This window comes from Bufo gargarizans, chromosome 4 (genome assembly GCF_014858855.1).
Source record: "Bufo gargarizans isolate SCDJY-AF-19 chromosome 4, ASM1485885v1, whole genome shotgun sequence".
NCBI classification, from domain to species: Eukaryota; Metazoa; Chordata; class Amphibia; order Anura; family Bufonidae; genus Bufo; species Bufo gargarizans.
In genome coordinates, this window is record NC_058083.1 from 187289943 (window position 1) to 187434121 (window position 144179).

Genomic DNA, 144179 nt, shown 5'->3' on the forward strand with positions numbered 1-144179 from the left:
CTGTTGGTGTTTTTGCGGTCCGCAAATTGCAGATCCACAAAACAACAATCCCGGCCGCATGTTCTCCGCATTTTGCAGAATGTAACGTTCTGCCCTCTATAGAACTGTCCTATCCTTATCCATAAAATGGACAATAATAGGACATGTTCTTTTGTGAATTGTACAAAATATTTTAGGGAATTGGAATGATCTCTCACACCAAAAATATTCCTTATTCACAGGGAGAGGGAAACTTCCAATGTGGAAATGGCCAGAAACTCACATGAAAAGCATTTTCTTCAATTTCACACGAGCGTATTCAGTCCAGGAAACATGCTCCGTGTGACGGCTGTATTTCCTGGTCTGAACACTGCTCCTCTCAAGTGAACTCACAGCATCAAAATGATTTATGATGCTGTGTGCTCCTACCTGACCGCAGGTCTACTGAACTATAGTCATTATGGGGGACATTTATCAAATCAGATACATCTGTTTTTTGGTGTAAATATGTCACGTTTGCACATTTTATTGCGACATTTAGGAGCCACACCACTTTTCAAAGTGGTCTGGGTTTAAGGCAGGAAAGTGAGATTAGACCTGGATTATGGCACATTTATTAACTGTGACACTTGGAAATGTCGCAAAAAAGTTGCAGTCTGCGCCAGGCATCCCTCTGGTGTATTCTTTACGACCAAGTCACAATTTGTGCTTTTTCATAAGTGTATAAAACATTTATCTAAATATCCTAGTTATAGTGGATTTGTTTATATATACCTACAAGAGACCATATTGTTATATTCATCACGTTGTATGTATTGTAAAGATGGCCTAGAGAGAGTTCATGGGAAGGGCACTGTTAAGGCTACTTTCACACTAGCGTTCGGGCGGATCCGTTCATAATAATGCAGACGGAGGCTCTGTTCAGAACGGATCCGTCTGCATTAAAATGGCAAAAAAAAAGCTAAGTGTGAAAACAGCCTCGGACGGATCCGTCCAGACTTTCAATGTAAAGTCAATGGGGGACGGATCCGCTTGAAGATTGAGCCACATTGTGGCATCTTCAAACGGATCCGTCCCCATTGACTTACATTGTAAGTCTGGACGGATCCGCACGGATCCGCACGCCTCCGCACGGCCAGGCGGACACCCGAACGCTGCAAGCAGCGTTCAGCTGTCCGCCTGTCCGTGCGGAGGCGAGCGGAGTGGAGGCTGAACGCCGCCAGACTGATGCAGTCTGAGCGGATCCGCTCCATTCAGACTGCATCAGGGCTGGACGGCTGCGTTCGGGTCCGCTCGTGAGCCCCTTCAAACGGAGCTCACGAGCGGACACCCGAACGCTAGTGTGAAAGTAGCCTAATAAGGTTTATTATGAATGTACCAGTCTGAAAAGAGGCCTTCTTGTCTCCATGTAAATTTATGGCTGAGATAAGAGTAAGCTCTAGAAGCAGCTGGTGTTAATTAACTCTACAGTTTGGTATCTATTAATGAGGCAGAAAATCTGTGGTACCTATATACACTTATAATTAACCTTACTTTTGTATAAGAAAATCAATAAGACATATGTATAGTTTTAAATTGTTACATCTTATTAAGGACATTTATGTATTTGCTATTGTATATATATTCTTAGGAACGCATATATTCCTATTATATGATGAAGACAGTTTGGGTATGGACTTTGGTTAATGTGTATCTGTAAAGATGTGGTGTTTTTACTCACAATCAATTAACCATTGGTATAGCAGAGGAGGCAGCTAGCTCTGAGAAAACAAGCTCGTCATTTTATTATCTATAGCATAAATTTAGGAGTGTGAGAAACATTTAAAGGGGTGCCTAGAAGTCTGTTTTTAATTGGTAAGTGTCAGAATTATCCCTCTAGCTTTGATTTAGGTTCTAGATGTCAAATGTATAGAATGCAAGATGAAGTCAGACTTACATAGTTAACGCTTTATAGTATGATGCTAATAGCTTATACGACCACCTAGGTATGAGTAGGTGACATTACAACAGGAGCAGAGGTGCATTCTGGGTGATGTAGTGACATCACCACTCCTATCACATGTACATGCCTATCCGACAGTGATTGGAAAGTTCCAAACTAGGAAGGTGTGTCTAACTGATAAGTTTGTGATCATAAACCACACACACACAAGAGGAAAGAAAGGAGAAGAGGAACAAAGAAAGAGAGCCTGGAGAAGGATCTTGATTATCAGGAAAACTCTTTGAGAGCTGACTTCCCCTAGACTCTGCCTATCACCTACATTCTCGGGTAATGTATGATTTTTATGCGTGGAGTAGTATTGATAAATTAATTCGCTTGATATTGCCAAAATCCCCATTTTGTGTGGATATAGTGTTAAGGTGCTACATCAATATTGGCGCTGTTCAGTTACGATGCATATAACTGAATAAAGGATCTAATATTGAATTAGGAGAAAACTTATCTGTTGGGAATCTTTATATTCCCTAGTTTGATATGAAGCCAATAAATGTATAAGCTTTATTGCAATACTACCAATACAATCAGAGATTGGTCATAGTTTTAGCAGAGCAAGGGCTCTTATCTGTCATTTTCTTGATTGAATTTCTGTGCATCATCAATTGATTGGTATATTTCTCATAAATTGAAAGCAAAATTGCATAAATTCCTATGTTGGTCAGATCATAGAGGGCTGGTAGATTTGTTTTGGCACTATCTAGTAGTGGATTTTGGGTACATTTTACTAATGATCATTGGTTTTATATTTATTGTTATTGATTGGAAATTATTGTATAATCACTTATATTTTTGCATAGATGCTTGTACCTTGTTTTACTGATTGCACAATATAATTAAATAACCAATCAAACTCTCTTTGAGGCGTTATACATGTCCTCCTCGAGGATCAAAATCGTTTGACATTTTTCTTTAATCCTTTCTTTTATATAAAGCCTTTTGCTTTATATCCCCGACAAACACAATGCAGCTCTGCCAAATACATGAAAACTCTGCACCATTTCATACATTTGGTGCAACCACACAATGCAAAGACCACACTTAAAAGTGACATAAAAACAATCTCAAAGGCCTTTTTCACACGAGTGTATTGAAATTTGTCTGTATTCTGGCTCTGGATTATGCACGGATTCCTGATGATACACCATCAGCATTGTCATCAGTATGGCTTCAGGATTTATATGCGTATTACTCTCTCCTTGAATTTTTGATGCACTCCCATAGATTGTGATGTGTCTAGTTTGAAAACTCTGACATGCTGCGTATTTCAAATACTGACGGAAATTATACGCCTATGTGAACAGCTCTATTCATTAATATTAGCAGCGGATTCCGGTACATAAAATCCAGACCGTATATGGATTGCAAATACGCTCATGTGCAAGACACCAAAAGATAACTGTCCCCCTATGTGCGTACAGTTTAGTAGACTCGCAATCAGGCAGGAACACAGCATCATGCGGTGAGTTCACGTCAGAGGAGCAGTTTTCAGTCCAGGAAACACAGCAGTCACACAAAGTGGGTTTCCTGGACTGAACACGCATGTTTTACACCTTAGACTGAGTTCACATCATTGTTTAGCTTTCCCTTCTTCTGATCCACCAGAAGAACAGAAAATAACTGATCAGTTATTTTGAGCATCAGTCATGCTAAGTTAGCATCAGTTTGTACTAAAAATAACCGATCCATGTTTGTTCGAATATCTTCAAGTATCAGTTATGGCCGCAAAAATAACTGATCTCTGATGGAAGTGACTGTTGGAATAATTTAAATTTATCTACTATAATACTACCATATATATATATATATATATATATATAACTACTATATTACTGTTTCTGTATACAAGAATACATTTTGTATGTGCAGGGGAGAATGATATTCAATAAAGGCTATGGGCCCCGGGGCATACAGTAGCGATCAAAATTAGAGAACACACAATTTCCGAAATGTCAAGGTCATAGTGTAGTCCTATGTGAATATATCCTAACATGAGTAAAATAGCAGTATTTTAAGATTATTTTATAAATTGTATTTATTCTAAAGCACAGAATAAAAATGTAAATTAGATAATTGAAAAAGAACACTGATCAAGATTAGAGAACTCTTTCAATTTATTGGTGTTAATCTGGCAACGGATGCTAATTTCCTTAATGATCTGACAAATCCTATATAACTGGCAGCCTAACTTTCCAGTTTTCACTGACTTTGACAAAATGGTGTGCTTTCCAAAGTGACAAACCCTCCGGCAGCAGGTTGTCCAGATGAAGGCCAAAGGGGTGACCCTATCAGCCATAGCAAGAGAAGTTGGTCCTTCCAAGTCTGTGATTTATGAATATTGTATCTTTCCAACATCACAAACTCATTCAAGTCCCCCAAGAAGGCTGGTCGCCCTCAAAAGACAAATGCAAGAGAGGACAGGATAATGCAGAGAATCTCCATGGGTTTCAACACTGCAGCTGGAATTGCTCGCCAGTTCAGCACTGAACAGGGTAAGGATCTGTCTCGTCATACAGTGTCTCAGCGTTTAAGAGCATTTGGACTGAAAGCCCACTCTGCAGTGACCAAACCTCTCATTAGCAGAAAGAATCAGAAGGCTAGACTCACCTTTGCTGAGGAGCATGTTGTGTGGACAGAGGAGACGTGGTCCAGAGTTCATTTTAGTGATAAAAGCAAGTTTAATTTATTTGGGTCTGAATGGAAACATTTTGTTCGTCGACAAACTGGGGAAACACTGAACCCAAAGTGTGTAAAGAAGTCAGTGAAAGGTGGAGGAGGAAGTGTCATGGTTTGGGGAATGTTTTCTGCAGCAGGAGTTGGACCTCTCATACAGCTACATGGCAGAGTGAATGCAAGTGTGTATCAGAACCTTCTACAACAACACATGGTTCCTTCCTTGCGTTCATCACTCAATCAGCCAGCAATTTTCATGCAGGACAATGTCCCCTGTCACACAGCAAAACGGGTAAAGCAGTTCCTTGAAACTGAAAACATTGGGCTGGCCATTTCCTTCTTTCAGAGTCCTGATCTATACCCAATAGAAAACCTCTGGAAAATCCTTGGTGACAAAGTTATGGTCAAGAAACCCACAACAGTCACAGAACTGTTGGAAACTAGAAGAGTGGAGCAAAATCCCACCAGAGCTGTGTGAGAGACTAGTGATGTCCTGTGGCCGCGGGTGTGCTGAAGTCATTCAAAGCAAGGGCCTGTACACTTCTACTGATTGGTGACTGGTGTAACCTTTAGAAATTGTTGCTAGAATCTTTCTCTGTGCTACAGTCATTGCTGTTCTCTAAATATGATCATCAGGTTTTTTGAAAGCTAAGTTTTATGTTGATATACTTTGGTTATTTTGAAAAAAACACTGTTCTAATGGCATGGTGTACCCCTTACAAAAAATCCTTCAAATAATGATCAATGTAGATTACATTATTTCTGAAAAAATCAAGTGTTCATAAATTGTTCTCTAATTTTGATCGCCACTGTATATCATTATCCCTCTGTAACTGGAGATAAGCATAAATATAGACATCTGAAACAACACATTTTGTTCCAGCCACCCTACTGAATAAAGCCCCTAGTGTTGTAGTTTTGTCCATATATGTCCCTAATTGGCTGTTAAAGCCGGTTTAAACCAGTTCCGCTATGCCTTATGCCAATTGCACACGGCCGTGTTTCACAGCTGTGAGAGGTCCGTTGTAGCACGGCCTGGATTCCTGCTGAGAGCAGGAGCGCACAGGCGTCATTGGTTGCTATGACGCCGTGCACTTCATGCCGCCGCTGCACTACAGTAATACACTAGTATGATCTATACAAGTGTATTACTGTAGTGCAGCGGCGGCATGAAGCGCACGGCGTCATAGCAACCAATGACGCCTGTGCGCTAGTGCTCTCAGCAGGAATCCAGGCCATGTTACCATGGACTGCTCACGGCCGTGCGCATTCGGCTTTAAAAGGGTATATAACTTGAAGCTGAATAAAGACAGGACATTCTGTGAACCCTCCATGCAGTGTGTCTCCTTCTTATATAAGAACAAGAATTGCCTCCTATCACCTTAAATTCAGATGAGATCGGGATCCTTCCTTGGTAAAGAAAATTCTATTGACAGTGACACAAACTGATCATAACTGTAGCTCCAAATAATGGATCTGTCTTTTTTCTGTGTGTTTCTGACAGATCAGAAAAACGGAAAGTTATATAATGAACTCCGGCTTATGTGTACTCATTGGCCCTGATTTATCATGACTTCACTATACAATTCTGGCTTCAAAAAGTGGCAAAATAAGGCTTTTGTGACTTTTTAGGCTCACTTGCGCAAAAGTTCTGTGACTTTTTGCAGTTTTACAACACTCACTCCAGTTTTGAAATATGGGTGGGTAAGTGAGTATGGTTAGCTATGTTAATGAGTTAAAAAAAAATAATTTAAGTGCACAAAAAGTTGCAATCTCACTCCAGTAGAAGGGTGGATTAGGAGAACTGGGGTAGCTTTTCTAGACAAAAGTGTTTAAAAAGATTTATCAAACGTGACATTTGAAAAATATGGCATAAAGTACAAGAACAGAGACTCAAGCAAAACTGGCTTCAAATATTCCCCATGAGGAACTCCCCGCCATGTTGTCATGTACAGAGCCAAGGTTATGCTGACAGATATATACAGGTGTACCTCCAAATATAAAAAACTTTCTATTAATGAATAGTACAAGCGAAGAAATGAAACTTTCGAATATAGCTTCCTCGACAGAGAGCCTTTCCACCCCCGCCCCTTTTCCATAAACTCTTCACTCTGTATACATGCTAAATGCATCTCACCTTTAGGACTCATGCACACGACCATGGTTTTGGTCCGCATCCTTTCCACATTTTCTGCGGCTCGGATGCAGACCCATTCACTTTAATGGGGCCGCAAAAAATGAGGAGACCACACCGCGTGCTGTCCACATCCGTATGTCCGTTCCATGGCCCCGCAAAAAATAAATAAAACATGTCCTATTCTTGACAGTTCTATAGAGGCCTGGAAATTCCATTCCACAAAAAGCTGAACGCACACGGCCGGTATCCATGTTCTGTGGATCTGCAATTTGCAGACCGCAAAAGCGGCTACAGCCGTGTGCATGAGCCCTAACTGACATATCAAAATAAATGCTTCCAACAGAATTCCTGGGAGAGGGAACAAGGAGCTGCTGCAGAATGAGACAGACACTGCTGCTGATGCTCGGAAATTTCCTCTCATCCCCACGTTGGAGTCACAGCTACACTGCTCATTACTGCTATATAATGTCCTCCATACTGGTGCTGGGTCTGATTGTCTGCCACTGAGAGACATGGAAGAAGATCCCCTGTGTGTACAGTGTATGGGAGACATCATAGCAAGTCCCCTGCCCTCACCATAGACTTCTATGGCCAACCATAACCTAATCTCTCTTTTTGTAGATGGATTTCATCAGTTAATTCGGAGTGTGATGATTTAGGGAAATTCATTTATTATCAGAGGAACACTTTAAAACTAGATCTCATCCAGCTGGAAACCTGGCACTTTTGTTTGCTCAGTAATACAATTTCTTCTCTTTCTGATTGCCATTTAGCCACAACATGTCCTCTGTTTTTATTTAATGAACAGTAACAGAAATTGAAATTGAAAGAGGGAATTCCATTGTTTTATTGGGAAAATCTTAGTACCTATGCAGAGGTGCCACTTGGCAAATATTTCACGGTGAACTGCCTGTATACTGTTGGCCAATTAGAAATACCATCTGCATCAGGGCTCAGCAACCTTCGGCACCCCAGCTGTTGTGAAACTACAGTTCCCAGCATCCTCCATTCACTTCTATGAGAGTTCAGAGAAGAGCAGCGTAAGTATGCATGCTGAGAGTTGTAGTTCCGCAACAGCTGCAGTGCCGGAGGTTGCCTACCCCTGATCTAAATGGAATGGCCTCTTACATTGTGCATGCCACACAAATTACTAGTAGAACCGACCATAAAATAATCACATACTTGCGCCAACAGGAATCTGTCACCTCGATTTTGGACTATAATGTACAGTAATACATGTCTAAATTTGCAGATAAGTCCAGATCACTATTTTTTATTTTGCTTCTGCCCCCCCCCCCCCCCCCAGCACTTGAAATTACAGTCCAGACTGCTGTGCTTACATAATGGACAATGGATTTCAGTGAAGCTCTGAGCACTGACAGCAGGAGAATAGGGTAATAGGAAAATATAAAATAGTGATCTGGACTCCATATCTGCAGTACTACTCACGTATTACTGTAGATAATAGTCCAAAATCGGGGTGACAGATTCCCTTTCCCCACAGACATCCAGTAATCACTCCCTAAAGCATATCACACGTTTTCTGCACTGCACTCTGTTCTATCAATGGGAAGTTGGGAACCAAGCAGCCGATCGGAAGCCACTTCAATGCAGTAATCCATCGAGAAGTAATCTATGGTTGATGTCCTCTATCAGGACAGATGTGAGGCACGCATGTCAGAATATAGCATGAAAGGTACTGTATTTCCTGCTTGGCAGCTGGTATATAAAACGAATACACTGTGTTCTACCTAGCGCAGGCCTCCATGAGGTGATGCGTGACCAAGATAGTCTCGTGATACATCAGGATTTTTCCTGGAGTGTTCTTTGCATGCCTTGAGCGGACGTCTTGAGATCAGAAAATCAGGTAGTGTTACAAATCAATAGTCCTTTTCTTCCTTGGTCTTCTGTTTGTAAAACATAAAGTAACAGCCACATAGAACAAATATTGTCAGAAATCTTGCAATAACACAAGAGGATATTTCATGGAAATCATTCTGAATCCGCTTCTTCTTCAAACTCAACAAGCGGAGCGTGCCTGCTGGCTTGGACGCCTTCTTTGAAGTAAACTTTTTTGATGGTGCCAGCTTTGGGTGCTCGTATTGTGTGCTGTGAGAAATAAACAGATATTAAGAGAAAACAAATGCAATTGTGTCTCTACTCGCCCAGGTGGGTGCATACATTTTCTGCCATACGAAGTGCACACTGAACTAGCTTTCATACTAATTCTTTACTATCTCCACAGGATAGGTGATAAAGGTATGGTCACTGGGAGTGCGCTGTACTTGACTATCTCTGTCAGTCCCATAGACTTGAATTCAGCGGCAGTGTGCAGGGATCCCTGTTCTACTTATACATTTATCATCTATACTGCTGATAGGTAATGATTTTATATTTTGTGAGACAAGTCCTTTAAAGGGAGGCTATCACCGTATACAAATGAGCAGCTAATTGCTCAATCCACGCTATGCACCCTTCCCCTGCCAGCCCCTCCCTCTCCTGGACTGAAAGGGCCAGGTTCCTGCATAGTCATCTCTCCTGGCCCTGTCAATCAAGAAGGAGAGGGAGGGGTTGGCAGAGGAAGGAGAAGCAAGGGTGCACAGAGTGGATTGGGTCCATACTAGGTGCTCTTAACTGCTCATTTGCATATGAATAAAAGGTACTTTTTCTAACCCGTGAACAACAGATCAATAATTTACATTCAGCTGAGCTAGCCCTACAATTGTTCTTGGTTCAATCTCTAAAGGCTCATAAACACAAAACACGTATTGTGGCCCGCAAACAGCGGGCACGGACCATTTGTGCACTGCATTACGTATGTGGACCAATTCACTTGAATGGGTCCCGATCCAGAAGGTGCGATGTGAAACGGCTGCACGGAACCCCACGGAAGCACTACAGAGTACTTCTGTGGGGTTTATGTCCTTGCCTCCGCACCGCTAAAAAATAGAACGTGTTTTTTTGCGGTGTGGAAGGATCATGGATGGGTCTGCATCCATCTGCAGTAGCCACACGGATGGTGTCCGTCCATTGGGGACCGCAATTTTCACAGAACGGGCGGTACATATTCTGTGCACGGATGAAAACATCTGGTGTTGGGGGTGGGAGCAGCCAATGGCAGGTGGCGACGGGGACGAGCCTCCCTAGCATCGGGGGTGACGCTAGGGAGGCTTGTCCCCGCCTGCCATTGGCTGCTCGCCCCCCGACACCAGATGTTTTTATCAGCGCACAGGGAGAAGCAGCGGTGCGGGGACCAGGAGCGGTGCGGGGAGCCAGGTAAGTATATTCAATGTAAGGGGCCGGGCATATTGGGGGACATTTTATAGGATTTGAAAACCTTTTTAATAATGCGTGCAACCTGGCCATTTTAGAATGGGTTTAAAACTAAGCTAACACTTTTACTAAAAGGTGACAGGTACACAGATTGTTTTCAAACACTCCTCAGGGAACACACACGGATCACAGACCCTTCCCTAAAAGCCCATTGTCACTACTAACCCTAAAGCACAAACATACAGGTGTCAGCGTCAGAAACCACAACATGTATACCCATAGGGATGAAGAAAGACATTCAGTACAGATAACTACATTGACGTGAGCCTTGATGGCGACACTGTTCAGCTGTTTTAGCCGATGGTCATGTCACATTTACCTCCATTTTCATAGCAATCATGACCATCAGAGGATCTCCAGCTTCTACTTTATCACCGGCTTTTACAAACACCTGCAGATAGACAGAATATAATAAATGCATGGCATAAAAAGAAGCTGGACACGCGGTATAGTTCTGTTCACATTTGTGGCATGTCTGCAAGGTATAATGTGGCCATCAATGCTTAGCCGCATCCATTTTCACATGGATACCCTTGAGTCCAAATGGACGCCTACTGACTTTAATGACGAAAGAAAGGAGCTGCAGACTGTGGTATTCTTGCTGCCAGAAATACCTCAGAGGGACAGTAAGTCCAATAGAACCTAGAATATGCAGTGCTAGAATCTGATGGATACAAGTCACTTCAGCCAGTGCCACTATATTTCTTACATGTAACATTCTCTATATACACACATAAAAAGGGATATTACCTTTTCTATAGTTCCAGTCATTGGAGCCATCGCCCCTCCTTGGCTCCCTGATGTGCTCACTTCTGACAGATATTTTGGAACAGGTATACCCAGCTGCACACTACCGTCCTGCAGGATGAAGAGAAAAAGAGTGTTCTGTATATATCCATTAGGCTGAGTTCACATCACTGTTTAGCTTTCCATTCTTCTGATCCGTCAGAAGAAAAGAAAAATAAAGAAAGAAAAACGGATGTTATTTTCAGTATCAGTTATGATCAGTTTGTGTCACTTCTGGCAGAAATCAGTTATTTCTGATGAGAGAAAGAGTCACACAGAAGTAAGCCTACTTTCACACTAGCATTGGAAGGCTGTTCCGGCAGGGGAACAGCCTGCCGGATCCATATTAACACTAGCCCACGACTAGTATCAACTTGCCTGGGCGGAGCTAAGCTCTGTTCACTTGAATGGAGCTAAGCCCCGCCCAGGGCAGTTGATACTATTCGTGACGTCACTGGGCCAGCAGTAAATAGTGAGAGGGCTACGGCGCTGCTGGAGCGCCGCTGCCTTTTTAAACATCTGATCGGCAGGGGTCCCGGTTGTCGGAGCCCCGCCAGTCAGATGCTGATGATCTGTCCAGAGGATAGGTCATCAGTTTAAACAAACTGCAGAACCCCTTTAAGTCTCAATACCTTGTCTTCACCAACCTATTGAGCACTGTATTCCCGGGGTAAAGGGTGAAATCAGCTGTCAGTATTTAAAGGGAAACTGTCACCTGCACTATGCTGTCTTCATTGAGGGTAGCATAGTGTAGTGACAGACCAGCTGATTTCATGGGTTGGTCACTGCTGTGATGGCAGTCAGTGCTTTTAGAGTACTGACATGCCGAAGCCTGTCACTACTGACATGCCGAAGAGAGAAGACTCCGATGCTGCTCTGTGCCCCCACCATCAGGTCTCTTTAGTGTTGTGCACAGGAAAGAAACTTTTCAACCACTGTCCCAAGCTGGGGCCAGTGAGCTGCATCCTACTCATCTGTGGTGCACTGCAAGCTTCAATGGGTCAATACACAAAGTACAGAGCACTGAAATCAGTGGGTCTGTCCCTACACCACGCTGCCCTCAGTGAGGACAGCATAGTGCAGCCGACATCTTCCCTTTAAATTCAGTCCTTACACTTTACTTAAATATGAACAGAGGATGCCTTGACAGGAGTCCCTGTATTGCACACTCCAGTTTTTTTTTTTTTTGGGGAAGGTGGAGAAATAAATTAGATGTCTAGAATATCTAAATTGGATATCTTGGCTATCTATCAATTTATAACAGTGTTAAAAAAAGTTTTTTTTTGCGATAATAATATGACGGCCTATCCTTAGGATAGACAATATCAGAACATTGGTGGTCGGACTCCTGGCATCCCCTTTGAGCAGCGGTTTAAAGAGGCTATGGCATTCAGACGAGCGCTGTAGCCTCTTCCTTGCTTACATTGCTCCATACCCAGAAGCGTTGTACATTTAGCAGCGCCTGTTCTGGGCAATGTAACTTTGTCCCAATCAAATAGAAAACCAATATATAGCTGTTACCATAGAGAATAGATGTATATTGTGATCGATGATAATAAGCTTGGATTTAGAAAATTTTCCATCAACTGAGCTTTTCAGATAGGTTACATTTCCCTCAGTCACGAGTTCTCCAGACACGTTCAAGAGTCTATCATGAATCTGCGGCAAAAAAAACAATACAACCTTAAATTAACATCAGTCAAACAGTTATATGAGATGAATAGCTATAGTTGCTTAAAATTCCCACAATTCTGTTTATTAAGTTTGAGACAGCACGCCAAAAGGAATGATTTCAAAAACTCTGCTTTTATTCAAATTTCAACACCAGTGGAACATTTATTACAACGTTTCGGGCCCAATTTTGATGCCCTTCTTCAGGCTACAAAAAGATAAAAATGCACAATCAGAATACATAGAACATAACCATCACTAAATAAAAAAAAATGAAAATGCCCTTAATTATAAGGAAAAGGAAAAAAAATTCTTGCATGATTAGAACAAATATTCGTTTACATGATTGATAACTATGGCAGTAGATCATAATCAGAAAATGTTATACCATGATCAGCTTAAAATACTATGCAGAATTTCATTATAGTGATATACATGGTTGTGTAATAATATAACATGATATAATGACATAATAAAATAAAAAGGGGGAGAACAACAAAACAATGTCACGATTACATGGCCTAGTGATATTGAGATATATAAAAGGTCAAGTACTATCAAAATATCACAGGGCTAAACATGATACAAATTAGGGATCCAGTATCAGGAGGAAAAAATTGCTACAGTACCAAATGCACAGATATAGCTACAAGGCAAATGTCCAACTGCTTATTATATAGAATTGTATTTCCTAAGTGATCTCACAATATCTGGAGCCGAAATCCTGGGTTAATATACCCATCAGCAAGTGACAGAAAGAGCCGTTAGGATGCAGTGGAATAAAGTATCTTTTGGTTTCTTCCTTTTTGTTCTACTTTTGTCTTGTTTGTTTTGTTCAGAACCGCGCTTATGTCTAGCACCGGGTGGACACACCCGAGAAGTACTAGCTAGGTCCTTAGTACGACATCAGGGTATTGTATTGATGGGCGTTTGGGAATAACTTCCCATATCGCCAATATGTTCTGATCTGCTCATGTGCTTTGTTCACCCTCTCTCACTATTCTTCTTTTTAGTCTGTTTTCTGTCTTTTGGTCATGATACGATTAGGTTTGGTATAGTGATTATTCATTTCTTCTATAGGGGGACCACAACCATCCATTATAAGAGATGTCTTTGATATAAATTAACATCACTAATGGGTATTGGGCCTCTATCTAGTATAGGACTGATGTTGCGACCATATAAACACATTAATTTTATACAACTAGTATATATGTACCAAAAACAAGGATATATTACTTAATTATGTGTATGAGCAGTACATAATTAGTCCAGATAACTGTAAAAAAAACGACACAATTAGGGACATTAGGGGTTAGTTTCTGCCCCTTTAAATGTACGTGGATTACTCATATAGGTTGGACATCTATAAACAATCTGGTGCCTAATACTTATATTTTGCTTCTTTATTCTCTATATGATTTTGTATCATTCAGTTATAAAGTCTTTGGGCGCTATATAGCGATTTTGCTTTTTCTTTATTATTTCATGTACTACCTGATTTTGAGGGCTTGCCATTATCCAACATGGCAGCAGATTCTATTCCAAACCACGCGCATGCGTAGGATCCAAGATGGTGCCCAACGTCGGTCAGGGCCGGAGCGGGCCGCCGCTGCAGCTGTATTAGGATAATTACGCCCAATGGGGGCGGGTCATGTATTTCGGCACGATGCCGGTCAATTGGGGACTTCCTTTATAAACCCACAGCGTGCACGCCATGAATCCGAACTCCTCAGACACAGGTAGCTATATTTACTTTTTATAAGCTTTATTACAGATTCATGATCGCTAGGTATGCTCACTATATATGCTAGTCTTCAGTGACTTTTGACTAACATTTTCTATGAAGTTCGTGTGATGTTTATTTCACTGCATCCTAACGGCTCTTTCTGTCACTTGCTGATGGGTATATTAACCCAGGATTTCGGCTCCAGATATTGTGAGATCACTTAGGAAATAAAATTCTATATAATAAGCAGTTGGACATTTGCCTTGTAGCTATATATGTGTACTCAAGTGCATTTGGTCCTGGGGTCAATTTTTTCCTCCTGATACTTGATCCCTAATTTGTATCATGTTTAGCCCTGTGATAATTTGATAGTACTTGACCTTTTATATATCTCAATATCACTAGGCCATGTAATCGTGACATTGTTTTGTTGTTCTCCTCCCCTTCTTTTATTTATTATGTCATAATGTCATTGAATCAGGTTATATTATTACACAACCATGTATATCACTATAATGAAATTCTGCATAGTATTTTAGGCTGATCATGGTATTACATTTTCTGATTATGATTTACTGCCATAGTTATCAATCATGTAAACGAATATTTGTTCTACTCATGCGAGAATATTTTTTTCTTTTCTTTGTAATTAAGTGCATTTTCAATTTTTTCATTGTGCTGAATTATGTTTTATGTATTCTGATTGTGCATCTTCATCTTTTTTAGCCTGAAGAAGGGCACCAAAATTGGGCCCGAAACGTTGTAATAGATGTTCTACTGGTGTTGAAATTTGAATGAATAAAAGCAGAGTTTTTGAAATAATTCCGTGCGGTCTCAAACTTAATAGACAGGATATATACAGATTTCTGTGGTGGAAGGAATCAACCTGGGACGTGCACCTATAAAAGCCGCTAGTGGATGAGTGCTGTGGTCTTATTCTGATTCACAGAATATATAATTCCCACAATGTCATGGGTTAAAGGGTAGAAGGGATCATTCCATATTTTCTTGTATTGAGGCACACAATCCCAGGAGAGACATGGCTTCCCAGGATCAAACATAGAATACTGGATGCTTCTTCAGTTAAACAGACAACACGTTTTGTAGTTACCTGTATGTCATATGATCCATCATTATTATAAGTGATTTTCATGTCCACCTCTGTAAAAGACAATATATAATAACTAACAGTTCCAATACCCACAGAAGGTCTTTTGTTTCAGTTTAGTGGTCCAACAAATGGTATCATGAATACACACAGTCTGTTGAAATTTAAAGGAGCACTAAGAAAATACATAAAAGCATTTTTTCAAAACTAGCAATTCCTCCCTTAAATGGGAGAATAACTGTTCGTACAAACATTAGTTCCAGATCACTGGCCTGTGTAACCATAACCTCTGATCAGGCGGCAAACCAGCAAACACTCCCATGCTGTTCACTGCATCTTGTATGTGGACATCAAAATCATTGTTTGACGGCAGCACATTGCCTTGTCTAAACGGAGATGTGCTGCTGACAATAAAGAAAATGCATGTGAACCAACTTAAACACCAGCCGACTTGCTATCTGATGGATCAGCACTCAATACGAGCAGGATATCTGCCCATGTAAAAAGACCATTAATCATCTTCTCTCCTTTGATCTTAGGCCTCATGCACAGGACTATATTTATCTGCGGTCCACATAGCTGGCCGCATGCATCCTACAATTTATGCAGCGCCCAACATGAAAATTATGCTAGTCTGCCCCAATCAGTACAATTCTTAGCACTATATCTGAACATGTAATATTAATAGGTTTTTTTTTGCTCACGATTTCAATTAACCACTTAAGGACCACAGGTTTATACCCCCCTAGTGACCAGGCCCTTTTTTACAAATCGGCACTCCACAACTTTAGCGGTTTATTGCACGGTCATGCAACTTACCACCCAAATGAATTTTACCTCCTTTTCTTCTCACTAATGGAGCTTTCATTTGGTGGTATTTTATTGCCGCTGACATTTTTACTTTTTTTGTTATTAATCGAAATTTAACGATTTTTTTGCAAAAAAATGACATTTTTCACTTTCAGCTGTAAAATTTTGCAAAAAAAACGACATCCATATATACATTTTTCGCCAAATTTATTGTTCTACATGTCTTTGATAAAAAAAAAATGTTTGGGCAAAAAAAAAAATGGTTTGGGTAAAAGTTATAGCATTTGCAAACTATGGTACAAAAATGTGAATTTCCGCTTTTTGAAACAGCTCTGACTTTCTGAGCACCTGTCATGTTTCCTGAGGTTCTACAATGCCCAAACAGTAGAAAAACCCCACAAATGACCCCATTTCGGAAAGTAGACACCCTAAGGTATTCGCTGATGGGCATAGTGAGTTCATAGAACTTTTTATTTTTTGTCACAAGTTAGCGGAAAATGATGATGATTTTTATTTTTATTTTTTTTCTTACAAAGTCTCATATTCCACTAACTTGCGACAAAAAATAAAAATTCTAAAAACTTGCCATGCCCCTCACGGAATACCTTGGGGTGTCTTCTTTCCAAAATGGGGTCACTTGTGGGGTAGTTATACTGCCCTGGCAATTTAGGGGCCCAAATGTGTGAGAAGAACTTTGCAATCAAAATGTGTAAAAAATGACCGGTGAAATCCAAAAGGTGCACTTTGGAATATGTGCCCCTTTGCCCACCTTGGCTGCAAAAAAGTGTCACACATCTGGTATCGCCGTACTCAGGAGAAGTTGGGGAATGTGTTTTGGGGTGTCATTTTACATATACCCATGCTGGGTGACAAAAATATCTTGGTCAAATGCCAACTTTGTATAAAAAAATGGGAAAAGTTGTCTTTTGCCAAGATATTTCTCTCACCCAGCATGGGTATATGTAAAATGACACCCCAAAACACATTGCCCAACTTCTCCTGAGTACGGCGATACCAGATGTGTGACACTTTTTTGCAGCCAAGGTGGGCAAAGGGGCACATATTCCAAAGTGCACCTTTCAGATTTTGCAGGCCATTTTTTACACATTTTGATTGCAAGGTACTTCTCACACATTTGGGCCCCTAAATTGCCAGGGCAGTATAACTACGCCACAAGTGACCCAATTTTGGAAAGAAGACACCCCAAGGTATTCCGTGAGGGGCATGGCGAGTTCCTAGAATTTTTTATTTTTTGTCGCAAGTTAGTGGAATATGAGACTTTGTAAGGAAAAAAGAAAAAAAAAGAAAAATCATCATTTTCCGCTAACTTGTGACAAAAAATAAAAAATTCTAGGAACTCGCCGTGCCCCTCACGGAATACCTTGGGGTGTCTTCTTTCCAAAATGGGGTCACTTGTGGCGTAGTTATACTGCCCTGGCAATTTAGGGGCCCAAATGTGTAAGAAGTACCTTGCAATCAAAATCTGTAAAAAATGGCCGGTGAAATCCGAAAGGTGCACTTTGCAATATGTGCCCCTTTGCCCACCTTGGCAGCAAAAAAGTGTCACACATGTGGTATCGCCGTACTCAGGAGAAGTTGGGGAATGTGTTTTGGGGTGTCATTTTACATATACCCATGCTGGGTGAGAGAAATATCTTGGCAAAAGACAACTTTTCCCATTTTTTTATACAAAGTTGGCATTTGACCAAGATATTTTTCTCACCCAGCATGGGTATATGTAAAATGACACCCCAAAACACATTGCCCAACTTCTCCTGAGTACGGCGATACCACATGTGTGACACTTTTTTGCAGCCTAGATGCGCAAAGGGGCCCAAATTCCTTTTAGGAGGGCATTTTTAGACATTTGGATCCCAGACTTCTTCTCACACTTTCGGGCCCCTAAAAAGCCAGGGCAGTATAAATACCCCACATGTGACCCCACTTTGGAAAGAAGACACCCCAAGGTATTCAATGAGGGGCCTGGCGAGTTCCTAGAATTTTTTTTTTTTTTGCATAAGTTAGCGGATATTGATTTTTTTTTGTTTTTTTCCTCACAAAGTCTCACTTTCCGCTAACTTAGGACAAAAATTTCAATCTTTCATGGACTCAATATGCCCCTCACGGAATACCTTGGGGTGTCTTCTTTCCGAAATGGGGTCACATGTGGGGTATTTATACTGCCCTGGCTTTTTAGGGGCCCTAAAGCGTGAGAAGAAGTCTGGAATATAAATGTCTAAAAATGTTTACGCATTTGGATTCCGTGAGGGGTATGGTGCGTCCATGTGAGATTTTATTTTTTGACACAAGTTAGTGGAATATGAGACTTTGTAAGAAAAAACAAAAACAAATAAAAAATTTCCGATAACTTGTGCCAAAAAAAATTGTCTGAATGGAGCCTTACCGGGGGGGGGGGGGGGGGGTTATCAATGACAGGGGGGTGATCAATGACAGGGGGGTGATCACCCATATAGACTCCCTGATCACCCCCCTGTCACTGATCACCCCCCCCTGTAAGGCTCCATTCAGACATCCGCATGATTTTTTACGGATCCATGGATACATGTATCGGATCCACAGAACGCATGCGGACGTCTGAATGGAGCCTTACAGGGGGGTTATCAATGACAGGGGGTGATCAGGGTAATCAGGGTGATCACCCCCCTGTCACTGATCACCCCCCCTGTAAAGCTCCATTCAGACATCCGCATGATTTTTTACGGATCCATGGATACATGGATCGGATCCACAGAACGCATGCGGACGTCTGAATGGAGCCTTACAGGGGGGTTATCAATGACAGGGGGTGATCAGGGTAATCAGGGTGATCACCCCCCTGTCACTGATCACCCCCCCTGTAAGGCTCCATTCAGACATCCGCATGATTTTTTACGGATCCATGGATACATGGATCGGATCCACAAAACGCATGCGGACGTCTGAATGGAGCCTTACAGGGGGGTTATCAATGACAGGGGGTGATCAGGGTAATCAGGGTGATCACCCCCCTGTCACTGATCACCCCCCCTGTAAAGCTCCATTCAGACATCCGCATGATTTTTTACGGATCCATGGATACATGTATCGGATCCACAGAACGCATGCGGACGTCTGAATGGAGCCTTACAGGGGGGTTATCAATGACAGGGGGTGATCAGGGTAATCAGGGTGATCACCCCCCTGTCACTGATCACCCCCCCTGTAAGGCTCCATTCAGACATCCGCATGATTTTTTACGGATCCATGGATACATGGATCGGATCCACAAAACGCATGCGGACGTCTGAATGGAGCCTTACAGGGGGGTTATCAATGACAGGGGGTGATCAGGGTAATCAGGGTGATCACCCCCCTGTCACTGATCACCCCCCCTGTAAGGCTCCATTCAGACATCCGCATGTGTTTTGTGGATCCGATCCATGTATCCATGGATCCGTAAAAAATCATGCGGATGTCTGAATGGAGCCTTACAGGGGGGGTGATCAATGACAGGGGGTGATCAGGGAGTGTATATGGGTGATCACCCGCCTGTCATTGATCACCCCCCTGTCATTGATCACCCCCCTGTAAGGCTCCATTCAGACATCCGCATGATTTTTTACGGATCCATGGATCGGATGCACAAAACGCATGCTGACGTCTGAATGGAGCCTTACAGGGGGGTTATCAATGACAGGGGGTGATCAGGGTAATCACCCCCCTGTCACTGATCACCCCCCCTGTAAGGCTCCATTCAGACATCCGCATGATTTTTTACGGATCCATGGATCGGATCCACAAAACGCATGCTGACGTCTGAATGGAGCCTTACAGGGGGGTTATCAATGACAGGGGGTGATCAGGGTAATCACCCCCCTGTCACTGATCACCCCCCCTGTAAGGCTCCATTCAGACATCCGCATGATTTTTTACGGATCCATGGATCGGATCCACAAAACGCATGCGGACGTCTGAATGGAGCCTTACAGGGGGGTTATCAATGACAGGGGGGTGATCAGGGAGTGTATATGGGTGATCACCCGCCTGTCATTGATCACCCCCTGTAAGGCTCCATTCAGACGTCCGCATGTGTTTTGCGGATCCGATCCATGTATCCATGGATCCGTAAAAATCATGCGGACGTCTGAATGGAGCCTTACAGGGAAGTGATCAATGACAGGGGGTGATCAGGGAGTGTATATGGGTGATCACCCGCCTGTCATTGATCACCCCCCTGTAAGGCTCCATTCAGACGTCCGTATGCTTTTTGCGGATCCGATCCATGGATCCGTAAAAATCATACGGACGTCTGAACGGAGCCTGACAGGGGGGGTGATCAATGACAGGGCGGTGATCAATGACAGGGGGGTGATCAGGGAGTTTATATGGGGTGATCAGGGGTTTATAAGGGGTTAATAAGTGACGGGGGGGGGGGGGTGTAGTGTAGTGTTTGGTGCGACTGTACTGACCTACCTGAGTCCTCTGGTGGTCGATCCTAACAAAAGGGACCACCAGAGGACCAGGTAGGAGGTATATTAGACGCTGTTATGAAAACAGCGTCTAATATACCTGTTAGGGGTTAAAAAATTCGGATCTCCAGCCTGCCAGCGAGCGATCGCCGCTGGCAGGCTGGAGATCCACTCGCTTACCTTCCGTTCCTGTGAGCGCGCGCGCCTGTGTGCGCGCGTTCACAGGAAATCTCGGCTCACGCGAGATGACGCCAATCGGCGTTAGTGTGACCTGGCAGCGCCGCAGCATTGACGCCTTTCGGCGTTAGTGTGACGGCAGAAGGTTAAAGGGGTTGTCCAAGATAATTAAAAACCTCAGGCAAGCCCTGCAATAGCCTAAAATAAAATATCATCTTATACTCACCCCTTTCCCCAGCACCATATTCTGCAGTGCTGATCCAGTCCTCCGGCCACTGCTTAATTACATAGTGCAGCAGGGACGTGCCGGTACATGCTCTACCACTGAGGACAGTGATTGGCTGCAGCGATCACATTATGTACACCTGCATGTCACCAACAATGTGATGTGCAGGTGTACAAAATGTCACCGCTGGACAAAGGTTTGAGCAAAAGAAGATTTTTAGTATACCAGTACATTCCTTTAATCAGTGGAACTAGACAAGTGTCAGATATTCTGGTAAACCAGGCATTCATAGATTATAATATAGCTAATAAAACTTACTTGCAAGGGAAAAGTACCTATAACCACTTAATGGACATGGACATACTATAGTATACTATACTCCTATATTAAAGTGCCTAGTCATTCTGACAGAGGCAGGATGTAATAACAGCTGGGACATGGCAGGCCTGAGACCCTTCAGAAGGCTCCCTGCTACTATGCCTAGTACTCATCACCCATCGATTGCATTCACAGGGTGCCGATAAAAGCCCAGAAGGAGCTCCCTCCTTCTGTATTTCTACTCAGATGCTGCAGTCGCTATTTACTGCAGCATCTCAGAACTTAAACTACAGGAATTGGAGTTGTCTCCGATCCTAGCAATCAGAATGGGATGTCTAAGGTATAACTCAGCTGGAACCCGCATGCGATGGTGCAGCAACAGCTTCTGAGCCAGCGCCATCTCTATGATGCAATAAAGAATAGATGATTACTTACCTGACAGACCTGCCACCGCTGCTCCAGTTCTCCTGGCATGGCTTAGTTTTCGCAGCTGCAGAGGTGAGGCCAAGTTGACAACACATAGCCACTGCTGTAGCTGGGAAAACAGAGCAGTGGCACTGGATCTGTCCGGTGTGTAATCATCTATTCTTTATAACAGGTTGATCCCCTGATTTGAAACAGGAATTTCAGCATACATAGATAAATATAAACAATTGTGCATACCCACATACAAGACACTTACTGTTTTCTCCGTCCATCAAGGAAAGGTTCCTGGTATAGAGAAAATTCATTCGTCTACCAGTGCTGGATGCAAATGGAGAGGATCTATCTACAGAAGAAAAAAAATTAAGAATGTTAATTATCATTTAAAGAATGTTGAAGAAAAACTATTAGTCTATGTGGCATCAGATATTGCCAACTAACCAATGATAAGACCAAAATCAGACTGGAAACATCCAGAGATTGGTGGCAGTGTAAGCCAATCCAGCTGTCAGACTCCAGTGGTATCAACCTAGAAGGGGCAAATTCTATATACCTCTGTGCTGAATCATATCCTACTGAAAAGCATGCTGGCCGTAGCCATGGTGGAGGGGGGCTAGACAATATAGAAGAAAACCACAGAAATAAGATAATAATGCACTTAGTAAAGTAGATGCAAGCACTATATATGGACAAAGTCCTCACTCTGATATGATAATATCTGAGACACTTAGTCAATATATTTTGATCAAAACACATCTAAGCCCGCCTACCGAACGCCAAGGTGGTCTCAGGTCAGGCGGGTCCTACGCTAATGCACATGGAGGTGACTAGGAGCAGAAACAGGATTTATAGTCCCAGACTATTGAAACCGTAATACTTGACTTCCTGGGTCCAGTGGATCACTTGTAAATATGACTAGGAGCAGCACACCATATGTGCGGCTTCTGCGCTCCTGAACATGGAAGCCCAACGGCTTAGGTAGGCTTAGCGTAGGACCCGCCGGGCTATAAAATATACAATCATTTCTTAGCAAACTGTGTAATCTCAAAATAAATAAAAAAGGAACAGCTGAAGACAAACCTTCCCACTGCAGATTAAACTCTTTGGTTAATAGCTGCTCCTTCAGAATAAGACCTAGTGCAGCCTGGCACAGCATCTCAGTGGAGGTCCCTTTCTTAGGAGGAAACAGTTCTTTATAATGCTGGGGGATAAAATTAGTATGTACATCCCCTGCTTCAAACGCCGAGTGTCCAGAGAGACTGAGAAGAAAATCGATATTGGTGCTCAAACCCACAATCTGAAAAAAAAAAAAAAGAGAAAAACAATTATTGTTAAAAAAAAAATAAGCAGCTAATCAGGAATATATAACCAAAGCCAAGAACAAATTAATAGCAGGGATAAAACCATTCTATATGAATACGTTCGTCCCCCATACAGTTTTTATCTGTCAGCAGCACTTGCCCTGCTTACACAGGATGATGTGCTGGCGCCTGCACACGTGTGCTGCTGGAAGTCTACTCCCGCCCCATAACTATACGGGCGAGAGATGCGGCCGCAGCACAGTAAACATGCCGAGAGGTGGCCAGGCAAAAACCGCAGTGGGTCGGAACACCTAATGCTAATGTGAAAGAAGCCTAACAGATTAACTTCTAGAAGTTTCTGGAGTGCAGTAATGGGGGAAAAAGCTATAGTTTTTTGCACTTTAAACTTATGACATTCACCGTGTGACACTAATAGCATTTTACTTTTATTGCATGGGTCAGTACGATGATGACGATATCAAATATGTATAGTTTTATTACGTTTGCACAATAGTAGCATGGCTCATGCAAAATAAGATTTTTTATGCTTACCTGTAAAATCCTTTTCTCGCTCAGTTCATTGGGGGACACAGAAGACCATGGGTATAGCTGCTACCACTAGGAGGCAACAGTAATTGCGGGGGAAAGACACACCAGGAACCCTGAAAAGGGACAGGAAAACCCATTCCCGGAAGGCCAGCCAGAGAGCGGCTGAATACGCAGAGGCTCCGGCTGGGCAGAAGAAAGAACAGCCCAGAGAATATAAGTCACGGCATAGGAGACTTCAGAAGATGTGGAGAGCACACAGAATATCCACAAGGTGGACAAGAATGAAGACAAGACAGTCACCAAAAGCAACGGGGCGATTGCGGAAGATACAGAAGAGAAATACGTAGCCTATATCCAGAGGAAGAAGACGAACTGAATATGGCAGAAAAATTTAAGAAAACTGGCACTCCCAAAAATCTTTGCTGGTGATAGATTTATTGGTCACTCAAATTAGGGTGACGCGCGGCGTTTCGGCACTAACAGGTGCCTTTTTCAAACAAGAAGTGAGCAGCAATATGAGTGGAAGAACATACAAACAAAACAGGTTTAAATAACCCACCCCTGGTCATGTGATGATGACATCACGTTGCCGGGGAGACACAAACAACAACGTTGAGTCTTCACAGAGGTCACACCCTGGAAAGTAAATTTCAGTTGCACTGTGAAGAGAAACATTGTTGCAAGTAAGTGACACAAATTGTGCATATGAACATATCCTGCTAGCAACATTCATTAATTGCTATATATTGCAACAATGTGCAACCAACAAGAGAGAGAGAGAGAGGCAAAAAAGAGGACTAAACGGTCTTATAAAAAATCTTATAAGAAGCTGTTGATCGCATAGTCCCGGTTTAACCCTTTAGGAGCCAGTGTCTGTAGCCGAGGGATGCAGAAAGCCTTGCGTCTGAGTAACATTTCTATACGGTTCCCACCCAGTCTAGGTAAAATGACTTCTTTAATGATCTGAAACCGAAGTTGTGAGGCATGTTGAAGTGCCCCTGCGGTCTGTGTTATGTGGGTGAGACCAGCATGCGCATGAAGGAACGCTTTGGTAAACACAAATCTACCATACGCAATGAGAATTTATTACTCCCCATTCCTCAACACTTTCACCAGCAGCGACACAATGCCTCATAACTTCGGTTTCAGATCATTGGTGAAGTCATTTTACCTAGACAGGGTGGGAACCGTATAGAAATGTTACTCAGACGCGAGGCTTTCTGGATCCATCGGCTACAGACACTGGCTCCTAAAGGGTTAAACCGGGACTATGCGATCAACAGCTTCTTATAAGATTTTTTTTATAAGACCGCTTAGTCCTCTTTTTCGCCTCTCTCTCTCTCTCTGTTGGTTGCACATTGTTGCAATATATGTATAGTATATATGCAGGATATGTTCATATGCACAATTTGTGTCACTTACTTGCAACAATGTTTCTCTTCACAGTGCAACTGAAATTTACTTTCCAGGGTGTGACCTCTGTGAAGACTCAACAGGAGGCGTTCACTCACATTGTTGTTTATGCGTCTCCCCGGCAACGTGATGTCATCATCACATGACCAGGGGTGGGTTATTTAAACCTGTTTTGTTTGTATATTCTTCCACTCCTATTGCTGCTCACTTCTTGCTTGAAAAAGGAACCTGTGAGTGCCGAAACGCCGCGCGTCACCCTAATATGAGTGACCAATAAATCTATCACCAGCAAAGATTTTTGGGAGTGCCGGTTTTCTTTAATTTTTCTGATTTTGGGATTGCATCCACACAAACAGAGCACCCCTTAACCAGCACGCTGTGCCGCCTGATTTCATCACACAGAACTGAATATGGCGTCTGGATATCAAGGGCCAAAGAACTGCAGATGTGACAAAACTTGCCCCCCATGGGGGAAGAAGTATGGATGCCCGAAGGCAAAGGCCACACACACCATACCGGACTGCCAGAAGAGAAGAACACTCCAGCGGGAACATGACGAACAAGTCAGGGCTAGAGAACCTGGAAGTCTGGCATGAGAATGGCCCACAAGAAAAAATTCCAGAACAAGAGAGGAGAGAAGCCGTCTGATACTCCACGGAAGGCAGCCTGAACTGGCAGACCTAATCGGAAGCTGCAGACAGGAACCAGAGATAGGACAAATATTGTGCCAGGAAGGGAGGGTGGACGCTGAACGCCACAAAGTCCCAGAAAAAAAACTGGTAACAGAACCAACACAGGCAGGCACCCCACAGCAGAAAGGGGGCATATGAGAACCTAATATGAACACTGGCCGAGCAGGAAGTAACAGTATGTGGGGGAGCGCAACTACTCACCTTGCGGAAGGGGAGAAGTAGAAGCAGCCGATGCAGCTTAGTAGAAAACCAGAACTTAGGGGTGACAACAAGGGCAGTACGACCGCTCAACCCCGTGAGAGGAGCCATGTAGACAACTCACATATGCAAACTGAATAAGTGCATACCCAAACTCCACATGGAGGGAAGGCTGATGCTCTCACTGTAGTAGATTGTAGAGGCAATGTGGTACATGTAAAGGGAACAAGGCGCTAAAGCCAGCGCTATAGAAAATCGGTAGGTGAGCAAACCCCTCAGCTGCAGCGTGTAAAGGCAGAATATAAGCAAAGTGCCCCCTGTGGAAGAAGGAAATGTAGACACGATCACAACTACAACTAGCGAGAAGGCACCACACCTAGACGAGGGAATGCTGTGTAGATACCGCCGGAATGCCAGGGCCGATACTCAACATGGAGGAAGGGGATGAAGAGAAAACCATAAATGTAGTGTCTCCCGCCCATGCGTCATGTAAACAGCAGTTGAAGGATGAACGCAAAAATTCCACCTGGGAAGGATTTACGCAGCAGTAGCCATGTAACTGGAGTAGCCAGAATATCTATGGGCAGTGCAAAGACTGCCTCACAGGGGGAAGGTGATAGCAACAACTATGGCTATCTAGGGTCAGAGGAAAGATTCCAACTGAAAATGAGGACAACAGCAAAAGCCACCAAGAATTGGTGCTAGCGCAACACTCCACCTGAGAAGGAAGAAAACTGGCAATCAGAGCAGAAGTTCCACCTACGGAAGGAGTGTGGACGCCGGGCGTGCCAATGACAGTCAACAAAATGAGATTGCCCCTCACAGGGACTCAAGGCACGCGGAAAGGTATGAGGTATACCAACAGCCTGCAAGAGCTACAGGCCGACCTGGAAGACAGAGGCTGCCACGTAGGCGCCAGCAACCAATCTAAACTAAGACTACCTGAGCCTGAGGAAGGGGGTAGTGTGAAGCAGTCACAGTATCCAGCAGTACTGCCAAAATACCACCTATGACAGGAGATAAGGCAATTGTATGTGTCTAGCCAATAGGCCACCCATGGAACGGGATGCCATGCAACAAGGAACAAACTAGAGTAGTCACGGTAGACAATGTTAAAGCAATTACTCTACCCAAGAAAGACTGATAATGTAATAGGAGGAACAGTTTCCAGTGGTAGTGGAATTACTCCGTTGACGGAAAGAGGGGAGCCGAAAAAATGTCCCCTGGCAGTGCAAGCACTACTGGTTGTGCAACTACTCCGTCAATGGGGGGAGGGAGGGTAATGCTACAGGATCTCTAGCACACAATTGCGGTGCAACTAGTCCCCTAATAGAAGGGGGAAAGCCGACAGGACATATGACATCCAGTATGAGAGTAATTACTCCGCTTGCGGAGGGGTTAATGCAACCGGACGTATGGTATCCGGTGGAAGTGCAATACTCCACCTAAGGAAGGAGGCTAATGCGACAGTCTGTCCAGGATCCAGTGATAGTGCAATTACTCTATAGAAGGAGGGTAATGCTACAGGATCTACAGTATGCAACTGCAGTGCAACTAAACCACCTATATAAGGGGGGAAAACCGACAGGACAGATGATATGCAGCATTAGTGCAATCACTCCGCCTGTTGTACGGTATCCAGTGCAAGGGCAGATACTCCCCCTATGGAAGGAGGGTAATGCTACAAGCCATATGGTATCCAGTGCAAGGGCAATTACTCCACCTATGGAGGGAGGGTAATGTTACAGAATGTACAGGGTCCAGTGGTTAGCGCACATATTCTGCCTGAGGAGGGAAGGGAATGTGACAGGACTCAGTGGTAGTGTAACTACTTCACCTATAGCAGGAGGGTAGGCTACAGGGAGTGCAGTATCGAGCGGTTCTTACACGCTGTAAAGCGCTCAACAGGCGAAAACCCATGTTTCCCTATGAGCATGGTTCTCACCTGCGCGTTTTAAAGCGCGTACGAACGCGCTGTAAAACGCCCTACGCCAAAGAAGTACAGGAGCTTCTTTGGGGTGTATTGTCGCGTGTAACACCTCTATTTTTTATCTGATGCCTCTGTGGTCAATCGCAAGAACGCGCGTTTCCTATTTCCAAAAACGCGCTGTGAAAACGTCCGACAAAAATGTGCGTAAACCGCGCGTATCAAATACGCTCAAGTGTGAACCTAAGGGTTACAAATATAGAAATATATATATATATTTTTTTTTTTAGCTCAATTTTTACAAAACAGAGATCGGGAAACTGCACCCACATCCATCTGTACTAAAAAGCAGCACTGTAAGTCTCAGCAGAGAGCCCAGTAAGCTCTTTCCTCAGCACAGTAGTACTGAGGCAAAGAAGGGGTTAAGCAGACGGCAGGGGCGGAGCTTATTGGGCAGCTGTTTGTTTTTTAATGCATGTGCAATGTTTGAGCTGAGTAGCCTCTCCATACCAAGGGGGTGAGTTGGACCAAGCCTTTTTTTTGCTTAGTGTCTCCTCCTAGTGGCAGCAGCTATACCCATGGTCTTCTGTGTCCCCCAATGATACGAGTGAGAAAACAATTTTTTAAGTCATTGTAGTGTCAGAACTTATTAATTTTTTCGGCAATGTAGCTGTATACAAGCTTGTTGTACAAGATGTGGTTTTACTCATACCATTTTGCGGCACATGGGTCGTACTGATTAACATTTCTTTTTTTGGGGGTAGGAACAATTTCTTTATTTTTTTCATCTTTTTACATTGTTCACGGGGCGGTGTAAATAACATGTTATCTTTATTGAAAGGGTTGTGGCGAACACAACACAATACCATAGAAGCATGTGTTTTTTTTACCACTTTTCATAGAAATTTTTCTTAATTTATTTTTCCTTGTATAAAATAAACTTTTTTTATGTTTTTTTTTTAAATCAATACTGGTTTTATTGAAAAGCAAGAAGTACCGATAAAGGTTGTCAACAGCAAGTATGGCACGCAGGCCACTGCAATCCAGGATAACATTCTCACATATCCGCTAAATTTGTTGACAGGAATAAGCAAACAGGCATTCTTGCAGTAAACATATAGAACAATAAGAGAAAAAACTATTATAAAACAAAAAACGTAGTGCACACTAGAAGAAACCCTTACATATTAAGCAGCGGGGTATATTCCCATTCACCCTAAGAATTGTTATCAAGAGATTAAGTAAATACATTTTATTAACCTTTAATTATTGGACCAGAATCACATTCGTCTTAGGTTTTAATTTATTGTATTATTTTTATTATGATTTTTATTGTGATATATTGATATATTAAACAATGCTTGGGCATATATTAGATTCCCTATTATAGTAAAACCATTTTCAGATATTGCTACTTTTGACTGTGGGTATACAGATAGACTGTCTCAACTGTGAGCCAACCAGTTATCTGAAGAAATTATTTTTTTACTCAAATAGGAATCCGAAGTGGGTTTTGGTACCGAGGTAACAGCCAGTAGCAAAGCTGACTTCAGATTCCTATTTTAAAATGTTTTTAAATACGCAGATAGTAATACCGTAGTAATTCACCAAAGTCTCGCGCAACCTTGTCCGAGACGAAGTTTGGCTACATGGAGCCCGTATATTTTAATGCTGTACGGAAACAGCATTAACAACAAAGTTTTTTTAACAGATTTGCTCAAGACTTTCTCCAAATACCACCATTTACCATTTCTGACCCCTTGAGAAAGCTGACGGCGAAACACGCGCCCTGGAGCATGGTGGTGGTCTGACCTCAGGCAGGGACACAATAATTTGGTTGGTATTATATAGATATTTGCCTATATACTTTGTACTATACTGGATCGTTTATATATTTTTTTCTTTCACATGTTATTTGATCTGTACTCTTCATAGCCATACTATTAGGCTGTGTGTATCATACTCCTGTTTGAACTCTTGAATCTGCACTTTATGGTACCTCCCTAAGAATACTTTTTGCACTTGATGATGCTTATCCTGCCATTCTGTCACCACCACTGTGTTGGTGTTTTTCACAGTTTTTAATTTGTGTGTATGAAGGAGTCTTCTCTATACTACCATGCTACAGAAGAGGTTCCGGTCCTTGCCTGACAAGCAGGAAAAAAATACTTTTCTGATGGTGGCTCTGCAGTGAACATAGGATCACTATGTCTGTGGGGAGAATTTCTGTACATGCTTGTCCATCACCTCAATAGGTAGGCATACACTTTGCTAAATAGTCTGGCAGCACCATACTATTATTATTTTATTCTACTAACTTATAAAGCGCTGTTATATTCCGCAGTGCTTTACAAACATTAGCATCAGAATGTCTCCAATGGGGCTTACAATCTACAGTATGTCTTTGGAGTGTGGGAGGAAACCGGAGCACCCGGAGGAAACCCACTCCATGCCGATGTTGTCCTTGGTGGGATTCGAACCTAGGACCCTTCATGCTGACCTCACTGAGGGCAGTATAAAGTACTGACAGAAATGCTGATGTCAGCGGTGTGTCACTCATCAGCTAAAAGTACAGTATATGGTTGCTGAGAACCAGCAGCATAATCATTGCAGCCCAGGCCTTGAAAAGAGTCAGAGCTACCTGAAAAGAGTCATGGTTATACATAATCTCCGGCTCTGACCCATCTGCTGATGATTGGCAGTTCTCTCCTAGAGAGAAAGGAGAAAACTCGGTAGAAGACTGTCAGTCATCAGCAGGAGAGCAGGGATTCATGACTAACCAGGACTCTTCTCAGGTGGCCGGGACTCTTTTCCAGGCCCAGGCTGCAATGATTCTCGGCAACCACTTACTATTAACTTATAAATGACAGACCGCTGAAATCAACTCACCCGTCTCTACTTTATTCTGCCGTTAGTATGGACAGCACAAAGTTGATGACAGGTTCCCTTTAAGCAAATACCATAACTCTTCACACAGCGCACCTTCACTCTTTACACGGGCTCGTCATATGGGAGGCTGCGCCAGGTACTGCTCATTCAAGGCTCAAACACTGATGGCCTGCCCCAGCTTTAATGTATTACAGTATGCAATATGCTCCCATGATCTTTTGGGAAAGCTATTTACTTACATTGTACTGCTGTAAGCAAAACCGTAATTTTGTCAGTGCTGCTTGCCGATCTTCTGCCCACACGACTAACTTAGCGATCATTGGATCATAGTGTACAGAGACTTCATCACCTTTCATTTAGGAACACAGAAAACAGCAGAACAGTAAGACTCACAGCATAAACTGTACAAATAGCAGAATTTCCATTACCATGTCACTGATATCATGTCATGTTTTACATGCAATACAGTAAATGCATTGTATTAGCTTGTGATGTGCTGTAGTATTTTCCAGCATATAACACTGATGGCCCGTTTAAAGGATAAACCATGGTATGTTACCTGTGCGGGTCCGAACCCCACCAATCAGCAGAAAGAAGAGGCAAAGACACTGCAGTACCTGACACAGCGCTGCTCTTGTACTGCACACCATTCACTTGAATAGGACATTGATGTTGCTGTGTGGAGCAGTAGGGTCCTCACAGATCACTCATTGCCGTATATACTAGGCCATCAATGCTATATCCCAGAAAACGCCTTTTATACTTTTTGGTAATCTTTTAAAAAATGGACATAAACTATTTAAGAAACAAATCACCTTGTCTAACGCCAGTCTCAATCCGTGTAGAACTGTCGGCTGGTGGTGTGGAGAGATGGAGGAGTGGTCCAGCCCCTGGCATGAAGTTATTATTGGGATCTTCAGCATATATTCTAGCCTCAAATGCATGACCATTCAGGGTGATTTCATCCTGATTCAAAGGGATCCTCTCCCCAGCGGCCACCTGCAAAAACAGTATTATTATGAAATGCATGTAGAAACGTCAGAGGTGTGAATATATTAGATTTATTGTACCTAATACTACATAATATGATATTAAATAATGAGTAGATCTAAATTATATTCCCCAATAACTGAAATACTAAATGAAAAAAACAAATAGTATTCATAACACTATGCAATAACAATGGACAGGTCTACACCTCACTGTAACGGAATGAAATGAGCAGGACACTCTGCTATACATTAAAGCAATCATTTCTAGCACAAGTACTGAAGAGGACAAGCAGCTTAAAGAGCATCTGTCAGAGATTTGTACCTATGAAACTGGCTGACCTGTTACATGTGCGCTGAAGGCATCTGTGTTGGTCCCATGTTCATATGTGCCTGTCGGAGCAATGGGAATGTTGCCATTACTCCTAGACTGCTGTGCCCCCTGTACTTTGATTCACAATGCCAGGCAGAGCAAAAGTAATCGCACCCGGCCCTGTCAATCAAAGCACAGAGGGCACAGCAGTTGCAGAGAGAGCAGAGCCTCTAAGCCTAATGGCAACGCCACCATTTGTATACATTAAAATTTCATTTTTAATGCAGGCACATATGAAAACAAAACCAACACAGATGCCTTCAACTGCCAAGCGCCCATGTAACAGGTCAGCCAGTTTTATAGGTACAAATCTGCTGACAGATACTCTTTAAGGTGCAGACCCCTTGGTGAATGAGCATTGCTGAAATGGTTCACAGTAATGAGACTGTAACTCATCTATTCCTAGATCCTAGTGTGTAACTTACCTCCACCTTCCATTTCCTGAGGTTCTATAGGTGTAGAGTCCACTTTAAATTTTCTGACTTCTGACTGATAGGCTACAAGGCCATACAGATGTACTAATGTAATAAACTAATCTTTATCAAGGAGGAGTCAACCAAAGGGCAAGTATGGAGTAAGTCACAAGTAGGAGGAGATATCTAGAGAGAATAGTTCTAAGGACCACCTAAGGTTGGCCATACACATCAGATAGCTGTCAGCTGAACGCTCAATGGACTGACAGCTATTACTCTCGACTCCATACACACGGCTGTAGGGCTTAGCCGAAGGTGCATCTGCTTTGGATTGGAAAAGGTATTGCTGACCTCTAGGCAGCTTATCTCCCCTGAGAACAAAAAGCATGTTGAATTCCTAATTCCTTCTCAACCCCAATGGCAGATGCTGGACATGTATGAGGGAGTTGGGAAGCCCCCATAAAATTAGATGAATGGCCAGATCAGACAACATTCATCTAATGGATACGACCTGATTAAGAAGTATGTTCCTTATTTGTTTCTACATACGCTTTGCTTTTTTCATGTACAATTCTTTTGTAGCTGAAGAAATCAAGATTGGCAGATATTTGCTTAGCAGATATTTCCTTAAGATATTACAAATAAACTTACATAGTATGCAATAACGAAAGCTAAAGTCAACCAACCTAATCTACATCTCCTCATTTTTGCCTTTCCTGAGAGCAACTATAAACAGATACGGAAAACAATACTGTGAAGTAATACATGAAGTTTATACAGCTACAATACTGTATTTCCTCCATTAAAAACACATGCGTCTCACCCGCAGCTGCCACTCTACAAGGTCAGTACCAGTGATCATCTCCGTGACTGGGTGCTCTACTTGCAGACGTGTGTTCATCTCCATGAAGTAAAAATTGTGTTCTGAATCCATAATAAATTCTACAGTTCCTAAAAGCATGAATTTAAGGAAATTGTAATATAAATTGGGAAAAATATTTAGTATTTCTCATCACGTTACTGTCAAAGATTTTTAGAGGCGTTTTCTGATGCCATTTTTGCCTGGCATGTCCCCGTTTAGTTAGAATGCCTTGATCAGTATCTGTGTCAGTGCAGATCACTGCAGCATGGTTCTCCTCTATTTGCCAAGCACTTACTAACAAGGAAGCACTGGGCAAATAGCAGAGAACGGTGCTGCGCTGTAAACCAAATATTACACAGCATTTGGAAATTCTTCAGACCCTTTCACGTTTTTCACATTTTGTTATGTTGCAGCGTTTCCTCATCATTCTGCACTCAATACCCCATAATGAGAAAATGAAAACAGAATGTTCAAAATCTTTGCTAATTTATTAAAAAGGAAAGTACATAAGTATGCAAACCCTTTGCTCAGTACTTAGTTGAGGCACCTTTGTCAGTGAATACAGCCTCCAGTCTTCTTGGGTACAATGCTACCAGGTTTGCACATCTAGATTTGGGGATTTTCTGCAATTCTTCTCTGTTGAAAAACACCCCACAGCATGATGGTGCCACCACGCTTCACTGTACGGATGGCATTGGGCAGGGGATGAGCAATGCTGGTTTCCTCCTGACATGAAGCTTAGAATTGAGGCCAAAGTTTGATCTTGGTTTCATCAGACCAAAGAATCTTATTTTTCACAGTCAGAGTCCTTTAACCACTTTCCGTCCGCCCATAGGATATAAACGTCCTATGGGTGGATCTCTATTTCTGAATGGACGTTTTAAAACGTCCGTTCAGAAACTGCAGCTGCACGCTAATCGTGCAGCTGCTGATCGGGTTGCCCGCTGTCAGTGACAGCAGGGCAACCCAGAGAGAAGGCAGGGACAGTGCCCAGGTGTCCCTGCCTTCTGGATCGCTGCATACACAGCGCTCACCGAGCGCTGTGTATGCAGAGCAGGAAGCGCTATGCGCTTCCTGTTCCGGCCCGGCGGTCATGTGACCGCCGGGACCGGAACATGCAGGAGCTGTGTGAGGTCTTTCACAGACCTCGATCAGCCCTGCATTGAGGCTGTACAGCGCTGTATTGCGCTGTACAGCCTCTCTGGGGGGTGCATTTCTCCTGTAACTGGGGCTACTATGTCAGCCCCAGTTACAGGAGAAATAAACAGTGAAAAAAAAAATGAAAACGTGAAGTAAATGTCCCCCAGAGGTCTTGTATGACCTTATGGGGGACGAAAAGTGTAAAATAAAAAATAAAGGGTTGAAAAAATAAAATAAAAAAAAGTTTCACAAGTAAAAAAATAAAAAGTCCCCAAGTAAGGGATAAAAAAAAAATGTTAAAAATAGAAAATTTTTTAATAAAATAGACATATTTGGTATTGCCGCGTCCGTAAAAACCAGCTCTATAGAAATATTACATGAGCTAACCCCTCAGGTGAACACCGTAAAAAAAAAAAAAAAAAAAAAACAGTGTCAAAACAAGCAATTTTTGTCACCTTACATCACAAAAGGTGCAACACCAAGTGATCAAAAACGCATATGTCCCACAAAATGGTACCAATAAAACCGTCACCTCATCCCGCAAAAAATGAGCCCCTACATTAGAAAATCTCTCAAAAAATAAAAAAACTATAGCTCTCAGAACATGGACACATTAAAACATAATTTTTTGTTTCAAAAATGCTATTATTGTGTAAAACTTTAATAAATGAGAAAAAGTATACATATTAGGTATCGCCACGTCCGTAACAATCTGCTCTATAAAAATGTCACTTCACTGAACCCCTCAGGTGAACGCTGTAAAAATAAATAAATAGAAACTGTGCTAAAACAACCAATTTTTGGTCACTTTGCCCCATAAAGTGTTATAATGAATGATCAAAAAATCATATGTACCCAAAAATAGTACTAATAAAACTGGCACCTTATCCCCTAGTTTCCAAAATGGGGTCACTTCTTGGGAGTTTCTATTGTAAGGGTGCATCAGGGGGCTTCAAATGGGACATGGCATCTAAAAACCATGTGGAGTTCCTTTTCTTCTGCGCCCTGCCGTGTGCCCATACAGCAGTTTATGACCACATGTGGGGTGTTTCTGTAAACCGCAGAATCTGGCTAATAAATATTGAATTTTGTTTGGCTGTTAACCATCGATGTGTTAAAGAAAAAATTTGATTAAAATGGAAAATCTGCCAAAAAAGTGAAATTTAAAAATTTGATCCCCATTTTCCTTTAATTCTTGTGGAACGCCTAAAGGGTTAACAAAGTTTGTAAAATCGGTTTTGAATACCTTGAGGGGTGTAGTTTCTACAATAGGGTCATTTATGGGGGTATCCACTATGTAGGCCCCACAAAGTGACTTCAGACCTGAACTGGTCCTTACAAAGTGGGTTTTGGCAATTTTCTTAAAAATTTTAAGAATTGCTTCTAAACTTCTAAGCCTTCTAACGTCCTAAAAAAATAAAATGACATTTCCAAAATGATGCCAACATAAAGTAGACATATGGGGAATGTTAAGTAATAAATATTTTATGAGGTATCACTTTCTGTTTTAAAAGCAGAGAAATTGATATTTAGAAAATTGCGAATTTTTAAAATTTTTGGGTAAATTTTGGATTTTTTCATAAATAAAAGGTGAAATATTTTGACTCAAATTTATGACTATCATGAAGTACAATGTGTCACGAGAAAACAATCTCTGAATGACTTGGATAAATAAAGGCGTTCCAAAGTTATTACCACATAAAGTGAGATATGTCAGTTTTGCAAAATTAGGCCTGGTCAGGAAGGAGGCAAATGGCCCAGATGTGAAGTGGTTAAAGGGAATGTGTCACCTATTTTGACCATATAAAACCGTTTACATAGCAATGTGCAATAAAGTACCTTCTTACCTACATGTGTCTTCTTTCTTTTATTCAACTTTTCATTCTTATAAAAAAGCGATTTGTCTGATATGCAAAGAGGTTCCAAGGTGCCCAGAGGGGCGTTATTACTCTGCTCTAGTGCCCAGTAACGCCCCCCTGCAGTGCCCAGCCGGCCTTTCTTCCAAGCCCAGCACGCCTCCTTAGAAATAAATGTCCTCCCACATACTTGCCAAACGGCACCGCCCCCTCCACTACATCATTTAATTTATTCATTGCACCATCGTGCTTCCTCCTCTCTTGGCCTACGGCGCCGCCCCCTCCCGATTACATCATTTAATTTATTCACTTCATCGGGCGTTCCTTCCTCCTCTCTTGGCCTACGGCGCCACCCCTTGGCGCATACCCAGTGACACTATTGAGGCTGTTGCCCTCTGGAACAGGAGAATCATGCAGGCACTCACCGATACTGCGCCTGCGTGGGATTTCGGAGGACAAGAGAGGAGGAAGGAGGTCTGGTGCAATGAATAAAATAACTGACGTAATGGGAAGGGGAGGCACCGTAGGCCAAGAGAGGAGGAAGGAACGCCCGATAAAGTTAATAAATTAAATGACGTAATCGGGAGGGGGCGGCACCGTAGGCCAAGAGAGGAGGAAGCACGATGGTGCAATCAGTAAATTAAATGATGTAGTGGAGGGGGCGGCGCCATTAGGCAAGTATGTGGGAGGACATTTATTTCTTAGGAGGCTTTCTGGGCTTGGAAGAAAGGCCGGCTGGGCACTGCAGGGGGCGTTACTGGGCACTAGAGCAGAGTAATAACGCCCCTCTGGGCATCTTGGAACCTCATTTGCATATTAGACAAATCGCTTTTTTATAAGAATGAAAAGTTGAATAAAAGAAAGAAGACACATGTAGGTAAGAAGGTAATTTATTGCACATTGCTATGTAAACGGTTTTATATGGTCAAAATAGGTGACAGATTCCCTTTAAGTGCTTTTTGCAAACTCCAGGCAGGCTTTCATGTGTCTTTTACTGAGGAGAAGCTTATTTTAGGCCCAGACTGGTGAAGAGCTGCAGTGATGGTTGACCTTCTCGAATTTTCTTCCATATGCATGCAGGATCTTTGGAGCTCAGCCAGAGTGACCATTAGGTTCTTGGTCACCGCTTTCACCAAGAACCTTCTCCCTCAATTACTCACTTTGGTGAGGCAGCCAGCCCTAGGAAGAGCCAAATCATGTCCAATCAACTGAATTTACCCCAGGTGGGCTCCAATTAAGGTGTAAAAACCATCTCAAAGATGATCAAGAGAAACAGAAAACCCCCAGAGCTAAATTTCAAATGTCATAGTAAGGGGTCTGAATACTTGTCTATGCAAAATGTATGGGGTCATTTATCAAACTGGTGTAAAGTAGAACTGGCTTAGTCGCCCATAGATTCCAGATTCCACCTTTCATTTTCTAAAGGAGCTGTCAAAAATTAAAGGTGGAATCTGCCTGGATGCTATAAGCAACTAAGCCAATTCTATTTACACCAGTTTGATAAATGACCCCATTAGTTTTTCCAAAAATGTCTAAAATTCGGTTTTCAATTTCTCAACATGAAGTACTGAGTGTAGATTATTGGGGGAAGACTTTTCAAATGCATTGTACTAAAACAAAGTGCAGTGCCACAGACAAAAAAGTGCAACAGTATTACAAGCCCTCGCCTATATTTTGGAGCCAGAAGGACCTGCAAGGGTTGTGGACAAGTGGAATCCACACAATGAAGCTTTGTGGGACCTATCTAAGCTGTGACATCTGCCTAGTCTCTCAATCAAGCATCCACTGGAACTTTAAATCTAGGTTTGTTTCTGCCAATACAAAAAAATTAGATTTTTTTGTGTTTACCTGTAAAATGCTTTTCTCGCTGAGGTTATTGGGGGACACAGGAGACCATGAGTATAGCTGCTGCTGCCACTAGGAGGCGACACTAGGCAAAACAAGTGTTAGCTTCTCCTCTCAGCTATAACCCCCCTGCATACACTGAGCTAATCAGTTTTGTACAAAAGCAGTAGGAGCAGCCAGGAGAAGCCAACAGAAAGCAAGAATAAGAAGAGAAGTGAAGATGGGTCAGAACCGAGGACAGGTGGGACCCATCTGGAAGATCCAGCAATGCACTCACTGGGTGGGTGCTGTGTCCCCCCAATGAACTCAGCGAGAAAATAATTTTACAGGCAAGTACAAAAAAATCCTATTTCTCGCTCGTATTGGAGGACACAGGAGACCATGGGACGTTCTAAAGCAGTACCATGGGGAGGGAACAAAAGATCAAAGCAAAGACCCGCACTGAACTGCGGTAAGAGGATGCACAGAAACCCTGAACAGGACAGGAAGAGCATGAACCAGGAAGGCCAGCCAGTGAGCGTAAAGGATGCAGTGACTTAGACTGGGCAGAAGAGAAAAGTCCAGTTAAACAAAGCCAAAGGGCTAGAGATACTTCACAAAACGTGGATAGCAGCACAGAATATCCACAAGAAGGATAAGCCTTTTTTTTAGGAACCACTGTGTAAACTTCTGCAAAAAGAGTAAAAACTCCCAAAGTAGAAGTAATATGGTAGGAGGATGCCCCCAGAGCCGCAGAGGCTCGTCGTAAGTTCTCCCGCAAGAGAAGCCGCCTGATGCACCACAAAAAAAAAAAAAAAAACAGCTTGGACCGGCCAATGCAACCAGCAGGCTGAAGTAATGCCCACGTAAAAAATGTCAGGGGTCGGGGAATGTCCAAAGTGGCCAGAGACGGGAGAAAACTCCGACTTAAGAGGAGTGTAATGGCAAGGTCCAACTCCACAGAAGTAGCAGAGAAAAAGAAGTAGCTGCAGTGCGCGTACTCCAGAGCAATAATACACCAACCCCAGGGAATATGGATACTGGTTGGGTAAACAGAAATAGTAGCTTGGGTGTGTAACCAATCGCTTCGTGGAAAGGCATACAGTAGGAAGGGTGTTGCGTTCCAGCAACAAATCATCCATTAGCTGTGACAACAAGCGACAGCACAACTGCTCATCTGGAGAGGAGAAATGTAGGCAAGTCACTGTATGTGGGCTGAATAGGAATGTCCGCTACAACTAGACATGTCAGAGCCCGTACTTGAGAGGCAATGCTGAAGCTGTCACGGTGTCAAATGTTAGCGCCAATGACCCATTTGTAAAGGAAATACTACCGTAAATGAGCACCACAAGAACAAGGGGGTTACACCAGCTGAAGAACCCCATTCTAGTGTACCCCAGAAGTGAGGGATTTATTAGCTATAGCATCCCATGCTACTGCTCAAAACCTGATTGGAGATGAACGTAATGCGGATAACCAGTGCCATCACGAACGAATGGACGTGTAAGGTGAGGCACCAAGTGCCAGCGAAGATGATGCCTGTCAGTGCCACGGCCTCCATAAGTAGCATAAATTGAACAGGAAAACGGCCTGTGTGGAAATATCTATACATTCATCACCCCAAGGTTAACCTATAGAAAGGGGGATGCTGTAGAAACTACTGCATACAAAGATAGGGCTGAAACAAGGTGTGGAGTAGAAACTACAGCCCCAATATCTGGTGCAAATGCACCAAGCAAAGAAGGAAGCAACAGGGGTGCCATGACAGCTTTCCGAGTGAACCCAGGTACTACACCAGAGAAAGGAACCATACAGCTGTAGACATAGGATATATATATACCGCAAATACTCCACCTGATAATGGAGCCATACCGTAGAGAACACTGCACCTAGTGCTTGTGTGCCACTCCACCCGAGGGGGAGGCCATGCAGCAGTAGCCACAGTGGCTAGGCAAAACTCTGACTGTGGGGGAGGCCATATCTCATGGTGTGTAGTGCTAGCATAGATACTCCACCAGAGGAGGAGGAGAGCTGGCCATGGATACAGTATACAGAGTCAGTGAAATGCACAAAACCGCTAAACGGGTGGATGTGGAAGCAACCACAGTATTCTGTGCCAGTGCAGATGCTCCACCTATTGGGGGGGGGGGGGGGGGAGACAATGACTACCATTGTAGAGTGGATTCCAACACAAGAAAGGTTGTGTTGTAAGGAACCCCAGAGCAAGCAGAGGCCACCACGTAAGCGCTCAATGCCAATATCTAACTAATGAAAGGGATAATGTGGACATAGAGCAGTAACCAGTGGTTGCCCCGTATTCCACCTGCCGAGGAAGGTAAGGCAATAGTAGGTACTGTCTCTTGCTAATACCCCTCCTGAGAAAGGGTAGGAATATGACGAGAAGAACAGAGACAGAGCTGGGACCAAAGCTTTGCTATGGCATACCACCCATTAGCGTGAAAACTCTACCTGCAGAAGGTCCGGTGCTAGGACCAATGCTCCACTGTGGCGTAGTGGTCCCAGTATCCAATGTTGGTGTAATCATTGCACCTGTCAGCGTGATTACCCAAACTGTGAAAGGAGGTAATGGGATACGATATAATGTATCTAGTAGTAGTGCCATTACGCCCCCCTGTGGAGGGGAAGGAATATGATAGGAGGCACCCCATCTAATGCAAGCAGCACCATTTTGTGTGCCGTGGTAGTCACAATATTCAAATGTGCGTGGAAGCACTTCACCTGTGGAGGCAGCAATGAGATACAGTATCCAGAAGTGCAATTAATCTGCAACAGTATATAGCATGACCAGTGGTTATGATTAGGGATGAGCGAACTCGAACTGTATAGTTCGGGTTCGTACCGAATTTTGGGGTGTCCGTGACACGGACCCGAACCCGGACATTTTCGTAAAAGTCCGGGTTCGGGTTCGGTGTTCGTCGCTTTCTTCGCGCTTTTGTGACGCTTTCTTGGCGCTTTTTGAAAGGCTGCAAAGCAGCCAATCAACAAGCGTCATACTACTTGCCCCAAGAGGCCATCACAGCCATGCCTACTATTGGCATGGCTGTGATTGGCCAGAGCACCATGTGACCCAGCCTCTATTTAAGCTGGAGTCACATAGCGCCGCCCGTCACTCTGCTCTGATTAGCGTAGGGAGAGGTTGCGGCTGCGACAGTAGGGCGAGATTAGGCAGATTAACTCCTCCAAAGGACTTGATTAACTGATCGATCTGCAGCTGTGGATCATTGAGCTGCTGATCCTCAATTGCTCACTGTTTTTAGGCTGCCCAGACCGTTTGTCAGTCACATTTTTCTGGGGTGATCGGCGGCCATTTTGTGTCTTGTGGTGCGCCAGCACAAGCTGCGACCAAGTGCATTTAACCCTCAATGGTGTGGTTGTTTTTTGGCTAAAGCCTACATCAGGGTGAAGCTGTCACACCAAGTGCATTTAACCCTCAGTAGTGTGGTTGGTCAAGCTATCACACCAAGTGCATTTAACCAGCAATAGTCTGTTCATTTTTTGGCCATATACTAAATCAGGGGCAAGCTGCGCCCGTCACCAAGTGCATTTAACCCTCAGTTGTGTGGTTGGTCAAGCTGTGACACCAAGTGCATTTAACCAGCAATAGTCTGTTCATTTTTTGGCCATATACTACATCAGGGGCAAGCTGCGCCCATCACCAAGTGCATTTAACCAGCAATAGTGTGGTTATTTTTTGGCCATATCCCAGTCTAATTCTGTCACTAAATCCATACCGGTCACCCAGCGCCTAAATACTAGGCCTCAAATTTATATCCCGCTAAATCTCTCGTTACCGCTGTCCTGTTGTGGCTGGGAAAGTTATTTAGTGTCCGTCAAAGCACATTTTTTGTTCTGGGTTGAAATACAATTCCCAATTTAGCAATTTCATAATTTAGTGGTTTCTGCTGTATCAGAGCTATTTGAAATCTATCCCTAAAAGGGTATATAATATTCAAGGTGCACATAGGGTCATTCAGAATAACTTCACACACCCGCTACTGTGCATTTCCAAGTCTAATTCTGTCACTAAACCCATACCTGTCACCCAGCGCCTAAATACTAGGCCTCAAATTTATATCCAGCTAAATCTGTCCTTAGTGCTGTAGCTGGGCGAGTTATTTAGTGTCCGTTCAAGCACATTTCTTGTTCTGGGTTGAAATACAATTCCCAATTAAGGCTGCTTTCACACTAGCGTTCGGGTTTCCGTTCGTGAGCTCCGTTTGAAGGAGCTCACGAGCGGACCCGAACGCAGCCGTCCAGCCCTGATGCAGTCTGAATGGAGGCGGATCCTCTCAGACTGCATCAGTCTGGCGGCGTTCAGCCTCCGCTCCGCTCGCCTCCGCACGGACAGGCGGACAGCTGAACGCTGCTTGCAGCGTTCGGGTGTCCGCCTGGCCGTGCGGAGGCGTGCGGATCCGTCCAGACTTACAATGTAAGTCAATGGGGACGGATCCGTTTGAAGATGCCACAATGTGGCTCAATCTTCAAGCGGATCCGTCCCCCATTGACTTTACATTGAAAGTCTGGACGGATCCGTCCCAGGCTATTTTCACACTTAGCTTTTTTTAGCTAATATAATGCAAACGGATCCGTTCTGAACGGAGCCTCCGTCTGCATTATTATGGGCGGATCCGTTCAGAACGGATCCGCCCGAACGCTAGTGTGAAAGTAGCCTTAGCAATTTCATAATTTAGTGGTTTCTGCTATATCAGAGCTATTTGAAATCTATCCCTAAAAGGGTAGATCATATTGAAGGTGCACATAGGGACATTCAGAATAACTTCACACACCCGCTACTGTGCATTTCCAAGTCTAATTCTGTCACTAAACCCATACCTGTCACCCAGCGCCTAAATACTAGGCCTCAAATTTATATCCAGCTAAATCTGTCCTTAGTGCTGTAGCTGGGCGAGTTATTTAGTGTCCGTTCAAGCACATTTCTTGTTCTGGGTTGAAATACAATTCCCAATTTAGCAATTTCATAATTTAGTGGTTTCTGCTATATCAGAGCTATTTGAAATCTATCCCTAAAAGGGTAGATCATATTGAAGGTGCACATAGGGACATTCAGAATAACTTCACACACCCGCTACTGTGCATTTCCAAGTCTAATTCTGTCACTAAACCCATACCTGTCACCCAGCGCCTAAATACTAGGCCTCAAATTTATATCCAGCTAAATCTCTCGTTAGTGCTGTAGCTGGGCGAGTTATTTAGTGTCCGTTCAAGCACATTTCTTGTTCTGGGTTGAAATACAATTCCCAATTTAGCAATTTCATAATTTAGTGGTTTCTGCTATATCAGAGCTATTTGAAATCTATCCCTAAAAGGGTATATAATATTCAAGGTGCACATTGGGTCATTCAGAATAACTTCACACACACCCGCTACTGTGTATTTCCAAGTCTAATTCTGTCACTAAACCCATACCTGTCACCCAGCGCCTAAATACTAGGCCTCAAATTTATATCCTGCTAAATCTCTCGTTAGTGCTGTAGCTGGGCGAGTTATTTAGTGTCCGTTCAAGCACATTTCTTGTTCTGGGTTGAAATACAATTCCCAATTTAGCAATTTCATAATTTAGTGGTTTCTGCTATATCAGAGCTATTTGAAATCTATCCCTAAAAGGGTAGATCATATTGAAGGTGCACATAGGGACATTCAGAATAACTTCACACACACCCGCTACTGTGTATTTCCAAGTCTAATTCTGTCACTAAACCCATACCTGTCACCCAGCGCCTAAATACTAGGCCTCAAATTTATATCCAGCTAAATCTGTCCTTAGTGCTGTAGCTGGGCGAGTTATTTAGTGTCCGTTCAAGCACATTTCTTGTTCTGGGTTGAAATACAATTCCCAATTTAGCAATTTCATAATTTAGTGGTTTCTGCTATATCAGAGCTATTTGAAATCTATCCCTAAAAGGGTAGATCATATTGAAGGTGCACATAGGGACATTCAGAATAACTTCACACACCCGCTACTGTGCATTTCCAAGTCTAATTCTGTCACTAAACCCATACCTGTCACCCAGCGCCTAAATACTAGGCCTCAAATTTATATCCAGCTAAATCTCTCGTTAGTGCTGTAGCTGGGCGAGTTATTTAGTGTCCGTTCAAGCACATTTCTTGTTCTGGGTTGAAATACAATTCCCAATTTAGCAATTTCATAATTTAGTGGTTTCTGCTATATCAGAGCTATTTGAAATCTATCCCTAAAAGGGTATATAATATTCAAGGTGCACATTGGGTCATTCAGAATAACTTCACACACACCCGCTACTGTGTATTTCCAAGTCTAATTCTGTCACTAAACCCATACCTGTCACCCAGCGCCTAAATACTAGGCCTCAAATTTATATCCTGCTAAATCTCTCGTTAGTGCTGTAGCTGGGCGAGTTATTTAGTGTCCGTTCAAGCACATTTCTTGTTCTGGGTTGAAATACAATTCCCAATTTAGCAATTTCATAATTTAGTGGTTTCTGCTATATCAGAGCTATTTGAAATCTATCCCTAAAAGGGTAGATCATATTGAAGGTGCACATAGGGACATTCAGAATAACTTCACACACACCCGCTACTGTGTATTTCCAAGTCTAATTCTGTCACTAAACCCATACCTGTCACCCAGCGCCTAAATACTAGGCCTCAAATTTATATCCAGCTAAATCTGTCCTTAGTGCTGTAGCTGGGCGAGTTATTTAGTGTCCGTTCAAGCACATTTCTTGTTCTGGGTTGAAATACAATTCCCAATTTAGCAATTTCATAATTTAGTGGTTTCTGCTATATCAGAGCTATTTGAAATCTATCCCTAAAAGGGTATATAATATTCAAGGTGCACATTGGGTCATTCAGAATAACTTCACACACACACGCTTCTGTGCATTTCCAAGTCTAATTCTGTCACTAAATCCATACCGGTCACCCAGCGCCTAAATACTAAGCCTCAAATTTATATCCCGCTGAATTTGAATACAATACATTGGGCCAAATAATATATTTGTTGTTGTGGTGAACCATAACAATGAGAAAAACATCTAGTAAGGGACGCGGACGTGGACATGGTCGTGGTGGTGTTAGTGGACCCTCTGGTGCTGGGAGAGGACGTGGCCGTTCTGCCACATCCACACGTCCTAGTGTACCAACTACCTCAGGTCCCAGTAGCCGCCAGAATTTACAGCGATATATGGTGGGGCCCAATGCCGTTCTAAGGATGGTAAGGCCTGAGCAGGTACAGGCATTAGTCAATTGGGTGGCCGACAGTGGATCCAGCACGTTCACATTATCTCCCACCCAGTCTTCTGCAGAAAGCGCACAGATGGCGCCTGAAAACCAACCCCATCAGTCTGTCACATCACCCCCATGCATACCAGGGAAACTGTCTCAGCCTCAAGTTATGCAGCAGTCTCTTATGCTGTTTGAAGACTCCGCTGGCAGGGTTTCCCAAGGGCATCCACCTAGCCCTTCCCCAGCGGTGAAAGACATAGAATGCACTGACGCACAACCACTTATGTTTCCTGATGATGAGGACATGGGAATACCACCTCAGCATGTCTCTGATGATGACGAAACACAGGTGCCAACTGCTGCGTCTTTCTGCAGTGTGCAGACTGAACAGGAGGTCAGGAATCAAGACTGGGTGGAAGACGATGCAGGGGACGATGAGGTCCTAGACCCCACATGGAATGAAGGTCGTGCCACTGACTTTCACAGTTCGGAGGAAGAGGCAGTGGTGAGACCGAGCCAACAGCGTAGCAAAAGAGGGAGCAGTGGGCAAAAGCAGAACACCCGCCGCCAAGAGACTCCGCCTGCTACTGACCGCCGCCATCTGGGACCGAGCACCCCAAAGGCAGCTTCAAGGAGTTCCCTGGCATGGCACTTCTTCAAACAATGTGCTGACGACAAGACCCGAGTGGTTTGCACGCTGTGCCATCAGAGCCTGAAGCGAGGCATTAACGTTCTGAACCTGAGCACAACCTGCATGACCAGGCACCTGCATGCAAAGCATGAACTGCAGTGGAGTAAACACCTTAAAACCAAGGAAGTCACTCAGGCTCCCCCTGCTACCTCTTCTGCTGCTGCCGCCGCCTCGGCCTATTCTGCTGCTGCCGCCTCGGCCTCTTCCTCCGCCTCTGGAGGAACGTTGGCACCTGCCGCCCAGCAAACAGGGGATGTACCACCAACACCACCACCACCACCTCCGTCACCAAGCGTCTCAACCATGTCACACGCCAGCGTTCAGCTCTCCATCTCACAAACATTTGATAGAAAGCGTAAATTCCCACCTAGCCACCCTCGATCCCTGGCCCTGAATGCCAGCATTTCTAAACTACTGGCCTATGAAATGCTGTCATTTAGGCTGGTGGACACAGACAGCTTCAAACAGCTCATGTCGCTTGCTGTCCCACAGTATGTTGTTCCCAGCCGGCACTACTTCTCCAAGAGAGCCGTGCCTTCCCTGCACAACCAAGTATCCCATAAAATCAAGTGTGCACTGCGCAACGCCATCTGTAGCAAGGTCCACCTAACCACAGATACGTGGACCAGTAAGCACGGCCAGGGACGCTATATCTCCCTAACTGCACACTGGGTAAATGTAGTGGCAGCTGGGCCCCAGGCGGAGAGCTGTTTGGCGCACGTCCTTCCGCCGCCAAGGATCGCAGGGCAACATTCTTTGCCTCCTGTTGCCACCTCCTCCTTCTCGGCTTCCTCCTCCTCTTCTTCCACCTGCTCATCCAGTCAGCCACACACCTTCACCACCAACTTCAGCACAGCCCGGGGTAAACGTCAGCAGGCCATTCTGAAACTCATATGTTTGGGGGACAGGCCCACACCGCACAGGAGTTGTGGCGGGGTATTGAACAACAGACCGACGAGTGGTTGCTGCCGGTGAGCCTCAAGCCCGGCCTGGTGGTGTGTGATAATGGGCGAAATCTCGTTGCAGCTCTGGGACTAGCCAATTTGACGCACATCCCTTGCTTGGCGCATGTGCTGAATTTGGTGGTGCAGAAGTTCATTCACAACTACCCCGACATGTCAGAGCTGCTGCATAAAGTGCGGGCCGTCTGTTCGCGCTTCCGGCGTTCACATCCTGCTGCTGCTCGCCTGTCTGCGCTACAGCGTAACTTCGGCCTTCCCGCTCACCGCCTCATATGCGACGTGCCCACCAGGTGGAACTCCACCTTGCACATGCTGGACAGACTGTGCGAGCAGCAGCAGGCCATAGTGGAGTTTCAGCTGCAGCACGCACGGGTCAGTCGCACTACAGAACAGCACCACTTCACCACCAATGACTGGGCCTCCATGCGAGACCTGTGTGCCCTGTTGCGCTGTTTCGAGTACTCCACCAACATGGCCAGTGGCGATGACACCGTTATCAGCGTTACAATACCACTTCTATGTCTCCTTGAGAAAACACTTAGGGCGATGATGGAAGAGGAGGTGGCCCAGGAGGAGGAGGAGGAGGAGGAAGAGGGGTCATTTTTAGCACTTTCAGGCCAGTCTCTTCGAAGTGACTCAGAGGGAGGTTTTTGGCAACAGCAGAGGCCAGGTACAAATGTGGCCAGCCAGGGCCCACTACTGGAGGACGAGGAGGACGAGGATGAGGAGGAGGTGGAGGAGGATGAGGATGAAGCATGGTCACAGCGGGGTGGCACCCAACGCAGCTCGGGTCCATCACTGGTGCGTGGCTGGGGGGAAAGGCAGGACGATGACGATACGCCTCCCACAGAGGACAGCTTGTCCTTACCCCTGGGCAGCCTGGCACACATGAGCGACTACATGCTGCAGTGCCTGCGCAACGACAGCAGAGTTGCCCACATTTTAACCTGTGCGGACTACTGGGTTGCCACCCTGCTGGATCCACGCTACAAAGACAATGTGCCCACCTTACTTCCTGCACTGGAGCGTGATAGGAAGATGCGCGAGTACAAGCGCACGTTGGTAGACGCGCTACTGAGAGCATTCCCAAATGTCACAGGGGAACAAGTGGAAGCCCAAGGCCAAGGCAGAGGAGGAGCAAGAGGTCGCCAAGGCAGCTGTGTCACGGCCAGCTCCTCTGAGGGCAGGGTTAGCATGGCAGAGATGTGGAAAACTTTTGTCAACACGCCACAGCTAACTGCACCACCACCTGATACGCAACGTGTTAGCAGGAGGCAACATTTCACTAACATGGTGGAACAGTACGTGTGCACACCCCTCCACGTACTGACTGATGGTTCGGCCCCATTCAACTTCTGGGTCTCTAAATTGTCCACGTGGCCAGAGCTAGCCTTTTATGCCTTGGAGGTGCTGGCCTGCCCGGCAGCCAGCGTTTTGTCTGAACGTGTATTCAGCACGGCAGGGGGCGTCATTACAGACAAACGCAGCCGCCTGTCTACAGCCAATGTGGACAAGCTGACGTTCATAAAAATGAACCAGGCATGGATCCCACAGGACCTGTCCGTCCCTTGTCCAGATTAGACATTAACTACCTCCCCATAACCATATATTATTGGACTCCAGGGCACTTCCTCATTCAATCCTATTTTTATTTTCATTTTACCATTATATTGCGAGGCTACCCAAAGTTGAATGAACCTCTCCTCTGCCTGTGTGCTAGGCCTAAATATATGCCAATGGACTGTTGCAGTGGTGGGTGACGTGAAGCCTCATTCTCTGCTATGACATGCAGACTGATTCTCTGCTGTCATGAAGCCAGATTGTCTGTTACGGGACCTCTCTGCTCTGCCTGTGTGCTAGGGCTAAATATATGCCAATGGACTGTTGCAGTGGTGGGTGACGTGAAGCCTCATTCTCTGCTATGACATGCAGACTGATTCTCTGCTGACATGAAGCCAGATTGTCTGTTACGGGACCTCTCTCCTCTGCCTGTGTGCTAGGCCTAAATATATGCCAATGGACTGTTGCAGTGGTGGCTGACGTGAAGCCTCATTCTCTGCTATGACATGCAGACTAATTCTCTGCTGACATGAAGCCAGATTGTCTGTTACGGGACCTCTCTCCTCTGCCTGGGTGCTGGGCCTAAATTTATGACAATGGACTGTTGCAGTGGTGGCTGACGTGAAGCCTGATTCTCTGCTATGACATGCAGACTGATTCTCTGCTGACATGAAGCCAGATCCTCTGTTACGGGACCTCTCTCCTCTGCCTGTGTGTGTGCTGGGCCTAAATATATGCCAATGGACTGTTGCAGTGGTGGGTGACGTGAAGCCTCATTCTCTGCTATGACATGCAGACTAATTCTCTGCTGACATGAAGACAGATTCTCTGTTACGGGACCTCTCTCCTCTGCCTGGGTGCCGGGGCCTAAATATCTGAGAATGGACTGTTCCAGTGGTGGGTGACGGGAAGCCAGATTCTCTGCTATGGAACCTCTCTCCAATTGATTTTGGTTAATTTTTATTTATTTAATTTTTATTTTAATTCATTTCCCTATCCACATTTGTTTGCAGGGGATTTACCTACATGTTGCTGCCTTTTGCAGCCCTCTAGCTCTTTCCTGGGCTGTTTTACAGCCTTTTTAGTGCCGAAAAGTTCGGGTCCCCATTGACTTCAATGGGGTTCGGGTTCGGGACGAAGTTCGGATCGGGTTCGGATCCCGAACCCGAACATTTCCGGGATGTTCGGCCGAACTTCTCGAACCCGAACATCCAGGTGTTCGCTCAACTCTAGTTATGATATCACTCCACCTGTGTAAGGGGTTAACGCAACAGGATTCACAACATCCAGTGGCAGTGAAATTGCTCCGCCTATGGAAGGAGGGTAATGCTACAGCCTGTAAGGCATCCAGTGGTAGTGCAATTACTCCACCTATGGAAGAGGGGTAATGCTACATCCTGTACAGCATCCAGTGGTAGTGCAATTACTCCGCTCCGCCTATGGAAGGAGGGTAATGCTACAGCCTGTAAGGCATCCAGTGGTAGTGCAATTACTCCGCTCCGCCTATGGAAGGAGGGTAATGCTACAGCCTGTACAGCATCCAGTGGTAGTGCAATTACTCCGCTCCGCCTATGGAAGGAGGGTAATGCTACAGCCTGTACAGCATCCAGTGGTAGTGCAATTACTCCGCTCCGCCTATGGAAGAAGGGTAATGCTACAGCCTGTACAGCATCCAGTGGTAGTGCAATTACTCCGCTCCACCTATGGAAGGAGGGTAATGCTACAGCCTGTAAGGCATCCAGTGGTAGTGCAATTACTCCGCTCCGCCTATGGAAGGAGGGTAATGCTACAGCCTGTACAGCATCCAGTGGTAGTGCAATTACTCCGCTCCGCCTATGGAAGGAGGGTAATGCTACAGCCTGTACAGCATCCAGTGGTAGTGCAATTACTCCGCTCCGCCTATGGAAGGAGGGTAATGCTACAGCCTGTACAGCATCCAGTGGTAGTGCAATTACTCTGCTCCACCTATGGAAGGAGGGTAATGCTACAGCCTGTACAGCATCCAGTGGTAGTGCAATTACTCCGCTCCGCCTATGGAAGGAGGGTAATGCTACAGCCTGTAAGGCATCCAGTGGTAGTGCAATTACTCCGCTCCGCCTATGGAAGGAGGGTAATGCTACAGCCTGTACAGCATCCAGTGGTAGTGCAATTACTCCGCTCCACCTATGGAAGGAGGGTAATGCTACAGCCTGTACAGCATCCAGTGGTAGTGCAATTACTCCGCTCCGCCTATGGAAGGAGGGTAATGCTACAGCCTGTACAGCATCCAGTGGTAGTGCAATTACTCTGCTCCACCTATGGAAGGAGGGTAATGCTACAGCCTGTACAGCATCCAGTGGTAGTGCAATTACTCCGCTCCGCCTATGGAAGGAGGGTAATGCTACAGCCTGTACAGCATCCAGTGGTAGTGCAATTATTCCACCTATGGAAAAGGGGTAATGCTACAGCATTTACAGCATCCAATGGTAGTGCAATTACTCCACCCATGAAAAGGGGTAATGCTACAGGGTGTACGGTATTCACCGGTACTACAAGTACTCTGCTGGCGGAAAGGGGTTATGCTACCAGGGCACCGCCACCAGTTATAGTGCGATTACCCTGCCTGAGGGCAGGGAATGCTAAAGCACGTACAGTATTCACTGCAATTACTCCGCCTGATAAGGGGGTAAAACAACAGTATGTACCAAAACCAATGCCTATGAGCGGAACGGTGAAAGGTAGTGCATATATGCCATCTGTAAAAGGGGTTAAACACTATAGTAGGCACCCGTACAGTGCTGGAAATGCACCAGGGGCTAAATGGGAATTTTCTTTTTTTTTTAACTCACATATTTGAAGTTTATCCAGTATCTTTAAATACGTATTTGATGAATTAATACCATGTTAAGCCCCAGTGAGGGTTACATTTTTTTCTTTTTTTTGCCTTTCACTCTGTCCCCCATGAGACAGGGGGCGGGACTTAGCGCAAGGACACAACATTTTTACACCTGGGCGGCCGTTCCTGCCCCCGTAACTCAGCCTGGAAGTTGCGGCCCAGCAAGTGGTGGGCTCGTGTAGGCGTGGGCCGCCCGGAAGCACTTCTGGACAGAACGGAGGGATGGGAGACCGGCCGTGGAACTGCCCGAAACCTGGGATGGGCATATCTGGCGGTGACACGCAGTGGCCACACCAGGAATGGATGTGGCCACTTGAAAGAATATCAGCAGGCCCCGGAGGGCAGGTAGAGCCTGCGGGGGTGGGGTGGGGGGCGAAGAGAGGAGGGGACGAGGCAAGCACCCAATTAAAATAGGAAGAGGAACCCAGGTCAATGGGGATATGAGGGAGTGGAGTGAGTGGGATGGTGGTGGATGGTGGGGGTTATACTTACCCTGTGGTCAATATTCACCCTATCTTCATCCTCTTCTCTTCACCACCCCCCTCGGGGTACCAGCAGGGTCACCTCCTCAGCCACAAGCATCAAGGTGGTAGGGAGGCTGGAGTGGAGGGGGAGACTGCAGAAATGCAGGTGACTCCATGGCTGGCGGGATGCAGGGGAGCTGGGCTGCCCTGGTCCACTTTTTCTTCTTGGGGGTGGTTGGGCGGTGAGGGGAACAGACACCAGCCCTCCTCCCTGGATAAACAAAGGTCTCTGTTTCCCGTACCGAAAGAGATTAAAAGGTAAAATAAAAATAGAAAATGGCAGTTAGGAGCCCTGCAAAGCAGGGAGGTCTGCCTCCTACAGACACTAAGCTAAAACTGATTAGCCCAGTGTATGCAGGAGGGGTATAGCTGTGAGGAGCTAACACTTTTTTGCTTGGTGTCGCCTCCTAGTGGCAGCAACAGCTATATCCATGGTCTCCTGTGTCCCCCAATGATATGAGCGAGAAAGACTAGGTTGCAATAAAGGGGTGAAGAACCGTATGAGGGGTTGTGTCATCGATGTGTGATCAGAGGCAGTCCACCTGTTGGGACCTTATCATCAAAAAAGACGTTTTGGCAGCTACAACGTGGCCGTCATCAATATGCTCGGTCGGGGAGAGGGGCATTGTATCGGCTAAACCTATATAGAAACCACGCACTCAACCAAGTACAACAACATATGGATTCATACCACCAATGTTGAAAACTACAGGAACTCCATATGATATATACATCTTACATACAGACATACCTGCACCCACATAGTTCACGGCTTTTGCAGCTTTCACAGCGGCTTCTCCAAGTTTCTTCCTCACCTCGGGACTAATTCCAGGCTAAAAAGATTTCAGTTTAGAAAAATTATTTTTCCCTTATTGGCAGGGATTATGCATCCTCTATGTGCACACACAAAACCGATTTCAAAAATATTTCCAAAGGAAGAAACAGATGCTGTTTAGATTTCCATCATGGTTCTGTTATAATGGGAAATACAATGTCTTATGCTATGCCATTCTGACCAGTAAAAAGAAACCCGATAGACCCATTGTAAGTCAATGGGATCAGTTAAGAACAATTAGGATCTGCCATATGACGGCACAGAACTGTTACACACAAACTCCCTTTCACTTTTTATATAACAGTGGGACTGAAAGTTTATTGTAGTGCTTATCTATTAGGTCCAATAGCTTATCTATTAGGTCCAATAGTTCTCCAACATGCAATAACTGTATGTACTGTCTATAAAGAATATTTTTCTTAAATCTATGAATTTGTTCTTAGCACTTGTCATCTATGACTCAGTTATACAATCTTCCAGTGAAGAACAGGCTTACCCCAGGGGCCTCCTCAATGATTTTTTGGTGTCTTCTCTGTACACTGCAGTCCCGCTCAAATAAATAAACTGCATTTCCATGTTGGTCACCAAACACTTGGACTTCTACATGTCTGGCACAAAAAAAAAAAATACATTAAATAGATTCAGATCTTTTTTCAAATATAGTCTGGCAAATCATATGCACAATAACAAAAAGTCTGAAAAACACACCTCAGTGCTCATTCATATGTAAAAAAAAAACACTAAAGGACTCCCAGACTTTAAGAAACGTGATTCTCTGGTCTAATGAAACCAAGATTGAAGTATTTGGTCTCAAACCTATGCAACATGTCCGGATGAAACCAGGCACTGCTCATCACCTGCCCAATACCATCCCTACACTGAAGATGTGGAGGTGGCAGCATCATGCTGTGGAGGTGTTTTTCAGTGCCTGGGACAAGGAGACTGGTCAGGATTGGAGAGAAAGCTTAGTGGAGAAAAATACTAAGATATTCTTAATAAATACCTAATCCAGAGTGCTCGTGACCTCAGACTGGGTCGAAGGTTTACCTTCCAACTAGACAATGACCCTAAGCACACAGCCAAGACAACATAGGAGTTGCTTAAGGACAATTCTGTGAATGTCCTTGAGTGGCCCAGCGAGAGCTCTAACATCTATGGAGACACCTGAAAATGACTGTCCACTGACTGTCCCCATCCAACCTGACAGAGCTTGAGAGGATCTGCAGAAAAGAATGGCAGGAAATACCAAAATCTAGATGTGTAAACCTTGTGGCATCGTACCAAAGTAGACTGGAGCTGTAATCGCTGACAAAGGTGCTTCAACTAATTACTGAGTAAAGGCTCTGAATACTTATGTCAATGCAAGATTTTAGTTTTTCCTCTTCAATAAATAAACAAAAGTTTTCTAAAAACGAGATTTTGTATAACTTACCAGTAAAATCTCTTTCTCGCTCTTTCCTTGGGGGACACAGAAGACCTTGGGTATAGCTCATCTCCCTAGGAGGCGTGACACTAAGTGAAAACTGTTAAGCCCCTCCTCCATCAGCTATACCCCCAGCCTGGAGAGAGAGACTGCCAGTTGCGTGTCCAAGTAGTGAGAAAAGGCAAAGTCCAACAAGTGGAAACAACAAGCCAACTACCCAACGGGTAAACAAAACTCGGAAACCGTGTAGAAAAAAACCAATGAATGGGTGGGTGCTGTGTCCCCCAAGGAAAGAGCGAGAAAGAGATTTTACTGGTAAGTTATACAAAAATCTCGTTTTCTCGCCCAATTTCCTTGGGGGACACAGAAGACCTTGGGACGTTCAAAAGCAGTCCAAGAGGGGAGGGACCACAGCACCAAGGCGAAGCACCCGAAGGCAGCAAGGAAACGCCACCTGCAAAAACCAGGCGGCCCAAGGCAGCAGCCGCCGCCGAAGCCAGAGTACGCACTCAGGAGAACCTGGTAAGAGAGTGCAAGGAAGACCGTGGCCACCCTGCACAATGACATGGCTGAAGTCCAATGCCTCTGGCCCCGGAGGCACCAACCGCTCTGGTGAAATGAACGGTGACACCAAAAAAACAGAACCCTGCCCTTGAGCAGTAACCACAGCAATAGCCATTTGGTTAAAGCGGAGGAAAGCACCCAGGAGCCGTTAACCTTGGCGCGGACCTCCTGGAAACAAGAGACCGAGCGTCGACAAGAGTCAGATGTCCAAGCAAAAAAAAACTGCAGACACTTCAAGTAACAGAGTCCCAGTCGCAGGTCCAGGCCAGACTGGAGAAGACCGAATCACGGGAAGAGAAAGGCAGAATTGGGTGAATGCCCAGCTTCCTAAAGAACCCCAGGGAAGACCCTAAGTCAGACAACAGAACCTGGACGAAGCACGGCCGGGAGCGAACACTAGTGTGCTCGCTGGACTCGTCAGGGCAGACGGGAGGAAATCCAATGCGAGTAAGCGCAAATCAGTGACACGGGCAAAAAGGTTGGGAAAACTGGTCCCGTCGGCCCCCGAGCAACGCCGTCCCGAATCCACGCGGAGTGGGGGAGCAGATGGACAAACGGAAGGAACCGAAAGGGACCCGGCCAGTTTCCAACAGACTCCAGGACAAGTCAGGCTAAAGCCCTTGTCGTTGCAGCCACCACAGGAAGGTGTTCTACAGTCCCGGTGTGGGGGCTTGAAGGGCAATCTTGACAGAAGAAAGTAGGCCCGCCAGGTTACCGAGAAGGTAAAGTCCAAGCAGGACCATCACCCAGAATGGTAAAAGTAATCTGCACCCAGCGGGAGGACAGAATGCGGCAAACCCGGTAATAGGCACACAGCTAGTACAGCCAGTGTGAACAATGGAGACAGTACGAGGTCATAAGGAACACCGGGACCATCCATATGAACAACCATAGTCTCCCCAGGGGGGAGGGCAGTGAAGGAACAGCCCCTGAAGCCTGGCCGGGGCAGAAGCCACATCGGAGTAAAACTGACCCAGGAGAAGCCAAAACAGAGCCGTCGAGAGAAAAAATAGCCGAGAAGACGGATGACACCCCCCAACCGCAAGGAGGAGTGGGCAACAGGGAAGCCACAGGACCGCTCAAAGGCAGAACTCCGCTACTCCGAGATGTCCGGCTCACCAATTCGCAGAAGGCGAATACCCTAACGAATCGAAAGTGGAGGTCCCTGAGACCTGGGTAATCGAGCAACCAAGAGAAGTTGGGCGACCTGCTCGAAAAGAGCGGCTAGAACCTGGTAGCAAAACAAACTGAAGCACGGAGGGTGCCAACAGGAAGGACTCAAACCAAAACGCATCCAAGAGGAGGAATGGCAACAGGCGAGGGAACCGTAATCCCGCCAGAGCCAACGTAGACTGCGAGGGACGCTGGAGACAGCACTCTCGACCATGTGACCGCTTGCGCTGGGAAGCAATGCCACAGGGTAACTAATGGGTACGCATCTAGGAACCACAAACACTCCCCAGGCGGAAGGGCCAACGAATATGGTGGATACCGTCACAACGGAAACACCAATATACCCTCCGAACAGAGAATGGATACCACCCAGCTCGCTGCAGTAGAGAGCAATAGAGCCCGTCCAGGCCAGGTGAACAGAAAGATCTCTTCAGAGAAGAGTTCCAGGCCGGCGGCAATCACCGTATCCCAAGAGAAAAACGTCAAGTCGCAGGAAGAATGGAGGCATACGTACAAGCAGCCCCATAAGCAGTGAGAAAGCCAACCCACCTACGGAAGGAGAAGGCATACACGGCCCAACAACGCACAGAGTGCAGAAGAGCGTCCGCCCACTGCGAAATAGTCATACAGCAAGGAGGGCCAGCCACAGAGTCCCACAGAATCCACGGAAGGGCAAAGTGCAACCGGAAGGGGGGACATACACAAGACTAGTATGGCATGCGACGGAACGCAAGCAGTCCGCCCAGAAGAGAGGGCAATGCACTTGGCAAACATTGCGGGCAGTAAGCGTGCAAAGCCCGCCCCACAAGGGGGTGATGCCCAAGACCAGCACCTACTTCAGAGAAGTAAGACATACCATATTCCGCCCAGAAGAGGGCCATGCACATGGCCACACCGCATCCAGCAGGACGTCCACCCAGTGAAAAGGGGACATGCACAGGGTAACCCTAGCATTAAGTGAGTGTGCAATAATCCACCAAACACCGAATTTTGTGAGAGTACAACTACTCCGCCAATGAATGGGGACAAGTACATTAGTCCAGCACAGCATATACAAGGACAGTTGTGAGCCCTGTGAGCGTACAAAAAGTCCACCCTGGAATGAGGGGTGGTAACGCACAAGGCCAGCACCGTATCCAATGGGAGTGCAAGCATTCCACCCATCTTAGAGGTCAGCAACGTATCTGGTGAGAGTGCAGTATGCTGCCCAGAAGGGGGAGCCATGCCCATGGCCAGTATTGCAACCAGGGAGAATGCGAGCACCCCGCCATGGATGGGGGTCAGGCACCTGGCCAGCAGCACACTGGCGAGAGAACAAACACAGTCAGTGAGAGTGTGTGTATGTTGCCTGAGGAAAGGAGACATGCCCACGGCCGGCAGCGAATCCAGAAAAAGTGCCGTACACCGCCCACGGAAGGGGGAACATGTATATGGCCGGCAGTGGATTTAGTGAGTTGCAAGCATCCCACCATGGAAGGGGGTCATGCACGCGGCCAGCAACTTACCAGCGAGAAAACGACCCCAGTCAGTGAGGGTGTATGCATGGCGCTTGAGGGAAGAAGGCATGCCCAAGGCCGGCAGCGAATCCAATGAGAATGCAGCATACCGCCTATGGAAGGGGGTTATGCACATGGCCGGCTGCCCAGCACCATAACCAATGAAGTGCAGTATTCCGCCTAAAGGAAGGGGGTCATGCACAAGACCGGCAGCGAATCCAGTGAGTGCAGCATTCCGCCTATGGAAGGGGGTCATGCACAAAACCGGCAGCGAATCCAGAGAGTGCAGCATTCCGCCTATGGAAGGGGGTCATGCACATGGCCGGTATCAAATCCAGTGAGTGCAGCGTAACGCCTATGGAAAGGAATCACGCACATGGCCGGCAGTGAATCCAGTGAAAGTGCAGCGTTCCCCTATGGGAGGGGGTCGTGCACCAGACTAACACCGTATCTGGTGAGAGTGCAGATTCCACCTATGGAAGGAGGACATGCACAAGACCGGCAACGAATCCAATGAGTGCAGCATTCCGCCTATGGAAGGGGGTTGTGCACATGGCCTGCAGCGAATCCAATGAGTGCAGCGTTCTCGTGCACATGGCCAACACCGTATTCGGTGAGAGTGCAGTATTCCACCTAAGCGGGGGGTCATGCACCAGGCAAGCCTGCAGCCCGAGGAGTGCAGTATCCCGCCTAGGAAGGGGTTGTCTGCACATGGCAGTTACCATAGCTGGAGGGTGACGAACTCTGCCTACAGAAAAAAAGAGAGCGCATGCACTTGGCCAGCGCTGTATCCCGGAGAGGGCAAGAACCACTTAGAAGGGAAACATGCACCAGCCGGGGAGTGCGACACCATGCCGCTCGTGGAAGGAGCACGCATACAGGCGGCGCTACCGAGATAAGGCTGCAGCGTCCTGCGCAGCGCACAAGAAATCCATTGGTTAACCATGTTATGCATTTCTAAATAAAAAATAGCCTCACTGAGGCAGAAAGAAGTGCCACCATACAGGTGCCCAGCATAGAAGTAGAGGGGGGGGGGGGGGGGCGCCAGCCATATAGGCCCATCGGGAGCCGCCGGTACCCGAAGGGTTAAGCCAACCAACCTGAAGGGAGGAGGATGCGGCGCCGCGATCCCCTGGGGGCGGGAAACACAGTCAGTGAGAGTGAACCTCCAGGCGGGAAGAATTCGCGCCCGGAGAAGTTCCCGCCCCCTCCAACAGAGGCCGGAAGTTTGCGGCCTAGCAGGCCGTGAAGCCGGGGCCTAAATTTTCTGCGGCACCCGGCTGACCGGGGCCGCACAGGACACCGGAGCTGACTGCCTAGACAAACCGGCCGCGGAAGCCCACCCCGCGGACCGGAAGTCAGGGGCCCGGGTGGAGCACCGGAATGCGGCCCAGTAGGCCCGAAGCCTGGGCCAAAATTTGCGGCGCCCGGCCGACCGGAAGTCGCCGACGGCCGGCCGGAATCGATGGAGCATCGTGCTCAAGCCAAATGCCGGCCGCGGGAGTCCACCCCGCAGGCCAGAACAGTCGGGGGCCGGGAAGGAGCGCCGGAGTGCGGCCAGCTCGGAGGTGCGGCCCAGCAGACCGGGAAGAAGCGCCGGAGGTGCGGCCGAGCAGGCCGGGAAGTAAAAACCCCAGCAGCACTGCCGTTAGGAAAAAGGCCCCCGCTCCAGAGCAGCGCATTGGTGAGGGATGGGGGGACCCTGAGACCGGGTGCCCGTGGGGATGCGAGCACAGCGTTCCCAGGAGGGACGCTGATAAGTGAAGGGAGGCGATGTGCAGCCTATTCGCAGCATTCTGCTGCTAAAAAGTCACATGAGGGCCAGAAGGGAGGAGAGGGAGCAGGAGTAGAATGTCACCCCGCAGCACCCCAGGGGCCAGCCTAGGTATGCCCAAGACCAGCGCAGGAGACCAGGGTGGGGGGTGGGGGACGTAGGGCTGGAGAAGCCACTCTCTCACCATAGTCGTCTTCACCCTCAGTCCATTCCAGCAGGGTCGCCCCTTCAGCTACTGGCACCGTAGTGGCAGGACGCTGGGAGAGGGACTTGGCGTGCGGGCGACCCTTGCGCTGGCGGGATGTAGGGGAGCTGGGCTGCCCTGATCCACCTTGTCTTCTGTGGGGGAGGCAGCAGTGCGGGTGACCGGCACTGGCGCAGCTCAACCCCGGGAGAAACAGAGAGGTCTAGTGCGTCTCTGTTGTCCCTGATGATCTGGAACAAAAAGAAAAGAAAAAAGTAAAAATCAAAATTTAAACAAAGGAGAAACAGCCCTGCAGTAGCAGGGAGTGTCTTGCCTCCTTGGACACTAAGCAAAAAACTGGGAGTCTCTCTCTCCAGGCTGGGGGTATAGCTGATGGAGGAGGGGCTTAACAGTTTTCACTTAGTGTCACGCCTCCTAGGGAGATGAGCTATACCCAAGGTCTTCTGTGTCCCCCAAGGAAATTGGGCGAGAAATTCAGTTTTCACTTTGTCATTATGGGGACTGAGTGCAGAATAATATGGATTTTTTATTTTATTTTAGCACCTCAACATAACAAAATGTGAAATTAGGCAAGTCAATGCGCAGAAACTTCTAAAAAACATATACAAGGGGATTTTTACGCCAATGCTTTAGATTTTGCAGCTCTATCAGGGAGATTTATCAAGGCTGGCTAATCCATACACCAGTTTTGATCTCCCTACATTGGCATGAGAGGCACCTAATTAGCTGCCTCTTAATAAATTCGGGGCATCTATGCCCTGCCTTTCGCAGACACTGAAGTCTATGCCAGCTACAAGCGTTCTAATAAATTCGGTGGGCGTCGTGAAACCCTGCCCCTCCAACTAAGCCCCACCCTCATTTCTCAGCACTTCAGAAAAGTGTGACAAGCTTAAAAAGTTGCAAATTATGCTAAAAAAAATATGATGTGTGCTATAATTTTAGACTTTTTATCACCATCATGGTGTGAAGGGTTTAAAAATTGTCCCTCTATGTTTTTTCAAATGGAGGACTACCTCATGTAACCCCATCCAATGAAGGTTAGGAACCCTGTTAACATCTCTGGCAACCCATGCAAGACAGGGACACAAAGTGTCCCCCAGTAACTAGTTATTAGGGCTATAGTAAATAACTAATGGTGAACTGATGTCGTTTACCTTGGATTGTCCACAAATTTTTCTATCAACATGACATCATCATTAAATGATTTTCTTGCTTCTCTTCGAGCTGACTCTAATTGATCCACAAATTCCGCCTCAGATCTGGCGATTCTCATACCCTAGATATTAATAATACAGTGTGAGAAATGTTGGACAGAAAGGAAGCAATATTTTAAAGGCCTATACATATGACTTTACAGATTGGTCTATGGGCTTTATAATTGCCATTTTGTCTGCTTGCTTGAAGGTCAATGCGAATTTATTCTGTTTGGACAGAGACTTACAAGGAAGAGTCAAGAATCTTAACATAAACATTCTCATGTCATAAATTGTGGGGGTCTCAGAGAGGTGCCATAAAGATACTTCAGGCCTCTACAAAAGATAATGAACAGGGAATGGAATGTTCGAAAGATGTGTTTTACTTTTCTTAATGAATAGAAAAGTTTTTTGTTTTTTTTTAAGAGTTGCCTGATGTAACTTTGCTATCGATTAGGGATAATAGTGGCAATAATGGGTTTATATTACGATATTATATGCAACATCTATATGCTTATTTATTTGATTAATTAAAAGTAAAATAAAAACCTGTACTATCATCATAGCCAAACTATATTCATTATATATTGTTTGAGTGTATACCCAATAAAAAGTATTAGTATGTATGTTATGGAATATAATGGACACTTGCTTATCACAAAATTGTGTCTGTCCGAGAGACAACCCCCAGTGTGCATTCTATGATTGAAACTATTTGCAGCAAAAACTTGAAACTGTCAGGAATTCCTCTGAGTCTATCATACATATGCCTTAAACTGATTTCCTGTTTACATTCCTTCTTGCTAAAAGACCAATCACGTGAGCCCACTCCTCCCACTAATATGGAGGGTATATAATGTGAAGCCCCCACCTAATAAATTTGAGTTATGCTTTGACCTTATCTAGTGTCAGTGTTATTTCTCTCGCTGTGCATGCACGTATCTATCTATCTAATTTGGAGCAGTGTATCAACCTACCTGACCATTGATCAGAACCAGAACATGTATACCCAATGAAACGTATTAGTATGTATTATTAACGTTTTTTTTTTATATTTTTAAAATACATAGAATTAGGTGCAATATATCAATGTATTTTTTATGTGTAAAAAGATAATGTCTGGAACTAATTACCTCACTTTGGTATGTGGAGAAGGAAGATTAAGTGCTTTGGTAGAAGGTCTCAAAGTAGTAAATCTATAAGCAGACTATATGTCTGATAGTGAGTATACATTAATGTCCCTTTTCCCCATATTTAGGTCTTTGTCCAGAGCTTAGGTCAAAGGTTATCTTTTTACTAGATCTTTAGAAAATATTAGAATTAAATGTAATTACGCAAACTTTTATATATATATATATATATATATATATATATATAAAACACTAGTGTCCCCTTATGGTGGTGGTGGTGGTGGTGAGTAAGAGATACGCAGCAAATTGACGCACTATGATGTCATTAGTCACGTGGAAGACCAAACCAAGCCCACCTTCCAGGGTGGGGGGGGGGGGGGGGGGGTTGGGGGGGATAAAAGATAGCATGAGCCGACAAGTGAGGTAGATCGGATCAATGATCAACAACAGGAGAGGAAGGAAACAGAACTAGGGAGACCTGACCATCCCTTGCTGCTGAACTGTGACCGCTGACTTCTTTCAGACAACTAAAATTAGGCAATTGATTCGCCCTATATCTCCGTATAGACCATATAGTTCTTGTAGGATCTAGACTGATTTGAGATCATTTCAACTGCAGTATAAATTATACTTTTCAGTCTTGGGAGATAAATATATACATTTTATATATACATTTGTATAATCTCCAGAAAACTGATTTCAGTTTCTAGTCAATGGTCTGGTCGGATATATATTGAATTAATTTGGTGGAAGTTTATCCTAATTTTGAATATAATATTGGCTTATAGCCAAATTTGTACATGAGGGACAGATTTTGCCCATGCGCTGTTAAACTTTTAGGTTTATGACCATCTGTTTGCTGGGAGAAGTCACGTATCAGCTAACCATTTCATTTAAAAAGTCATTTTATTGGTTGCATTTATATGTTACCTATGTTTTCCAAATGATTGAACCTATTTGACACGTATTCTTTGTTTGTCACCAATGTTATATTTTATTATTTTGCACTGATTTTTCTCATAAGTAAATAGATATATTTTGTATACAATTGCATCCCTCTTGTCTTCAACTCCGCGCAAATAACAAATTCATGTTAATTTTGATTTGTGGAAATAGGTTGGGAATCTCCTTCATTACAGATCCTTGCTTGTTTTCATAAATAGAAAACTGTTTATCAAAGCAGTATAACCAGTCATTAGAAGTGCAGTAGAATTGACGTTTAATTCTTATATAGTTAGAGGGCCTGTTTTTTCTGTTTAGGGTTTATACAAGGAAAACTCCCTTTACACAGTTTAAACATCAAAAGGTTTCCACTGCCAGTAAGAGACCCAAAGATAGTCTTACCTAGAAGGGAAACTGTTACCTCTACTATGCTTCCCTCACTGAGGGCAGCATAGTATAGTAGCAGACCTGCTGATTTCAGCCAGTGTCACTTCTGGGCTAGTATTCAATACTTTTACAGTGCTGACAAAGACGAGCCATGTAGTGTGGGCCAGCACTGTGAGGGGACATGGGTCCTATGAGACTCGTGGCCCTGTCCTCCCCCCCATGATTGTCAGGTTTCTTTCCCATGCGTAACATTAAAGAAAGCTGCTAGTCATGGGTAGCAGACAGGGCCGTTAGGCAGACTCTTGTCCACTCGCAGCGCTGGTGCATGCTGCAAGGTTCACTCTGTCAATACTGTAATAGTACTGAATGCCAGCCCAGAAGTGACCGCTCCCTGAAATCAGTGGGTGTCACTATATTATGCTGCCCTCAGGAACTGCAGCATAGTAGAGGCGACAGGTTCCTTTTAACTATTCTATCCTGCAGAGTCCAGTAAAAAAAATATGTTGGGTATCCTAGGTGCCTATGGACGACAGATGGCACTGTACGGTATCTGTTAACCATATACTGTATGTCATGAGCTTTTCAAACCTTTTCATGAGATATCCATTAAATTGATGGCACAGGAGGTACCGCTCAGTTGTGGATAGGGTCACTAGAAAGTCCACTACTGGTGCGTTACTAAAAGCTGCACCATCAGGCAAGTCGGCCGTGATGAACTGATACAGACAGAAGTGTGCACCGTGGTACGGACAGGTGCTCTGCTCAAAAGAACCAGCTTGGTGTGCCCTGGACTAAATTTAACAAGCTAATCCATTGATAAACATCTACCCATAGGAGCCGACCTGCTAAGAACCATCTGTTCAGGGTGAACCAGATGTCTGAGTGCCGGCCCTACGAGCACGAATCAAGGGACACTAAACTTAGCTGGGTAGAGCAAAAGAAGGCTTGATCACGGCTGCTCACAAACTGCAGAGGGCTGGGGTACCACAGACCTTAACTGCAGTGTGGGCGCAATACAAGTCAAATACAAAAAGCTTAAATTTGCCCCCACTCATCGCTTGACGCGTTTTGCCATGTGTGGCTCGTCAGGAGCATAAAAATGTGGGTTCGAGACAAAAAGCAAAATGAGCTGCTAACCTCCGTAACAGAGGCTGCAGCTATCAGCACTGAATGGCCGTGCGCGGCCGCCAGGACGCACGCTATATAAGGAGAGAGCTCCTCCCCTCTTCTGAGTCAAGCCTCTGGGGCGGCCAATGGGGAAACAGGAGGCGCGGCACCGCCGCATCAGCCGTCCCGGCCCATCACTCCGCCCCCTCTGTGGGACAATCTCAGACGGATGTCAAGACATTCGTATCCTTTGAATATAGAAGTGACCAACCGGCGGCTGTACATTGCTACGGCAGGATGGTATTGTAGGGGCCGGGATCGAGGTTTCATGATGGTATATGTGGTCAAAAGTGTGTTGATTACGATATTAATTACAGAATGAGACAAAACGGCAAGGACAGTAATAAGTCCTGCCACCTGTCACATTTGAGGTGATGCTTGTAGCGACTTAGCGAGTATTTGCAAGAATCCTTTATGGTCTACAGGGGAATCGGGTGTCCCGTTTAAAGTGGCAGCCAGATCAAAAAAGATCCTGCCCTTATTCATATTGCACCCGTTACAATCCATACAGTGACCTACAAGGAACCGCATATGTACAGAGACTCAATGAGACCCGAATGGAAACTATGTTCACCGCATCTGTACAGGGACTCAATGAGACCAGAATGAAACCTGTGTTTACCAAGTCCCTGTTGTTGGAATGTATGGATCAGGAGGAGTCATACCCTGATACATATTGCACCTGTTACAATCCCTTAGCAGGTCGGCTCCTATGGGTAGATGTTTATCAATGGATTAGCTTGTTAAATTCAGTCCAGGGCACACCAAGCTGGTTCTTTTGAGCAGAGCACCTGTCCGTACCACGGTGCACACTTCTGGCTGTATCAGTTTATCACGGCCGACTGGCCTGATGGTGCAGCTTTTAGTAACGCACCAGTAGTGGACTTTCTAGTGACCCGATCCACAACTGAGCGGTACCGCCTATTGCGGCTTCATGTGCCATCTTGACCCATCTCGGACACTGTGGTTAGGTGGTCATCTAGAATTTTATATATAGGTTGTAGTGTTCCCCTCTCCCCTTGTTGGAAATAATAAAGTATTAGTTTTAACTAATTTACATAGCGTTCCGTACTACAGTGATATAATTTTTGATGGTGGAACGTATACCTAACACCAGAAACTCGTCAGTGAATTGATACTCAGGATAGGTTACTAGTATCTGATTAGTGAGGGATCAACTACGGCACCCCCGCAGATCAGCTGTTTGAACACGCATGGCGGTCTGGTGAGCACTGCGGCCTCCGCACAGCTGACCAGGCGCAGTGCCATACATGGTATAGTGCTTGGTATTGCAGACCAGGCCCATTCACATGAGCTAAGCCATGTGACCAATGAACAAGAAATCACTGGCCTAAAGAGAGAGCCGTTAGTCGGCCCCCCACTGATCAGATAATGCTGATGTATCCTGAGGAGTGGTCATTAACATATGAATCCTGGAAAAGCCCCTTAAATTGGTTACCCAATATTCTTTTTCATTAGGGGAAACTGCTGAGAGCCTGATAAAATAATAAAAGCACTTTAACTCGCCTTCCCTGGCACCTCTGATCTAGTGCCATTGTTAGGACTGAAGCTGTGCTGTCCCCAACACAGTTGCAGATGTCACCATTGCAGCCCAGGGAAGAGAAAAAAGCTACAGCGATTAATGAGAAGTGGCTGGAAAGGTGAGTTTAAGTTCTTTTATTACTTTTTTCAGGCTCCCAGCAGTTTTCCCATAAGAAAAACATTCTTGAGCAACCCATCTAGTGGATTTGTCATGAAACACTATTGAAAACGTCATGATGTATCCATTAAATGAATGCCATCATAGTCTATGGATGACAGATGCCACAGTTGGTGACCTGCCACAACCTCAGTTTAACATATTTAACAGCAGCCTTTACCGTTGTACAAGTTAAAGAGAGAAAAAAAGTCACGTGAAGAGAGCCTAAGAGATATGATTTCACTTAATGCCAGCTTAATGGTGAACAAAGGGAAGAATGTGTTTGCATCATGAGATGTAAGCTGTCCTGTAAATATATCCCCTTATATGTTCCATCACCTTACACGCTTCTTATCACATATTATGGACTATAGGAAAATATGCCTCCAAACTATAGACTAAATAAGATATCAGTCACCTTTGGTGAAATCCATGAACTTGTCACTAGAATATGCAAAGAGGTATCTCCTAAGGAAAGTAAACCATCTTGCCTAGCTACCTTGTGGAAGTCGAGCACTTCCAGCGAGTGTCCATACCATGGGGCACTTCCAGCGAGTGTCCATACCATGAAGCACTTCCAGCGAGTCTCCATACCGGACTGGTCTCTTTAATGAGACTCAGCAACCCGCCTAAGCGTGTCTCTAGTGTCATGTCTGTGCTTCCATACACTCATAGAACTCCTTCAGTTGAGCCATACACAACAGGTAATCTTCTGGGATACATTTGTATGCTTATAATGAGTTTTGATGCCATGTACTCACAGGATATCTGAAATGCTTAAGATATGAATACCCTTCATTCTGTTGATGAAAAGAAACCAACCAAGAAAATATCTTACCTTACCACCTCCTCCACGGACAGCTTTAATCATTACAGGATAGCCTATCTTCTGAGCTTGTTCCTTAAGGTGCTGGTCAGACTGCTCTTCTCCGTGATAACCTTCTATGATGGGGACACCAGCAGCAGACATGATTGACTTCGATGTGCTGGAAGAAAAAGATTACTACTTTTCTATTTCTCTTTTCTATATTTACAGAACCAGAAACCACATGCTGACCATTACCTCTTAATGCCCATATCTCGAATAGCGGAAGACGGAGGTCCTATAAATATGATATTCTCTTTCTTGCATAGTTCAGCAAATTCTGTATTTTCTGACAGGAAACCATAACCTGGATGAACAGCCTTCCAAAAAGATAGGATAAGAATGTTAAAACCTTTAGGACTGGCCTATTTTGGGTCCTTTAGTACGCAATTTTGTTTTTCCATCCAAAAAGTTAACTCTCATTTTTCTTTTGATGTAGCTGTGTGGGAGCTTGTTTTGAGCAATTGTACTATTTTTGGGTACATATAGCTTATTGATTTACTGATCACCCCACTGATCAGATGTTTGAAGAGGCCTCCCAACACTTATCAAGCACAGCGCCATCTTTTGGATACCGTCTGTGCTTGGTATTACAGCTCAACTTAATTCACCTGAATAGGAATGAAAGGCACCTAAACCATGTGACCAATGAACGTGACGTCACTGGCCTAGGCAGGACGCTGTGGCCTTCACCAGACACCTGCATCCTCTTCAATTTTTATTTGCATGCCGTTGACACTGCAGCGGCAGTGTAATGTAATTACACCTGAGGATAGGTCATCAATATCAGAAAACTAGTCAAACCCTTAACTGATCCTGGGGGCAGGTATTTAGCATTATAAATTTGATGTCAGTTCACAGAGGGACATAACCTTTATTCTGGGCAGTACTATTTTGGCAATACCAAATTTATATAGTTTGTTTTTTAATGTTTTACTGCTTTTGCATAATAAAGACACTGTTGATTTTGTGTCGTCATATTCTTAGAGCTGTAATATTGAAATGTTTCCATCACCAGAGCTGTTTGTTTTCATTGGTGCCATGTTGGAGTATACATGCCTTATCGACCACTTTTATAGCATTTTATGAGAGGCAAAATGAAAAAAAAAAAAAAGCAATTTTGGATTTTTTTCCTATAGCATTCACTGTGTAGTATAATGTTTTTATTTTTACGGTACTCACTGTCCAGGTTAAAGGAGTTCTCCGAGACTGGTACCTATTTTGTAATATTGCCAGGCAGGGACAAAACAAAAAAAGACTCACCTGTCACCAGTTCCAATGCCAAGCTCCCGTCTCTTCTGCTTCCAGGTCCCAGGGGACCCGAAATGTAACATGCCGTCTGAAAGCACCCCGCCACCGCCAGCCAATCAATTGCCTCACTGGTGACATGTGCAAGCATGGCATGTGATCACTGCCACTGCCGAGGCCACCGTTTGGCTGGCAGCAATGACAAGTGTGTTGACGGCACGTCACATTTCCAGTCTAGCAGGGACAGGTAGTGGAGGAGAAGGGAGCTTATTTTTTTATTTTTTTTTAATACCTGCTTCCTGCCTGGCAATATTAAAGGGATAAAAGAAATTCTTGGTTCCAGAGAAATCCTTTAAATATCATGATAGGATGGGTCATTACAGATATGGCAATTTGTATAGGTTTTTTGTGGTTCTCTACTTAAATGAGATTTGCGGGGGGTTGACTCTTCTCCCCCCCCCCCCCCCCCCCACCTTCCTGATGGCATACAAAGGACACAGGGATCAAGCATCCTCCTAAATGTCCTATCCTTTGTTCTTCCTGAAAGATAAGTTAAAACCACATAGAAAACCCAGGTAGTTTGGTGTAAGACGAATATGATTTCAACACATGGTTTTTGGCACATTACTGCCGTCTGCCGACATGTGCTAGTGCACCACTATAGTACTCTTATTTATTATAATAATAACATTTATTCATGTTATTACATATTATATAGAATTAACACATTACCTGGGCACCTGAGGTTTTAGCTACTTGCATAATTTTGTTCATGGCGAGGTAACTTTGTTGGGAAGCTGCTGGTCCAATAAGATATGCTTCATCCGCCTGAACAAAAAATAAAAAATGGTTTGAAGTATTGAAGTATAATGTAAATTTCATTATGTCTAGTAAACACAAGGTATGTGAAAAGTATAGGCGCTAGAAAAATACCATATGATCCTTTTAGACCAAGGCCTGACAGCACACAGATCCAAGGGAAAAGGAAGGCTACATTAGACTCGGATGGAGGTATATTCCCTACAAGTAATGCTAGAATGCCAATCAATGAAGCACGATATAGTAGTAACACATGGAGTCCATGATCCCATACAGGACTCCATGTGCAGTTGTAGAGCCTACATGCTGTGTGCATGAGGCCTAGGGTTACATTTACACAACCGCTAGAAAGAAAGATGGATCCTATAGAGACCAAGCATACAGAAATACGGTAGATTGCTCCCTAGCCACCCCGGTGATGTGAGGCATGCTGGGACATATATCATTTATGTTATTAGCACATTATTATAGAGAAGGTAACATGCCCGGACAATTGTCTTCATGGTGGTCAGAGTGAATTCTTCTATGCAAACAAGGCTGACGGGCCGTATCAGATCTGAGTTATTCCATACCTTGCTTGTTCTAACTTTGGCTATCAATATGGACCTCTGAGCTCGGACTCTGCCGATTCCATAAATAAAGGCGCCACACTGTGCTAACAAGTGATCAAGAACCTTTGATATTTCAGTGTCTTGAACTCTGTCAGGTTTCCAGTCATGGACATCTCTAACTATATCTAAAGGCATATTCACTCCTCAGTGATTCCAGGCAGATCCACTGATTGCACTGCTTTGGTCGGTTTAGCAGACAGAACGTAACCCTTTTATTCAATGAAAATCAAGAAGAACACACGGACACCATCCAGGTGTGGTCTGTTTTTCACTGATCCATTGCATAGAAAATTAATTGAAAGGTTGGGTCAACCATGGTGGAAAAAAAAAAAACGCCGAAAACGGACCCAAAACAGTCTAAGATCTTGCATCCGCAAAATGGACACGGACATGACAAGAAGCTCGATGTCATCACAACTTGTTCATTTTGAGTGAACATCCACGCTCATACACTCACATCAGTAACATCTAGAGTAGGCAGAACATGACTGACAAGTAGAGATGAGCGAACTTCTGTTTTAAGTTCGGCGTCTAAAGTTCGGGGGCGGGTTACCGGAGAATCCCGATCTGGAACCGGATATGGATTCCGACTTCCGTTGTGGTCCGTGGTAGCGGAATCAATAATGGCCGATTATTGATTCCGCTACCACGGACCACAACGGAAGTCGGAATCCATATCCGGTTCCAGATCGGGATTCTCCGCTAACCCGCCCCCGAACTTTAGACGCCGAACTTAAAACAGAAGTTCGCTCATCTCTACTGACAAGGCTTTCACTTTTACATTTTCAAAAACTGTGTTTAACTGAGAATATAGAGTACCAATGAGACGTGCATGGAATTCCTGTCCGCCTCACTATAAACCGCCACAGACTGCACTCCCATCTTCTTCGCTGTCCGCATCACTCTGCAAGCGATCTCTCCTCTGTTTGCAATTAGCACCTTCTCAATCTTACTTCTTCCTAAGAAACAAAACACAGATTTGTCTTTAATTAACAGTGTATGCTTAGCTGAATTGTGCTGCCTGTACATGAGGCGGTATTGGTCTGCCCGGCTGAGAACGTGGCTTACTATCGCAATCTGCCGTAATCGGTGGTAAAACAGCATCAAATATAGACTAAAATATTCATAGGCAGGAAAATATACGTAAGCCACTGGCTCAATACAGCAGTATGTATCTATATAACAAGGACTAATTACTCATAGTAGCACAGCAAAGCTTATCACAATACGCCGCCTCTGCTCTACCAATTTATGGCATATGAACACGGTGCAGATTATTCAAGGATTTTTCATGTGGAAAATCTGCAGCGTAATACGGTACGAGCGAAGGCTACTTTCACATTAGCGTTTTCAATTCCACTATTGAGATCCATCATAGGATCACAATAGCAAAATAAAACGCTTCAGTTTTGTCCTCATTTATTGTCAATGGGGACAAAACTGAACTGAATGAAATGGAATGCACCAAAATGCATTCTGTTCCCCATTGGTCCCCATCGTGGACAGAATAACGCCATAAGCAGTGTTTTTCTGTCCGCAATGTGGTGCGGAGCAAGACGGATCCGTCCTGACACACAGTGTAAGTCAATGGGGACGGATCCGTTTTCTCTGACACAATAGAAAACGGATCCGTCCCCTATTGACTTTAAATGGTGTTCAAGACGGATCCGTCATGGCTATAGAAGACTTAGTACAACCGGATCCGTTCATGACGGATGCATGCGGTTGTATTATTGTAACGGAAGCGTTTTTGCAGATCCTTGACTGATCCGCAAAAAACGCTATTGTGAAAGTAGCCTAAGTAGATGAGATTTTAAAAATCTCGTGTATGTGGTACGGAAAAATGATCTGCAACATGTCAATTGTTTTTACAGATTTTCAGTGCAGATCTGGGGCAAATCCACAACAAAATCTGCAAGTAACACGTGTGGATTTTGGTGCAAAACTGCAGTAAAACTGCTGTGTGTATATACCCTTCAAGTACTTTTCTGTGGCAGAGGGGTCTTTAGGCAGCAAGGCCTGAAAGCAACCACATCCTTTGCACACATAGCGGATTTCTGAAAATCGCATCCATTTTGTAGGTACTGGTAAAGGGTCAATAACTTTTCGCAAAACTTTCGATATGTCAGAGACCTGTGAAAGGTTTTGATCATCGGGGGTCTGAGCACAGAGGCCCTCAACGAACCGGAAACCAAGGGGTGAGCAGCTCACAGATAGTGCAATCTCTCTCCTCACTACAGAGGACCGAATTGAGATGGGCCCACAGACTTCCATGGAGCCTGTCTCGTACAGCAAGGAGAGAGAGTTCTAGTGATAGGTGGGGGTCTCAGCGCTCACATCCCCACCAATCAAAACTTTTCATATGTCTCTATGACGTATGTCTTTTGATGTGTCTCTATATGACAAAAGTTTTGCTAAAAGTTAGTGACCCTTTAAACGCTGCAGGTTTGCCACATGCAAATCTGACGCTGTATAGCCACAGCACATACCTTTAGTTGTGCCACTGTGAGGTGCTCAGGGTAAGAATAGGATTACATAATCATCTGGAGTGAGAACCACTGTACTGAAAGACCCCAGCTCTGAGTATGAGGCGGTACAGTCTGGGTCTCTGCAGAGGACATGAAGTGTTAATTATGGGGACGACAGAACGCTATTGAGATCACTCCTCCTCATACAGAATCATGGCTTCTCAGCAGCAGATCTCTGTTTAGACCACACGGTCTGCTGCCCAGAAGCCATGATCGGTGTTGCCTGCGTGAACATCAGGATCAGCGGCACATTTACACGACCAGATTCTCGGGCCTTGTAAATGCATCTTTATACTTCCACTGCTGGAGAAGCTGGAGACCACTGAGATTTTTTTGTAATGGTCCACAAATACATTGGGTTTTATCATTTCAATACACCCATTGCTAGGATGTGAGTTTTCAAGGTATCTAATGTCCTGAAAACATCATAAAATCATAAGTTCATAATATAATATCTACAGATTCCTGAGAACATGAGCACAGCATACCTGCAGATGCATTTCTGAGGAGAGGGGAGCCAAGGGCCCATGTCCTATAAAAGGTGAAAACAGGTACAAGTCAGTATACTCCTATAAAATACTACAATATATATACTTTCATGTATGTTTGGCACAGAGGCATCTCAAGATACTGAGCTGTGGGATAAGAAAGCCACGCCAGTCTTACCAGAAACTGTATGCTACACTTCTCTACCGCTGGCAGAGGGGACTACACCACATGGAATACACTGCCATACTGGAAATGAAATCTATAAAACTCAACACGAGTCGGATGCGGACCCATTAATTTCAATGGAGCCGCAAAATAAGTGGCTCCGTTCCGCGGCACCGCAAAAAAAATATAACATGTCCTATTCTTGTCCGCGATTTGGCATAATATTGCCGGCAACACGGACGCCTTCCGTTTTTTTGCGGACCGCAAAAACGGCACGGTTGTGTGCATGAGGCCTAAACCTGGGGCTACATGGTGGCTTTGGCTGTGGCACACATCACACCACCAAATATTGCTGTGTAGCATTGCAAATGCAAGTGAATGAGGTCACATTGCGAACTACAAGCTGCCGCGACTGTTGCAAAAAATCCCGCACTGCTAGGGTTTTTGTGACTCTTGGGTCCTGTTCGAGGCAACTTTTGGGTTACATTATGTTGCAAGGCTGCACAGCGATCTTTGGTCACTTGTGACTGTGCATGTGCTGCTGACGTCTGGATACATCTGGAAGTGGAGGCGGCAGCTTTAGATGGAGGAGCGTTGCCTCACTTTTTCAGGTGTACCCAGACATTAGTGGAGCATGCACAGTCAGTATCTGTGCTGCTCAGACAGCAGTAGCATCTGCTCTGTGATTGGGCCGATACTCCGTTTGCAGGCATGAGACTGACAGGGCCAAGCGAGATGTCTGGCCATATCAATCAAGGGGGAGGTGGGAATGTCTTGAGCAGCGGGTGTTGATGAATTGGTGCTCTGAGGGCTTGAGCCAGCACCTTGGTGCTCCAGAAGCCTAATTTGGAACAAATTTGATTAAGTTAGAATTGATTTGCTCATCTCCACTGTCCGTATATCCTAATAAGACTAGCCACGGGACTACTACAAACACCTGGCGAGAATAGAGCAAAGGACAAGTACAGGCACAGCCCCCAACCCTCAGATTCCACCTTTCATTTTTCTAGGAAGCTTTGGAAAATTAGCAGTAACAACTAGTAGCTTTTAATAGGGATGACACCTTTCGCCACATAAATACCGGGCAAGTTCACACCGATAAAAAAAAAGGGCCATAGCTTAACACATGGTGTTATTTGGCACTAATGGTTTCATTTTATTCTTTTTATAAAAGTTAACTTTTCCCCTGTTTGGGGGGGGGGGGGGGTACCCCTGTGTATTTAGCATTTATTAAAGAGGTATTCTTTATTGGGATAATTTAGTGGGGGGCACTACCGCTGGCCACAAGAACAAGGGCCCATACCCTGAATACATAATTCATAGGAAAAATACTACTGAGGTTTTTCACCATAGAAAATTTCTCACTAACTAGAATTGAGCCCTGTAGCTCAATGGTTAGAGTCTTTACCTTTAGCGCAAATGGTTTTTGTTCAGGTCCTGGCAGATATGATTTATAACTCTAGATTGAATTAAAGTTAAAGGGGTCCTCTATCAGTTTTTTTTTTAGTGATGATTAGTGTTGAGCGAACTTGTGTTTTAAGTTCGGAGTCTAAAGTTTGGGTTCTGGTTATCGTAGAATTGCGTTATGGATTCTAAATTCCGATATGGTCCGTGGTAGCGGAATCCATAACGGGATTCTTCGATAACCAGAACTTTAGACACCGAGCTTAAAACACAAGTTCGCTCAACACTAGTGATGATCTATCTGTTGAAGGGGGTCTGACACCCGGACCCACTGGTGATCAGATGTTTGAGAAGCCCGTGTCTTCTCACTGATTCCCGCAGGCCAGTGACCTCACGACTATATTACATGGCCTGAGCGCATCTCAGCCCCATTCATTTCAATGGCCTGAGCTGCCCCCAGGCCACGTGACATAGTTGTGATGTCACTAGCCTGCACGATGCAGCGAGAAGACCGCAGCGCTACTGTAAGCATCTCTGCCTTCTCAAAAAGCTGATTGCCGGGGGGCCCGAGTGTCAGACCCCGCCGATCAGATGCGGATGACCTATCCAAAGGTCATCAGTAAGAAAAAAGGTGGAGAACCCCTTTAAATACACAAGGGTGTCCCCAGGCTTGGGAATACCCCCTTCAGGGTCATGGCACTGACTCCATATGTGGACACAGACATATGGAGTCAGAGCAAGGACTTCAAGCAGCACAGAAGAAATACTGGCAAGTCAATGGGCCTGTACCCCCAGTCTGAGCATAGGTGGGAACCCCCGCCAGTCGTTCTTCCTATGGCTAGGTCTGACCATAATCACGGTGGACACAGGGCAGTCTCCTCGGACGTGTAGGCATTGCTATACGGATAAAAGTCCAATCAACAAGGACACGCTCTCTGTTTGCAGCTGAAATGAACTGATCACGGAAGCAAAAAAATAACGCACCGACAACGGAGCAGCGCTGGAAAGCCGGGACAGCGTCTCCTAAGAAACACCAAGGTGGCCGCCATGTTAGCGTCTCACTGACAACAAAGTGACACACCCCTTCCGCACGGGTCACAGCTGAGGGGACAACACGTTTTGTCTCTGACACAGACAGAAATGATGATTATTACTAAATATGTGTTTTGTTTATAATTGACAAACTAATCTTTATCAGTAAAGATTGATCATATCCTCTGAAGGACCTTCGTGACGTCACGGCCTCGGTACACGTGACCGTGTTGCCAGCGTACCACGTGACGCCAGTGAGCGTGCGGCTAGTTCAAGTGAGGGGCCAGGGCGCAATGACGCTAGCGGGAGACATTCCTGCCTTTCTGTTTGGTAAACTAGAAAGGTGTTATTAGCGCAATGTGATATATAGAGGCGTTCAGTACGTGAGGTGTTTGAGGGGTTAATTTGTCAGGTAGGTGAGGTGTATGAGGGGGTGCCTTGTTAGGTAGGTGAGGTGTATGAGGGGGTGCCTTGTTAGGTAGGTGAGGCGTATGAGGGGGGTGCCTTGTTAGGTAGGTGAGGTGTATGAGGGGGTGCCTTGTTAGGTAGGTGAGGTGTATGAGGGGGGTGCCTTGTTAGGTAGGTGAGGTGTATGAGGGGGGTGCCTTGTCAGGTAGGTGAGGTGTATGAGGGGGGTGCTTTGTTAGGTAGGTGAGGTGTATGAGGGGGGTGCCTTGTTAGGTAGGTGAGGTGTATGAGGGGGTGCCTTGTTAGTTAGGTGAGGTGTATGAGGGGGTGCCTTGTTAGGTAGGTGAGGTGTATGAGGGGGGTGCCTTGTTAGGTAGGTGAGGTGTATGAGGGGGTGCCTTGTTAGGTAGGTGAGGTGTATGAGGGGGTGCCTTGTTAGGTAGGTGAGGTGTATGAGGGGGGTGCCTTGTTAGGTAGGTGAGGCGTATGAGGGGGGTGCCTTGTTAGGTAGGTGAGGCGTATGAGGGGGGGTGCCTTGTTAGGTAGGTGAGGTGTATGAGGGGGTGCCTTGTTAGGTAGGTGAGGTGTATGAGGGGGTGCCTTGTTAGTTAGGTGAGGTGTATGAGGGGGTGCCTTGTTAGTTAGGTGAGGTGTATGAGGGGGTGCCTTGTTAGGTAGGTGAGGTGTATGAGGGGGTGCCTTGTTAGTTAGGTGAGGTGTATGAGGGGGTGCCTTGTTAGGTAGGTGAGGTGTATGAGGGGGTGCCTTGTTAGGTAGGTGAGGTGTATGAGGGGGTGCCTTGTTAGGTAGGTGAGGTGTATGAGGGGGTGCCTTGTTAGGTGAGGTGTATGAGGGGGGTGCCTTGTTAGGTAGGTGAGGTGTATGAGGGGGTGCCTTGTTAGGTAGATGAGGGGGTGCCTTGTTAGTTACATGAGGAGTATGGGGGGGGGGGGGGTTGCCTCTTTTAAATGTTTCTAGTTTGTTTCCCGTCTGAGAAGGAGGCTTTCTCTCCAGGGGTGTTGTCATAAGACGAAGGAGAAAACATCATTTAAAGCACCTTGTGAACGCACAACGTAAAAAAATACGGAATTGTTTTTTCCTTTTCACCTCCTTCCCCCCCAAAAAATGTTAATAACCACCATGAACCCCAAAACTGGTACCAATGAAAACTACGGTATATCTCACCCCGCAAAAAACAAGCACTTTATCAGCACAAAAATGAATGATTTTTGGCTCTTGGGATACGGTAACATGTCAAGATGAGCTATGATTGTGCAGAAGTTGTAAAGAACAATACTGTACGTGTTTGGTATCGCCATGAACCTGCTGACCCATAGTATGACAGACACATGCTAGTTATGCCACACACTGAATGTAAATCTAGTGCAAAAAACAATGGTGAAACTGATTTTTTTCCTATACAACCCAAAAAAAGAAGTGTTAATAAATTATATGTACCCTAAAATTTTCAATTTATCATTGGAAAAGGAGGAGCACGTGTGTGCTGATGTGCTCCGCCGGGGGCTGTATGCACAGTTTTCCATGAGGTAACCTCCATGCTGAGCCTCCATCCCTGTCATGTCTGTCCTGAGGCCTGCCCTGGTGTTAAAGCCTGCTACCATGGCTAACCTTTAATATTTTCAGACTAGTTGGGCGCCCTGAACGAGAGTAGTCTGAGCGACTTGTGTGAGTCCTTGGATACCCACCGGTGCAGGGGTGGGACATAAAGTGGAGTTTGCAACGTGAATGTAGGCCCATGCTTGGGGTCTGGGAATTGTTGCTCATGAGGATCATAGTGAGACAGGCTTGCTAGGGTGGGCAAAGTGTCCGTTATATATTGTAAAATCGACCACGCTGTGGGAGCAACAGCGGGTTATCATGGCTAAGTAAACAGGCGGTTAAATAGGAACACCTCCCATATGCTCTTCTGTTACAACTCCTTAAAAAATGGAAAGGTGCAGGAAGCAGAACTTGGTTTCTGTGGGAAAGCAGCCTTCTTTCCCGATAGCAGCAACTAAAATGGTAGAGATTATGGTTCATTTAACCCTTTCCACCACAGAGTTTTTTATTTTATTTTGCGTTTTTGTTTTTTGCTACCTGCCTTCCCAGAGCCATAACTTTTTTATTTTTCAATTCACATAGTCGTATGAGGGCTTATCTTTTGCGGGACAAGTTGTAGTTTCTAACACCACCATTTAATATTGCATAGAATGTAGTGGGAAAAAAATTTCAAATGTGGTGGAATTGGAAAAAAATAACGCAATTTTGCCTCCGTTTTTCAGGGTTTTCTTTTTTTACGGCATTCATTATACGGTAAAACTGACTAGTGATCTTCATTCTCCAGGTCAGTATGAATCACATATGTATACTTTTCCTTTTTCTTGCGTTTTGATGCTGAAATAAAAAACTTTTTTCTTTTTTTAATATTTTTATTTTGTTGTCATATTCTGACCCCTATAACTTTTTTGTAGTTATGTGTGCATGGATCCCACAGGAGGGCTCATTTTTTTAAAGGGCAATGTGTACTTTTCACTGATACCATTCTGGGGCATGTACGGCTTTTTTATCACTTTTTATTAAATTCTTTGTGTGAGAAGCGACCAGAAAATGGAAAATTAGCCATTTTGACCCTTTTTTTGTGTCACACTTTTCCGTATGGGATTAATACTTTTATATTTTGATAGTACAGGCATTTACACACACAGCTATACCCATAATGTGTATTTCTTTATATTTTTTATTCTCATTTTGGGGAAAGGGAGTGATTTGAACTTTATTTGTAAAAACTTTATACATTTTTTTTTTATACTTTTTTTTTATAGTTCCCATCAACCATTTGCTTGCCATTATCATAGACTCTAATGCACTTGCATTGGAGTCCATGATGATTTTACTACTCTCCTATGGAGCCCTATTACAGGCAAGGGCTTCATAGGAAATACTATGCAGCAGCCTCCTGTCATTCAGAAAGACAGGGGCTGCTGCACAGCACACAAGCTCCAGCTCCTTCGATCGCCCCTTCCGGTTTTCAGCTCGCTCAGATGCCATGGTCAGGTTTGACCATTGCATCTGAGGGGTTAAATGTTCGCGATCGGCATTACCGCCGGTCGTGGACATTAGCTGCCAGTGTCTGCTGTAGGAAACAGCAGGCACCAGGTTGCTATGGCGCCTGCTCCGCTTGGGAACAGGCGCCATCTTTAAAGACCCGACATGTGATGTAATAATACGTCACATGTCGGGAAGGGGTTAAATGAATCTGTGCAACATTCACCTAAACTAGGTTTTCTTGGTGTTGTCCGGGATCAGCAACCTTCGTCACTCCAGCTGCTGTGAAACTACATCTTCCAGTATGCAAACTTACTCAAGTGTCGGAGGTTGCTGATCCCTGATATAAGTGATAGAAAGGCTGATGCAGTGTACGAATGAGAATGGGGGTGGTACTCGGGGAACGAGTATTGTTACTTTGAGCAGTTCTACTGAGGGGTTGACTTCAGAGAAACTTGAATCTGTTTGAAGCTGTGGACACTTGGAAGCCATCACAGTCATGCCTAGTAATTCTGTGGGTGACCTATAGCCATTTTTTGGATCCGTTTTACTGTAGTAGAATAGTTAATCAGTCTGTTAATTGTGTCGGTGACATAAAGCCATTTTTTGGGGGTTCCAAACCCCACCTTTGCATCTGTTTTACTGTAATAAGAGAGTTAAAGGGGTTATTCGACAGTAACAAATGCTCCCCCATATGCTGGGCTCCTCACACTACTTACCTGACTCCCCTCACTGCTTTGCCTCGTGTGTGGATGAAAATATCCGGTGTTGGGGGGAGCAGCCAATAGCAAGCGGCGACGGAGATGAGCCTCACTAGCATCACCCGAGATACTAGGCAGTCTCGTCCCTATCACCGCCTGCCATTGGCAAAGACTAGGAGGGGAGCCAGGTAAGTAGAATCAGTGTGAGGGGCCCAGCTTATGGTGAAGCATTTGTTAGTGTCGGATAACCACTTTAATCAGTCTGTTAATTGTGTCATTGACATAAAACCATTTTTCGGGGTTCCAAACACAGCCTTCACATCTATCTTACTGTAATCGGAGAGTTAATCAGTCTGTTAATTGTGTGTGTGACCTATAGCCGTTATTTGGGGGTGCAATACACCTCCTTTGCATTCGTGACATGGAAATACAATAGTTACTTTGTCTGTTGATTCTGTAGGTGACATAAAGCCGAATTAATCTGGCTGTTAATTCTGTCGGTGACCTATAGCCAATTTTGTGAGTGACTGTAAAAAAAAAATGAGAGCATCAAATAAAGGCAGTGGTCGTGATGCTGCTGGTGTTGCTGGAGCTCCTGCTGCAGGTAGAGGACGTTGTCGATCTGTGCCAGCTACACACCCAAATGAAACACCTTCCTCTGGTGCATGCATGCAGACGACAGGACCTTCTACGTCATTTTGTAGACCCGAATACCGCTCTATGAATGGTGAGGCCAGAAGAAGGAGATGCGGTACGAAATTAGATTGGATGGCTGACAGTGCCTCCTGTTCCTTCATATTGTCTTCCACCCGATCCCCTGCTGAAAGCGCAGAGTTGGCACCAGCGGCCCATGGGCTTCTCTCTTCCACCTCAACCCTTTGCACATCAGCCAAGCAGTCTGAGCCCCAAGTAATGCAGCAGTCACTTACGCTTTTCGATGACTCTGCTAGCTGGGTTTCCGTGGGCCACCCACCTAGCTCTGCCCCATAAGTGGAAGAGGTTGTTGAGTGCACTAATGCCTAACCACTTATGTTTAATAATGAGGACGTGGGAGGACCACCACATCACGTCCCTGATGTTGATGACAAAACAAAGGTGTCAACTGCTGCAGCTTTCTGCACTGTGCAAACCGGCAAGGAGGGCAGGGGTGAGGAGTGGGTGGAAGATAAGGTCCTAGACCTCACATGGAATCCAGGTCATCTGAGTGACATGTGCAATTCGGAGGAAGAGGTTGGGGTCAATGAGCGGCAGCCGCAGAGCAAAACAGGGAGCAAAATAAAAAAACAGCAGCCAGCCCCTAGCCAGTATGCCTCCTGCTGCCCACCGCACACCATAGCCAGCTCAAAGGAGTTCCCTGGCGTTGTACTTCTTCAGGCAGTATGCTCATGACAAGACATGGGTGGTTTGCACACTGTGCAGTCAGAGCCTGAAGCGAGGCATAAGGCAGTCAGAGCCTGAAGCGAGGCATAACTGTTCTAAACCTGAGCACTACCTGCATGACCAGGCATCTAAGTGCAAAGCACGAGCTGCAGTGGAGTAGACACCTCAAAAAAAGGTCCCTGGCTCCTCCTGCTTCCTCTTCTGCTGCGGTCTCTGCCTCTTCCTCCCCCTGGCACCCCGCAAAGAGAGTATGTGACAGTAACACCACCAGTGTCACCAAGAATTGTTACCAGTGCTGATTACTGGGTGGTCACCGTGCTGGATCACCACTATAAGGACAACGTGCCATCCTTACTTCCGTCACTGGAGAGTGATTGGAAGATGCGTGAATATAGTAGACACGCTATTGACGGCATTCCCACTTGACAGTGGGGGCTCAGTGGAAGCACGTGGAGGAGGAGGAAGTTGCCAACGCAGCTAGAGTACTGCCACCACCTCAAAAGGGAAGGTATAGCATAGCCGAAATGTTGAAAAGCTTCGTCAGCACACCACAACATCCAGCAACACCGTCTTAGCAGGAGGCAGCGTTTCAGCAACATGGTGGAAGAGTACTTGTGCACACCGCTGCACGTACTGACTGATGGGTCTGCTCCATTTAACTTCTGAGTCTTCAAATTGGGCACATGGCCTGAGCTTGCCCTTTACGCCTTGGAGGTGCTGGTCTGCCCTGCTGCAAGTATATTGTCCAAACGTGTGTTTAGCACGGCAGGGGGTATGATCCTGTACAGGCGCATTCGCCTGTCCACAGCCAAGGCGGACAAGCTCACGTTCATTATAATAAACCAGGCATGGATCCCACAGGACTTGTCCATAACCTGGGCAGAGTAGAGAGGTATACCGCCTACACCCAGCCATTGTTGTACTCCAGCGCACTTTGTGCGTTCTCTACCAGTTCCCAATGTTTGGGGCCTCAACAAACAAACCAAAAAAAAAAAAGAAAGAAAAAAAAAAGTGTTTGCTACCTCTTCCACCTACACCGCCACGTCCATCTCCTCCTCCACTCAGACCTCAACCTCCTGGCTCAAGATTATTATTTCTTATATTGGCAGAGTAGACAAGTATACCAGCTTTTATACTCAGCGCAGTTTGTGCGTTCTGTTTGCCATTTCCCAATGTTTTGGGGCCTCTGCAAACCAACCAAGAAAAAAAAAAAAAAACTGTTGGCTACCTCTTCCACCTACACTGCCATGTCCACCTCCTCCTCCACTTGGAACTCCACCTCCTGGTTCAAGATTATTATTTGTTATATTGGCAGAGTACAAAAGTATACCTGCCATACCACACCAAAAAAAAACTGTGTTGGCTTCTTCTTCCACCTACACACCACATCCACCGCCTCCTCAACGTCCTACTACATTCTGACCTCTGCCTCCTGGTTCAAGATTATTTTATATATATATATATATATATATATATATATATATAATTTTTTATATGTATTCCCTTATGTATTTCCCTATCCATATTTCTTTGCAAGGCAATTGTCTTGCTCTTGTCCCCATTTTGCTTCCTTCTGCGGCCCTCTAGCCCTTTCTACGACTATTTTACAGCCCTAAAGTTTGGCTCCTTATTGACTTCAATGGGGTTCAGGATCAAGTTTGGGTACCCGAACCGAACTTTGAACCGAAGTTCAGCTAAACCCAAACATCCACTGGTTCGCCCATGCCTACTTACAAAACACAGATAACATTCGGACAAGAATAGGAAATGTTCTATTTTTTTTTGTGGGAATGGAAATAGGGATGCGGGAAGCAAACTGTGTGCTGTCCGCAATTTTTTGCGGTCCCATTGAATTGAATGCGTCTGCATCCAATCGGCAAAAAATGCGAACTGGCTGTAAAGCAAAAATACGGTTGTGTGAATGGGGTCTAAAACAAACAGTGAAAATAATTTCCTCGTTAGAGAATAATCTGGCAGAAATGCAACTTCATCTTAAGTTAATATCTGAACATAAGAAGATCAAGAGTAAATTGCTTACGGACAGCACACATACCCATTCATTTTAATGTGTGTATTCACACATCATTGTTTTAGCACAGACGAATGCCCTATTTTGTCCATGTTTACGGATCCATCGCTCCCGTTATAGTCTATAGGTCTGTGATAAGCACAGATGCAACAAAGATGTCATCTGTGTTTCACGGACCATTAAGAGGAGATGCCCTGAAAATTAATTTTCAGCTGTGCAGTGTCTGTGGAACATGAATTACACATGGAAAGCAAAAAATAAACACACAGATTCTTCATGGAAATCTTCATGGATGAATCACTGACCACATCATGGACACAGACATGTGAGTAAGGCCTTAGGATGTACATAACAAGCTACCCTTATGAAGGAAAATGTTCTGTTTATGGCTGGGTCTTCATGGATGGATGGGACAGGGTAAGAGGGGCTGTGTAGGGGATTGTTTTATAGTTTAGGGAGCAGTGATGAGCTTAAGTGAGTCTAAGGGTTATTCTAGCAAGTAGGTAGGCTGCAAAGTGATCCATGTGTGAATGGAGGTCTGGTGGAGAGGGGCAAAATATATGTAATCTGATAAAAATAATTCCTTCCAGCTATTGTTTGCCTCTAGACGATACAACTTTCTAAGGATATACAGGATGTATAAGGATTATTGTTGAGTGAATGGAACTTCGGATCATAGACGAGAAGTCGATTTTATCTTATACTTTGTTTTAATGCTGTAAAGAGAGCTGTCACCGTACAGCATTAAAATGTATTGCCTCCATGGAGGCCAAATTAGTTTCACCCGAATAAATATACAGTATATACAGTACACTGCTCAAAAAAGGAAACACTAAAATACCACATCCTAGATCTCAATGAATAAAATATTCCAGTTATAAATCTTTATTCATTACATAGTGGAATGCGTTGAGAACAATAAAAATGTTTATCCCATGGAGGTCTGGATCTGAAATGATACTCAAAATCAAAGTGGAAATTCAGTCATGTAATGCAAGACCTGTAATTCCTGGATAGTTTTCATACGTTGATTATTGTGCGACTGATTGATGATTGTAACTACTATGTTGGAAAACAATAAAACTTTTTTTTTTAAACTAAAATCAAAATGGAAAATAAAATTTCAGGCTGATCCAACTTTAGTGGAAATGCCTCAAGACAAGGAAATTAGGCTCAGTAGTGTGTATGGCCTCCACATGCCTGTATGACCTGCCTACAATGCCTGGGCATGCTCCTGATGAGGCTGCAGATGTTCTCCAGAGGGATCTCCTCCCAGACATGGATTAAAGCATCAGTCAACTCCTGGACAGTCTGTGGTGCAACGTGGCTTTGGTGGATGGAACGAGACATGATGTCCCAGATGTGCTTGATTGGCTTAAGGTCTTGGGAATGGGCAGGCCAGTCCATAGCATCAATGCCTTCATCATGCAGGAACTGGTGACACATTTCAGCCATATGAGGCCAAGCATTGTCATGCATCAGAAGGAACACAGGGCCCACTGTTTTCACAATGGGTCTGAGGATTTCATCCCAGTACCTAATGGCAGCCAGGGTACCTCTGGCTAGCACACGGAGGGCTGTGCAGCCCTCTAAAGAAATTCCTTCCCACACCATCATTACTGACCCATTGTCAATCCGGTAATGTGGAGGATGTTGCAGGCAGCAGAACGTTCTCCACGGCATTTCAAGACTCTGTCATGTCTGTCAAATGTGCTCAGTGTGAACCTGCTTTCATCTGTGAAGAGCAAAGGCTGCCAATGTCAAATCTGCCAATGTTGGTGTTCTCTGACAAATGCCAAACGCCTTGGACGGTGTTGGGCTGTAAGCATAACACCGACTTATGGAAGTCGGGTCCTCATACCACCCTCATTGGAGTCTGTTTCTGACAGTTTGAGCAGAAACATGGATATTAGTGGCCTGCTGGAAGTCATTTTGCAGGGCTCTGGCACTGCTCCTCCTGTTCTTCCTTGCACAGAAGAGGAGGTAGCGTTCCTGCTGCTGGGTTATTGTCCTCCTATAGCCCCCTCCACGTCTCCTGGTGTACTGGCCTGTCTCCTGGTATCTGTTCCATCCTCTGTACTGACAGACACAGCTAACCTTGCCACAGTTCGCAGACTTTTGCGGGTTGTAGATACCGCCTCATGCTACCTCTAGGGGTGAGAGTGAAGACAAAATGAAAAAGTAACCAAAACAACAGCCAAAAAGGATGAGAACAGAGAAATGGTCTGTGTTCACCACCTGCAGAACCACTCCTTTATAGGGGTTGTCTTGCTAATTGCCTAGCATTTCTACCTGAAAAACAGTTAATTGTGAAAGGTGCCCACCTCACAACAAAGACCGAGCAAAATTAGTGAACATTGATTGAGGACTGCAATTTTGTTGCAGATTGCGTGTTAGTTCTTTTTGTGTGTGTTTATTTTTTTATTCAGTCTTTTTTTTTTGTTTATTTAGTTAGGATTGGGTGTATTTGTTTATTTGTCACTGTATTTATCATTTATTATCATTTCTACCTGTTGGTTCAATTTGCAGAACAGCAGGAGAAATTGATTCACAATCGGTGTTGCTTCATAACTGGACAGGTTGATTTCACAGTGTGTGATTTACTTGGAGTTACATTGTGTTGTTTAAGTGTTCCCTTTATTCTTTTAAACAGTTGTATATCACCACCCTATTCACAGACATCCTGCTTAAATTACACAAATATACACTGATTGACCAAAATAATAACGCATCCAGCTAAAAATGCTGGATTCCTGCAAAACTCAGCATCCAGTTGTGTCTCAGGCAGATATGTAAATGATTACACTGGGTTTTGCCACAAGAGGGCGTAAAAATGCTTCCCCCGCTGCCCATAAAAAAGAAAAGCTATCAGAGGCTACTTTTCGGTATTTTACATCTTGGTCAGAGATCGTGAACTCTAACACATTTGCCCAGTTGACAGAGTTTGAGAGGGGGCACAGCATTGCACTGAGAGAAGCAGGATGGTTATTTCATCGAATTGTCTGCCATCTAGGCTGTTATGACCTAATTGTTAGGAGGTGTTTGGAGAAGTGGTTATGTGAGGACACGCACACATGGCAAGCAGGCTCTGGGCAGCTCATACAGACCATCAGTAGAAAGGATTGTTTTATACACTGACAAGCATGAGCAGCAACCACAATTTCGTTGTCCACCATCCAGACACAGGTGGCACCTTCATTACACACCCCTGTCTCTGCCCAGACCATTTTCAGGCAGTTAGCAGAAGTAAATTTGATGACATGGCGCCGTTACGGTACGGAATGCAACCGTATCGTCTTAAGTGACAAATCCAGGTTCTGTATGGGATCCAATGACTGTCAGTTTAAAGTATGGAGGCCTCGTGGTGAGCGCTTCAATCCCTTCTTTGCTGTAGAGCGACACACTGCTGGTGTGATGAATTGGGAAGCCATCACATACATCAGTTGGTCATTCCTAGTAGTGATACGAGGGACAATAACAACTCGGCGATATGTACAGGACATCCTGCAGCCACATGGAAGGGCTTCCAACTGGCATTTTTCAATGCTTGCCCACACACAGCAAGGGTTTCCTAGGAATGTCTCTGCCAGATTGCAACACTTCCTTGGTCTGTCTGTTTACCAGATTTATCGCCAATTGAGCATCAATGGTGCCAATTAGGACACCAGCTTTAGCAACCTACGGGTGTGAAAGATCTAGAGGTCCAACTGCCACCACTGTGTGATTGTAAGGTGGTTGTAACCATGAAAACGAGCAGTGTATAATGCGATGGAAAAATTAATCATGCCAGCAAAGTAGGCAATATGGACAATCACAATACATTCCTAAGTGCCTTGTGTTAACTTTGCTGGTATTGCACATTCACTGCAGATTTCACCGTTTTCCAATGAAGGGCGAGATCTGTGGCAAAACCACATCAAATCTACACCAAAAACCTCTGTTAGAAATAGCGGATTTTGGTGCGGCTATGGTGCAGAAACACACATAAATCCATGTGGAAATTAGTGTAGATTTTATGTGCGTTCTTCCACCCTCGTGTGCAGGTGGCAGTATGGTGCTTTCACCTGTCAGTGTTTTGTTTAGTGATTGTGAGCCAATACCAGAAATGGAGATAAGATATCAGGGAAAAATGACTGCTGTTCTGTGTTTTTGACCTACACTTTGATTTGGCTCACAATCACTGACTGAAATTAATGATCATACACTGAACAAACACTGACTCTGTCACAGCGGCCTTAAAAATACAGCCTGTGTGAATGATGTGTGTTCCATCTACATATGGCAGTAAGATTCAGTGTACCATGTGCGATTTAATACTATGGCTTTATGGAATAAGAAATTCCTTCCCGACTCCAATCAGGCAATCAGAATAACTCCCTGGATAAACGACCCCTCTCTAGTAGCTATAGCCTGTAATATTATTATACTCCAGAAATACATCCAGGCCCCTCTTGAACTCTTTTAGTGAACTCACCATCACCACCTCCTCAGGCAGAGAGTTCCATAGTCTCACTGCTCTTACTGTAAAGAATCCTCTTCTATGTTTGTGTACAAACCTTCTTTCCTCCAGACGCAGAGGATGTCCCCTCGTCACAGTCACAGTCCTGGGGATAAATAGATGATGGGATAGATCTCTGTACTGACCCCTGATATATTTATACATAGTAATTAGATCTCCCCTCAGTCATCTTGACTCTTTTTTCTAAAGTGAATAACCCTAATGTTGATAATCTTTCAGGGTACTGTAGTTGTCCCATTCCAGTTATTATTTTACTTGCCCTCCTCTGAACCCTCTCCAGCTCTGCTATGTCTGCCTTGTTCACATGAGCCCAGAACTGTACACAGTACTCCATGTGTAAGCTGACTAGTGATTTGTAAAGTGGTAGGACTATGTTCTCATCATGGGCATCTATGCCCATTTTGATGCAACCCATTATCTTATTGGCCTTGGCAGCAGCTGCGTGACACTGGTTTCTATAGCTTAGATTGCTGTTCACTAAAATTCCTAAGTCCTTTTCAATGTCAGTGTTACCCAGTGTTTTACCATTTAGAGTATGTACTGGTGACTTGCATTATTCCTTCCCATGTGCATAACCTTACATTTGTCAGTGTTAAACCTCATCTGCCACTTTTCTGACCAACCCTCCAATCTATCCAGATCCATCTGTAGCAGTATACTGTCCTCTTCAGTGTTAATTATACAGTTTAGTGTCAGCTGCAAAAATGTATATTTTACTGTCCAAGACTTCTAGAAAATAATTAATAAATACATTGAAGATAATAGGGCCCAAAACTGACCCTGAGGTACCCCACCAGTAACAATGACCCTATCTGAGTGTGTACTGTTAATAACCACCCTCTGTTTTCTATCACTGAGCCAGTTACTTACCCACATACAGACATTTTCCCCCAGTCCAAGCATTCTCATTTTATCTACTAACCTTTTATGTGGTACAGTATCAAATGCTTTGGAGAAATCAAGATATACGACATCTATTTATTTGCCATGGTCAAGTCTAGAACTTACCTCCTCATAGAAACTGATTAAATGAGTTTGACATGATCGATCCCTCATGAAGCCACGCTCATACAGCGTTATTTGCTTATTTTTATTGAGGTACTCCAAGATAGCATCTCTAAACTGTTTACTAACAACAGATGTTAAACTTTCCAGCCTATAGTTTCTGGGCTCTGGTTTTGAGCTTTTTTTTTAAATATTGGCACCACATTTGCTATGTGCCAATCCTGTGGAACACTCCCTGTCATTATAGAGTCCTTAAATATCAGAAATAAGGGTCTGGCTATGATATTACATAATTTTCTTAGGATAAGCAGAGAATTATACCATCTGGTTCCGGCGATTTGTCTATTTTAATCCTTTTAAGACGCCGCTGTACTTCTTCCTGGGTCAAACAGGGCACTTCTAATGGGGAATTTACTTTTACATTCTGCATCTGAATACACTGGAGAAAAAAATATTTTAATAACTTCCCGTAACTGTAAGGGTTACATAGCATCATAAATCAATATAATGCTATGTGACCCCAGCAGTGCTGGGAGTTCAGGCCGGGGGCCTCACTGCTAGTCCGCAGTCCCGTCTGAAAGGGGCCTTAGGTAACATGGAAAAAGATAAATATTTAATATTTCAGTTTTTTATATTATACATGGCCAGAATTTCTAAGTAGATTTGATCATTTATGAGAGGCCTACTATACATGTCTCTTTCACACATTGGTGATAATGTCTGTAACATGGTGGTCAGTGTTTTATCCATGAAGATGTCTGTGAAAGGACAGATGTGAGTGCGTGTCTGTTTTTTGGCCTCCATGTGTAATCCATACTACAAATAAAATTCTAGGCTGAAAAAGGGATTTCCATAGCATCTCCTACCACCAAAATATGGATGCTGTTCGTGGTATAGACTTCAGTGGGTATGTTTTGTTCATATCACGGACCAAAGTAGTGCATTTTGCCACGTGGGTCACTGGAAAACCAAGGATATGTGAACAATCATTAAAATAAATGGATACATGTGTCTGTGATTTACAGATTTGTGAAAGAGGCCTTAAGTTCTAGTAATTTTATCCATGAGAATACCTCTAGCAACTACACACTGCCACTACCAACCTACTTGTAAGAAGAAAAATATAATTTTTATCATAAATAAGAACAATGCTGATGGTAAATGGAAGCTTGGCCACTCAATGCTTATAACACATCATCTTACTTGTTATCTGCCCTCAAAGGGTCGGACATCCATAATTGTCTTAATTGGGGGATATACAATGTATGTATATGTACATTTGTATGTGGTGGTGCTTGCTGTCGAACAATAGGTTATGTTGAGACACTACGAGGCACCTTCAGGTATCTTGAAATTGCACTCAAGGTTGAGCCAGACTTGTGCAAGTCCACAATTCTCTTCCTGATATCTTGGCTGATTTCTTTAGACTTTTTCATGATGCTACACAAAGAAGCAGTGTGTTTCAGGTGTGCATTTAAATACATCCACAGGTGTGTCTCTAATTAACTCAGATGTTGCCAACAAACCTAACAGAAGCTTCCAAACACATGACATCATCATACTGTATGGGCTATCCAGAATTGGCATAGTAATCTTAGTGTATGTAAACTTTATTGCAGAAAGTAATAAAAATGCCTTAAACATTCGGTCTCTCATTATTCTGGCATTTGGCAAATAATAATAATTATGGTATAATTATGACCAAAACAGGAAAGGTTTATTCTGATTTCATGTCAGATATTGAGAAAAACATGCATATGTGTATTTTTATATAGTTTATGTAAACTTCTGGCTTCAACTGTATATCTAAATGGCAAAGTGTATGAGAATAGACAATTCTCGTGCATTTTTCAGATTTGTTCTGCGCAGAAATTGACTTGTCGGGCGAATTTCCAGATCTGCAGCATGTCAGTTATGTTTGCAGTTTTAGCTGCAGATTTCTCCCTTTTTCAATGAAGGATGAGATCTGCGGCAAAACTGCATCTAATCTGCACCAACAACTGCAATTAGAAAGAGCTGCAAAAACTGCAATTATAAATTGTGATTTTTGTTGGGGGGTTTGAGCGCAAAAATCCACATGGAAATTTGTGCAGATCTTCTGCATGGTCCCCAGCACCCATGTGCAGGTACCCTTAGTGCAGGTAACTCACACAGTTTTGGTCTTAGAAAAAAAAAATTTGAGCCACAAAAACACCTTAAAAATAGTTTAAAGGGAAACTGGTTTAGTTGTCCATATCAGCCAATAAGATTACACCTTTCATTTTTCAGAGCTCCTTTGGAAAATGAAAATATTATTCTGATTGGTTGCTATGGGCAAATACTCCAGTTTTCCTTTGCACCAAATTTGGAACAAGCCTTTCCTTGAAAATGATGTTACCAAGGGCCTTATACCAAGTGGTTTGAGAGTACAGGTATTCCCATCATTCTCAGTGGAGGATGAGCACATCAAGAAAAAGTGGGAGGAAGCATGTACTACTTGTGCTATAAAGTTTATATCATTATTGATTGATATGAACAGTTCAAGTTTGATATTGATGGAATCTGAGATCGATGAACTCCAAGAGAAATTCAGAGGAACTATCTGGAGATTAAATGACTAAATTTAATAAGGAGCTTGATGAGTGTTTTTTTTTTTTTTTTTGAATGGGAGAAAAATAGTTTTACTGGAAAAAGCTAAAACTTTCAGAGGAAGTTTTGCGGGCTGAGTTGCTGTTTGCATTGGTATCACTTTGAGGTACGTAGTACTTTTTGATCACTCACTATCGCACTTTTTGTACTGCAAAGTGACAAAAAATGGCTGTTTTGACACTATGTTTATTTATATATTTTTTAGGGCATTCATTTGATGGGATAGATCATGTGATATTTTTATAGAGCCAGTCATTACGGACACGGTGATAACTAATATGCCTTTTTTTTTTTTTAATCTTACACAGAAAAAGCTTTTTTTTTAATTGTGTTTCTGTGTCACAATATCCTAAAAGCTATAGTTTTAAAAATTTTGTGGGGGGGCTCGCTTTTTGCAGGATGAGTTGATGATTATATTGATTGACCATTTAGAGGTACATAGTACTTTTTGATTGATCGCTATTATACTTTTTGTAAGGCAATGTGACCAAATTTCTTTATTTTGGCACCTCTTAATTACCGGTAATTAATTCATTTATTTATTGTATGGCGTTCAACTGACGGGTAGATCATGTGATATTTTCATAGAGCCGGTAATTTTTTTATTTTATTTTTTTATTGTACATGGCTTGATGAGGGGAAAGGGTGCTTATTTTTTTACTTGAAACTTTTATTTTTTTATTTTTAAAAACCCCATTTTATTTTTTTACTTTATTTTTTGTCCCACTGTGGTACAACTTTTCAGGGTTTGATCCCTGTTTCAATGCAGTACAATACATGCTGTACTGTACTGCATTTAGTCTGTTAGTAATAAACTGACAGCATTCCTATGAGACTCAACCTGGGGGCTGGGCAGTGTCGGACTGGGGTACTTAGGGCCCACCAGTGTAACTGATTCTGGGGCCCCACCTTATGGCTCCTGCACACTAATTCCATGTACATTTCGTGTCTGTATTTTCGCATGGCCGTTCAGCTAAATGATAGAACATGTCCTATTATTGTCGGCATTACAGACGAGGATAGTACTGTTTTATTAGAGGCCAGCTGTTCTGTTCTGCATAATGTTGCATGCACACACCCGGTATCCAGTTTTTGCGGATCCGCAATTTGCAGACTGCAAAACATCCAACGGTCATGTTCATGAGCCCTTACAGTGATAACAGAAATATTAAAGATGAAGTATGATGGAAGACATTAACATCAAAATGCACAAACATACATGTGGCAGAATGTATACATATATGGATATCCTGAACTTAAGTCAGTCAGAAACAAGACACATGCAGCGCACACCAATCACTCATTGGACACATGTGGCACACAAGAAACTTTATACATGGCTTACATATATGTCACATACTGCACATGCACCACTGATACATAGAACATATATAGCACACACCAATCACACATAGGAAACAGGCAATGCACACACCAAGACATTTATGCCTAACCCTATTAAGTGTAGTACACTTAAAGGCGTTGTCTCACTTCAGCAATTGGCATTTATCATGTAGAAAAAGTTAATACAAGGCACTTACTAATGTATTGTGATTATCCAAATTTGACTCTTTTCCATCACAATATAAACACAGCACTTATGCATGGTTTTGACCACTCTGCAATCCAGAAGCGGTGGCCGTGCTTGCACACTATAGGTAAAGGTGTTGGCCTATGAGCACTTTCAGCCTTTTCTTATAGTGTGTAAGCACGGCCACCACTGCTGGATTACATGGTGGTAATAACAACGGATACGTGCTGTGTATAAGGTGATGGAAAGGAGGCAATATGGACAATCACAATACATTAGTAAGTGCCTTGTATTAACTGAATTGAGACAAACCCTTTAAGCCATTTAAGCATAAATGTTTGGCATGAAATTGACCAAATCTTAACCTCCTCATATTGTACATAATCTACATTATAATTAAAAGGGTTGTCTTACCACAATGACCTATTGCCTATCTAGAGGATAGGTGATAAATATCAGATTACTGGGGGTCTGACTGCTGGAACACCCACTGATCATGAAAAAAGGGGTCCTAAGACATTCAATTACATTACCACCAATCTATGTTAAGACCATGTTCCCTTGATCATGGGGGTCCCAGCAGTTAGACCCCTGCCAATCAGACACTTATCACCTGTCGTGTCATAGCTGTTGGACTTTTTCACATTCCCTATCCTTAAAGGTTTTCTTTGGGTGTAAAAAAAATAAAAAAAAATACATAAAAAATCTGGCCCAAAATATGTGTCAAACTAAAATAGAAATGCTCGCCTGTTAAAGTACCTGTGTCCACTTTTCAAGTTATCCTCTATCCACTGGATTGGGGATAACTAAGTGATCTGTGGGGGTATGAACACTGGAACCCCCACTGATCCCCCTTCTTGATTGAGTGGCAGGTCAAGCATATGCACTGCCTCTTCATCCATTCTCTATGGGGTCGCTGGAGTCGGTAGAGTACAGCGCTGGCTATTTCTAGAGGCCCCAAGGAGAATAAATGGAGCAGCAGGGCATATGCCACACCATCAAAAAGGGAGAACAGGACCCGTTCCTGGGATCAGTGGGGGTCGCAGAATCGGACCCCACTAATCATATAGTTATGGCCTATGGTGTGGAGAGGATAACTTGAAAACCTAATCAACCCCTTTAAATCCTCCACCACTCCACCACCAGTATCTCTTTACATAGCAGCAGTGATGCCTGTAAATACGGAATATTGTCACTGCAGCCATGTAAGCGTGTCAATACTGGAGAATATGACGCACTGTGCAGAATTTTTTGGGCATAAGTCCAACCCCCTTTGCAGGTCATAACCTTTAACAAAGCCAAAGCAAAGTTGCTAGAGGAGCATCGTGAGCAAAGCGTACAAATGGAGGGTCATAACAGAAACAGAGGAATTAGGGTCACCTGACGCAGGGTAATAGTGGGGATCCTGGAGCAGGGGTACCTGGAGAAGAGGCAATATTAGTGGTGCAATTAGAGTGGGGGCATCTGGAGCTGGGGCACTTATGGGGGTGCACCTAGAGCAGAGGCATTAGGGTCACCTGAGGCAGGGTAATAGTGGTGATCCTGGAGCAGAGGTATTAGGGGGCAACTGGAGAAGAGGCAATATTAGGGGTGCATTTAGAGTGGGGGCATTGGGGGGCATCTGGATCTGTGGCACTAATGGGGGTGCACCTAAAGCAGAGGCATTGGGGGGACCTAAGGCAGTGTCCCCCCAATGCCACTCTGAACTCTGCAGAGAGCAGCACACATACACAGATCTGAGTCTACTATAAACAAATCCCCTATTTCCCCCTTACAGTCTCCTACAGCTCAATACTGTCACACACCTGAGAAATCAGCAGGAAGGGCAGAAGAATGGCCAGACACCTTCTCTCCTCCTTCACTGCCAGCAGCCCGGGAAGTTTAGAAGATACTGCGGGGCCTCCTGTACAATTTATACCAGTAGGAGGCTGCATCACTGTGCGATACTGCCACCTAGTGGCTACAATAATTATCTCTCATGAGAAACAAGAGAAATCATTTCTCCTCCGTCTTATCTCCGGGCACAGGAGACTGGGGGCCTACCGAGGAATTCCCCGTCTCCCCGATGGGCCAGTCCTAGCCTGGGGCTGGGCCTCATAGACCTCCGTAGCTGGCAGGCCCAAGGCCTGTGTAAGGCATTGGGCTACCATAGCAGCCATTGGGCCCCTGTCTTCACAGTGCCAGGACCCAGAGGGGTAAGAGAGGGAGCCCCCTCCCTCTGCAAACACCATAGATGTTGCGGTCAGCTAATGATTTAATCCGCTGACATCAGTGTTTCCAGAGATGGCGAGGAATACAGCAGAGGCCCGGCTGCCAGTAACAGCCGAGCCCCTGTCACTGATTGAGCAGGCACAATTTCTACGCCTGTGCAGCACGTGTCGGAAAGTTTGTGAAACCTGATGAAGGGGAGATTTGATCCCCGAAACGCGTTGTTTCTGAATAAAAGAAGAATTCATCTTTAAGACCGCTTCCACCAGTGATTTCGCGCCGACGCAGAACCTCTTTTCTCTACTACAAATTTCTTTTGGGGGACTGGACATCCCATCCGAGAGACTACAAAATCTGCGGCTGCAGTCCTGGTTTAGAGGTCTTATTTTGATTAAGCTCCAAGTAGAGTTGTGCCTGCCGGAGCACAACTTTGTAAGGTGAGTCTGAATATTTCTCACTCTGATATCCTTATCCGGTTAAACATACTACACTATTGTGCGCTCTCTCTCTTCTGTTTCCCTGCTCTCGAGGGGAAATTAGATTTGTCGGTGACCTACACTTCTGTTACTGCGTTAACACCCATGGACATAACATCACAGGAAATAAGAAAATAAGAAAGAGCTGCACGGACATGGTCATGTGACCACAGCCCAGAACGGAAGATATGAGCAAAAAAGGGAAAATTAAAGCTACTTTCATTTAAAACTGGTATTTCACAGGTGTAGTTTGATACGTTTATGTGTAGGTTTATATCAAATATTAGTCACTGGAAAAATTTGCCTACTTGAAACTTAACTTTTATGATTACTTTCTAAAAATAAGTCCCACAAAAAGATTAATTCATATAGATGACTGCAATAACTGCATCAGGTTATCTGGAGAATATATATAGATACAAAGAACCACATTCAACATGCAACAGATGTAATTCTTGACACTATATTTTGGGCCACTCACGGTTATGATGAAGATTATAGTCAAGCTGATGTGGTGGCTCTGGGTCTTGAAAAAAGAGGTGTCCTTGATGGTGGTTCCATTTGGGTTTTTCACCTTGTCTGTGGAGCTTGATTGCTGGATCATCCGCTGTAGATAGGGTCCAAAAGACATTAGATGTGGAAGTATTTCCAAAATATCAGTAACCCCTCTTTTGGGAATATAGGTAGGGTGTTGGGAGAATTAGCCCTACTTGGTCTGTTTAGCCCTACCTAAAAGCCGAGAAATCTCCCGCCTAAATGCAGAAGGATCACCCCCAAGGAAAGAACCCACTTATCGATGGCTGACCCTAGCAGTAACTTGCCCTATACAAGGTACTCCCGGGTGATGCCTATATTTTCCAGATATACCATCTCATCCGAGAAATAAGAACTTTTGGTTCCTATCAGTTCAAGTGCATCTCAAATCAAACATTTCTTTTTAAGGAACCAGTATATGCTGGATCCATGTCCTTATCTCCGGGTAAAAACTCCAGTCTAAATTGGCCTGGTCTGCCGCTAAATGAGACATAGTCATGCTGGGATTCATCTTCCTCTAAAACTGTCATATTGGGATTATAAATCCAGGGTGCATTATATAGTCCTCCAGAGATCACAAGAGTATCATCAGGTGGAGAATATCCCTGGTTATGATGAAAATTATATTCAAGCTGATGTGGTGGCTCTGGGTCTTGAAAAAAGAGGTGTCTTTGATGGTGGTTCCATTTGGGTTTTCCTGTGGATCTTGATTGCTGGATCATCCGCTGTAGATAGGGTCCAAAAGATATTAGATGTGGAAGTATTTCCAAAATATCAGTAGCCCCTCTTTTGGAAATATAGGTAGGGTTTTGGGAGAATTAGCCCTACGTGGTCTGTTTAGCCCTACCGAAAAGCAGTGAAATCTCCTGCCTAATTGCGGAAGAATCACCCCCAAGGGAGCGACCCCACTTATCGATGGCTGACCCTAGCAGTAACTTGCCCTATACAAGGTACTCCCAGGTGATGCCTATATTTTCCAGATATACCATCTCATTCCAACGCGCTTTCTCTGTCAAAATATAAGACAGTTTCATCAGGGGATAAAGGTGATAAAGTTACAGCTTAATAGCTGTTAAGCTTGATAGCTAAAATGATGTACCGGCTGGATATATGCGCAGTCCAGATGAGTATCTGGAACCTGCTACCTAATATACCCGTTTCAATCAGATAAAAGTTTTTACATGTTTTACTTACGCTTTCCCATGGAGTGCGTTCCACCTCGGTGCAGCTGTGCCGGAAATAATTATCAGGCGCATGCGCTAGAATACACAGTGGAACGCAGATACGTCATTGATGTGCACATGGAAGTGCGACTGTGGAGTGTATCGGCGCATGCACACGTACCTATGGTGGAACACATATATTCTACCAGGTATGACGTATTAAAGCATCTCTGTGCCGGCGCCAGGACTTGTTCGGCGCCTGCGCAATTAAATCGGATAGTGTGCTTAATCGATCCCCCAGGCACAGAGAAACTCTCTATCTGTCAGCTGCCATAATAGGATGGCAGTTATTATAAAGGCTATCAATCGCCTGATTAACAGAATAAGCTACAATTTAGTACCATCTCCCATCCAATTGTATAAACTAAGGGTATATTTTATAATTGTCTCTTATAATAAAAGAATGGTAATTGTTTTTTGTAACCAGGATACATTAGACTGAGGGTAACAAGGCTAAATAGCGTTAAACTAGGGTATATTACATTAGAGTCTAGGAGCTTTTAGGGGGGAAAAAAGTGAGTGAAAAGCAAATAAGGTTACTATATTAGTTTCAAAGAATCAAGATACACCCTATTTAGATGGATTTCCTCAATTGTCCCTAAAGGCCTGCGTATATTCATTACACCGGCAGTAAGATCCCAAACACCTGATCTACTGACCAAGTGGGAACAAACTCTCACAGAAAGCTCATTAAACCTGATGAGATTGTTGCTTACAGAGGAGCGAATAACATTAGAAAGAACTTCAACTAGACACTCAAGTTTAAAAGTGACCCTGAATTTTCTAAAAAGGAAAGCAATTTACAAACATCTGTTGAAAAATACCATACCTCCATAAAAGAGAGAAAACACAAACAATATAAGAAGGATCTCCTGGAATTTAAAGAAAAAAGAGCCTATATACACTTAAAGGGATTCTGTCACCTGCCCTCAGCCAAAAAACGATTTTAAAGCAGCCATGCAGCACAGCTTACCTGGATTAGGCTGTGCTCTTTTATCTTGAAATCCGTCCAGCAGTTACTTCAAAAAACGACTTTGATCAATATGTAAATGTGTCCTGAAGGTGCCCAGAGGGGCGTTTTTTTCTTCTTAGTGAGCCCAGTACCGCCCCTCTTTCAGTGCCCAGCCCGCCTTCCTTGTACTTCCTAACCGCCGCCCCCAGCCTGCCACAGCCTCTCCTGCCTCTCCTCCCCCTCCCTCACGCCGAACTAAGTCTCGCACAGGCGCAGTACCCACTGAGGGCTGCGCCTGTGCGATCATCAGGAGACTGAGGGCGGCAGCTTCATCTTCGTCACTGGGCATGCGCCGAGCCCAGTGACGTCCGATGTTAGCTCTTTCCCTCAGTCAGCCTGGTAGGAAGCGCAGAGGATTGCCGATCGTCTGATGCACCCTGCGCTTTCTCCAGTCTGCCTGCCACAGTGAAGACGGCCAGCGATTTCTTTCCCCACCCTCCCTTCAGGAAAGAAATAAGTATTTGTTGGGGCGAATTAGGTCTTATTATATTAAGTAAAGGCAGGCAGACTGGAGAAAGCGCAGGGTGCATCAGCCGATCGGCAATCCTCTGCGCTTCCTACCAGGCTGACTGAGGGAAAGAGCTAACATCGGACGTCACTGGGCTCGGCGCATGCCCAGTGACGAAGATGAAGCTGCCGCCCTCAGTCTCCTGATGATCGCACAGGCGCAGCCCTCAGTGGGTACTGCGCCTGTGCGAGACTTCGTTCGGCGTGAGGGAGGGGGAGGAGAGGCTGTGGCAGGCTGGGGGCGGCGGTTAGGAAGTACAAGGAAGGCGGGCTGGGCACTGAAATAGGGGCGGTACTGGGCTCACTAAGAAGAAAAAAACGCCCCTCTGGGCACCTTCAGGACGCATTTCCTTATTGATCAAAGTCGTCTTTTGAAGTAACTGCTGGACGGATTTCAAGATAAAAGAGCACAGCCTAATCCAGGTAAGCTGTGCTGCATGGCTGCTTGAAATAGTTTTTGGGCTGAGGGCAGGTGACAGAATCCCTTTAAGTGATAAAACAACATCTATTGAAAAAGGGGCCTTCTCATCAGAAATAGAAACATCAGATACAGAGAGATCAGCTGATTACACTTTCTGAGGTAGACCTAGATATAGAGGTAACAGGGGACAAAGAGGATCTAGAAATAGAAGTCAAAGATGGGGAAACCAAACGAGAAACGATCAGAGCATTACATATTCAGAAGCACAACATCCTTCTGGATCCTCTGGCTTACCATCAAGTTTTTTAGAATCAGGGGGGACCCCATATCATTTAAGGGACCGCCCCAGACAGGAAAAATAGAGCAGAACCAGAAAGGTCAGATCATCAATCTAACACAAAAAGTCTTTACAAATGCAGAAATTAGTGTCTTAACCAAGGGAACATCGTTTGTACCAACTATGAAGTATAATTCTTTCCTCTGGGTCAAGGATATCCATTTATTTTGCCGTAAGTTGAAATAGTAGAAATTCTTTAAACAAAATTACTTAGAGGAAAGCATTAAACTAGGTATTCCATTGGACGAACTTCCTCTTGCTAGAACAATGGCAGACCTTCTCTCAGAATGGGAAAGGGGAATCGGTGAAGGACCCTTCACTAACCTAAAATCTAAAAGTATCAAATCAGCCCCTCAAATGGAAACAAACACTATAGACTTCCTTAATATAGTCACCAAGGAACTGGAGAGATTGGAACAAAAACAAACAAAGAGTATAAATAAATCGAATTTGGAAAAAAGTGATATAGAAGCAATGATTAGGATAGAAACAGATCATAACATCATAATAAAACCCTCCGATAAAGAAGGAAACCTTGTGGTCATGGACAATCATGACTACAAACAGATGTGCAATGCCATTCTTAAAGATAAAAGATGTTACAGTGTACTTAAGATGGACCCTACACTGAACTTTCATGCTGACCTTGAAGCTCTACTTTTGGAGGCTTTTGAAGAAAAACTAGTGTCTAAAGAAGAATTTAGATTTATGTTTAAATCACATCCACAGATCCCAACGTTCTATACTATACCTAAAATCCACAAGGGTTTTACTCCATTGAAAGGTCGCCCCATAGTGGCAGGGATTAATTCCTTAACACAGAACGTAGGTATATACATTGATAGGGTTTTTAAGAACTTTTTTTACGGCGCTTCCATCATACATTAGAGACACTTCTGATCTATTAACCTAAATTGATGGATTACACCTCGAAGAGGGTGAGAAGGTGTCCTTCTGGCATCCATAGAGGCGCTTTACAGCAACATTCCCCATGACTTGGGTCTATGTGCTGTGAACCATTTCCTAAAAAGTAGAGGAATCCAATATGCAGCACATATTCGCTTTGTCCTCAAACTCACGGAATTCGCCCTGCAACATAATTATTTTCTTTTTGATTCCAAGTTCTTTCACCAGCTTAGGGGCACGGGAATGGGGAGTGCCAGTCCCCCCACATATGCTAATTTTTTCCTGGGCTGGTGGGAGGACACAGTGGTATTCACAGAGGATAGTGTTTGGACCTCGAGGATAGTTTTCTGGGGCCGCTACATCGATGACATCTTGATACTGTGGACCGGCTCCAGATAACTATTCTCCCAATTTCTGGCAGAACTCAATATCAATCAAATTGGTATGCATTTTACCTCTGAGGTCAGTGACCATAATCTGGCCTTCTTGGATTTGCACATCACTTCGATTGATGGCTTCCTTAACACTAAAACCTATAGGAAGCCTACTGCAACCAATAATTTGTTAAGATGGGAAAGTCATCACTCACTTAATCTGAAACGCGGTATCCCGAAGGGACAGTACCTTCGAATCCGTAGAAACTGTACCACCAAAAATGACTTTTATAATCAGGTCAGAGATTTGAAAATGAGATTTAGTCAGAGAGGGTGTCCAAACCGGACCTTACAAACAGCATTGAGGTCAGCTCTAAGTATTGATAGAGCAAACCTACTGTCCGGAAGAGTGACTAAACAAGACCACACTGAAGTCAGTCCAATGCTCCGAATAGTGGGAACCTTTGACAACTGTAATAGGGAGGTGAGAGATATTCTGCAAAAATACTGGGAAATGTTACTTATAGACCCTGATGTTAAGGACATTCTCCCATCATACCCGGCAATAACATACAGAAGAGGCAGATCCCTAGGGGATAGGTTTGTCCACAGCCATTACACAACATTGAAAAAAACAGGTACTTGGTTGGACAGAAAACCTATTGGGACCTTTAGATGTGGCTCCTGTATAGCCTGCCAATTTATCTGTCAAACTAAGACCTTTACCAGTTACACGACCAAAAAAAACATACACCATCAGAGATTTTGCAAACTGCAAAACAACAGGAGTCGTGTATCTATGTACATGTATTTGTCAACTACAATACGTGGGCAAAACCAAAGGGGAGCTTAGAAGAAGAATAGGGGACCACCTAGCAGACATTAGACATAAAAGGGACACAACCATCTCTAGGCATATACAGAACTTTCATTAAAGGGAACCTGTCACCGGGATATTGTGTATAGAGCTGAGGACATGGGCTGTTAGATGGCCACTAGCACATCCGCTATATCCAGTCCCCATAGCTCTGTGTGCTTTTATTGTGTAAAAAAACAGATTTGATACATATGCAAATTCACATAAAAGAGTCATATCTTACTTGTGTGACCAGAGAAGAGTCATATTTTCAAGCTCTGACTCATCTCAGGTTAATTTGCATATGTATCAAATCGGTTTTTATACACAATCAAAGCACACAGAGCTATGGGGACTGGATATTGCGGATATGCTAGCGGCCATCTAGCAACCCGTGTCCTCAGCTCTATACACAAAATCCAGGTGACAGGTTCCCTTTAAGGAAATGAAAAATCATTGAGGTTCTGTGTAGTCGAGGTTGTCCGCCCCTCACCACGAGGAGGTGATCTAGATAGAAAAAATTAGCAAAAAGAGGCAGAGTTGACTCGCAGACTCAAAACAGTGAGCCCATTGGGCCTTAATGAAAGGTTGTCTTTTGCGTGCTTTATATTTTATGAAGCGTTATTTAACTACAGACCTCAGACCAATATAAAATGTATTATATATGGACCTGTCAGAAATCAAGTGTATTAGACCAAGAAATGTTGAACACTATATACTAAGATATAGGTGAGGAAATCCATCTAAATAGGGTGTATCTTCATTCTTTGAAACTAATATAGTAACCTTATTTGCTTTTCACTCACCCTTTCCCCCCTAAAAGCCCCTGGACTCTAATGTAATATACCCTAGTTTAATGCTATTTACCCTTGTTACCCTCAGTCTAATGTATCCTGGTTACAAAAAAATCTATTACCATTCTTTTATTATAAGAAACAATTATAAAATGTATATTGATAGCCTTTATAATAACTGACATCTTATTATGGCAGCAGAGAGTTTCCCTGCGCCTGGGGAATCAATTAAGCACACTATCCGATTTAATTGCGCAGGCGCCGAACAAGTCCTGGCGGCGGCGCAGTGATGCTTTAATACGTCATACCATCTGGTAGAATATTTGCGTTCCACCATAGGTACGTGCACATGCACCAACACACCCCACAGACGCACTTCCGTGCGCACATCAATGACGTATCTGAGTTCCACTGTGTATTCTAGCGCATGCGCCTGATAATTATTTCCGGCACAGCCGCACCGAGGTGGAACGCACGCCATGGGAAAGTGTAAGTAAAACATGTGTAAAAACTTTTATCTGATTAAAACGGGTATATTAGGGAGCAGGTTCCAGATACTCATCTGGACTGCATATATCCAGCCGGTACATCATTTGTAGCTATCAAGCTTAACAGCTATTAAGCTGTAACTTTATCACCTTTATCCCCTCATGAATCTGTCTTATATTTTGACAGAGGAAACGCGTTGGAATGAGATGGTATATCTGGAAAATATAGGCATCACCTGGGAGTACCTTGTATAGGGCAAGTTACTGCTAGGGTCAGCCATCGATAAGTGGGGTTGCTCCCTTGGGGGTGATTCTTCCGCAATTAGGCGGGAGATTTATCTGCTTTTAGGTAGGGCTAAACAGACCAAGTAGGGATAATTCTCCCAACACCCTACCTATATTTCCAAAAGAGGGGTTACTGATATTTTGGAAATACTTCCACATCTAATATCTTTTGGACCCTATCTACAGCGGATGATCCAGCAATCAAGCTCCACAGACAAGGTGAAAAACCCAAATGGAACCACCATCAAAGACACCTTATTTTTCAAGACCTAGAGCCACCACATCAGCTTGAATATAATTTTCATCATAACCAGGGCTATTCTCCACATGATGATACTCTTGTGATCTCTGGAGGATTATATGATGCACCCCGGATTTATAATCCCAATATGACAGTTTTAGAGGAAGATGAATCCCAGCATGACTATGTCTCATTCAGCGGCAGACCAGGCCAATTTGGACTGGAGTTTTTACCCAGATATAAGGACATGGATCCAGCATATATCGGTTCCTTAAGAAGAAATGTTTGATTTGAGATGCACTTCGACTGATGGGAACCAAAAGTTCTTATTTCTGGGATGAGATGGTATATCTGGAAAATATAGGCATCACCTGGGAGTACCTTGTATAGGGCAAATTACTGCTAGGGTCAGCCATGGATAAGTGGGGTCACTCCCTTGGGGGTGATTCTTCCGCATTTAGGCGTGAGATTTCTCCACTTTTCGGTAGGGCTAAACAGACGAGGTAGGGATAATTCTTCCAACACCCTACCTATATTTCTAAAAGAGGGGTTACTGATATTTTGGAAATACTTCCACATCTAATATCTTTTGGACCCTATCTACAGCGGATGATCCAGCAATCAAGCTCCACAGACAAGGTGAAAAACCCAAATGGAACCACCATCAAGCACACCTCTTTTTTCAAGATCATAACCGTGAGTGGCCAAAAATATAGTGTCAAGAATTACATCTGTTGCATGTTGAATGTGGTTATTTGTATCTATATATATTCTCCAGATAACCTATGCAGTTATTGCAGTCATCTATATGAATTAATCTTTTTGTGGAACTTATCTTTAGAAAGTAATTTTAAAAGTTAAGTTTTAGGTAGGCTAATTTTTCCAGTGACTAAAACCAGAAAACTGCTTTAAAGCGGTATGCGGTTCCAGGATATCCAGGTAGGAGCACAGTGACAAGTGCACAGCCACACCTAAAGGGACATTATAGGTAACCCTTATACCACTCTGGCATTCCTACACCTGGGTACCACTATCGCCATCTACTTACGGGGACTCCGTCCCTCGTTGCTGAAATGCAACTGGCGTCACGACAAAAACTCTTATAACACCTTAAAGGGACTCCTGGTAGTACCCTGTCTGTAGCAACTGCAGGTCCCATCTTGCACTGCTATTCCAGATGGTTTCCCCTGGGTACTGAAGAAGAAGTCTTCACCCTGTTATGTAACTCATATAGTGTTTCTTCCCTGCTGAGCCTCTCACATTAGTGTCCAGTTACAGCCTCCTATAACTCTTAATGAACTGAGAATCCCCAACCAGTTAGCTGAACTACAGGTCATAACCCTAGGCAATGAGCAACAAATTTAGCATTTTGGGCCTTTAACCTATTAAGGACATCTATCATGCGTGTACGGCAGAAGTCTGCACAGTAAAGATGGGGCCCACTCAGAACGTTGGCAGGCACAGTAACCTCCGGGCGCTTGCTGTTTTACACAGCAGACAAACGGAGGCAGACTGGCGATAAGGCAGATAACAGACATTTAACCTTTCAGATGCCATGGTCAATTGTGACCACAGCACCTGAGCAGTCTTTCCCCGGGAATGCTGCGCTCACATGCACCGAATGGCTCCCCCGTGCAGAGAGCAACCAAATGGCTCCCTCGGACCTTCTGAAAAAAAAAAAAACAGAAGCCTGCCACAGCGAAGTTCCTATTATAGTGCTCATAGGAACATAGTAAATCTCCCATAAGCTGCAATGTTGACGTTCCCACCTCGTATACCTATCTCCTTGTAACGTCTTCTTATAGCCTGTAATAATGTCCTAGAAATAACGGGAGTCACCCGAGTGGCAAGTGACCCGTCACTGCTGTGGCCGTTGCTGGGAGGGGAGGGTCGTCGTTCTAAAATGTGCTATGGGGTCCAGTCATTCCTAGTTATGCCCTGGGTAGAAACAATAAGACAATCACATGTTAAAGTCCCCTAGAGGAACTTAAAGGGGTTTTGCAGTTCTTTTAAACTGATGATCTATCCTCTGGATAGATCATCAGCATCTGATGGGTGGGAGTCTGACACCCGAGACCCCTGCTGATCAGCTGTTTGAGAAGGCAGTGGCGTTGGCAGTAGTAGCGCCGCGGCCTTCTCGCTGTTTACCGCAGTTCAAGTGAACAGAGCTTAGCCACGCCCAGGCCAGTGATACTAGTCGTGACGGCACTGGGCCTGAGGGAAACAGAGAGAACGCCGCGGCGCTACTCAAACAGCTGATCGGCAGGGGTCCTGGGTGTCGTACCCCCGCTGATCAGATGGTTATAATCTATCCAGAGGATAGATCATCAGTTTAAAAGAACTGCAGAACCTCTTTAAGTGTAAAAAAGTCAAAGCCAAAATAATACATAAAAATTCAAATCACCCTTTTATTAGTAGTTCTGCAATATTTGAATAAACTATCTGTCACAGTCTTGTTAAAATGCACCACTGATTATTATTATTACCATTATTATTATTACTGAAAACAATAATAGTGTGAACATTATCAAACGTATTAAAACATGTAAATAACCTGGACAAAATCTGAAATATTTATTATAGTGCAACATATGAATTGTATTATTATTTTTACATGAAATTATCATATATCCATTTATGTAAATCTACAGACACTGGCACAGCAATTTTTTTTTCTATCTGTCACAACCGTTCGAAGGAACTTCTAACAAGATTCAGAATAATGACGTGTTCTCCAGCACCATGTCACCACAACAGCCAATTGCTGGTTACTGTGGTGACGTTTTGAGTTGCTAGGCACAAATGTAATATGGCCACTAGGTGGCACTGCAGGGCATTGAGTTTTTGCACTGCACTTTGGTTTTTGGCTAGGGTAATGTTACATCTAATGATAGCCAACATGTGTTGTGGCACACGACAATGATACGTCACAAAGATCCAAACCTGCTGGATTCTTGGTTGTAAGACATGCGTGACTTTGCCAGCATAGACGTCATTTGCTACTTTTCTTGTAACATGTTAATTTTTTTTTAAATGGCGAAATTGGTCTAAAATAGCAGCACATAATTCACACACATCTTTTCGTCACGTGAATTGTAATGACCATGTACTGTTTTATTTATTTATTTTTTTTTAAGTAATTTCATGGTGCTTATATTTTGCCAACATATTCTGCAGAGTTTTACAGAGATTTTCCTCATTCATATCAGTCCCTGTCCCCAGTGAGGCTCACAATCAAATTCCCTCAAGGCCGGGTAGCTATTGTGCTGCCCATAGTGTTCTTGTTTATATGTCTCTTTATTGGGGATGTATAACTGAAATGGCATGTATCATTTGGAGATAAATGTACCTTTATGTCAAAGTATATTCTGCAAATCCTTCATAAGGTGCCTATATGCTGTGTGATCTGGCCGCAGAATCCGCATACGGTTCACAGGTAATTGTCAGGCTGCATCAGTATGCCAAGTAGCAACTGGTGGTAATCTGCATTTGGATCCTGCGGCCAGGCCGCACCAAGTTTGGACACTCATACACTTTCTTCAAATTAAAAGAGTTGTCTTGTTTCAGCAAATGGCATTTATCATGTAGACAAAGTACAAAATACAAGGCACTTACTAATGTGATGTAATTGTCCATATTGCCTCCTTTGCTGGCTTGATTCATTTTTCCATCACATTATACACTGCTCGTATCCAGGGGTCATAACTAGAGATGAGCGAATTTCATATTTTGAAATTTATTCACATTTTGTTTGTTGGTTAAAGGTGAATTGGGTTATGGATTCCGTTACCACGGACCATAACGCAATTCTATGACGGAATGCATAATGGAATCCCATTAGAGGCATTCCGTTATTCATTCCGTCATAATAAAAGTCTATGGGATGCAAAACGGATCCATCCCGTTTCAGTTATGCAGGGGAGTCCTCCCCTGCATAATGGAAACGGGAAGGATCCATTTTGTAGCCCATAGACTTCGATTATGACGGAATGAATGACGGAATGCCTCTAAAGGCATTCCGTCATAGAATTGCGTTATGGTCCGTGGTAACGGAATCCATAACGCAATTCACCTTTTACCAGTAAACGAAGTGTGAATGAATTTCAATCTAGTTATGATCATCCTGCAATTCAGAAGCGGTGGTCTTGTTTGCACACTATAGAAAAAGCATAGGCCCACTGCAGCATTGGAATGGAAAAACAAATCAAGCCAGCAAGTAGGCAATATGGAAATCACAATACATTAAAAAGTGAATTGTATTAAAGGGGTCATCCGTAATTTTTTTTATTTGTCTGCAATTTTTAACATTTTTAACTTTCATGTGATTAAGCACTTTAACAGTGATAATGCTGAAAATATTCTGCGCTGCGCTCCCTGGTGTATTTATGTTGCAGGCACTTCCTGGATTATGGGCTGTACATTCAGCACATGATTCTAGCCCAGTTACAAGCCGCATTGGACGTGGGTTTCAGCTGCGCAGTCAGGCAGCCTCGGGAGCTGTGAGCAGTTAGTGCCCGAGGCTGTCTGACTGCACAGGTGCTACCTACATGCATCTCTGGTTGTAACCGGGCTAGGATCACGTGCCGCATAGATATATACCTAATTACACCAGGGAGTGCAGCACTGGCCCAGTAGGAATATTTCCAGCATTATTCCTGTTAAAGTGCTTAATCAAATGAAGGGTGCGACCATTACATTTTTTATAAATGCCATTTGCTGTAATGAGACAACCCCTTTAATCTGAAGAGTATAGCAGCCATTTAGGCTTCATGCACACAGCTGCACTTTACATCTGTCTGGATAGCACACCGACCCAATCATTTCTATGGGGCCATGCGCACATCCGTATGTTTTTCCCGTTCCACAACTTATAGAACATGTCCTTTTCTTATCTGTATTATGGACAACAATAGTTTTTTCTATCGATGAGAGTGATAACAATGCGGAATGCATTTTGCGGATTGAAGTACAGACGTGTGCATGAATCCTTACTATGATTGTCCTCAGTACCTGTTGCAATTCTACAAACCTTCAAAGGGACTTTGCTTTCCCCCTTGTATCTCTGGCTTTTGGTTACTCCTAGTAAAAATATTTTAGGGATTTGAAGATATTTATATTGGTATATAAGTATCATAATACTTCAAAAGCACACTTGTTACCATGTAACAGAAATGAAATAGTTAGATTTAAAAAATAAAATTACCAGCCCTGTAAAGTTACAGAAAGCTTCTGTACAGCCGCATTCACACTTGAGTGATATTAGTGAGGGTGACACTGTATTGCGCTGATATTTAGTCTTTTATGTTTAGTTTAAAGGTCCCTACACACATGACTTTTGTATGGCATGTATTTACCAGTAAACAAAAGGCCAGATTAATTGTATGCCTGTTTTCTTGGGGGGTTTTTGCACAAAGTATGTCCTACCTCTAGCATTTTCTTCATGGCATTGTTCCCTTATCAAGAAAGTGATGTGAAAACAGTGGGGGTAAAAAAAACACCAAGAGCTACAGCAGGCTGCATTTTTTAAAGGAAGCCATAACGACAACAATGTCACCTTATTAAAAACGGCACTAGCAAAAAACAAGACAAAAAAAACAAACATTTTTTTTCCCCCACAGACCTTCAGCTAACATCTAAAGATGGTGGGAGAGATTTATCAAACTGTTCTACTTGACACCACTTTGATAAATCCCTGCTGTTTTTACAGAAAAAGACAAGTGAAAAAAAAGTTACTAAAATCAAAGCAGAAAAACATTTTATCTGATCACTTTAGCAAAACTGAAAAGCAACAGCTATTTGTGAACCTGGCCTTGTGCTTTGGTCATGATTTGGAATTTTCTAGTTTGTCTTTCTTAATAACCACTACACTGTAGTCGCGTTTTGTGATGCCATCTGTGTAATATCCCATCTCACGCTGCATTCTTGTGCTGGTTAGAGTCGTTGATATCCGGATGATCTTCTCTTGTGCCAAATGAAGTAGACAAGGATTGCTATTACTATTAGGACAATTATTACTACAGCAATGGCCACAGCAGTGAAATTGCGATCATAGGAACAGATCTCCTCTGTAAAGATAAAACAAATCTCAGTGAGTATAAAAACTCCTCCAGAATACAATTTGCTATAGTGATGATGATGACCAAATTGTATTGAGTCCAAACCATTTTCCATAACTTATTTGTTAGTTTAATATAGTCACTGTATGGATATAATTAACATTTTTATACCAAAAAAATAACATTTGAAACAGCACTCCTCCCATGTCAAATTCTTGACCTAACCCCTTCCCTCCAGCCAGAGGTGTAACTTGACCAACTTGCACTTTCTATAATACCAGTGTCTTCTTATGTGGCCCAAGGGTCTTTGGGCCCCCTCAGGCTCCTGGGCCCGGTAGCTACTGCTACCTCTGCACTCCCTATAGCTCTGCCCCTGGTCCCAGTTTAAAGGGTTCTCCAGTACTCTAATTTAAAATTGTTCCATTGCACCCCTAATCCCATTTGTAGGTGTACCAAATATGTGTTTGCATTGAAAATTGCAGCCCTCCTGCTGTTACAGATATCATTGCTGCGGTCCTGTTGGTTGACATCCCTAAATTGTGGAATCTGGTGCTCATTTTCCACCAGTTGCATTATGCTCACTAAATCAAAGCCTCCTCTAAAAGTCCTCCCTGCACCTTCAGAACTCTGCTGAGACTTCTATTCATGATCCTGCAGTTTCCACTCTAAAAAAAATGCAGGATAGCATCACATCAGACAACAAGACACATGCACAGTATAGACAAGAACCTGCACATGTGCTGGGGAAGCGCTTGCACAGCCCAGTCCAGATGCAATGTACATGATGTCAGTGATGGCACATTACCAGAACCAAGAAATAAGAGACTTGTTTCTGGAACAGCACAGACCAAATGCAGTCACATGACCGCTGTTGAGGGATCAGCGGCGCATCGGATGGGTAATAAAAGTGTATTCTTTCTTTATTACTTTTGAGTAATGTTGCAAAACCCCTTTAAACATCAGTCTGCTTGATTTTAACTGCTGTAAAATATGCTGCCTACATATCAAACAGTATAGTCAAAGTGACATCTTCCCTTTAAGTGTCTCTGATTGGGCCATGTACTTGTGTGAGACAGACAGCACTCCAAATATGAAAAAAATCTTACTTTCATCTTTTTCTTATCTAACACATGGAGTACATTCCAACTTGATGCCTTTAGCCTATCACAACCAGACGTTATTATATCACAATCATTTTCAACTGCTGTTGCCACATTAGTTGACATTTCAGTTGAACTCAATACCCAATAAACCAAAAAGGTTATTACATCTAAAACTGAAATTCAAAAGCAATCTTTCTGTTTTAGATACCAAAATCATTCAAACTTTATTTCAGTTTTCTACGTAGCAATTCACCTCTTTGTGAGTTATTTGTGAGTTGGGATTTAGATCTACAGTATATGCATCTGTATGTTACCTCTGTGCTTGTATGGCTAACGTCTGTATATTTTATGCACAGCCCTAAAGGATATGGAAGTGCTACACAAATATCTGAAAATGATATATTTGTCGGCTGAGCATGCATCTGTCCAGAAGGGGTAGAGTGTAGAAAGCCACTACCAGAAGTGTCTTATCTCCCTGAGAGCAAACGGAATGGGCAGTGAAAATCCAATACATGCCCTATCCTTCTGTCCACTGACATCTGCCATCAGAGGAGAGTTGGAAGGTCTGAATACACTTTAGATGGTTAGCCTGTCCCACCGGAAGTTTTATATTTGTGGCCAACTTTATAAAATCATTTACTTTTCTGACAACTTTACGTAAATCAATAGTACATGCAACCATTAAAAAACTTTGTATTTTGTATTATCAGGGAGAAATGTCTAGTACTCAGCTATTTACCATATTACATATGTCAATACAAGTCTATGGAGAGGGGAGGGGTGAGGAGTGAGCAGGAGCAGAGTGAGACAGATCTCCAGTTCAGATGCTAAAGAGACTGCTGCAGCCAAATAGGAAGTTTATGTCTAATCCTAAGTGCTTTATTCACAGCCATACAAGTCAGTACTTCTATGTAATGTCCTCAATGATCCTGAGGCTGCTTCTGAATGAGTAAGAGAAAGTTAGGAAGCAGATTCTCCTCTGCTTTCTATGTGCAGTGGCAGGTAGTTTTCACTCACTAGATCTAGGAGAATGGCAAACTAGACTTTCAGCATGTAGAGAGAAAACTGCTAAAAAATTGCGGGATACAAGTCAGAAATGCTGTTATTCCTCATGTACTGTTCTATTGATTAATGCAAAGTTAGTTGAAAGTTTAGATACACTCTAAGCTCTGCTAAACAATTTGAACAGTGAATAGTATTTTGTTATGTTTAGTAACGAATGATATTCACATTATAATTTTTTTACCTTCTATATTTAAAGCATTGTATTACTTTATGTCACATGTTGTTAAGACAGCACAAGTGAGAGCAAGCAAAAACACAAAGGGGAACAGGCAACAGCTTAGTCATTTATAATGTATTCACATGATACTGTATGTGGTTTGTGACAAGACGGCACTGTGACTATCACCAGTTGTGGAGGGTAAAGAGGAACTACAGGTCCTTCTAAAAAAATTAGCATATTGTGATAAAGTTCATTATTTTCTATAATGTACTGATAAACATTAGACTTTCATATATTTTAGATTCATAACACACAACTGAAGTAGTTCAAGCCTCTTATTGTTTTAATATTGATGATTTTGGCATACAGCTCATGAAAACCCAAAATTCCTATCTAAAAAAAATTAGCATATCATGAAAAGGTTCTCTAAACGAGCTATTAACCTAATCATCTGAATCAACTAATTAACTCTAAACACCTGCAAAAGATTCCTGAGGCTTTTAAAAACTCCCAGCCTGGTTCATTACTCAAAACCGCAATCATGGGTAAGACTGCCGACCTGACTGCTGTCCAGAAGGCCATCATTGACACCCTCAAGCAAGAGGGTAAGACACAGAAAGAAATTTCTGAACGAATAGGCTGTTCCCAGAGTGCTGTATCAAGGCACCTCAGTGGGAAGTCTGTGGGAAGGAAAAAGTGTGGCAGAAAACGCTGCACAACGATAAGAGGTGACCGGACCCTGAGGAAGATTGTGGAGAAGGACCGATTCCAGACCTTGGGGGACCTGCGGAAGCAGTGGACTGAGTCTGGAGTAGAAACATCCAGAGCCACCGTGTACAGGCGTGTGCAGGAAATGGGCTACAGGTGCCGCATTCCCCAGAAACAGCGGCAGAAGCGCCTGACCTGGGCTACAGAGAAGCAGCACTGGACTGTTGCTCAGTGGTCCAAAGTACTTTTTTCGGATGAAAGCAAATTTTGCATGTCATTCGGAAATCAAGGTGCCAGAGTCTGGAGGAAGACTGGGGAGAGGGAAATGCCAAAATGCCTGAAGTCCAGTGTCAAGTACCCACAGTCAGTGATGGTCTGGGGTGCCATGTCAGCTGCTGGTGTTGGTCCACTGTGTTTTATCAAGGGCAGGGTCAATGCAGCTAGCCATCAGGAGATTTTGGAGCACTTCATGCTTCCATCTGCTGAAAAGCTTTATGGAGATGAAGATTTCATTTTTCAGCACGACCTGGCACCTGCTCACAGTGCCAAAACCACTGGTAAATGGTTTACTAACCATGGTATTACTGTGCTCAATTGGCCTGCCAACTCTCCTGACCTGAACCCCATAGAGAATCTGTGGGATATTGGGAAGAGAAAGTTGAGAGACGCAAGACCCAACACTCTGGATGAGCTTAAGGCCGCTATCGAAGCATCCTGGGCCTCCATAACACCTCAGCAGTGCCACAGGCTGATTGCCTCCATGCCACGCCGCACTGAAGCCTCCTGGGCCTCCATAACACCTCAGCAGTGCCACAGGCTGATTGCCTCCATGCCACGCCGCATTGAAGCAGTAATTTCTGCAAAAGGATTCCCGACCAAGTATTGAGTGCATAACTGAACATAATTATTTGAAGGTTGACTTTTTTTGTATTAAAAACACTTTTCTTTTATTGGTCGGATGAAATATGCTAATTTTTTGAGATAGGAATTTTGGGTTTTCATGAGCTGTAGCCAAAATCATCAATATTAAAACAATAAAAGGCTTGAACTACTTCAGTTGTGTGTAATGAATCTAAAATATATGAAAGTCTAATGTTTATCAGTACATTACAGAAAATAATGAACTTTATCACAATATGCTAATATTTTGAGAAGGACCTGTATATGCTGTGGGTGTACATCATGTAGTGACACTAGATTTAGTAGATGATGAGATTGTGTTATATGAAATCTGAGTTCATCTGCATATGGTAAAAAAGAGTGGGACAGATCTACTAATCCCGTCTAATAATTAGACACTGCAAATATAGACTAGACAGATTAAAGATGTACAAGATTTATCACAGTCGCTTAAAGGGGTTGTCTCCCTTCAGTAAGTGACATTTATTATGTAGAAGAAGTTAACACAAGCCACTTACTAATATACTGTTATTATGCATATTGCTTCCTTCGCTGGCTGGATTCATTTTTCCAGCATATTATACACTGCTCGTTTCCATGGTTACAGACCACCCTGTAATCCATCAGCAGTGGTTGTGCTTGCACAATATAGGTAAAAGCACCAGCCTATGTGCGTTCCCATGGTCCCGGCCACCAGAGTGGCTGATGATTTTTCCTATGGTGTGCAAGCACGACCACCACTGATGGATTGCAGGGTGGTCTGTAACCATGGAAATGAGCAGTGTATAATGTGATGGAAAAATGAATCCAGCCAGCAAAGGAAGCAATATGGATAATAACAGTATATTAGTAAGTGGCTTGTATTAACTTCCTCTACATAATAAATGCCACTTACTGAAGTGAGACAACCCCTTTAAGCTGGATGATAAGTTTGGTGCATCTTTACATACCTAACTTTACACCACCTATTGGTTGGGTGACTTTGCAGTAACAATTTGTCACATATAAGCCACCCCGCATTTTTCCATCAAATAACGTCCCTTTCAAGGTGCAAAAAGTTCCTAAGGAATCATGCACACAAAGGTACTTTCTTTCCGTTTATTTTGCAGACCGTATTGGGAACCATTCATTTCAATGGGTCCGCAAAAAAACAGAAGGTACTCTGTGTGCATTCCGTTTCCGTATGTCTGTATTTCCATTCCGCCAAAAAATAGAACATGTCCTATTATTGTCCCCATTACGGACAAGGATAGAACCGTTCTATTAGGGGCCAGCTGTTCCGTCCCGCAAACTACAGAATGCACACGGATGTCATCCGTATTTTTTGCGGATCAATTTTTTGTGGACCACAAAGTGCATAAGGTCGTGTGCATGAGCCATAAAGCACATAATGTATGTGGTTCAAAGCATGTATGCCAGTTTTGGGGGGCAAATTAAGCCGTAATTCTGCTGCATTTAGCTTAATAAACCTCCCCCACCATTTCTCATGAACAAAAAAGATTATATTTCTTCTAGGTGTATGAGGGTTTAATCTCTGTTGGCACAAAATAGAAACAATAACATCCTACTGATCCCAGTCTATATTTATTACCCCATTTCAGTGGCAACACGCTAAAATACAAGTACCAGCAGTACTGTTCTTATATTTTACACGGGGACCAAAGAGAAATCCAGGAACTGCATAAAGTTACTTTAATGTAGGAATCACAGATCCTATTGGGGGGCATATTCAAAGTGCCTTTACTAATTAGACATCAGCTTAACCAATGAATTATCTAATGTGTATGGGGGTCTTCTGAATCCCCTCCAACAACATATGTCACCAGATTGGAAATATACGCTGAGCATACATCTGTATAGGGGAGTTGGGCGGAATAACTGTCAGCTTAATAAGGGGTATAGTCACAAGTTGTTTTATTTATAAATAAACACTTTCTGTACAATATATATATATAAAAAATTATAATCTCAAAAGGGGGGTCATGCTGTATACCGTGTGACTGTCCATGATTTCACTATACAGCTCATTAATCCCCCATCTCTACCATTCTGACAATTCACTTTCCCCTGCAAGTCTCTACTTCTCTCTCTTGACGCGCAGGACAGGTCACAACAGTAACCTGAAAGCTGCCTTACATCTGGTGGCATTAGAGGCAGAGCTCATGTGCATACCCTCTTTCTAGAATTCCAGAGGAGCGTTGCTGGTCCTATAAGACTCCTCACGCTTAGGCCTCTTTCATACGGGCGTGTGTGCCCCGTGGTCGTGCTGCGGCCCGCAAAACGTGGGCCGCAATGCACGAGCACAGTCCGTGGGGCAGCCGCAGCAGATCTGGCCGTTCCGCAAAAAGATAGGACATGTTCTATCTTTTTGCGGAACGGAAGTACGGGACGAAAAACCCCACGGAAGCACTCCGTTCCGTGCTTCCGTTTCGCACCTTTCCATATCTCCGGATTTGCGGACCCATTGAAGTGAATGGGTACGCATCTGTGATGCGGAATGCCCACGGAACACCCGTGTGAAAGAGGCCTTATTATGCACTCTCCATAAGGAGATATAGTATCCCCCGAATCCTGCTTCAGCCAGTGATTATCTAAGTGGACTATTGCTGTGTGTCAAGAAGCATCAGGAAGCAGAGGCCGATGGGGGAGCGTGAAGCATCAGCGAGACCGATTATCCCTTTATGTCATAAAATTAACATTTGAATTCTCTTCCCAAGATACATAAAAATCTTTAGCAGTTTAGGAAAAAATTAACAACAGAATTTTAAGACTGGAGCTACATGGCGACTTTGGGTGGTGTATTTTTTGTGACGCTGAGATCATCGCAGCTTGAAAATTGTGCTGCGACCCCATTCACTTCCATTACTTTCTGCGTCTGCATTGCTACACAGCGATGATTCGCCTTGCACCCTTATCATAGTCATAATTGCCTTGTGGCCTCAGTCCAAAATGCATGCAACAAGACAGAGGAGGCGCTGACTTTAGAAGCACAGGAGTAATAATGGTACAGAATGCTGTGCAAAATTTGGAATTATTTTAAACATAAAGGGACGCCTGATATTAGAAAAACAAAGGTCTGCATCAGTTGTCCTAGTCATGTCCATGATGATTACAAATGCTGCAAAGCAGAAATGAAAAAGTCTGGTAAATAAGCATCTTTTAGGAGCGGGGGGCCACCACACAAGGTGTTAAACGACACAGATGAGGTCAGCTATGATAGGTGATTGAAAGAGATTCAGATTCGTTCATATCCTGAAATCCGCCTTCGTCTTGTAAGCAGGAACACGAGAAGGATTATAAGTATCAGCCCCACAATCGCCAAGGCCACACCAACCGGAACTAACAGATTGTTTCTGTCTGGAAAACAGACTCTTTCTGCAATTAAAGTCACAGCAGAAATTTGCAGATAAAATGTCACATCTGGAGTAGATCTAACTCAGGCATGGCAAACCTGTGGCTCTCCAGCTGTTGTAAAACTACAATTCCCACAATGCCCTGCTGTAGGCTGATAGCGGTTGGCAGTCCGGGCATGCTGGGAGTTGTAGTTTTGCAACATCTGGAGAGCCTCAGGTTGGCCATCCCTGATCTAACTGATCAGTTTCATTTTCCATGAGCGCTTGCTGGCAGCCAAATGTCTAAGGGCGGCCATACACCTTCAATAACTGTCTGGCAGACATCATTCCCTACTCCCCCATACACATCCAACTTTGCTTCGACTGGATGGGTATTCAATGGGGAGAGGAGAGAAAGCTACTGTCAGACACTTCTGGCGGCAGCTTATCTTCCCGGGGGAACAGAAGAATTGGATGAAAAATATTCAATATCCGAAATCTGCTGCATGTGAAGGCACCCCTAACTGTCTGCTAGCTTAGATGTCTATGACTTCTGCATATGTGTAGTGTTAGTGAATGAGCTAAGCAGAAGTTGTAATCACATGCACAATGTGCACAGTAGTCAGCACAATGAAGGCAGTGGGAAGTGATTATTGTTTGCAGGTTTTAAAAGTGAAGTGCCATTAACAACCAGTGTTTAAAGAGATCGTCTGAGATCTTTTATCTGATCGTGGGGGTCCGACACTCGGGGCCCCAGCTGGTTGAGAAGGCACCAGGAAAACCTCTTTAATGCGCAGCAGTTAAGCAGTTCTTTGAAAGTGTAGACATTACCATTTTGACATTCAAGGTTTTTACAAATTCACAGCCTTTCATCTATAAATCATATGTATTAAAGGGCTTATCTCATGAAAGGTATTACTATGCAGTGAACAGAACATTTTAAATTAAATATTATTGCAGCACACATGCAATACCAATTTTTTTTTTTTTTTTTTTTTTTCATGTACATTACTTTCTGGCAGCGCCCCCTACTGTGTATCCTTCTGGTCTACCTTCTCCTGCATTCAGAGGTGGACTAACATGCTCAGCAGCTTCCCTGCTCCCTTCAGTGCTGACAGGGCGATCTCATAGAGAAGCAGGTGAAGCAGCCCAGACACCTTTTATTCATCCTTACTTCTAAATTCATAAAAATATATAGCTATATCTCTCTCTAGACAGTGGAGAAGGAAATTTTGGGGCATTATATATCAAATGTATCTTTTTGGCTACATGTGAGGGACTATTTTCTATGCAGGAGAAGAAAGAGTTAACAAGAACAATGTATCTTGGCAGATGATGTGCTTGATGAGCTACTAACCACCCCTAAAAAGGCAAGCAAGTCTTCCAGATACTGTATGACATTAAACAATGGTTTTACATTTTTGGGATAACCCCTGTAATGTCTACCTCCCAAGAGAAGAATAATCCTTGGTGCTTAATTTTACTTTCTTTGTGTTTATTTTCAGGCTAGGATTCACATCCACTTTCATATAGTGCATGTCAATCCCTTACTTACCTTTCCCAAATGTTCCATTCTGAATTTCAAAAGCCTGGAGTTTGACCTGTGCCAATATAAGCTCCAGGTTATCTCCTAGCTTTACTGTTGGTGTCCTTTTACACCCCACAGAGTAGCCAACATCTGTAGACAACAGCTTCAGTTTACCAGAAGTACCATTCCACCATCCTGAAAGCAAAACAGGAAAGGTAAAAGGTAAAATAACACGGACTGACTCATCTTCTCTATGTCGGACCTCAAGCATCAGTGCACCACTATACATGGGCGCACAGGTATCATATCTGTTAGATTTACAGTATTTGACAGTCTTGTCTCGTAACCCATGATCTCAATCTGTTAGTTGTTAATTATGCAGTTTTCCTGATTTTAAAATAAAATAACAACATAAATAATATGAGTAAATATCATGCTAATTAGGGTACATTCACATCTGTGGCAGCGGATTCGGCAGGCTGTTTCGGCAGAGAGCAGCCTGCCAGATTTCGCCAGATCCTGCATTGCTGGGTTCTACAGTTCACCGCTGGATCCCCTTTGACTATGATATGGTACGGTGGTAATCCGGATGTTTTCTGGCATAAATGCTGTATTTTGGCTGGACAAAAGCGGTTGGTTTTTGCCCAGTTGACATTTGTGTCTCAGGCCGCTGGATCAGGGATGCCACAGATGCAAACATACCCTTAGTTAGTAGGATTCTAAGGCTAATGGTGCCTTAGAAGATATAACAATGTGGTTCATAAGGTGCAACAGACAGTGTTCTCCATATATGCAGTAAATCCTACCTGCTGATGGCATATAAAATTGCACAGAAACCTCTTCGATATAATAAGTCTTGGTTTCCTGCAAGTGATAGAAAAGAACACAATGTAATGAATAGAGGAGCACCATAACTCTTATCCCTGTTTGTAGTCGGCCTATAGTTCACACTTTCACTGCAAGACTTCATCAGAGGTTCCGATGAGGTTTCCGTAACTTTTGACCACAGCGATAGCGTATTTTAACTAATCTGAATCCTCCAGCGTTCTAAATGGAAGCCATGCTGCCAGTGTAAACAGAACCTAACATTATAGATTAAAGGGGGTGTTCCATAAAAAATATATCAAACCAGCTCCTGGATCTGAATACTTTTGTAATTGCATGTCATTAAAAATGTAGTATAGCTGCTGAGTTATTCACTGAAATCTATTTGTATAGCACCACCTGCTGTTTGTTCTTTTCCTTATTTCTGTGTCCACCTCAGTAGCAATGCACATGCTCAATTCCATCCTTCAACTTTCATTGACTTTAATAGACCCTTTGACTTTAATGGGTCTTTGGTCTGCATTTTGCAGCCAAGAAGAGGATATGCTCTATCTTTTTGTGGAACAGACACGTGGATGTAGGCAGCACACAGATGATATCCATGTGTGGTTCGTCTTGTATGCCGACCCATATAAATGAATGGGTCCGCATGCAATTATGGATACAAAATACAGTCCTGTTCATGAGGCCTTTGAAAGGGATTGATGTACTAAATTGTGTCTGATTTTCATTTTTCAAATGAATCCCTTTAATTAAATGGCAATAATGTAAAATGAAAATACTCAAAAAACTATCAAGTAGTTCTGCAGCAATAACCTTTATATTCACAGCCAATATATTTTCTACACAAAATGATGCCAAATAGGTTAAAAGCTGCATCGGAGGTGCCTGTAATGATGTAGATTAACCATCACTGGTCTAAGGCTGGGGCCCGACAGCAAGTCTCAGAAAAGTCGCATGACCAGAAATATTTGAAAAAATTAAAACGTAAAGAAATATTCTGTAATGAAACAGTCAAGTTGCAGAAAAGTTGCAGGCAACTTGCATGTCACACACAACTTGCATTGTGATCTATAATGGCAAAGTCACATGCAACTTGTGACCTGCAACAGAAAATTCTGTGATTGTTGCATTCGCGGCATGTGGCATGTTGCCTCACGACACCATAGACAATCATTAGATTGTCCAGACCAGCCTAAGGGCTCATTCAGACGACCATGTGAATGGGTCCACATCCATTCTGCAATTTTGCGGAACGGGTGTGGACCCATTCATTTCAATGGGACCGTAAAACATGCGTACAGCACACTGTGTGCTGTCCGCATCCGTAGTTACGTGGCCCCGCAAGAAAGATAGAGCAGGTCCTAATCTTGTCCACAATCTCGGACAAGAATAGTCATTTCTAACATAGGGCAGGCCATGTGTGGTCCGCAAAATAAGTAATGCACATGGACGGTATCCGTGTTTTGCGGATCTTCAATTTGCGGAATGCAAAACACTACGGCTGTCTGAATGAGCCCTAGAGGTGATCATACACAGTCAATAGCTGAATGCCTCTTTGGCATACAGTCATCTCTCCTGACTCCTTTGTTTAATATATACAAATAATCAAACCTCTCAACCATCCCAGATCTGGCGGGACAGCCCCAGATTTTTGTGGCTCTCCCACGGTCCCGGGAGGGCTCAGGCATATCCCACTCTCAATTGTATCTGTGTCCTGAGGATGCAGATCCAGTTGAATGCAATGGTGAAGCAGTGAGCCATCTGCAGCCTGCTCCACCACCATTTCCCAGCTGGTGCACTCCCCAGCGAAAGGCGCAATGTAGTCATGTCCTCACACCTGTAGGGCTGAGCAAGAGAGTGCGCAGGCCAGGGAACATCCCCTGACCTGTGCGCTCCCTTGCTCATCCCAGCAGACTTGATGATGCCACTGAATTGTACCTGCTGCTGAAGATCGCATGATTTGTTATTCTCCTTTCTTCAAAGGAACAAAGCTAGGCAAGTATTGCTTTTTTATTTTATTAACAGAACAGCGGGTACACTATTGTAATGAGGGCACTAAGGGGCTACATTATTGTAAGGGAGGAGCTAAGGGAGTTGTAAAGAGGGCTAAGAGAGCAGCATTATTATAAGGGGGCACATGGGAGCTTTTTGCTGTGTGGGGGCACTAAGAAGGCATTCTACTGTTTGGGGGAACTAAGGGAACATAACTACTGTGTTGGGGCACAAAGGGGACATTCTACTGTGTGGAGTCACTAAGGGGGCATAACTACTGTGTTGGGGCACAAAGGCTAGATTCTACTGTGTGTGGGCAAAAAGGAGGCATTCTACTCTGTAGGTCACAAAAAGGTTTTCTACTGTGTGGGGCACAAAAGGGGCATAACTACTGTCTGGGGACACAAAAGTGACATTTAACTATGTGGGAGGACAAAAGGGAGCTACTACTGTGTGTGGGCATTAATGTGGCATTTTACTGTCTGGAGACACTAAAGAGGCATGACTACTTTAGGGGGCATAACTTAGTGTGGAAGCACTAAGGGGGTGTAACTGCTGTGAGAAGGCACTAAGGAATATCTACTCTGGGGGACAATAAGGGGCATGACTACTGTGTGGGGGCTCAAAGGGGATTGTGCATATATATATAGGCATTGGGAGAAGTTAGAGGTGTGGCTTAAGTGTAAAAAATATGTGGTGGTGTACTTAGGGCACTACTTATTTTGTCCCTTCTTGGGCTTTTCAAAAGTCAGGAGGTATGGAATAATATTTTTATGGATTATATGCTTTGTTTCACAGTGTTTTTTTTTTTTTCGTTTTACTTGCACCGCTTTACTGATCTCTCTCTTGCATACACAAGTCCCAGTAGTCACTTTACAGTATATTTCCCTTCTTCTGCTGTTCCAGACCCTGTGACGCAACCCTAAAACACTGAAAAGTGAAGTGGTAACCTAATGCAGGAAGTAGGAGCTCTCACCAGCATGTTAATGATTACCAGTATTCAGATGGAATCATTTCAAACAATGAAACTTGAGAAATACTGTATGTCGGATCATTGCTCAATTTTTGCAGACTTTTGAAAAGTAAGCTTTTCAAGTGATCTTAATGCTTCTTGTCCCAAAACCAGCACTGTAAGTGGCGCCTGATTCATACATGACTCTTACTCAATCTCTTTCAACATACAAAACCTCAGATTTTTCTCATGATAAACATTTTCCAACCTCATTTCACCTGCAACACAGTTATCTATCCAGCTGCAGTATAAAAGGCAGTACAATTTCTATGAGCCAAGCACAACAGTCACTTTGGCATTTGTCAGTACAGAACTTCTAAAAAACCTAAATTACAAGGTCTTTTGTTTGTCAGGTCCCTTTTAAGGATGGGGAGAATTATCTGGAATAAACGTTCTTACAAACGCTCATTCATGATAATTGGCCCATGTAAAGGTACCAGAGATCACCCTACAAGATGAGCAAATGCCCATTTGTAGGGTAATCACATCTTTCATGCGGCACCAAAAGTCATTGTTCGTTGGCAGCAAATCACTTGGTCTAACGTTACACCAACTAAAATTTGCAGTAAAGTTTTGGCGCACGTAGTTGCATCAAAGGCCGTACCCCCTTGCAAAGTTGGAAAAACAGGCTAGCTAAGCAAAGTAGATTATTCTTTTTGGTGAATTTGCTTTATAAATAGCTCCAAAACATCATGTGCCAGAAATGCACCAAGTTTTTCTGCATTTTAAGACAAGGTCAAGACACATTGGCAGTAGTAGGTTTGCCCCAATGTGTCTGAGCCCTTTCTGCCAATCAAATGCTCCAGGGGACTACCTGCCTTACATGCATTGTATTGCCTAGTACTCTATTGCTTGTCTATTGAAATACTGCACCAGGGTGTCTCTTAGGCTACTTTCACACTAGCGTTAATATTTTACGGTATTGAGATCCGTCATAGGGTCTCAATACCAGAAAAAAACGCTTCAGTTTTGTCCCCATTCATTGTAAATGGGGACAAAATGTAACTGAACAGAACGGAATGCTCCAAAATGCATTCCGTTCCGCTCTCATACCGGAGAGAAAACCCCAGCATGTCCTGGCATGGGGACGGATCCATTTTCTCTGACACAATAGAAAACGGATACGTCACCCATTGACTTTCAATGGAGTTCATAACGGATCCGTCTTGGGTATGTTAAAGATAATACAACCGGATCCATTCATAACAGATGCAGATGGTTGTATTATCAGTAACGGAAGCGTTTTTGCTGAGCCCTGCCGGATCCAGCAAAAATGCTAGTGTGAAAGAAGCCTTAGTACATACCAACAGGGGCAGCATAAAATAGCTGTATATGTCACTAGCTTCCAGAGATTAGGCACTGTTGGACACTATATTTATGCATCAATTGGTAGCAGTAAGTATGACTAGCCATTGAGAGACTGACTGTACTTTTTGTTTTATAGCCATTTCTACAATGAGTGCAAGACCAAAATATAATTATTGGGAAACCTATCAGATAAATATAACAGTAGTTTCTTGGGTAAATGGTATCCCCCTTGAAGAATGGGAGGAAGCCACATTTTACTTCAAGGGGTTCTTCTGGGAATTAATAAAATTAAAATACTTAAAGGAGTTCTCCAGGAATTAAGAACATTTTATTATAAATATATTCTCAAATACCTGTCATTAGTTATAATGGCTCGTTTTGTCTGGGGAGCAATCATCGAGGGAAATAAAAGGGCTGCCGTCCTATTAGTACACACAACCTGTCCTAATCACACACCAGGGCAAGTTACTTCACAACACAGAGGTAAAAAGCTGGCTCATCCTCCTCTCTGCTCTACTTGTCAGGGATTATAATCCTGAATGCAGTTGATAAGATCTTCTGCTGAATCTCTGTAGGAATGGAGTTCATGAGAAGACATGCAGTACAGAGAGGAGGGTGGGTGTATTCAGCAGCAGCACTTGTATGCAGTCTCCATTACCACAGTCTGTCGTGTCTGTCCTCTCTGTACTTCATGTCTCCTCATGAGCGCCATTCCTACAGAGATTCAGCTGAAGATCTTATCAGCTGTATTCATGATCATAATCCCTGACAAGCAGAGCAGAGAGGAGGATAAGGCCGCTGTTTACCTTAGTGTTGTGAAGTAACTTGTCCTGCTGTGTTATTATGACAGGTTTTGTGTGCACTAATAGGACGGGGGCCATTTTGTTTCTCCTGATGATTGCTCTCTAGACAAAATGAGCCATTATAACTAATGACAGGTATTTGGGAATATATTTATATTAAAGTAATATTTAAGTATTTTAATTTTCTAAATTCCTGGAGAACCCTTATAAGTATTATTTTATTGTAAATACATTCCCAAATTCCTTTCATTAGTTTTAGTGGCTTATTTTATCTAGGGAGCAATCATTGGCAGACATATGTTACTATATTACTATTTTTATATAAAATGTTCGCCCTCCTATAAGTACACACAAAACCTGTCATAATCACACAGCAGGACAAGTTACTTAACAACACTGAGCTAAAGAGCTGCCTCATTCTCCTCTCTGCTGTACTTGTCCAGAGTACAAAGAGGACGGACAGGACAGACTGTGGTAATGGAGACTGCATACAAGTGCTGCTGCTCATTACCCACACCTTCATCCTCCTTGCTGTACTTCATGTCTCCTAATGGACTCCATTCCTACAGAGATTCAGCCAAAGATCCTATTAACTGTATTCAGGATCATAATCTCTGCCAAGTAGAGCAGAGAGGAGGATAAGGCAGCTTTTTAGCTCAGTGTTGTAAAGTAACTTGTCCTGCTGTTTGATTAGTACAGGTTTTGTGTGTACTAATAGGAAAGTGGCCATTTTATTTTCCCTGATGATTGACCATCCCAAGAAAAAAACAAGCCATTATAACTAATGAAAGGTATTTGGGAAAATATTTATAGTAAATAATATTTAAGTATTTTCTTTTTCTTAATTCCCGGTGAGCTATTCTAAAGGGAATGTGTCACTGAATTTTTCTGCCAGTTAAAACCAGAAACATCTCATTTTTTCTAATCAGTTTTTATTTTTTGTTGTGGGAGCTGTTATCTTGCCTAAGCTGCTGTTTACGGCACTTAGAGATCTGTTTTACAGCAGCAACCATGGGCTATAGCCACAATGGACAGGAGGGTACCTCATTGACTGTTATGGGTGAGGTGGTGATATCCATTATTGTAATACTGGCTGTAATGATAAGCAGATAACTGCAGTAAAGTGATCTGTACAGATCAAGAAGTGGCGCCTATTATTCGACTTAGTGGCCAGTGTGAAAACTGCAGGATTTAATTTTTTTATATAGACATGGAAAATTAAAAATAACATCACTATCTTTAAAATATAAATTTAAAGTTTAAAAAATGTGTTTGAAATAAATACGGTACTTAACTTAAATAATAGGTAATTTTCTGATAACAAATTCCTTTTAAAGCATACATAACCTTTCATCAAGCTTTGCATTCATCAATAGTACAGTGTGTGTACATGAGGAGTAACACTTTTTTTTTAATATGTCTGGTAATTATATCACTTGTATCTGGCATTTTTAGCAGTTTTCCTCTCCGTATGTTATATATCTAGTTTGCAGTTCTCCTAGATCTGGTGGTTGGAAACTACCGGTAGCTCTCATGCATTGTACACAGAAATTAGAACCTGCTTTCTAACTTTCTCACACTTACTCTTCCTCACTCCTCCCCGTCCCCTCTCCATAGACTTGTATGGGATGGTTTAATCTGATCAGTCAGTGAGCAGGCAGTCATCCTGGTCTTACCACGACAAATCTCTATAAATTTTAGGACAAAGTCATTTTAGAAAAAAGGGGGGGGGGGGGGGCTAAATGGCTGATACCTGTAGAACAAGGCATCTTTCTTTAAAAATATATACCGTATTACAAAGTTTTTTTCAGTCCCTTTTACTATTGATTTATACAAAGTTGTGTGAAAAGTTTGTTACCATTTAAACTTACCTTAACAAAAGTAAAATTAATAGACCCTTCTGGAAACTGCAAGACAAGTTTTGATGTGTATTCACCACATGCTCCATTTGCATTTGTATGTTTCGGCTCAATGTTGAAATATCTTCTGTCCTGTAGTAACATTACACAGATTTGTATAGATGGTCAAAATGCTTTTTGATTTAAAATGCAAGGTAATACCATTAACTTTCTCCTTTTTCCGATGTCAGCCTCCTTGGAACACAACTGTTTAGATAGACAGACAAATCCACCTACAACTTGGATTTCATAGACTTGGAGTTTTAATGCAAGGCACGCAAAGAAAAAAGTGCAATGTAAATTAACCCATGGTGCAGATTTTAAATCTGCTTCATGTCACTTTATGCTAAGAATTTCCACCAAGGTTTTCACCCTTTGCAATACATAGGGTGACATCTGTGGCATATCTGTATGCAACACGTGTGGATTTTGCTGCGGATTCAGTACAGATTTTGCCGCAGAGCCACAGCAAATCCACCCCACATGGATGTACCCTAAGGCCTCTTTCAGACGGGCATTGCGGGAAAAGGTGCGGGTGCGTTTACGGGAAAATGCGCAATTTTTCCGCGCGAGTGCAAAACATTGTAATGCGTTTTGCACGCGCGTGAGAAAAATCGGCATGTATGGTACCCAAACCTGAACTTCTTCACAGAAGTTTGGGCTTGGGATCGGTATCCTGTAGATTGGATTATTTTCCCTTATAACATGGTTATAAGGGAAAATAATAGCATTCTGAATACAGAATGCATAGTAAAATAGCGCTGGAGGGGTAAAAAAAAAAAAAAATTTTTTTAACTCACCTTAATCCACTTGATCTCGCAGCCGGCATCTCTTCTGGCTTTTTTCTTTGCTTTGTGCAGGAACAGGACCTGTGGTGACGTCACTCCGGTCATCACATGGTCCATCACATGATCCATCACCATGGTAAAAGATCATGTGATGGACCATGTGATGACCGGAGTGATGTCACCACAGGTCCTGTTCCTGCACAAAGCAAAGAAAGAAGCCAGAAGAGATGCCGGCTGCGTGATCAAGTGGATTAAGGTGAGTTAAATTATTTTTATTTTTTTTAACCCCTCCAGCGCTATTTTACTATGCATTCTGTATTTAGAATGCTATTATTTTCCGTTATAACCATGTTATAAGGGAAAATAATACAGTTCGGGTCTCCATCCTGATCGTCTCCTAGCAACCGTGCGTGAAAATCGCACCGCATCCGCACTTGCTTGCGGATGCTTGCGATTTTCACGCAACCCCATTCATTTCTATGGGGGCTGCGTTACGTGAAAAACGCACAACATAGAGCATGCTGCGATTTTCACGCAATGCACAAGTGATGCGTGAAAATCACCGCTCATGTGAACAGCCCTATAGAAATGAATGGGTCGGGATTCATTGCGGGTGCAATGCGTTCACATCATGCATTGCACCCGTGCGGAATACTCGCCCGTGTGAAAGGGGCCTAAGTGTTCTGTTTTTCAATTTATTTAATTTTTACTTAGAGAGCCATTTAAAAAAGATAATAGAGAGGAGCAACCAAAAAGTGAAGAAGAGTGACATAAAAATACATAAATAAAGTATGGTACGATGTACGGTAACTTGCAATGGACTCCATGGAGTAGTTTTGCTATTTATTTCAATAAATTTTCTAGTTTAGCTGTCCATTATTCCCAGAGATTTTCTACTCTTTAAAATGCAAATAAGGAACCATATACTTACTGTGCTTTGCTTTGTTGAATTATCTATTTGAAGCTCTAGTCCCATATCTGCAATGATGCACACTTTGCCATCTTTGACTGTGTAGTTGCCAATTTCTGGTGGTGAGGGCTTTGGTGGTAAGGTTGGAGTTGCATGGGTTGTTACATGGATGGTAGTGGTGGTGTTGGGTGCATGGGTGGTGGTGTTGGGTGCATGGGTGGTGGTGTTGGGTGCATGGGTGGTGGTGTTGGGTGCATGGGTGGTGGTGTTGGGTGCATGAGTGGTGGTGTTGGGTGCATGGGTGGTGGTGTTGGGTGCATGGGTGGTGGTGTTGGGTGCATGGGTGGTGGTGTTTGGTGCATGGTGGTGTTGGGTGCATGCGTGGTGGTGTTGGGTGCATGGGTGGTGAGTATTACGTAATGGCTGGCAGTATTTATCCTATTAGCAGATGGTTCTTGGAGAGATGTATCAACAACAAAAAATCCTAAAAAAGCAGCAAAAAAATGTGATCAGATTGCAGTATAAACTAAAGCTGTTAAAAAAGCATTTATACTTGTGCCCCCCCCCCCCAAATAAATGAATTAATTAAGTGACCAGTGGTCAGTCAATGACACACACACAGAATATATATATATATATATATATATATATACTGTATATATGTGAAACTCGAAAAATTAGAATATCGTGCAAAAGTCAGTTTATTTCAGTAATGCAAATTAAAAGGAATTGCAGTAATGCAGCTTAAAATTTGAATTTTGTGAAAAGGATCAATATTCTAGGCTCAAGTGTCACACTCTAGTCAGCTAATTCATCTATATCCCCTGAGCAAAGGGTACCTCAAAATTCATAAGCTGTAAGCCATAATCATCCAAATTATAACATATAAAGGCTTGAAATATCTCGCTTTGCATATAATGAGTCTATCTCATATGTTAGTTTCAGTTTTAAGTTGCATTACTGAAATAAATGAACTTTGCATGATAGTCTAATTTTTCCAGTTTCACCTGTGTGTATATACAGGGTGGGCCATTTATATGGATACACCTTAATAAAATGGGAATGGTTGGTGATATTAACTTCCTGTTTGTGGCACATTAGTATATGTGAGGGGGGACATTTTTAAAGATGGGTATTAACCATGGTCGCCATTTTGAAGTCAGCCATTTTGAATCCAACTTTTGTTTTTTCAATAGGAAGGGGGTCATGTGACACATCAAAATTATTGGTAATTTCACAAGAAAAACAATGGTGTTCTTGGTTTTAACGTAACTTTATTCTTTCATGAGTTATTTACAAGTTTCTGACCACTTATAAAATGTGTTCAATGTGCTGCCCATTGTGTTGGATTGTCAATGCAACCTTCTTCTCCCACTCTTCACACACTGATAGCAACACCGCAGGAGAAATGCTAGCACAGGCTTCCAGTATCCGTAGTTTCAGGTGCTGCACATCTCGTATCTTCACAGCATAGACAATTTCCTTCAGATGACTCCAAAGATAAAAGTCTAAGGCCCCTTTCACACGAGCGTGACAGATTAGGTCCGGATGCGTTCAGGGTGCGTTCAGTGAAACTCACACTATTTTGCAAGCAAGTTCAGTCAGTTTTGTCTGCGATTGCGTTCAGTTGTTCAGTTTTTTCCGTGGGTGCAATGCGTTTTGATGTGTTTTTCACGCGCGTGATAAAAAACTGAAGGTTTACAAACAACATCTCTTAGCAACCATCAGTGAAAAATGCATTGCACCCGCAATTGCTTGTGGATGCAATGCGTTTTTCACGCAGCCCTATTCACTTCTATGAGGCCAGGGCTGCGTGAAAAAACGCAGCCCTGTTTGTAAACCTTCAGTTTTTTATCACACGCAAAAACGTGAAAAACGCATCAAAATGCAAAAAAAAAACACGGAAAAAACTGAACAACTGAACGCAATCGCAGACAAAACTGACTGAACTTGCTTGCAAAGTAGTGCGAGTTTCACTGAACGCACCCTGAACGCATCCGGACCTAATCCGTCACGCTCGTGTGAAAGAGGCCTAAGGGGGTCCGATCGGGAGACCTTGGGGGCCATTCAACTGGCCTACGACGACCAATCCACTTTCCAGGAAACTGTTCATCTAGGAATGCTTGGACCTGACACCCATAATGTGGTGGTGCACCATCTTGCTGGAAAAACTCAGGGAACGTGCCAGCTTCAGTGCATAAAGAGGGAAACACATCATCAGTGTGTGAAGAGTGGGAGAAGAGGGTTGCATTGACAATCCAACACAATGGGCAGCACATTGAACACATTTTATAAGTGGTCAGAAACTTGTAAATAACTAATGAATGAATAAAGTTACGTTAAAACCAAGCACATCATTGTTTTTCTTGTGAAATTCCCAATAAGTTTGATGTGTCACATGACCCTCTTCCTATTGAAAAAACAAAAGTTGGATTCAAAATGGCCAACTTCAAAATGGCCGCCATGGTCACCACCCATCTTGAAAAGTTTCCCCCCCCTCACATATTCTAATGTGCCACAAACAGGAAGTTAATATCACCAACCATTCCCATTTTATTAAGGTGTATCCATATAAATGGCCCACCCTGTGTATGTATATATATATATATATATATATGTATGTATATTTTATACAGTATCTCACAAAAGTGAGTGCATCACTCACATTTTTGTAAATATTTTATTATATCTTTTCATGGGACAACAATGAAGATATGACACTTTGATACAATGTAAAGTAGTCAGTGTACAGCTTGTATAACAATGTAAATTTGGTGTGCCCTCAAAATATCTCAACTCAAATTGTGCCCAATTAGCCATTTTTCCTCCATGGTTTGATGTGAGTCGTTAGTGTTACAAGGTCTCAGGTATGAATAGGGAACAGGTGTGTTAAATTTGGTGTTATCCCTCTCACACTCATATTGGTCACTGGAAGTTCAACATGACACCTCATTGCAAAGAACTCTCTGAGTATCTGAAAAAAAAGAATTGTTGCTCTAAATATAGATGGCCTAGGCTATAAGAAGATTGCCAACACCCTAAAACTGAGCTGCAGCCCGGTGGCCAAGACCATACAGCGTTTTAACAAGACAGGTTCCACTCAGAACAGGCCTCGCCATGGTCAACCAAAGAAGTTGAGTGCACGTGCTCAGCGTCATAGCCAGAGGTTGTCTTTTCAAAATAGATGTATGAGTGTTGCCAGCATTGCTGCAGAGGTTAAAGGGGGGTCAGCCTGTCAGTGCTCAGACCATATGCTGCACACTGCATCAAATTGGTCTGCATGGCTGTCATCCCAGAAAGAAGCCTCTTCTAAAGATGATGCACAAGAAAGCCCTCAAACGGTTTGCTGAAGACAAGCAGACTAAGGACATAGATTACTTAAACCTTGTCCTCTGGTCTGATGAGACCAAGATAAAATTATTTGGTTCAGATGGTGTCAAGCGTATGTGGCGGCAACCAAGTGAGGAGTACAAAGACAAGTGTGTATTGCCTACAGTCAAGCATGGTGGTGGTAGTGTCATGGTTTGGGGCTGCATGAGGGCTGCTGGCTCTGGAGAGCTACAGTTCATTAATGGAACCATGACTGCCAAATGTAATGTGACATACTGAAGCAAAGCATACCCCCCCCCCCCCCCCTTTGGTTACTGGGCCGCAGGGCAGTATTCCAACATGATAACGACCCCAAACACACCTCTAAGACAACCACTGCCTTTCTAAAGAAACTGAGAGTATAGGTGCTGGACTGGCCAAGCATGTCTCCAGACCTAAACCTTATTGAGCATCTGTGAGGCATCCTCAAATGGAAGGTGGAGGAGCGCAAGGTCTCTAAAATCCACCAGCTACGTGATGTCACCATAGAGGTGTGGAAGAGCATTCCAGTGGCAACATGTGAAGCTCTAGGAAACTCCATGGCCTAAAGGGTTGAGGCAGTGCTGGAAAATAATGGTGGCCACACAAAATATTGCCACTTTGTGCACAATTTGGCTATAATCACTTAGGGGTGTACTCACTTTTGTTGCCAGCAGTTTAGAAATTTACACTGCTATATAAGCTGTACCCTGACTACTTTGCATTGTATCAAAGTGCCATATCTTCAGCGTTGTCTCATGAAAAGATAGAATAAAATATTTACAAAAATGTGAGGGGTGTACTCAGGTGTACTAACTTTCGTGAGATACTTCTGTCCTTATATCCTAATAATATAGGGAAGGATCAACTAATGTTCTTATGTATATGGGGCCCTTCCAGATTTCAATATGACCAATCCTTTAGGCCCCCATACATATTAGTGAGAACGGTGGTTTCTACCGACAGATCAATGTGTATGGGGGAGCTCCTAACTCTCCCTTGACAGTTGACAAACAGAAATAAAACCTTAATTATAAAATACAAAAAAAAGTTACAGCTATACCTATATTGCACACGGCAAGTCATGACATCTTTGTGTTTCAATGGTTGCAGACTACAAACAAGCCTTGAGGGTAGTCATATCACACTCCCTTATCCATACTTCCCATTCCCAACCTTCCCGATCCAGCTGGACAGTCCCGGAACAGCTGAGATATGTCCCGTTCTCAGATGTCTCTGTATCCATAGGAGCCCATCACACTGCTGGTCCGTGTAGAAGGGATGGGACAGCCTCTACTCCTCCTACACAGTCCAGCAGCCCAATGTGTATCTTGCCTGCAGCTGCTGGGGAGCACAGATCATTGGAGGAACTAGATGAGTATTTAGTGGGGGGGTTTTGTTTTTGTTTTTTTTACTAGCTGTAAAGGGGGCACATATCTGGACATAACTACTGTGACGGAGGCACATATCTGAGCATAACTACTGGCATATCTATTGTAAAGCAGCACATATCTGGGCATAGCAATTGTGAAGGCAGCACATGTGGGCATGACTATTGTGAAGGGGGCACATATTTATTTTATTTTATGCACTTATATAGCGCTACTATATCCCGCGGTGCTTTACAGACATTAGCATCCAACTAGAGAGGATGGGTTTGTTCAGGAGCAGCAACACAAACGGCTTGTAAAGAGCAAAAAATGGTGAATACGCAGCAGCTGGGCAGGGGATCGCAGATCCAAAGCGGTCCAATGGCATGTAGAAAGAATGGAGGGCCACAGCAGCGTCTCGCCAGAAAACTTCTTTATTCAGGAACACTCCTCATAACAAGGCATATAAAATAGTTTGCAGCAACGTTTCGGCTAAAAATAGCCTTTGTCAAGCATGTTACCAAGTTAAAATCACAGCCTATAAATAGCACATGATAAGCCCACCCACACCGCTAAGCAACCAATGAGATTAAGATTTACGTATAACACACCTGTGTGGAAAATCAATGGGGACCAACATGCCAAAACAAATTAGCCAGCTGTAACAAGACATACCTATGTGGGGCCATCATATACAGAGCTCCTCCGTCCATCCAGCGTCCCATAGTCGGCAGTGCGCATGTCTGCATACGTCATCGCATACGCGACCACAAGGCGGCGTGCGTATGACGTGCCCAAGTGAATCAGGATGCATAGTCCACGCCGGGCCACTTACGCCATCAGGCGGCGGCCGACTAACGTCACAAGGCCACTCCCACCTGGCGCTCCAGATTGGCATATGCATGAGGATTCGAATGGGGCTGTACATGGAGGGCGATCGCACCACTGTGACACATGAACAGTGTGCAAAAACGCTCGCCAAAGATAACAACAATAAGGCATAAAAAAGCGCACTGCCCTTACTACTAGAGCAAGGAAAGAACAAGGAGATATGCAAAAACGTATAGGCATCACATAGGTACAGCAGGCATAATAAAAAAATAAGAATCACTAGATGTTGATAACAGATAGTGTTCTCACTAAGCACAAGTTCCCATTGATAAATGATATACCATATACAGGTGTGTGTGGAAAAAAAACCACAATCATCATCATGATGCTATAAAGCGGTGTGATTAGGGCACATAATAAAAAAAACAAAGCAAAAAATACTGTAACAGAAGAGAAATATGAAATCAGCCATATAGAGAATATTTCTTGATTAAATCCAGAATTTAGCTGATACCAGCCACATTAAACTCTAGATTTAAACCAAATGGCTGTAAGGATTTCAGTGTGTAGATCCATTTGAGTTCCTTCTTCCTTAATATCGCATCCCTGTCACCCCCTCTCCGTAACGGGCCCACACTGTCAATAACTCTAAAGCGAAGCTGGTTAACAGAGTGCCCCGCCTCCACGAAATGTTTCGCAACGGGCTTATCCATGTTCATCTTGCGTATGGTACTCTTGTGTTTGTTAATACGTTCTCTAATCTCCATGGTGGTCTCTCCCACATAGATAAGGCTGCAGGGGCACTGGATGGCATAAATCACATCCCGTGACCTGCAGGTGTAATAGCCCTTGATTTTATATTTTTTCCCACTGTAAGGGTGGGAGAACGTTACCACAATTACAGCAAGATAAACATGGATAAGTCCCGTTTTTGCGCGGTGCAAGAAGTTTTTGTGTCGGTGACTGGCCACCTACATCGGATTTAACCAGTCTATCACGGAGACTAGGGTTCCGTCTGTATGCCATCAGCGGCGGGGATTTAAACTCTTCTATATCTGGCAATCCCCGTTGGAGTATGTGCCATTCCTTTCTGAGGATATTGGCAATATTGCCACTATCCCGGCCGAAGATGGACACAAACGGAACCCTAGTCTCAGAGACCGCCTTTGTTGATTTCCGTAGTGCGGTGCACCTGTCAACCGACCTCACCCTCTGTTTAGTTCGAGTAAGTAGGGGTTTCGGGTAACCTCGTTCCAAGAAACGTGTGCACATTGTGTCAATCCTCTGTGCACACGTTTCTTCGTCGGAGACAATTCTCTTCACCCTTAAGAGTTGGCTCCATGGAAGGGAGTCAAGCATTCTATGTGGGTGATAGCTATCATGCATAAGTAAAGTGTTGCGGTCAGTAGGCTTCCGATAGAGGTCCGTAGCCAAAAGACCCTCCATCACATAGACTCGCACATCAAGGAACTGCAACTCACTAGGAGAAACAGTTATAGTGAATTGCAGACCCGGGACCCCCGCATTCAAATGAAGATGAAAAATGTCAAGTTCATTCATAGTGCCTGTCCAGATCATAAAGATGTCGTCGATGTAGCGCCACCAACATAGGACTCTCCCAGAAAAAGGGGAGTGATACACGAGTTTGTCCTCCACCTCAGCCATAAAGATGTTAGCGTAGGTGGGGGCCACATTGGACCCCATGGCCACACCCCGCTGCTGCTGATAGAAGGTGTCCCCGAAGAGGAAATAACTCCTCTTCAGGACCACCTCCAAGAGGCGGAGGACAAATCGGCACACACCCGGGGAGAGCCCCATGTAACATGCTTGACAAAGGCTATTCTTAGCCGAAACGTTGCTGCAAACTATTTTATATGCCTTGTTATGAGGAGTGTTCCTGAATAAAGAAGTTTTCTGGCGAGACGCTGCTGTGGCCCTCCATTCTTTCTACATGCCATTGGACCGCTTTGGATCTGCGCTCCCCTGCCCAGCTGCTGCGTATTCACCATTTTTTGCTCTTTACAAGCCGTTTGTGTTGCTGCTCCTGAACAAACCCATCCTCTCTACAATTTGATCCGGGGAGCGTGCACCGGGGGAGTATTCCTGCTGTCTACACTTTCATGTGAATATGGATGTACCCCCAGGCCCGGGTAAGAGCATGGACACCCCTAACACCTTGACATATATGTATACAGAGGAGGAAATATTGAAATTGATTGGATCCGAATCCAGTGATGTTTCCTTCTTAAGCACTCCCTCCATTGATCTGCTCAAACGCAAATGTGAACAGGAGTCTAAAAGACTGACCACGATGGAGTTACATTTGAGCACTCTGAGAGAGTACTATAGGAACCGCCGGATCCCGAGAGGTTTACGGTCTCATCTACGACCCAACCTCTTTCCCAACGACATTGATTTCTGTATGAAATTTGAGGCGGTGAGTAATAAGTACTCCTTTGAATTGATTTTGCTCAATATTGACTTTCTGTATAAGGAGGTAGAGAAAATTAAAGGTGTGATTGTCGAGCTGAATACGCAAATCCAGGCTCTGACCAGTGTTGAGGAATACACGGTACACACTGATAAAATAGCACAGCAAGCCCTACGCCACAGATGTGAAACTGAGCGCGTTAAAAGGGAAAAATGGCACCGTGATCTGGAAGATTACCAGTCCGGAAAAGTGTACAACTGGCGCAATCAACAGCCACAAGGGAAGCCCAGGAGGAGGCGTAATAAGAGGTTTGACCACAACCATTTTGGTTTCTCCACCGTCTCCGATTCTACTGATGAACCTTCCACGTCAGCCCCTTTTTTAGGTCAACTAGGCGACGGGGATGTCGCCGGGGTGGAAGAAAACACCATCGGTCACGTAAAAGGGAAGCCACCTCAGAATCAAGTGATGTCTGCGAGATCAACCAGACGCAATCCACGGAGATAACACAATTAGTCATCAATATCTCCTCAGTACCACTCACCCCCGTACAGACACGGGTATTGAGTCGGGGACTACGTTTTTCTCCTACTGTCGATAGAGACTGGTTTTCTTTAGAGTTAGATCTACAACGTTTCTTTAGAAACTTACGCTTAAAATGTTTTTTTGCATCTAAGAATGTTGAAGTTAATAAAATACCTGTGATTAGCAATAACAACACAGTGTTACTTACATGTAAAGAATTTCAACTTAGGAAACCCAGTGTCTTTTCACCACCTCATACCAACCATGTGGTTGAATCGTATATTCACATAGTGCATAAACAGATCGAATCTTTAAGTCCCACTGGTGGTAGGAATAACCTCTCGATGCCGGAACGACAGGCTATCATGTCATTGGAACGAGACACCCGCATTACCATCAAGCCTGCAGATAAGGGTGGGGCGGTGGTCGTTATGGACACTGCGATGTACATTGGAGAGATAGACAGACAATTGAGTGATCTTGAGGTATATAAGAAACTACCTGGGGATCCCAAATGGGATATTATGCGTGACATCGGGGTGATATTGGAGGAGGCACTACAAAGTTCTATTATAGATGATGGTTTGTATCAATACCTCATGGTGCCCCACCCTATCACCCCGATGTTATACATACTCCCCAAGATTCACAAGAGATTGATTGACCCACCGGGCCGACCGATTGTTTCTGGTAGGGGCTCGGTCTTCAATCCATTGTCTGTCTTTCTGGACAAGTTATTGCAGGTCCGTGCGACCTCCGCCCCATCCTATATCAAGGATACTGGGCATTTTCTTTCTAAATTACAGGATTTACAACTGCTCGCCGAATATTTGTTGGTCAGTTTCGATGTAGTGTCTTTGTACACATCGATTGACCATACATATGGGTTAGATGTCGTCGATGTGGCCCTGACCGACATGGGGCTCTCCCCGGGTGTGTGCCGATTTGTCCTCCGCCTCTTGGAGGTGGTCCTGAAGAGGAGTTATTTCCTCTTCGGGGACACCTTCTATCAGCAGCAGCGGGGTGTGGCCATGGGGTCCAATGTGGCCCCCACCTACGCTAACATCTTTATGGCTGAGGTGGAGGACAAACTCGTGTATCACTCCCCTTTTTCTGGGAGAGTCCTATGTTGGTGGCGCTACATCGACGACATCTTTATGATCTGGACAGGCACTATGAATGAACTTGACATTTTTCATCTTCATTTGAATGCGGGGGTCCCGGGTCTGCAATTCACTATAACTGTTTCTCCTAGTGAGTTGCAGTTCCTTGATGTGCGAGTCTATGTGATGGAGGGTCTTTTGGCTACGGACCTCTATCGGAAGCCTACTGACCGCAACACTTTACTTATGCATGATAGCTATCACCCACATAGAATGCTTGACTCCCTTCCATGGAGCCAACTCTTAAGGGTGAAGAGAATTGTCTCCGACGAAGAAACGTGTGCACAGAGGATTGACACAATGTGCACACGTTTCTTGGAACGAGGTTACCCGAAACCCCTACTTACTCGAACTAAACAGAGGGTGAGGTCGGTTGACAGGTGCACCGCACTACGGAAATCAACAAAGGCGGTCTCTGAGACTAGGGTTCCGTTTGTGTCCATCTTCGGCCGGGATAGTGGCAATATTGCCAATATCCTCAGAAAGGAATGGCACATACTCCAACGGGGATTGCCAGATATAGAAGAGTTTAAATCCCCGCCGCTGATGGCATACAGACGGAACCCTAGTCTCCGTGATAGACTGGTTAAATCCGATGTAGGTGGCCAGTCACCGACACAAAAACTTCTTGCACCGCGCAAAAACGGGACTTATCCATGTTTATCTTGCTGTAATTGTGGTAACGTTCTCAAAGGTGAATATTTCTCCCACCCTTACAGTGGGAAAAAATATAAAATCAAGGGCTATTACACCTGCAGGTCACGGGATGTGATTTATGCCATCCAGTGCCCCTGCAGCCTTATCTATGTGGGAGAGACCACCATGGAGATTAGAGAACGTATTAACAAACACAAGAGTACCATACGCAAGATGAACATGGATAAGCCCGTTGCGAAACACTTCGTGGAGGCGGGGCACTCTGTTAACCAGCTTCGCTTTAGAGTTATTGACAGTGTGGGCCCGTTACGGAGAGGGGGTGACAGGGATGCGATATTAAGGAAGAAGGAACTCAAATGGATCTACACACTGAAATCCTTACAGCCATTTGGTTTAAATCTAGAGTTTAATGTGGCTGGTATCAGCTAAATTCTGGATTTAATCAAGAAATATTCTCTATATGGCTGATTTCATATTTCTCTTCTGTTACAGTATTTTTTGCTTTGTTTTTTTTATTATGTGCCCTAATCACACCGCTTTATAGCATCATGATGATGATTGTGGTTTTTTTTCCACACACACCTGTATATGGTATATCATTTATCAATGGGAACTTGTGCTTAGTGAGAACACTATCTGTTATCAACATCTAGTGATTCTTATTTTTTTATTATGCCTGCTGTACCTATGTGATGCCTATACGTTTTTGCATATCTCCTTGTTCTTTCCTTGCGCTAGTAGTAAGGGCAGTGCGCTTTTTTATGCCTTATTGTTGTTATCTTTGGCGAGCGTTTTTGCAGACTGTTCATGTGTCACAGTGGTGCGATCGCCCTCCATGTACAGCCCCATTCGAATCCTCATGCATATGCCAATCTGGAGCGCCAGGTGGGAGTGGCCTTGTGACGTTAGTCGGCCGCCGCCTGATGACGTAAGTGGCCCGGCGTGGACTATGCATCCTGATTCACTTGGGCACGTCATACGCACGCCGCCTTGTGGTGGCGTATGCGATGACGTATGCAGACATGCGCACTGCCGACTATGGGACGCTGGATGGACGGAGGAGCTCTGTATATGATGGCCCCACATAGGTATGTCTTGTTACAGCTGGCTGATTTGTTTTGGCATGTTGGTCCCCATTGATTTTCCACACAGGTGTGTTATACGTAAATCTTAATCTCATTGGTTGCTTAGCGGTGTGGGTGGGCTTATCATGTGCTATTTATAGGCTGTGATTTTAACTTGGTAACATGCTTGACAAAGGCTATTCTTAGCCGAAACGTTGCTGCAAACTATTTTATATGCCTTGTTATGAGGAGTGTTCCTGAATAAAGAAGTTTTCTGGCGAGACGCTGCTGTGGCCCTCCATTCTTTCTATTAGCATCCAACTGTCCCCAATGGGCCTCACAATCTAAGTTCCCTATCAGTATGTCTTTGGAGTGTGGGAGGAAATCAGAGTACCCAGAGGAAACCCACACAAACATGGGAAGAACATACTAACTCCATGCAGATGTTGTTCTTGGTCAGATTCAAACCTAGGACCTCAGCGCTGCAAGGCACCAGTGCTAACCGCTGAGCCACCATGCTGCAGATATCTGGGCATAACTACTGTGTGGTGATAAAGGGGGAATAATTACTTTGTGGGGACATTTAGGGGACGGGGAGGGTCTAGGTCTGTAGAGTTATGCTTTGGCTGGAGTTAGAGGTATGGCCTAGTATGAAAAATGTTGCCATGGCGTGCTACACATGTCGCACATATTGTCCCTCTTTCTTGTTTTCAAAAGTTGAGAGGTATGCCTTATCTGAAAACATAATATGGATGTTTCTGCCTTGGCTGTGTGCTTTGTTGATAAGCAATTCAATATAGAATAATGCAGGTCATTTGTTTATGTGACACACTTTCCATGTGCCAAATTTATAATGTGTTTCTGACACTTTTTATACCTCAGTAGAAAACCCTGAACTTTTATCATACGGTGTGAGCCACTTTGATTAATCTGACACCATTTCTGCCTGTCTTGTCTAGTTTTATTTAATTTAACTTCAGTCATTTGGGTTTTGATATTAGCTGTTTGAAGGGAATCTGTCAGCTCCGAAACACCTCTCATGCTAGAGCAGGGGTGCACAACTTTTTCTGGTTGGGGGCCACACTGTCAACCTGAACCAATTCCAAGGGCCGAAAATAAACTTTAAAGGGGTTTTACCAAGTGAAATACTATATTTATGGCATATTGAACATACAGTATATATGGTAAATGTCTGGTTACACTTCTACTACTCCCATCTAATGGGACAATACATGAAAGATTAATGTGAGCAGCCACAAGACATAGACATACACAGTGGCGTACATACAGGGGTCGCAGGGGTCGCACTTGCGACCGGGCCCGGCACTCCAGGGGGCCCGGCCGCCTGTGGACCCTCCCTGCAGTAGCACTGTGCCTGTATAACCCGAGCGGCTGGCCCGGGGCCCGTCCCCCAGTGTTGAGTTTCTCTGCTGCCAGCCCTACCCTCCCTTGAGTCTCCTCCCCCTAAGTCTCCTCCCTGCAGTAGTGCCGTGCCTGTATAACCCAGGCGGCCGGCCCGGGGCCCGCCCCCCCAGTGTTGAGTTTCCTTGCTGCCAGCCCTACCCTCCCTTGAGTCTCCTCCCCCTGAGCAGTGGCTACCTACCATAAAGGCAGACGAGGCCCCGAAGTGGAGGAGAGGCCCCGCCCCCTAATTGCTCCTATTTATCTTTCTAAAGCTAAAGGACCTTTGATGATGTCATCAGAGGTCCTGTAAGGGAACTGCACAGTGTAAAGTGTAGTTCCCAGGTTAGAACAGTGCATCTGCCAGGACCTGTGATGACATCATATTCAACATCACAGGTCCTGCAGAATCTAGCAAAGGAACTGCACCAAAATTGGTGTAGTTCCTAGGTTTCAAAGGTATATCTGCCAGGACCTGTGATGACATCATCCCAGGTCCTTCAACCCCTAACAGCAAGTATTAGCAGTTCACAATCAGCTCTGCGTTAATTCATACAGACTGGACTGGAGTGGTAAGAGGAGGTCCTCCACTTTTCATCATTTACCCCCCCTCCATGCCCTGTTTTTACTCATTGCTCACTCATATATAATACTTCAGACAGTTACAGTGACCACTACCTCATGTACCTCACACACACAGTGACCATAATGTGTAACTGACCACATATATCTGTAAACACTGCAGCTACAGTATTATACCTTCTATGTCTCACATCAATACACTGCTCTGTGTGTGTGTGTGTGTGTGTATATATATATATATATATATACACACACATACACACACACACTGCATATATTACACAGTATTATACATGCAATATGTACAGATATATAGTATATACCGCAGTGCACTGATATGTGAGGTACAAGGTATAATAGATGCTGTGTGTACAGATATCAGTACACTGCTGTATATACTATATATGTGAGGTACGAGGTATAATAGATGCAGTGTGTACAGATCTATAGTATATACAGCAGTGTACTGATATGTGAGGTATGAGGTGTCAATACACTGCTGTATTTACTATATACCTGTACACACTGCATCTATTATACCTCACATATTACACTACTGTATATACTGTATATGTGAGGTACAAGGTATAATAGATGCAGTGTGTACAGATATATAGTATATACAGCAGTGTACTGATATGTGAGGTATGAGGTGTCAATACACTGCTGTATTTATTATATACCTGTACACACTGCATCTATTATACCTCACATATTACACTACTGTATATACTGTATACACTGCATATATTATACCCCGTACCTCACATATCAGTACACTGATGGCATAAATTATAAAACGCAGCAGCAAGAATAGTTCATGGAACAAAGGGAGGGGCTATAAAAGGGGAATGGGGGCCCAATTTAGATTCCTGCTATGGGGCCCAGTGATTTTTATGTACGCTCCTGCCCCTGAGTCTCCTCCCCGGCCGGCAGTGCGGTGTGCCGGACATGACGTTGAGATGCAGGGACAGGGAGAAGGTGCCGGAAAAGAAAGGGAGAGGGAGAGCGCTGCGCAAAGAAGCCGGTCCGGCTTTCAGAGTGAGGTCTGATGGGGGCTGAGAGTTGGGCAATGTATGTAAAGTTATGACTGGTGACTTGTGCTATGAAGTAATGGGTTTTTTGTTGTCTTGGGATGCAGCTCTTTTGTGTAGGCACTTCTATTGAGCTTCTAGTATATGCTTGGATGTAGCAGAGCTGGTTTTGTCATGCATTTCTTTTGCCTTCATATGGTAAAATACTTCATTGGCCTATCAATGGCTTTATAACTAACTCTGCTATATTTCTGTAGCCTAATGATCTTAAATCATTGCTAGTAGCTCAGAATATCATCCTGTTGTATATAGTAATATACAGTATATATATATATATATATATATACACACACATGCATACACGCACGGCAGCGGGTTGGGGGGGGGCCTCGACGGAAGGGGGCCCCATGGATCAGTTTCGCACCGGGGCCCCGTGGATTGTGTGTACGCCACTGGACATACATGTCTGCTGCCAGATGTTTGGGGGCCGCATAGAATGGTATTGAGGGCCGCATGTGGCCCTCGGGCCGCAGGTTGTGCACCCCTGTGCTAGAGTAACCTGTGTATATTGCAAGTGACCCTGACTCCGGTTGTGTCATTTTTATCTTCATACTCACATTCCAACTCTGTTCTCCAACAAACTGTGACCTATTGCATGTGTGCTTGGCAGCTGAGGGCATCTGTATTGGTCCCATATATGTCCGCATTGAGAAAAACGACATTTTGGGCTCATGCACACGACTGTATGGCTTTTTCAGTGTTTTACGGTCCGTTTTTTATGGATCCGCTGTTCCGTTTTTTGTTTCCGTTTCCTTTCTGTTTTTCCGTATGCCACATACATTATACAGTAATTACATAGAAAAAATTGAGCTGGGCATAACATTTTCAATAGATGGTTCCACAAAAACGGAACAGATATGGAAGACATATGGATGCATTTCCGTATGTGTTCAATTTTTTTTGCAGACCCATTGACTTGAATGGAGCCAATGGACATGTTCCATCTTTTAACGGTACGGAAATACGGAAATACTGAAACGGAATGCACATGGAGACACTTCAGTTTTTTTTGCTGAACCATTAAAATGAATGGTTCAGTATATGTACCGCATACTGAACAAAAAAAAGGCCAGTATACTGAACGCAAAATACTGTCGTGTTTATGAGCCCTTTAACCAGCTCAGCTCCCCTAGCTTAAACCCCCTTAATGACCAGACCACTTTTTACACTTCTGCACTACACTACTTTCACCGTTTATTGCTCGGTCATACAACTTACTACCCAAATGAATTTTACCTCCTTTTCTTCTCACTAATAGAGCTTTCATTTGGTGGTATTTCATTGCTGCTGACATTTTTACATTTTTTTTTGTTATTAATCGAAATCTACCGATTTTGTTAAAAAAAAACATTTTTCACTTTTAGTTGTAAAATTTTTCTAATAAAACTACATTTCTATATAAATCGTTCGGTTTGCGCAAAAGTTATAGCGTTTACAAACTATGGTACAAAAATGTGAATTTCCGCATTTTGAAGCAGCTCTGACTTTCTGAGCACCTGTCATGTTTCCTGAGGTTCTACAATGCCCAGACAGTAGAAACACCCCACAAATGACCCCATTTCGGAAAGTAGACACCCTTAGGTATTCGCTGATGGGCATAGTGAGTTCATAGAAGTTTTAACTTTTTGTCACAAGTTAGCGGAAAATTATGATTTTTTTTTTCTTACAAAATCTCATATTCCACTAACTTGTGACAAAAAATAAAAACTTCCATGAACTCACCATGCCCATCATGAAATACCTTAGGTGTCTTCTTTCCAAAATGGGGTCACTTGTGGGGTATTTATACTGACTTGGCATTTTAGGGGCCCTAAAAAAGCGCAAATCGCCCAGAGATGTGGCGAAGTACATTATGCACTTTGTCCCAGGTGAAAGGAGAGGTTTGCAGCAGCTGTGTGTGAAATGGCCCTAATAGCCCTGTGTGCCTGTCCTGTGTGATGCAATCCCTATGTTAAGTGTACCTGTGTGTGGTACTTCCGGAAGCACTCCCCTAAGCATAGGGCAGGGTGGTCAGGGCAGTCAGGACAGAAATAGCCGGTGTCACGCCTTATTCCATTCCTGCTACAGACACAACATTTTTTTCGGGGTGGCGGTTGGTTTGAGGTACCAGCAATGACATTGGGGAAATGTCGCTCGTGTAGACGGCTAACTACACTTGTGATTGGTGC

At 43.8% G+C, this 144179-nt stretch overlaps 2 protein-coding genes across 2 annotated transcripts; both read right to left on the reverse strand.

The window, feature by feature from the left end:
• Positions 1 to 7602: 7602 nt before the first annotated feature.
• Positions 7603 to 75295, reverse strand: MCCC1 (methylcrotonyl-CoA carboxylase subunit 1). The gene is made up of 19 exons (XM_044290827.1): positions 75199 to 75295; positions 72645 to 72688; positions 70448 to 70587; positions 68931 to 69026; positions 67149 to 67270; positions 66924 to 67071; positions 60722 to 60843; positions 53429 to 53540; positions 52849 to 52930; positions 33382 to 33509; positions 31599 to 31782; positions 31023 to 31132; positions 22895 to 23111; positions 22074 to 22160; positions 15416 to 15465; positions 12426 to 12563; positions 10869 to 10976; positions 10438 to 10509; positions 7603 to 8894 (listed from the first exon to the last, which is right to left on the reverse strand). Exons 1-19 carry the CDS (start codon positions 75261 to 75263, stop codon positions 8778 to 8780), a joined length of 2142 nt encoding a protein of 713 aa, XP_044146762.1. The 5' UTR covers positions 75264 to 75295; the 3' UTR covers positions 7603 to 8777.
• A 33364-nt stretch (positions 75296 to 108659) lies between these two features.
• LAMP3 (lysosomal associated membrane protein 3) lies at positions 108660 to 133019 on the reverse strand. The gene is made up of 6 exons (XM_044291066.1): positions 132960 to 133019; positions 127567 to 127983; positions 125821 to 125940; positions 118813 to 118870; positions 118034 to 118201; positions 108660 to 109219 (listed from the first exon to the last, which is right to left on the reverse strand). Exons 1-6 carry the CDS (start codon positions 133017 to 133019, stop codon positions 109086 to 109088), a joined length of 957 nt encoding a protein of 318 aa, XP_044147001.1. The 3' UTR covers positions 108660 to 109085.
• Positions 133020 to 144179: the final 11160 nt, after the last annotated feature.

Bases quoted from the DNA above. Each gene is read 5' to 3' on its own strand.
- MCCC1 (XM_044290827.1), bottom strand. From the start codon at position 75,263: ATGGCGGCCACCTTGGTGTTTCTTAGGAGACGCTGTCCCGGCTTTCCA. The intron at 53,541-60,721 runs GTAAACGACATC...TTTTTGTGCCAG, and splicing joins AAATTTGTGGACAATCCAAG to ACATGTAGAAGTCCAAGTGT. The intron at 10,977-12,425 runs GTAACAGCTATA...TTCATCCTGCAG, and splicing joins ATATACATCTATTCTCTATG to GACGGTAGTGTGCAGCTGGG.
- LAMP3 (XM_044291066.1), bottom strand. From the start codon at position 133,019: ATGACGTATGCAGACATGCGCACTGCCGACTATGGGACGCTGGATGGA. The intron at 127,984-132,959 runs GTATATGATGGC...ATCTGCTAATAG, and splicing joins TGGATGGACGGAGGAGCTCT to GATAAATACTGCCAGCCATT. The intron at 118,202-118,812 runs GTAGGATTTACT...TTTTGCTTTCAG, and splicing joins ATTTTATATGCCATCAGCAG to GATGGTGGAATGGTACTTCT.